The 130,498-nt window shown below is 48.7% G+C and overlaps 4 protein-coding genes across 7 annotated transcripts; 3 read left to right on the forward strand and 1 right to left on the reverse strand.

Moving 5' to 3' along the window:
- Positions 1-16,897: 16,897 nt before the first annotated feature.
- On the reverse strand, positions 16,898-24,108 carry MPST (mercaptopyruvate sulfurtransferase). Of its 2 annotated transcripts, none has more exons than XM_057741491.1 (3): positions 23,976-24,108; positions 19,499-20,120; positions 16,898-17,463 (listed from the first exon to the last, which is right to left on the reverse strand). In XM_057741491.1, exons 2-3 carry the CDS (start codon positions 20,091-20,093, stop codon positions 17,165-17,167), a joined length of 894 nt encoding a protein of 297 aa, XP_057597474.1. In that variant the 5' UTR covers positions 20,094-20,120; positions 23,976-24,108; the 3' UTR covers positions 16,898-17,164. The 2 variants fall into 2 exon arrangements, with proteins under 2 accessions (XP_057597474.1, XP_057597473.1); XM_057741490.1 differs by having other exon boundaries at positions 23,894-23,994.
- On the forward strand, positions 24,003-31,812 carry TST (thiosulfate sulfurtransferase). Of its 2 annotated transcripts, none has more exons than XM_057741487.1 (3): positions 24,003-24,353; positions 25,016-25,631; positions 31,351-31,812. In XM_057741487.1, the coding sequence occupies exons 1-3, from the start codon at positions 24,258-24,260 to the stop codon at positions 31,647-31,649; spliced, it is 1,011 nt and encodes a 336-aa protein (XP_057597470.1). In that variant the 5' UTR covers positions 24,003-24,257; the 3' UTR covers positions 31,650-31,812. The 2 variants fall into 2 exon arrangements, with proteins under 2 accessions (XP_057597470.1, XP_057597471.1); XM_057741488.1 differs by lacking the exon at positions 24,003-24,353 and adding an exon at positions 24,368-24,573.
- Positions 31,813-34,625: 2,813 nt separating this feature from the next.
- CIMIP4 (ciliary microtubule inner protein 4) lies at positions 34,626-56,424 on the forward strand. Of its 2 annotated transcripts, XM_057743224.1 has the most exons (7): positions 34,626-34,737; positions 34,811-34,898; positions 39,448-39,507; positions 44,616-45,067; positions 46,897-47,041; positions 55,969-56,079; positions 56,275-56,424. In XM_057743224.1, exons 3-7 carry the CDS (start codon positions 39,486-39,488, stop codon positions 56,364-56,366), a joined length of 822 nt encoding a protein of 273 aa, XP_057599207.1. In that variant the 5' UTR covers positions 34,626-34,737; positions 34,811-34,898; positions 39,448-39,485; the 3' UTR covers positions 56,367-56,424. The 2 variants fall into 2 exon arrangements, with proteins under 2 accessions (XP_057599207.1, XP_057599206.1); XM_057743223.1 differs by lacking the exons at positions 34,626-34,737; positions 34,811-34,898; positions 39,448-39,507 and having other exon boundaries at positions 44,444-45,067.
- Positions 56,425-104,027: 47,603 nt separating this feature from the next.
- On the forward strand, positions 104,028-123,231 carry LOC130857579 (cytokine receptor common subunit beta-like). The gene is given in 13 exon segments (XM_057743339.1): positions 104,028-104,106; positions 105,584-105,707; positions 107,427-107,617; positions 111,027-111,178; positions 111,261-111,429; positions 111,990-112,125; positions 112,287-112,444; positions 117,451-117,590; positions 118,577-118,739; positions 120,339-120,429; positions 120,653-120,710; positions 121,575-121,678; positions 122,349-123,231. Coding segments are annotated over 13 exon segments (2,445 nt in total). The 5' UTR covers positions 104,028-104,030.
- Positions 123,232-130,498: the final 7,267 nt, after the last annotated feature.

Raw genomic sequence — 130,498 nt, forward strand, 5'->3', positions numbered from 1 at the left:
TTGCCCTTTTTTTGGGGGGGTGGGGGAGGGTGGAGCAGGGGAAGGGAGGAGAGCTGGATTCTTTCCCTGCATAAATTCTCTGAGGACCACACAGTCTGGCTTAAAGTTGGCTCAGCACCTTCTATATTCCAGATGCTTTATGCACCTATATTATTCATTGATGCTCTCAGCTGCCCTGTGAGGTCGCTGTTACTGTACCCATTTTACAGATGAGGACACAGAAGTAATGTGACCTGCTGGACTCACACAGCTGGTGAGGAAGCAGCCTGGCACAAACCCAGGTGGGTTCCAAGTGCATTTTCACGACCAAGACCCCTTTCCTGCTCCTTGGGAAAGATTTCTTGGGAGGGAGAGTGGAGAGGGTGCTGGGTGAATGTCTGGAGAGCTGACTTTTCATCTTGGCTGTTGATGGATGAAGTGCTGGGAAAGGTCTCAGTTTACCCATCTGTAATTCAGGAGGGGGAGGAGGGATTGGTTCTGTGGATGCCCTTCTGAGCCAGATAACTCAGGGAGGTGGGACTGCTATCATGCACCCTGCAAGAGGTGGGAAGCGGGCAGCTCCTCATGTGGTTTGGGACCAGGGAGGGACAAGGGCTGAGGGGAAGCTGTCCTCCTTAACTTCTTTTCCTTCTCACTGTTTCAGTCCTGGTCCTGGATTAAGGGGGAGGGTCTGAGGCTTCCCTCAATGATCCCAGTGTCTCTCTCTCTCTCACACACACGCACACACACACACACACCCAGGCCCCACACACTGGGCAGCCTGGCCCTGTGTGGTGGTGGTGGTGGTGGTGCGGGTGTATTCTGTTACCCCTCGGGTTCTGCTTTCTCCATAAACCTTTCCCCTTGGCAGGGAATGGGTCACAGCTGCTAGACTCCTGCTCCTGGGAATTTGTGTTCTCTTAAACACAAATTCAAGTGTGAACCCGAGCAACTTCCTCTCTGAACCTCTCTTTTCTCTTTTGCAAAGTGGGGATTAGTTGCTATTGGAGAACATTGGTGTGAAGATTAAATGATGTTGGTAAAACACCTGGCATAGTCCATGGCTTTTAGTATATTGAATAAATGAACGAGTGAAGGAATGAAATGGGATATGGGCTATGAACTGGCCTTGGAAGATCAGCAGCACTCCTAGCACTTGGTGAGTCCTCAACCATTGTCTGCTAAAACAAAACCAGAGCGGGGAATATTTCTTTTCCCACTTAAGGGCTGTAGGTAGGGAGTGATGTGGTCAGATGTGGAACTTGGATCACTCTGGGGGCTGCAGAAGAGATGGTTCAAAGCCCCAAGAGACCAGCCACGAGGCCACCTGGATGAGAAGCGGGGAAGCCCCAGCCAAGGCAGCATCAACCGGCCCAGACAGGAGTAGGCCGCTTCGGTGGATACTTGGGAGGCAGAAGTGAAGGTTGAAGGGACTGTGAGAAGGAGGGAGGAGGGGGAAGGAGGAGGGGCCACGCTGACAGCCCTGGCTTCTGGCTTGAACAACAGTGCTTCCCTGAAGCAGGAGAGGAGGATCTGCGGAGCGATCAGGGGTGAGGAGGTCGGTTTGGAGCAGTGCCTGTGGGCCAAGCAAAAATTGTCCCCGCAGGTGTGATACTCAGGAAAGCAGCAGGGGCTGGAGAGGACAGGTGGGGCTGTCCCCAGCCTAGGGCGGGGAGGACCACCACCCCCCGGAAAAGGACATGAAAAGTCCCCGAGCTAGGGAGCTAGGGACTCTCAGGGGTGGCTCCAGTGGCTGAGGATGGGGCAGAGTCTGGAGAGCGAGGAACAAGAGTCATACTCCAGAGACCAAGAGGGGGCCAGTTTGAATGAACAAGCTCACATGAGGAGCGAAAGTTGAGAAGGCGGAAGTAGCATCCTGGAGCCGCAGGAACCCAGGGCTTGCCTGACCCAACCTGCTTCTGCAGATGTGACAAAGCTGAGGCCTGGAGGCATAGAATAACTTTTTAAAAAAATAAATTTATTTATTGGTTGTGTTGGGTCTTTGTTGCTGCACGTGGGCTTTCTCTAGATGCGCGAGCGGGGCTACTCTTTGTTGAGGTGCGCAGGCTTCTCAATGTGGTGGCTTCTCTTTTTGCAGGCTCTAGGCATGTGGACTCAGTAGTTGTGGCACGTGGGTTTAGTTGCTCTGCGGCATGTGGGATCTTCCCACAACAGGGATGAAACTTGTCCCCTGCATCGGCAGGCAGATTCTTTACCACTGCACCACCGGGGAAGTCCCAGCATAGAATAACTTGCATGGGGTCACCCAGAAGTTGTGGAGCAGACCCCAGGTTTCTTGGGCCACAACTTGCCCACCTGGGGCTGCCTCTCCCCAGCGAGGAGTGTGGACCACGCAGCATACTTGGACAGTGCGGAGCTTTAAAGCTAAGGAGGCCTGTCGTCCACGTGGCACTAGGGGAAGCTTAATCTGGCCTTGGTGCACAGTCGGGTTGGGGCAAGAACCTGGGGCCGGGAGGGAGAAATGGGGGTGACCTGCCCAGAGCCCCCTCTTCCTCCTCCTTCCCATAACCCTGTTTTTCTTGTGTTTCCCCTATTGCACAGGGAGCATCCTGAGGACAGACACCATCCTGGTCTGCCATATTGCAGGTGTCACTGGTCCTGGCTTAGAGGGGGTGAATGGAACAAAATCCCCCAATGCTGGGACTGTCTTTAGGACAGGGATCTGTCTTATTCCTTCACACTGGTTTCTATTGTATTTTATTTCATTGCTTCAGTGTTTCCTATGTGCCAGATGCTGTTCTAAGCACATCACCCCCATGTAACAGGTATGCTCAGGGAGATAGATGATAGCAGGAGCTACCATTTACTCATCTAACATGTTAGAGACCGTGTCCCAGGCATTCTGTAAAGCATCAGCAGCTGTCACTGATGGAGAGTTTATTCTGGACCAGGCCAAGCCTGTGTCTTATCTCATTTAATTCTTTTTTTAAAAATAAATTTATTTATTTATTTTATTGGCTGTGTTGGGTCTTTTTTGCTGTGTGCGGGCTTTCTTTTTAGTTGTGGTGAGTGGAGGCTACTCTTTGCTGTGGTGCACGGGCTCCTCATTGCCGTGGCTTCTCTTGTTGTGGAGCACGGGTTCTAAGTGCGTGGGCTTCAGCATTTGCAGCACATGGGCTCAATAGTTGTGGCTCACGGGCTCTAAAGCGCAGGCTCAATAGTTGTGGCACACGGGCATAGTTGCTCTGCGGCATGTGGGATCTTCCTGGAGCAGGGATCGAACCTATGTCCCCTGCCTTGGCAGGCGGATTCTCAACCACTGTGCCACCTAGGAAGCCCTCATTTAATTCTTACAACAGCCCCGTGCAGTTGGTCCTGTTCCCATCTCCATCTTATGGAAGATGAGACAGTTTCCGAGGCCGTGGGCCTCCCTAGGTGATGCTAGGAATGACTACCAAGGGCAGAGCTGGCTTCCAAGCCTGTTTCATTGACTCTGAAGCTCAAGGCAGTATGGAGTCCCTATGCACCTTTGCACAGGTGTTCTTCACCCCACGAGGTACAGATGAGGAAACCGCGCTCACAAGGGCGGGCCACTGCAGGACAACTTAGCCCAGCGCCAGGGCTCATCACCACCATGAGGTGGGGTCCTGGAAGTGTCGGGGTGGCTAGGCCAGCACCTTTGGCCCCAGAATGGAGGGGGAGGCTTCAGATGAGCCAGTCTTACCCCTCCTTCCTCAGAAGCCCCCACCTATCCCTAGACACCAGCATCCCATCAGTAAGCACCTAAAATGTTCCCACCTGAAGCAACACCCACCCCACCACTAACCATCATTCAGTGTCATCACTGTCTATTGAGCACCAACTATGCGCCAGACATCAAAACACAGAGACGAAGGTTCCAGGGGCAGTGGGGAGCCTCTGCCCTAGATGGGACTTCTTCAGTTTGGGAAGGTGGGCTTGAGAGGCTTTGACAAAACATGGAATCCCAGACTGTGCTGCTTGTAATCATGGATTGGTACTCTTCATAGTTTTATGCATGTCTTCATTTAGAGCTTAAAACCAAACATCCCTTAGACCCTTTCTCTGGGTGGTGGTTACCCTGGAGGAGAGCCCAACTTCAACTGCCTGCTGGTTACACTGCCCCCTGCTGTCTCCTTCTGGGAAGAGCAGCTCTCCTGTGCTTTTTAACATGGCTCTGAAGAGGGCTTGAAAGTGAGACAGGACAGAGAGGTGATTAAGGGGCACAAAGCTCCCCGACGAGGATGCCAGTCCAGGTTTTGCAGCTTGCTAGCTGGGTGACTTTGGGAAAATTACTTATCCTGTCTGAACCTCACTTTCCCCATATCTAAATTGGGAAGAACAGTACCTAGCTCATGCAGTTGTTGTGAGGATGCAATATGCTAACACATGAAGCCACATGAAATGCATTCGGCACACTACCTGGGCAAAGCTTAGTGAGTACTGGTTTTCGGGAAATCGATCCTACCACTCTGTTGATTGTTGTTTGGCCCCAAGATCAGAGGTGGAGCCAAAGCCTGCCCCTTGAGATCCATTTCCCATTGGCCAGGGATGAACCAACCCAAGCAACACTTCCCTGCTGGGGTTGGAGGCAGAAGCAGGGAGAAAGGCCACCCCAAGTGACCCAGCTTCCAAAGGCCAGGTAGAGCTGAAGGAACAGAAAATACAGCCTGAAGTTCTCACCTGAGCACATCACCATGTCCTATTTTGAACCTTCTCATCTTCTAAGCAGCACCCCCCACATCTGAGTGTTTTGTTCGCATCTGCTGTCAGGTCCATGACTAAGATGTCATTCATCCCTGCTGGGTTTTTTGGATTCAGTCCTCCTCCTCCCCACGTTCAGAATGTCAGAACATTCTGATTCGTGTCAACTCTGTCTTTTTTTTGTGTGTGGTTGTTTTTAACTTCAAATCCAACCTATCACTGCCTTGGCTGACAGTTCTGCCTTTTACCTTGGAGTGGGGGGTTGTTGGCTCTGAGTTGGCACCTTTTCAGGTCACCTGAGGAGAACAAGCATATCCAGTGAAAAAGAATGTGTCCTGACCAGCCAGAAACATGCAAACAGACTTCCAGAGGCCTGTGATCCAGAGTCCGAATCTCTGCTCCACGGTTCTCCCACTGTGAGACCTCACTAATTAGTTAGATAACCTCTTCAATTCTCACTTTACGCCATTTGCAATATGTACATCACAATGTTATTCATACTTCTTAGTGTTATTACATGCAGTAAATGTCAGCTATTATGACTGAGCACCTACTACGTGCTCATAATGATGGGTATTATTATACCCATTTTACAGATGCGGCTCAGAGAGGCTAGATAACTGGTCCACAGACTTGAATATTTATAAGATAATAAGTATGCCACAATGCAGTTACCTGGAACTTCCTCTAATTGTCAACAAATATTCACAGAGCCCACCCCAAGAGCTCGATTTTAGCGTCTCTGAAATGGAGATGTGGGCCCTACTCCCATAAGGTGGGCCTGTAATGTCTGCAGACTCCAAGGGGCGCCATTCGCATCCCTGAAGGGCAGCCAAGGGTCTGGAGAAAGGGCTGCCCTTCTCCAGTTTGCACAAAAGTGCAGCTGGGTTTGATCGCGACGCTTTCCCAGTCCGGGCCGTGCTGGATGCCCTCAGCCTGCTGCTCGCTTCAACCATCCGGCGAGAGCTCAGCGGGCTCCCGGCCGGTCTTGACACCGCGGGAGTGTGGCCAGCGAATCGGCTTCACCAGCAGAGGGCGCACCAGTCTGCCCGGGTCCTCGGGGGTCCTCGCGCCGCTCCCCCGCCCACCCCATCCACGTGGTTCACTGGTCCCCCTTTCCAGAAGCTCAGCTCCGGAGGACTGAGGTCATGACAGTCGACTAATTTATCAGCCTCCGCCAGGGAGCCCACTCTTCCCAGTAAACGTCCTTCTCGTTCCTGTGAAGGTCATCCCACAGTTGGAATCAGCAAATTCAGTGATCAAGGTTGAATCAGGAATCGCACAGAACCAGGAATCTCCTGCCTGTCTGTCCCCCTGGGCCCCTTGGACGTATCCCCCCGCCCCCCGCCCCTGCTGACAGAGGGACATTTATGAGCACGTCCATGGACCCGGCTCTGCGCCAAGCAGTTTCGTGGATTAGCTCTTTTAATCCTAACCCAACAGAGAGATTCGATTGTAATTGCCATTTTACAGAAGAGCAACCCTCGGGGTGTTCCGTGCGCTTTCCAAGGCCCCCAGATTCTCCTGTGCCTTCGCTCTCTACTGCCTCCTGCTTCTGCATGGCCGGCGTGGGATGGGGGCGGGAAAAGAAAGGACAGATTTTTCTTGCCCGGTGCCCATGTCCTCTGCTGTGGCTTTTCTCTGGCCAGAGCAATGATTCGAGTTTCCCCTGGAGGATAGTTTTGAGGGTTCTTCGGGGTCCGCATTGTTAGCAGCGGCTCACGCTGCAGTTTCCCACCCTGGCAGGGCCTCCTCCGGTTGGCTGCCTGGGACACCCCACTCGAAGGCCACCTCATTGGGCCCCACTGCCCACTCCCTCCCTCCCCATCCCACAGTCCTCATGCACAAAATCCCTTCTGGGCAGCTCCTAGCCATCTTCTTCAGCCAGGTCCTCAGCGGGGGCCCCGGAAGCTGTGGCTTGATCAGCACTGACAAGATTCCCCCTGCACAACCACAGTGGCCTCATCTCACCAGGCAGCAGACCACCAGGCCAGCAACTCGCCTGAGGCTTTCGCAGGCAGGGGTCCAGCCCAGCCTCTGAGCCCCACCACCCGACTCCCCAGATCCAGGACCTCAGACTCAGCCTAGTGGTAGGGGAGGCACCCTGGGCACCTCCCCCATGGGGAGTGCCACAGCACCCCACCAACTGCCTCTGGAGGAAGCCTCCCTCTGCCTTCCAACTGCTCCTGTTGGTATCTCTCCTCTCTCTGCTGTGGGCAGGAGGTGGGGTCTCCTACAGTTTCTAAAACTAGTTCTTCACCACCTCCGTTGAAAGAGCTGCTTTAAATGGTCTCGCACCTTGTTTTAGAATGTGGGTGCAGTTAGCAGCCCTGTGAAACTGAATCAGAAAACCCGTGTTTAAAAAATAACACATAGAGAACGAACTTGAGGTTACCCGTGCTGCGAGGGGGAAGTGACAATTTAGGGGTGGCGGAGTGGGAGGTACAAATTATTGGGTGTAAGATAGGCTCAAGGATGCACTGTACAACACGGGCAATACAGCCAGTATCTTGTAATAACTGTAAATGGAAAGTATTTTATTTTTATTTTTTTATAAATTTTATTTTATTTTATAAATTTTATAAATTTATTTTTAATAAATTTATAATTTTATTTTTTATACATTTCTTTATTTATTTATTGGCTACTTTGGGTCTTCGTTAGTGCACTCGGGCTTTCTCTAGTTGCTGCGAGCAAGGGCTATGCTTCGTGGTGGTGCGAGGGCTTCTCAGTGCGGTGGCTTATTCTTGTTGCAGAGCACGGGCTCTAGGCGTGGGCTCAGTAGTTGTGACACACGGGCGTAGTTGCTCTGCGGCATGTGGGATCTTCCTGGATCGGGGATCGAACCCGTGTCCCCTGAAATGGCAGGCGGATTCTTAACCACTGTGCCACCAGGGAAGTCCTGGAAAGTAACCTTTAAAATTGTACAAAAACTTTAAAAATTTTAAAATAAATAACATTTTATTTTGAAGTAATTTCAGACTTAGAGAAAACTTGCAAAAATAATATCAAGAATTCCAGTAGAACCTTTTCACCCAGAATGTTAATATTTTACTCCATGCTTTTTCATTCTCTCTCCCTCCTTTCTTGTTTTTCTGAACTGTTTGGGAGTAAATTACAGAGTTAATGACCTTTCACTCAAACTCTTCGGTGTGATCTAAAAATCAGGACAGTCTTTTATACAACCGCAGGACAATTATCAAAGTCAGGAAATTAGCTTTGATATGATGCCATTAACTTATCTACAGATCTCTTCAAATATTCATTTGTCCCACTAATATCCTTTATAGCAAAAGAAAAAAAAATAGGATCCAATCCAGGATGCACTGCATTCAGTTGTCAAGTCTCTTTTAGCCTTTGATGTGAAACAGCCCCTCAGTCTTTCTTTGTCTCCCATTTTCAAAGAAGACAGGCTGCTTATTTCGTAGAATGGCCCTCAATCTGGGTTTGTCTGATGTGTCCTCATGATCTGATTCATCGTATGCATCTTTGTTAGGGACACCACAGAAGTGATGCTGTGTTCTCAGCGCATCATCCCAGGAGGTACACTTGTCAATTTATCCCATTACTGGAGGTTAACCTGCATCGTTTTGTTAAAGTGGTGTCAGCCAGATTGCTGATCCGAACAGTTACTCTTTTGCCCTTTGAATTAATCAGTATCATACGGGGAGACAGATTGAAACAATGTTAATATCCTGTTCTCCGTCAAACTAATTTATCTCATGATGATAATAACTTATTAATTTTAGTATTCACTGATGATTATGGCACTACATCATTGTGACTAGGATGATTGCCAAATAGCGATTTTTCTAATTCCATCATTCCTTCTATATTTATTAGCTGGCATTGTATTGTAAGGAAGATATGTTCCTTCTCCCTCATTCATTCATTGTTTCATTCATATCAGTATAGACTATTAGATTTTTTTTTTTTTATTTTTTTTTTTATTTTTTTTTTGGCACACGGGCTTAGTTGCTCCGCGGCATGTGGGATCTTCCTGGAGCTGGGATCGAACCCATGACCTCTGCATTGGCAGGCGGATTCTTAACCACTGCGCCACCTAGGACGCCCCGACTATTAGATTTTTATTTTATTCTGTGGGTTAGAATCTGTTACTATTACTCTGTATTTTGATGCTGAAAGCCTAAGAGTTTGTCAATAAGAACTCCTGCAAGCTGGCTCCTGTATCCTTTTTAAAAAAATAGGTTCTTAAATAAAACGCTTCACCTTTTTAAAAAATTGTAGTAAAATACACTTAACATAAAACTGACCATTGAAATGGTCCAGGAAACGCCACTGTGGTAGAAAAGTTATTTTGAGCAGAAGGCATTTGAGAGTTGCCATTTTTTCTGAACCCCCTTATTGGCCTAAAAGCAGAGACTTCCCCCAAAATCTCAAAAGAACTTAATTGTCATAAGTCCCCTCTCCACAAGCAACCAAGGAAAACTGACTCATCCTTGGAGACTGAAAGTCCAAACCACCCCTAAATAGACAATGTCTTAAAACTAAGGTCCAGGAAGTCCCTGTTGGTCCAGTGGTTAGGACTCTACGCTTCCAGTGTCAGGACCTCAGGTTCAATCCCTGGTTGAGGAGCTAAGATCCTGCCAACTGCGTGGCCAAAAAACAAACAAACAAAAAACTAAAGACCCATTTATCTTTCCTAAAAGTAATTTGTTTTCCCATAAGTGCCGTTTCTCTTACTAAAATGGTATATAAGCCCCAAATGCCCTAGAGTCTTTTTCTTTTTTCTTCTGGCCGCTCCTCAGGGCTTGTAGGATCTTAGTTCCTGACCAGGGATTGAACTCAGACCCTCACCTGGGCCCTTGGCAGTGACAGCCCTGAGTTCTAACCACTGGGCCATCATGGAATTCCCCGAGTTGCATTTCTTTGTGAACTCCCGTATGTATGTGTGTGATTAAAATCTGTCTTCTCTCTTGCTAATCTGTCTTGGCCGCCAAAACACAAACCTAAGAGGATAGAGGACAAGTTTTTCCTTGGTACCATCTTAACCATTTTGAAGTGTATAGTGCATTGGCATTAAGCATACACACATTATAGGGACTTCCAAGGTAGCGCAGTGGTTAAGAATCCGCCTGCCAATGCAGGAGACATGGATTCGAGCCCTGCTCTGGGAAGATTCCACATGCCACGGAGCAACTAAGCCTGTGCGCCACAACTATTGAGCCTGTGCTCTAGAGCCCGTGAGCCACAACTATTGAGCCCATGTGCTGCAACTACTGAAGCCCACATGCCTAGGGACTGTGCTCCAAAACAAGAGAAGCCACTACAATGAGGAGCCTACGCACCACAATGAAGAGTAGCCCCTGCTCGCAGCAACTAGAGAAAGCCCATGTGCAGCAATGAAGACCCAACGCAGCCAATGAAATAAATTTAATTAATTAATTAATTAATTTAAAAAAAAGCATATACACATTATAGCCATACCATCACCACTATCTCTTCTCATCTTGAAAAACTGAAATCTGTATCCATTAAATAATAACTTCCCTGGGACTTCCCTAGTGCCACAGTGGTTAAGAATCCGCCTGCCAAGGCAAGGGACATGGGTTCAAGCCCTGGTCTGGGAAGATCCCACATGCTGCGGAGCAACTAAGGCTGTGTGCCACAACTATTGAAGCCCATGCACCTAGAGCCAGTGCTCCGCAACAAGAGAAGCCCGTGCACCGCAACGAAGACCCAATGCAGCCAAAATAAATAAATATAAATAAATAAATAATTTATTTAAAAAAACAAAAACAAAAACTTCCCAGCCACCTACTCCCCCTTTTCTGTACCTTTTGACACCTGCCCTTAACTCGCTCAGTTTCTGGCACAGCAAAATGATCCAGGCTCACTTTGGACTTTCCCTGCCCCAGAAGCTCCATTTCCTTTTGATGGATAATGGTATTTAGAACCAAGGTAAGCACTAGCTAGGCTCTTTGGACTAGGATGTCACTGCTTCCAGGCCCTGTCCAGCTGGAAACGCGTGTGCATGCGTGCACACATGTCTATTTGTATCTCAGAAATCCTAAGTTCACACCGATACCTCCAATTCCTATCTGGCACCATGGATTTTATTCTAGCCTTCAACCTTTCCACATTTGTTTTCCTCTCTCCAGCAGGGAAAATGTCAGTTCCCCGTATCTGCGATGTATTTACTTATTTGCTCAGTTGTAGTTTCACAACTGGTAACCCATAGCGCTGTGAAAAACAAACTTACTAACAAGAGTTCAATATTTATTTTCAGGGGTTTTCTTTTGTTTTGTTTGTCTTTTGACTGAGAGGATATAGAATCAAAATAGCCGAAGTGCTGCGAGTTACCTGGATGGGTGGGGGAAGTTACTGGGTTAGTTCTCTTCCCCTAGTCAGTGTGGTTATATTATCCATTTGAAGCAGAGTTAGGTTTACTTGTTTCTATTGGTATTAACATTTTATCCCCCCATCCTTCTTAATCTAAATAATTTCTGAGTGTGCAAAACATAACATAGTTCTTAAAGTCAAAATAATGCAAGAAGTGATATACAGAAAAGTAGAAAAGTGTCACTCCCATCTGTGCCACACTGTTCCCACCCAGCCCCATAGGTAGTCAGTCTCATTAAATAAAGTTTCTGGTTCATTCTTCCTGTGTTTCATTTTGTAACAGATACACGTACATTGCCCTAGTTCCCCTTCTTTCTAAAATGAAAAGTAGCACACTATTGACAGTCTTTTCCACTTTGCTTTTTTGCACTTAACAATATAGCTTAGAAATCAGGTCACATCATTTGGTAGAGATCTTCCCGATTCTCCTCACATCTGCACAGCTCTGCATTGTGTGAATGTATCGGAGTTTATTCAACCATGCTCCTCTATACGTACGTTTAGGTTGTTTCCAATATTGTTCAACGACAAATAATGCTACAACACGTAACCCAATTATGCATCAGTGTTTTCCTATTGTTGGAGGTGTATCTTCAGGGAAAATCCTAGAAGTGGGATGGTTGGTTCACAAGGTAAGGACACGTGCAGTTTCATTCAATATCTATGTGATTTTTCAAGCCTTTCATGGTTCAGAAATGGGGAAAAGCGGCAAGAGACAGGAATGAGAGGGAGCAGAAGCTGGCAGGGGAAGAAGGTGAGAAGAAAGAGTGGACAGGAACCAGTCTCCCTAGGGACTGCACCACTGCACCCGCTTCAATTTCTGGAGGCCCCTCCCACGTCTCGCTTCTGGAGACCCCTCCCACGTCTCGCTTCTGGTGGCCCCTCCCACCTCTCAGCTTCTGGTGGCTGCTCCCACCTCATGCTGGGCTGCACAATTCTGCAGTTCGTCACGTGCTTCCACCTAATTACTGTGAGTGGTTTTTAGCACTCGGTGATTGCCTCCTTCCTTGCATTTTTCTCTGCTGATTACATTCTTTAAAGAGAGGAAGTACATCTTTTATACGAGTCCTGGAGAAACGTACCAGAGTGCACACTTGGCCTGGCAAGCCAGTTAGCCTCTGGATCCATTATTCCTCGCCTGTGAGCAAAGGTGTGAGCATGTGTGAGTGCGTTCGTGAGGGGCTTATGAAACCCCCCACCCAGACAGAACCCCCACTCCCTCTTCTATGACTCCCTCCCCAATTCTGTCTCACATTGATGAAGTCACTCCAGCCAGGATTCCAACCCCAGCCCTACCCTTCCTAGGACCTCAGGCAAGTTACCTGACCTCTCTAAGCCACCATCTTCCTCACCTGTAAAATGTGGGGATAATAACACCTCTTTTTCAAGGCTGTTGGATTAAGTGGGTACAAAACACTTAGCATCCTCCCTGGACATGGAAAGTGCTCAGTAAAGAGGAGGGCTTATTAGGGTCTCTCAGCCCTGCCAGGGTATTTATCTATGCATCTAACATTCATTAAGCCCTGACCATGTCAGTCACTGTCTTGGGGCCAGGAAGAGAACCATGAATAAGATATGTTACTCTCAGGGCAGCCAGGCCGGCACAGGGAGGCAGGAGTGACCTTAGTAGGGCAGAACATTAGTAATGAATAATGCATGTATGTAGGGCTTATGTGCAGGCTCTGTTCTCAGTGCCTGTATGTATCTGATCCTGTGAGGTGGGCACTGGATTATTCTACGACAGATGAGGAAATTGAAGCACATTCACAGGCCAGGAGCTGGAGATCCAGATGTCTCCAGAGGCTGTGCTTTGAACCCCATCCCCTGTGGCTTCTCTACATGGAAGGAGGGGGTACGGCCCAGGGGATTCAGAAAGGGGCTACTGGCCTGTGCAGAGCTGCCTCTCACACCCAGAGCCATTGGCTCCACCCTCCCCTGTTCTGTTTCATCTCTCAGATGCCCCTCACCACACCTGTCATGGTCTGTCTGTCTGTCTGTCCGCCCCTCTCCACTAGGCCAATTCCCCCTCTCAGAGTCTGTCTTTATCCTCCACACCCCAGATCGTGGTACAAGGCCTGTCCCTGAGGGTGTGCACTGGAGCTAACGATTGCATAGATTGCATCTGTGTGTCTTGGGCGTGAAGTGGGCAGGGGGAGGGGGTGACCTGGACCAAGGCAGTGGGAATAGAGGTGGAAATCATGGGCCTGGATGTTGACTGGCTGTGGGGAAGGGAGGCCGAGTCTAGAGAACTGGCTGCCAGGTCTGGGCACAGGTGACCCCTGCATGGTGGCCATGCACACTGAGACAGGGGACATGGACAGAGGAGCAGGGTGAGGGGCCCAGCAGGCAGTGGAGGCTGGGATCTGAGCCCAGAGGGCTGCTGGGGGCCCTGGCTCAACAGTGGTTTAAGCCCTAGAATAGGTGGCACCATCCAGAGAGAGTCGGCCCACCTAGAAGCAGGTGGAGACTCTGCAGAACACAGTAACCGGGCAGGCCAGTTAGCAAGGATGATGTGGAGATGCAATGACTCGAGGACTGGAAAGTCACAGCAATGGGGGCCATTTAGCTTAGGGGCAAACAGCTCCTGCAGTAAAGTGATGAAATACAGTCACAGAGTCCGGGTACCCTCAGTACACTTGTGTCCTACCCCCTGTTAAATTCTGGGGTGCTTAAAATTATAAAGCTTCCATTAACCTGAAAATTTCACCTCCTCTCGAATGACTCATTCTGCGTGTGCTAAGGATAAAAAAGCTCCATCCTGCTTATATAACGACTAGCTAGGGTTATTTCCAGTAGGAATGACCTACAATAGAAAATGCCTTAGATTGTTTGGAGTTTTCCCTTATCTGACATCACACCCACCCTGTGTGTGGCAGGGCAGTTTGCTCCCATTTTCCAGATCAGATGACTGAGGCCCCGACCGGAAGGGTCTGGAAGGCAGATCTTTTGGGGCCTGGAGCAGCGCCAGGACCAAATCAGCACATCGTTTCATTATTCAGCCAACTGTGCGGGGTGGGGGCTTCTTGGGGCCACGATCCCTCCAGGCAACGAGCCAGCGAGTGGACACAATCTAATGCAGCTGGTGAGACAAGGCTGGCAAACTTCCACCTGTCCCTGACACAGACGGGGTGCTCAGCAAATATTCGCCAAGTGGACAAAAACTTCATCAGCCCTGTTGTCCGATGTTGCAAGTTCCTGCCTGGAACACACGGGGCGCATGGGATGGGTGCTGGCAGAGGCTGGGACACTGCGGGGAGTGGTTAACTATTCTGAGAGTTCAGACTTGCAGGAGGCGGGGGTGGGGTCAGGGTGGTCCTGGGTCTTTCCTAGCCAACTGCTGCAAAGTTAAACCAACCACAGCTCCGAGAAACCTAGGAAGGCATGCCTCCATCTTCCTTCTCCTGCCTCTGGGAACGTTGCCTCTGAGCCTGTCCGGATCCATGGAGAATCTTCCCAGGGGGAGAAAGCCCCAGCTCAGATCATCTGTGATGCCTTGCTGGGGCGGTAGGGATGGTGGGTCTGGGGAGGGGGCTGTGGGTGGGAGCCTAACCAAATCTTCTCCCTTAAATCTCACGGCTCGGCTCAATGTGTCTCCTTGTGGAGCCAGGGAGACAACTGGCCATGTTCCACGAGCTTGCCACGTGTGTTCCAAACCCTGAGTTCTACTCCCTTCTCCCCTTGATCCTGAAATTGGGAAAACCAACTCAGGTTTTCCTAACCCACTGCAGAGGCTCCTACCCTGAGAATTCTTATTCCAGTTAGGCTCCTCTCTCAAAATAGCTGTGTGCCCTTAGGCAAACCACTCAACATCTCTGAGCCGGTTTTCCCACTTGTAAAATGAGTCTGTTGTAAAATAGATCTTTTCACTATTTCTCTCTAAAAATATACCATGTGCCAGTTTCTCCTTCCTGACTGAGAGGCTTTTCAAGGACGGGAATACAATTCTCATATCACGTTCCCTTCCCCCAGTGCTGGAGGTACAGCAGGCACTCAGTATACTGAATAAGTAAAAGCCTTTTGAAAAATAACAGTAACAGGGAATTCCCTGGAGGTCTAGTGGTTAGGACTTTGCACTTTCACTGCTGGAGCCTGGGTTTGATCCCTCGTTGGGGAGCTAAGAGCCCACAAGCCACGTGGTGTGGCCAAAAAAATAAACAAAATTTTAAAAATAAAAAATAATAGTAACATTTGATATTGACTCTGTGCCCACCACCAAGCTAAACAGTTTCTATGGATTCTCTCATTGAATCCCCATATTGCTCAAAGAAGGTACGATTACTCCCGTTTTAAAGATGAAGAAACTGAGGCTCAAAGAGGCGCAGCCATGTGTCCAAGGTCAGGCAGCCTTGCATGGGGCAGCTGAGACAGAAGCCAGATAAGAACCTCACACCTGTTTGCCAACAAACCGGGCTCCTTGAAGAGGCAGGGAGATTTTCTGGGAGAGAAAACGAGGTCTGTCTGAAACCAGCTCGAAAGTAAGGAGGTTCTAAACTGTTAAATTCAGCCCTCAGGGGAAGGGACTTATGATGGGGAGACAGGAGTCCTCTCCACGTAGGGATCCCTATCTACACTGGTCCTGACCGCTGTGGTCAAGTGTAGCCACTGCTCCTACACCATTGGTGCTTAACTGGGGGGTGGGTGATTTTTTGCCTCTCAGGGGACCTGGTCATATCTGGAGACATTTTTGGTTCTCACAACTGGTTGGTGCTGCTGGCATCTAGTGGGCAGAGGCCAGAAATACTGCTAAACATCCTCCAATGCACAGGACAGTCCCTACAACAACCAAGAATTATCCAGCCCAGATGTCAGTTATCCTGAGGTTGAGAAACCCTGAGCTAGAAAGATGGAACTCAGCACTGGGCTCTTGGCCGGGTCCTCGTCTGAAATCCCTTCTTCTGAAGTACATATTATTCCCATTTTATAGTAAGAAAGTTGAGGCTCAGAGAGGTGGGACTTCCTTTAGACCTTATTCAGAAAACAAGGATTCTGTCCTGTTGGTCCCTCACCAACTCTGTGCACTTGGGAGACACAACTCAGCCTAGAGAAAACGTGATGGGGGTTGTAGGTGAAAAAGAAAAAATTCTGAGTCAGGAAGTTTGGGTCTGGTTCCAGCTGTGTTGTGAACTCATCATGTGACCTTGGGTAAGTCATTGCCCCCTGTTTTTTTTTTTCGTTCTAGGGCTCCCCCCAGTACTGGCTGACACCTCTGCTACCAAGAAGTGCCTTGAGGGCTGGAAGATAGGGAGGGGTGACCCAGGTTCTGACAGGGGGCACCTGGGGCCTTCTCAGACACCCGTGTCCATCTCTGCACAACGGACCAACACAGAGGGAGGAGAACAGAGCCTCTACCAGGAAAGCCTGTGGGGAGAGGTTCTCCTTGAGCAGAAAGGATCAAACCCTCAGATCGCCTACCCCCCCTCGCCGCCCCAGGGGAGCTCTCAGAGGCTAGAACTAGATTCTCCTCCAATTTGGCTACATTCTGTCCTTCTCCAGAACATCCCGGCTGGGCTGAGACAGGCCTCCACAGTGTGGTAGAGCTTCCCATTAAATTCTGGAACCATCTGTGTCTTGAAATGAGATGTGTGGCTTACCTGTAGGGGGGCCTTGTGTGCGACTCCAGACATAGCACAGCAGATTCACCTTAAACAGCCCAAAAGCCAGAAGGGAGACCCCAGCAATAAAAGTAGAAGTAGAAGACAGTTTGCTGGGAGACATTTGGTCACAGGACTGGAAGGGCTCTGGGGCCCCAGCACTGCTCAGAAGGCAGAGACAGCGTCCTCAAACCCTCCAGCTCCACGAAGCTCCCTTGCCGGCCATGTTGGAACCATAGCCAAGGAGCCGAGAAAAGCTGAGGCAGCCTCAGTTAGAAGGATTTAGCGCTTGACTGTTTTATTTCCTCAACAGAAGGGAGGTGGGGACCCAGCTCAGCTCCCCTCCCCGGTGCGCCCGCCACCATCTTCTCTGCTGCCTCCACTGGGGGCCTGCGAGTCAATGGAATTCTTGGCTTCAGGGATGTTGCCCCATGTGCCACCTGAGTTGAAGGAAGAAACACTATCCTGGTCAGAGCAGAGTCCAAACCACCGGGCTGGGCACTGCTGGTGGCTGGGTGTCACCTGAGCTTCCTGTGTCCCGCCAAGACTCAGTGGGTCTTCCCCCGGCCCTCGGAGATGACATCTTCTGGCTGGGCGCGCATGTACCACTCCACCCAGGAGCCGTCGTAGATGGGCACGTTGGGCTTGCCGCAGAGGTAGGCCCCCAGTGCCACGTGGCAGGCTGTGACACCGGAGCCACATGTGGCCACCAGGGGCTGGGACAGGTCCACCTTCTTGTCCTGGAAGAGGCGGTGGATCTCCTCGGGGCTCTTCTCCAGGCCCTCTTCGGTCATGAAGTCTGTGAAGGGGATGTTGATGGTGCCGGGAATGTGGCCGGGTTCGATCCCTGCAGCAGGACAGCAGGAAGCAGGGGACAGATACAAGCCCAGTATGAATGGCCCCTGCGGTACTGACAGCCTGCCATGCAGCCATGGTGCTAAACCCTCTATAAGCATCATCTCATGAGGTCCTCACAGCCAGGAAACCAGGGCACTGTTTACAGGAATCCCCATTTTTCCGGTGGAGATGCTGAGGTTCGCTACGATCCAAAGTCATGCATCTAGCAAACTGCTGCCTGGAATTTGAACCCAGGCCTCAGCTCTCAACCCAGGGTGGCCACTGTCAGAGGAGGGCTGTCCCCACATCTCAAACCCCACCAAGCAAAGCATGCTTCCCTCCCCTGACAGACCGATGTGGCAAATCAGAGGTGCCCGTGGTGAGGTCTGAGGCTCTGGAGCGGGGACTATGGGGTTGGTGATATTCTACATCGATTTAGATGGAGCCTGTACACGAATCAGCTCGTCCACCTTGACGACAGGCCTGCTGGGCGTTTATCGTTATCTCCCATTTTACAGATGAGCAAACACGACAACAGAGGTAAGCATTAAACACCCCTGTAAAGAGCCACTGCCAGGGAAGCACATGTTAATTACATCACTTCCCTTTTTTTGAGTGCATCTTGTGTGTGCAAACATGGAACTAAGTCCTTTACACACTTGCTCTCATTGGACCCTCACTGCATCCTTTAAGCTCCGTGTTCTGCCCTGACTTTGACATGCAGAAGCTGCAGTTCAGAGATTAGATGACCTGCCAGATGTCACACAGCCAGTGCAACCTGGGGCAGGGCTCTGAAGCTGAAACCAGCTCGCTGTCCTATGTTGCTCCACTCCCCCCCACCTCCCTACCCAGGGGGCTGAGCTGAAGGGCCCCCAGGTTCAAGCTGGCATCCCTATTAGGCTGAACCATCTTAAACTGCCACTGATGTAGGCTCAAAAATGGTTACCTATCAGCAGTTTCCTGCAGTTTGACTGAATGTCAACAGCTCTGCAGGCTTCCCTGTAGCAGGGACCTTGTGAATTACCAAACTTCTCTGGGGCATCAACTCCATCCAGCTACTGGATTAGTCTTCAGGATGCACTGGGAGCATGGATGGTCCTTGCCCTCAGGTCACCCCAAACAGTGCTAGGACAGGGTGAACCCAAGCTGCTTTAGAAACAAAACGGAAGCTCCGTCCAACCCTGATGTGGGGGTATGGGGGATGCCATCCAGGGAACGCTTCCCAGAGGAAGTGGCAAGATCCTTGCACCCTCCTCGAAGCAGACAAGAGAGAAATGGCTGGGGGGTTACTGGTTGTTCACTGCAGTTAAAGGTACTGGAGTTCAATGCCTGGCTGCTTCCTGAGATCTGGGGCAAGGTAGCCATTCCAAGGCTCTGTTTCCCCCTCTGTATGACAGTAACACCCATCTCGTGGGATCATTAAAAAGCTCACACCAAAGTGGCCATTGACCCATGTGCTTTGTGGGGACCCCCTCCTGACCTCTGCTCCTTGCTTGGGGAACCCAGCCCACCGGCAGAAGGTCCTGCCCCAACCCTGGCCAGCAACCACCCTCTATTCAGTTTCTGCTCCAACCTGGGGCAGCAACCTCTCTCCCTACTTAGTGTCCCTCTCTCTGGTCTTCTACAAGCCTTTGGTCCTTCTGAAGGACTTTCACTCTCCCCCCCAGACTCCTCTTCCCCAGCTCCATCATCCTCGGAGGTGGTAATAGACCTGGTCAAGCACCCTCTCTTTGGGGCTTTTCCCCAGCTGGGCCTGTCCACCCCTCCTATTTGGCAGTGACCCCTACATCCATAGTACTGGGGTGGGGCTGTTTGGGTTCTCACGCTGATATAGGACCCCCTGGATTCCCAACTAGCTTGGGGTGGAGGTGGGCAAGCATTATTGCCCCCACTTTTGAATAAAGCTAGTGAGGCAGGTAGAACCCAAATTTCGGCCCCCACCCCACGTGGTGGCCTTTAAAGGCAAGGGCGAGGTGAGAGCAGTGCTCAGGGTGCACCTGCCCCCGCGCCCCCGGGACCTCTCGGGCCCTTCGCGCATTGGTTACCGTCTCGGGGCTCCGGCTCGGTGCCTCGGAAGCGGCCGGCGGCGCGAGCGTCCACCACCTGGAAGTGCCGGGATTCGAGGTTCTCCTTGATGTCCTCGTACGTCTTGACGTAGGCGGGGTCCAGCACCGCGTGGAACTCGGCGGGCGTGGGGCGGCTCTTGTCCGAGCTCAGTGGGAGGCCCTGGCGCAGCCAGTTGCGGAGGCCGCCGTCGAGCAGCGACACGGTGCGGTGGCCGAAGGCGCGGAACATCCACCACACGCGCGGCGCCGCGTAGAGGCCCTGATCGCTGGCGTCGTAGACCACCACGTGGGTGGCGGCGCCCACGCCCAGGCGGCCCGCGTACTCGGCGAATTGTGCCGCGCTGGGCAGCATGTGGTCGTAGGGCGACGTGCGGTCGCTGCACTGGTCGATGTCAAAGAAGGCGGCGCCCGGGATGTGGCGCTCCTCGAACTCGCGGCGCGCATCGCGGCCCAGCTTGGGCAGGTACCAGGAGGCGTCGAGCAGCTGCAGGGGCTGCCCGGCCCGCGGGGCCCGGAGCGCCTCGGCCACCCACTGCGCGGACACGAGCGCGCGGAAGAGCTGCTGCGAGGCCATGGCGGTGGCGACACTGGGGCTGCAAGCCTGGGCGACAAGGAGGGTGTCAGGAGAGAATGGAGGAAGAGGCTGGCCCGCCCTGCCGGGACTGGAAACCACCGTGCCGCTGGGGCTGGGGCTGGGGCTGGGGCTGGGGCTAGGACCAGGGTCGGAGAGGGCTGCGGCGCCCAGGGAGGGCAGAGTCCAGGGACCGCGGAAACCATCGGTGGTGAACCCAGGTGCAGACGTCAATCACAGGGACCTCTCCTCCCCTCCTGCCAAGCCTTGGATACATACACAGAGCAGTGACCAAAGGACCATGACCTCTTGGAGGGGGCCAGGCGCAGGCCCTCACCAGTGCTTGCTGCGGGGTGGATGGGCAGAGACCCCAAGCAAGGGAAGGCCCGGCTGGTACTTTAAGGCAAGTAGGCGCAAAGTCTTAGCCCCTCCCTAAAATGCAGCTCAGCTTTGCTAGCAATCAACCAAGGTCCCTGGTGGAATTCACTCACTCATCAAACATTTAAATAAGCAGCCTCAGAGGAATGGCAGCTGGAATTTACTTAGTCCTCCCTATGTGCCCTGTAATCCTCTTAACATCTTACAACACTGCAGCATACAGGGCAGGCTCTCAATTACTTGCTGCATGAGTAGCCTCAAGAAGGTTGGTATTCTTCTGTTTCTTGGAGGCGACACCTAAGTTCACAGACGTGCACTAACTTGACTGAGATCAACAACAAAGAAGTGGTGGTGGCGCCAGGCTTCACGCCAGGCAGTCCAGCAAGGTCAGATTTTGCACCTCGAGTTCCCTCTCTGGCAACAGTGACTTAGGGCCTCATTCCCTCCCCTCCTCTCCTTTGCAAGCCAGCAGCACAGAGTACAGCAGTTCAACAGCCCACCAGGCCAAGTCAGCCCACAGCCTTCCAGGGCCGAGATGCTCCAAACTTTTGGAGCGTCCAGGCAAGCACCACCAACACTGCCCCCCGTCCCCCCAGCCCCCAACACACACACACCGACTTGTCCATTAGGTGCCTTTGGGCAGGTCAGAGAAAGGTGCCCCTTCTGCAGGGCAGAGGCAGAGGCCCCACGTGGCCAGGCCTTATGCTGTACACTGAGAAACTCTTGACTTTGCCAGGCCCTGGGAATCAAGGCAGCCACAGGCCTACTCAAGAGACAACATAATTGCAGAAAGTCTGGAGTTCAGCGGGGGCAAAGGGGGGCTACTAGCTCAGCCTGGGGTGGGGAGGCTGGGGGAGGCGGGGGAACTCCAAACTGATTTGACATGTTCGGGGCCCTGGGAACCGCAGTTTGACCTTCAGGGTGAGGCTGCCAAAGAAGCTTTGGCTAAGGGGTGATCCTAGTGCCTGAGGGTTACGCTGCAGCTAGATAATTTTGGGGAATACAGCGGGCCCCTACTTGAGGACCCCATTGTGAACCACAGCAGCCCCTGTTCCCTTCGCATTCTTTTTTGTTTTTTTAAGTAAATCTTATTTATTTATTTATTGGCTGTGTTGGGTCTTCATTGCTGCAGTGCGGGCTTTCTCTAGTTGTGGCGAGCGAGGGCTACTCTTCGTTGCGGTGCTCGGGCTTCTCAGTGTGGTGGCTTCTCTTGTTGCGGAGCATGGGCTTTAGATGCATGGGCTTCAGTAGTTGCAGTGTGTGGGCTCCGCAGCTGTGGTACACGGGCTTAGGTGCTCCGCGGCATGCGGGATCTTCCCGGACCAGGGCTTGAACCCGTTTCCCCTGCATTGGCAGGCGGATTCTTAACCACTGCACCACCAGGGAAGTCCCCCTTCCCATTCTTGAGGTTCCTTGGTTTTTGTTCCCCAAGGGTCTATTTAGAGTGGAAAGAACCCTGACTTGGGAGCCAGAGCCCCTCCAAACCAGTGCCAGTCCCACTCCCCTACTTAATGAGGTGTGTGAGGACGGGCATGTGAGGTCCTTGCGCTGTTTCCATTTCTTATAGTGGAGCTTCTAACTTTCACCTGTTATGGTGAAGATTAAATAATGAACATTGAGGCACCGCCATAGTGCCCCGCATATGGCTGGTTTTAATAATCATTAAAAACTGTGTCATAGGGACTTCCCTGGTGGTGCAGCGGTTTAGAATCCGCCTGCCAGTACAGGGGACATGGGTTCAAGCCCTGGTCCCAGAAGATCCCACATGCCGTGGAGCAGCTAAGCCCAGCCTCCACAACTACTGAGCCTGCGCTCTAGAGCCCGCGAGCCACAACTACTGAGCCCACGTGCCACAACTACTGAAGCCTGTGGGCCTGGAGCCCATGCTCCCCAACAAGAGAAGCCACGGCAATGAGAAGCCTGCATACTGCAAGGAAGAGTAGCCCTGCTCGTGCAACTAGAGAAAGCCCATATGCAGCAACAAAGACCCAACACAAAAATAAATAAATAAATAATAATTAAAAAAACCAAACCTGCTTCATAAAAATCCCATTATTTCTTCAAAGTTACTCTCATAGGTGGTCTTTGAATGGTCAGCAGCAAGTCTAGAATCTTAGAATTTTAGGATTGAGTGGGACTTCAGAGGTCTGAGGTCATCCTACCCTCCACCCCCACCCCACACTCCCCGCTCCCTATGCTGGACTGGCAGTTCTCATAAAGGACAGTGGGAGGTAGAGGAGAGCAGGAAGAGCAGGCTGGAAGAGCAGGCTGTGTGTCACTGAAGGGTGTGGACCAGGTCCCCATGAGCTTGGCAGGCCTGGATGGCTGTAGGTGGGGCTGCTCTGGGAGTCAAGGACCCTAAGACAAGCAGGACCGCCCCAGGCCCATCTCCAGAGTGTACACAACTGCGCTAGGGGAAGTGCAAGCCCCAGGCTGCCATCTGGGGTGGGCCCTGGAATAGGAGGCCTCCAATGAGACTGGGCATTTTGCAAGGGCTTACCCCCCTTGTCCTTCCTGGCAACTTCTCTCCCTTGACTGCAAAGCACAAAGTTCAGAGCAGTCCCTGGGTAAATGTTTATCAAAGTACGAAATTTTGCAACTTTTGGTGAGAATATAGTTATTTCAGAACAAAAAGAATTTTTTAAAGGGGGATGAGAAAAGCTGTAAAAGCTGAGTAGGGGCAGTGGTGTCCCGCCAGCTTGCAAGGACCAGTTGTTAGATTTTCAGGAAGTATGCCAACTGGTTATTTGACAGCCATTGTTAAAAATTAAATTATAGACATTTACAATGAAAGAGGTTAAATTAAGGAGAAAGGCAGTTTTTTTAAAGTATGTGGCTTCGGGGAAGAGCAAGGTAAACAAAAGCAGCCCCTGCCAGGTGGGTTTCGGATCCGGGTGGCCTCAGTGCCACCACCCGCCGCCCCTGGGCAATTCCTGCAGGGCCTCTCTCTCCCGTCTTTAAATAAGTTTCTGGCCTACTCCTCCGGGTTGTTGTGGGAAGTAAGTGACAGCCGTAGGAGTACCCATTAAGGTGCCTCACAAGCAGGCCTTGACAAATGTTAGTTTCGTTTCACTCTAGAAAGTTCTTTGCCAGTTTGTCCTCCCGGAGCCTCTGGGTCAGTTGGCCTCCCTGGCCTCTCTGTCAGGTTTTATTAGCCCTCTTCCCTCCCTCCTACCCTCTCTGGTGGCGCCAGGTGTTCCCTCCCCCCCAAGTCCCCCTCCCCTTGCCACTTACCCCAACCCCACCCTGCGGGCCGCCGCCAACTGCTGAGGGCAGCCATCCTTAGGGTGAGGTCAGGGGGTGCACCTCCCCTCCTAGACGGCGGCCCCCTGCTCCGCTCAGGCCCGGAGGGGGAGCCCCGCGCCGCCCACCCCGATGATCGCCCTCCTTCTAAAGAAAAGCAAGCGCCGCGTCGCAGCAGTTACCCCAGTCTCCGGCCGCCCGTTCGGCCCCGCGCCGATCGCCCCCTCCCCGCGCCCTCGGCTGTCCCCTCCTCCCGCCACTAACCTGCGGCCGGCCAAAGGGAGGAGACTCCGGCACAGCCCACCGCCCGGGCCACTCGGAGCCGGGGCTGCTGGCGCCTTCCACCCGCCAGGCCTTGGTGGGGGGGATGCCCGCGCTGCCGAGGCCCGCCCCGCGCCGCCCCCGCGCCGCTCAGCGCCCCGGGCGGGTCCTCGGGGGTCCGAGAGGCGCCGCGAGCCCCGGCGGCGGCCGGGGGCGGGGGCGGCGCGGCGGCGGGGCCGCGGGGCGGGGCGGGCGGCGCGCGGTCCTCCCCCGGGCGGCGGCGCGATGGTGTGGGCCGGCCGGGGAGTTGTGGACTCCGGGTTTGAACCTGCCAACTTCTCCAGCGGGCAGGGGCGAGCGCCAGGGCGGCGGCGAGGGCGAGTGAGTGCGGCGGGTGGGGCGGCGGCAGGCGCCCGGGCCGCTCGGGATTGGGCCGCCGGCCGGACCACCTGCGACCCGGGGTGGGGGGTGGGGGTCCCGGAGGCGAGAGCGGGGCGGGGTGCCCCGGGAACCCTGGAACTGGGGCAGAGGGCACCGGGCCGGGCCGGACCCGGCCATTCAGGAGGCGGACGAGTCCAGGTTGCTGAGAGGCCGCAGGAAGGTTTGCAAGACGAGAGGCGCGGGCGAGGGCGTGTGCGGGGCTCCAGCGAACCCTTCCCCGTGCGCCCACTTCCCTACCTTCCCAGGAAAGGGGGCTCTAAGCCCAAGTTGCCTTCTCCCCCCATCTTGGACATCTTTCCGCTGCGCTTTCTGGCAGGATCCTGAGGGCGAGTATTGTAGCTTCTAGGGCCAGCCACTCTCCCCGCGAGCTCCCCCATCTGGAGCCCTCTTGCCCCACCCCCTTCTGCGCGGGAGAGGGGCGCAGGGAGCGGCGGAAGCAGGCTTTCCTTAGGGAATCTGCAAACCTAAGCCCACTGCCATGTTGCTGTAAACACGACACCCGTCGGGGAGTGCAGTGGGGGAAAAGCTCCTCCTCCCAGGCCCCACCCCACTGCATCCAAGGTCCTCCTGATGGTCTCTTTCCTGGTTCCCACACGCGCCAGGTGACACGGAGAGCTGAAACCATGGTTCAGCAGGTGCTGTACCGGGCGCTTGTCTCCACCAAGTGGCTGGCGGAGTCCATCCGGGCTGGCAAGCTGGGCCCTGGCCTTCGAGTGCTGGACGCCTCCTGGTACTCGCCGGGCACCCGCGAGGCCCGCAAGGAATACCTAGAGCGCCATGTGCCCGGCGCCTCCTTCTTTGACATAGAGGAGTGCCGGGACAAAGCGTCGCCTTACGAGGTGATGCTGCCCAGCGAGGCGGGCTTTGCCGACTACGTGGGCAGCCTGGGCATCAGCAACGACACGCATGTGGTGGTGTACGATGCTGATCACCTGGGCAGCTTCTATGCGCCGCGGGTTTGGTGGATGTTCCGCGTGTTTGGCCACCGCACCGTATCTGTGCTCAATGGTGGCTTCCGGAACTGGCTGAAGGAGGGCCACCCGGTGACATCTGAGCCCCCACGCCCAGAGCCAGCCATCTTCAAAGCCACACTGGACCGCTCCCTGCTCAAGACCTACGAGCAGGTGCTGGAGAACCTTGACTCAAAGAGGTTCCAGCTGGTGGATTCACGGGCCCAAGGGCGGTACCTGGGCACGCAGCCGGAGCCAGATGCAGTAGGTAGGTGTCCCCGTGGGGGGATAGTCCCTGGGGAGCAATGCCCGATGGAGAGATGGAGAGTAGGATGTCTCGGACCCTCTCCAGGTTTTGCCCTCAGTCCCCCCACGTGGGCCTCAGTCTTTCCATCCGTAAAATGAAAGGGTAGAGCCCAACCTAAAGGCTTTTCTGGCTGTGATGCATGAGGACGCACACATGTGTTCCCATCGCCACATGCTAAGGCACGACCTAGCATCTGCGTGGAGTGGCATCGGCAGAGAGGACTGATGACATGTCCACCCGCGTCTGTGCCCAGGCACGAGCTCCCCCAGTGCCCGAAAGTGTCCATGAGCCACACGTGCATCGCTGAACAGAAGCGTCCTCAGGATCCCCTAGTTCTTCAGAAATTCTTAGAGACATGAACAATGCTTTTCCCCAGCACCCTCTCCCTCCCTCCCTCCAGCTCTCCTGGACTCCCTGACCTTCCTTAAGTTACTCGTTCAGTGAAGTGGCAGAGTCAGCATCTGAACCCAGTGCTGCCTGATTTCAAACCAGTACTCTAAAGCAGGATGCACCACCATTCTGTCTCACCCCCACCTCGCGGGCCCAGCAGGGAGCCTCTGCCAGGCATCTTTAGGGAGATGGCTCATGAGTTGCCTCCTGTGGACAACGTGTTGGGGGGTACGGTGGGGGGGTAGGAGGAGGGTTCTACACTGCGGGAGGTGGGGGGAGTCTCAGGAGAGGAAATGCTGCATTCTAGAACCTCTTAACAGAGGGGACCACAGAGGTCTTGCCATCACCGCCTCTGGGCACCCTCCAGCCCCTGCCTGGATACCTCTGGTGGCCAGACCTCGGGCCCAGGATGAGTCCTCAGGATGGCTGGGGTGGGCTGCAGTTCTATCCTCAGTCAGGGCGCCTCTGTGGAATCCAACTTCAGTGCAACATTTGGACTAACTTGTTGAAAAATCTCTTCCTTTTTGTGCCCACTCTTAGAGCTGGAGGGCCAGAGAGGTCACCTCGTCAGTCAGAAGGGAGACTGTGGTGCACAGAGGAAAGAGTAGGTCAAGGCCACTTGGGTAGTTAGTGGCAGAGCCTGGAGCACAGGGCTCTGCCCTCCCCATTGTGGCTTTCTCCGAGCCCTGTGTTTTTCCTGCCCAGCTTGCTCTCTGAAGGTCTGGAGTTGAAGATTTGAGTTAATTTAGCATTTTCCAGAGACCCAGGCACAGACCTCCTGCAGCCCCCTCCCAGCCTTGATTCAAGGCGTCTTCTCTCCTTGGGACTTGATCTGCCACTACAGGGAGGAGAGGTGGAATTGTTTCTCTAGCTGCTCCCCAGCTTGCTCTGAAGCAAACAGAATAAGTGAAGGGAGAGTTCTGAGACGCCAGATCCAATCTCCTTACTCCTGTTTTAGAGATGAGGAAGCTGGGGCTCAGAGACGGGAAAAGCCTGTGGCTGCAGGTAAGGCCTCCTGGAAGCTCCGAGTTCTAAAATCCCTCCCCTTCTCCGTGGCCTGCTTCCTCCCTCCTCCAGTTCCCATCTGGAGACCAGGGAGCGTGGACCCCAGCTTGAGCCCTGCTCCTCCTTTGTGCTGGGACCTCAATCAGTTAATTACTTGGCGTCTCTGGGTTCCTTTATAAAACAAAAAGAGTAATGCCAGCCCTACCCACCTGGCTGTGTATTTATTAAACACAGCAGTGACTGGAAAGGTATTTTGAGAAGGGTGAGGAAATGTGCAAAGGCCAGGCAGGGCTGCCTAGAAAGCCTCCCGCACAAGACACTTGGGGGACATGAGGGCACGTGAGGCTCTGCTGAGTTCACGGTCCCTGGCTTGTGGTGGGATCACAGAGGCACCCCATGGGCTCGGCCGTCCAGAAGTAACACCCAGGGAAGTGTGGGTGGCAACCCCTGGATGTCCCTGGAAGGAGGGACCCCCAAGAGAAGCTGGAAGCAGAGCCTTAGAAACCCGACAGCCACTTCCTGCCCCTTTCAGGTGAGCCACTTCCCCTCTGGCCTCAGTTTTGTGCCCCCAGTGCCTTCAGTCCTGTTCGTAAGGGGCGAAAGGTGAGAGTCAGACAGACCTAAGTTTACATCCTGGTGTGGCCTCAGGCAGGTCCCTTCACCTCTGAACCCTCCTAATGAAAGGAACACCCTTCACCTAGTAGGAGCCTTGGGGAAACAGAGAAAACAGAGGTGGGGGTTGACCCAGCTCAGTGTCTTTATAAATCTTATTCTCTTTCCCTCCCTGCCGCACCGGCCCCCCCGCCCTGAGATGGGGGGCCCATGAGGGTGAAGAAGGAGGATATTGACCCCCTAACACATACTATTATTTGCGGGACCCTTTATGTACACTCTCCCGTGGGCGCCTACAGCAGCCCGGCACGGGAGGCAGGCAGGGGTTCAAAGTGGTCTTGCTCTGAGGTGGGGAAAGGGAGCAGAAACATCTCTAGCCAGACGCAGAGGCCAAGACTTGACCCCAGTTGCAGGATCAAAGAGGGGTTATTTCCCAAGGCTACTGCTGTGTCAGCAAACACGGGGACCACGGGTGGGGGTGGGGGGGCAGGTCACAGCTCTGAGCTGTTGCTTCATATTGTATCATGGGGTTGTGAGGCTCCTCCCTGCATCTCCTCCCAGGGGTGGGGGATGGGGTAGGAGGGGGTGGGGATGGGGTAGGAGGGGGTGGAGGGTGCCGAGCTGCCTCCCAGCGGCCAGGCTTGGGGGCTGCCCGCACTGGGTTCCTTAGTGTCTTTTGGATGAAAGCAAGAAAGAGCTACACAGGTTTTCCTGGTCTTGAAAACCCACACCTATCAGTGAGTGACCTGAGGGATGTCAATTTGCCAACTCAACTAGCATCTTCTTGGTGAAAGCTGGAACATCAATTCCCAGACCATTGAGCAGGTCGTCAGGAGAGGTCATCTCAGCCATTCCCCTGCTTCAGCCGCTCTTTCCAGGAAGGCTCAGGGTAGTCAAAGTGCACAGGCTTTGGGGTTGGACACACCTGACTGCACATTCCCCCTGAGCAAGTTACCTCACCTCTCTGAGCCTGGAGGCTCATTTCCCCGGCTCTGTGAGGATTGAGGAGATAAAGTTCTTGAGATAACCCATTGTCTGGGCACCTGGTGCCAGAGGTTTTGAGCTTGGTGGCATGCCTGCTGGGGTCAGAGAGAGCCACAGGCCTGCAGCTGAGGCTGGACTTGGAGAAAGAGCAGGAGCCCTGGCTCCTGGGTGTAAAGTGCCTTTCCTCTAGTTGGCTGTTCTCTGAGTTTCTCTGGCCAAGTTCATCCCAACTCTACCCCCACGCAGGCCAGGCGGCCAGTTCCTGCTCATTCAAATTCCTCAGACAGGCCCTGAGCACTGGCTGGCAGAAAGGGAGGGCTCCCACCTCCTGAGGCTGGCCCAGTGCAGGGGCCAGAATCTACAGAACCCCTTACCCCAGACTTCTTTACTCAGAAGAGGTGCCTTTATGTAATTAGAAGAAAACAATAAAGCTGTTTCATCAGGGATGGGTGAAAAGAAACAAAACAGCATTCAGGACTTAACAAACACTCGTGCTTTTCAATGCACTTAAATCCAGCCCATGGCCTGGGTACTGAAATTTTTTTTTTTAATTAATTAATTTATTTTTTTTGCCCGATTTCAGTTCCCCGACCAGGGATTGACCCAGGCCCCAGCAGTGAAAGCCCAGAATCCTAACTGCTAGGCCACCAGGGAACTCCCTGAAACATTTTAAAGTTAGGTTTCTTGGACAAGAACACCTTTGAAGCCAACAGACCGGTTGTCCTTCATCAGTAGGGTCAGTACACATCTGCCCTCACATCAAAGTTTCCAGGCAAACAATGAAGCCACAACAGGAAGAAATCACTATAATTGTATAAGTCAGGACATCTAGTCAGTCAAAGGCGCTCTTGACTTGTGCCAGCGAATTTCGAATCCCCTTTGGCCTCGGGGTGAGGAGAGTGGGACATTGCTGGCGTGACTGCACACCTCGTGGGTGCCCACACGGTCTCAGGAGCTTTTATCTGCAGAAGCTGACTTCCCCACAAGCCTGTGAGGTAGGTGGGGTTATCTCCTCATTTCACAGGTGGAGAACTGAGCCTCAGAGAGGCAGGGCATTGCCTGGCTGCATGCTGGTGCCTTCATTACGCCGCTCAGGTCCTCTCCTTCCCACTGCTGCCCAGTCTGCTCCTGCCCTGCCTCACAGTCTGGGTTAAGTGGGGAATTTTGGAGGAAGGGGAGCCCGAAGAGACACCCCAACCTTCCTCGGGCCCCACTCCCAGTGCCCAGTCTGCCAGGGTGCTTGAGTACAAGGAGTGATCTGGGCCACGCTGGGGCCCGGACCATGGCCTTGGCTCTGTGTGTGGCACCAGCTCCGGCCATGGCCCAGCCCCATTTGCCCCACGTGCTGGCTATTCTGAAGCCAAATTTGGCAGGGGGCTTTACTGGGTACAGAGAAGGTTCTGGAATGGACCCTGGAGCTAGCCTAGACCCCCATTCTGCTTCCGGCAGAAGCCTCTCAGGGTTGCCAGGAAGGTCCTGGAGGGACACACTGCCCCCGCCCCCATAGGTGGGGAAGTGATGGAGAAGCAGCAGCATCTGAGGGTGTGGGCTGGCTGCGGTAGTCGGTGCTTTACTCCTTACCCTTTATGACAGCCCTTACACGCACGAACACTCACTCCCATTTCGCCCGCAGGGACGCTGAGGCTCACAGAGGGGATGTGACTTGCTTAAGGTCACTCGGTCGGTAAGCAGCAGAGCTAGGATCTGAACTTAGGTCTCATACCAGGTCACAGGCTCTTTCCACACTGTGCTCGACAGGAAAACCAGGGTGCTTGACAGGAAAACCAGGGCACTCGGTGTAATCCTGAGTCCACCTTTACTTCTCCGTGTGGCCTCAGGCTAGTCTGTTCACGTTGCCAGGCCTCAGGTACTCATCTGTAAAATGGAACAGCATTATATTGATTTCTTTATTTTTAAAATTTCTTTCTTTCTTTATTGGGTGAATTGGGTCTTCGTTGCTGTGCACAGGCTTTCTCTAGTTGCAGCGAATGGGGGCTACTCTTCGTTGTGGTGCGCAGGCTTCTCAGTGCGGTGGCTTCTCTTGTTGTGGAGCACGGGCTCTAGGCAGGCGGGCTTCAGTAGTTGTGGCTCGTGGGCTCTAGAGCACAGGCTCAATAGTTGTGGTGCACAGGCTTAGTTGCTCCGTGGCATGTGACATTATATTTAGTAAATTATGTGGTTATGTGTTTAACCTCTATCTTCCTTGCTAGATTGTAATCCCCCCGAGAGCCTGGGCTGTGTCTCCTCTTCACCACCGTGTTCTCAGCAATTGGCACAGCCCATAGCACTTGCATTCGTCATCCCATTTGCTCTTCTCCACAACACTATGAGATAGGTATGTACCACTGAGCCCATTTTACAGATGAGAAAACTGAGGTTCAGAGAAGTGAAGCAGTTTGCCCAAGGTAAAAGTTAGTAGATGGTAGAGCCGAGACTCCTCCCTGTCTTCTCAAGCAGGTAAGACATTCCTACTTCAAGGCAGATTTTGAAGAGGGGAGGTGGTCATGAGCATTGGATGTAGGCAGGGCTGGAATCAGTTGAGCTCCAAGAAGGGTAAAGATGTTATTTTTACTTGCACAGCTCCCGGTCCTTATAACCACAGTTGCTTGTGACCTCCAGGCCCAACTTGCCCCGACCCACTGTGTCGCTCCTAACCCTGTCCTTCCCTTTGTCCTCTGCCCCCACCCAGGACTGGACTCAGGCCACATCCGAGGCTCGCTCAACATGCCCTTCATGGACTTCCTGACGGAGGACGGCTTCGAGAAGAGCCCGGAGGAACTCCGCGCCATGTTCGAGGCCAAGAAGGTGGACCTCGCAAAGCCTGTCATCGCCACGTGCCGAAAGGGTGTCACCGCCTGCCACATCGCCCTGGCTGCCTACCTCTGTGGCAAGCCCGATGTGGCCATCTACGATGGCTCCTGGTTTGAGTGGTTCCACCGGTCCCCCCCGGAGACGCGGGTGTCCCAGGGCAAGGGCGGGAAGGCCTGAGCAGTGGCCTCTCCTCCACTCGCCTGCAACTCCTTCCAGTGGCAGGACCCCGGTGTGGCCCGCAGCTGGTCCATGCCTCATCGGCCAAGGAGATCAAGTTTTTAGAATTAACGTCTACCCCTTTCCCCAACAACACTGGAATAAACTTGGCCTTTTCTGAGTAGCCGTGTGTGCCTATTTCTCCCTGGTTCCATCCTAACCCATAGTTCCTTCTCCTTCAGATTCCTTAGAATCCATCGAGGAAGGGAGACTCCACAGCAACCCCCACACTGGGGACACCACTTTATTTTTTAGTTTTGGCAAAGGAAGCCCCCTGTTGTCACCTGTCAGATGGAACATGCTGGGACCTTACCAGGAAGGGGTACCAGGAAGCCAGAGAGAGGGTGAAACCCAGGCTGGCCAGGCACCACCCCTCCCTACTATGGACCCAGCCTTCTAGGAGGAGGGGGTGGGAGGGGAGACAGCTGGTCTTCACTTGAAATGAGTATTCAAAGAGGTGTCCCACAGGCCCTGGGGCCTTTCAAAAGAGATGATGCTTAGAAACAGGTCAACTCCATGTTCATTGCAGCACTATTTACAACAGCCAAGACATGGAAGCAGCCTAAATGTCCATCAACAGAGGAATGGATAAAGAAGATGTAGTACATATAGACAATGGAATATTACTCAACCATAAAAAAGAGTGAAATAATGACATTTGCAGCAACATGGATGGACCTAGAGATTATCATACTAAGGGAAGTAAGTCAGACAGAGAAAGGCAAATATCATATATCATTCATATGTGGAATCTAACATATGATACAAATGAACTTATTTACAAAACAAAAACAGACTCAGTCTTTGAAAACTAACTTACCGTTACCAAAGGGGAAAGATGGGGGGGCGGGATTCAGGAATTTGGGATTAACATATACACTCTTATACATATAGATTATCAGCAAGGACACACTGTATAGCACAGGGAACTCAACTCAATACTCTATAATAACCTATATGGGAAAAGAATCTGAAAAAGAATGGATATATGTATATGTGTAACTGAATCACTTTGCTGTACACCTGAAACTAATACAACATTGTAAGTCAAAAATTCAATGAAAAAAGGCATCGTAAATCAACTATACTCCAATAAAATTAAAAACAGAACAAAGAAGAAGTAGACCAAAGGAAGGTAGTCTCCACCTTGGGCACCCTTCCTGGCTCAGGATAAGGCCCTTTGGGGAGCGATGGCAGGGAGGGGCTGGAGAAACAGCTTCAGGCTCTGGGGGGATGTCTCAGAGTTCTGGCAGTGAGAATCAGGAAGCTACAGGAGAAGAAAGTAACCTGGTAGACTGGTACATACGCAACTGGATTTGAGGGGGTATCTTGGGTAGGGCATTGTGAATCAATGGAAGGACCATAGGTTTTACTCTGGTTGAGGTGGAAGCTACTAGAAGGTTTTGATTAGAGGGGTGACATGATTCAAATAAATTCTAACAAGATCACTTGGCTGCTGAGGTGGGAAAAGACTGTCAGGGGACCTGGTGGATTGACTCCAGGGTTGTCCCCATAATCTCTGCCTCCTGATGTCCACACACTATGTGATTCCCCTCCCTTGAGCATGGGTGGAAGCTGCAATTTGCTTTTAGCCAACAAAATATGGCAAAGGTGTGGGATGCTGTCTTAACTTGGGCTGCTATAACAGGACTGGGTGGCTTAAACAAAAGACATTTATTTCTCACAGTTCTGGAGGCAAGTCCAAGATCAAGGTGCCAGAAGATTTGGTACCTGGTGAGAACTCTCTTCCTGGCCTGAAGACAGCTGCCTTCTCATTGATTATGTCCTCACATGTTGAATGGGGGGGGGGGGGGGCGCGGGGGGGAGGGGAAAGAGAGAGAAGAGAGGAGAGAGGGCATGCAAAGCTCTGGTCCCTCTTTCTCTTATAAGGACACTAATTCCATCATGGGGACCCCACCCTCATGACCTCATAGAAACCTAATTACCTCCTAAAGACCCTACCATCACATTGGGAGTTAGGACTGCAACATATGATTTAGGGGGGACACAGACATTTAGTCTATAATAGTTGACACTTCTGTGATTACAATATGTAAGCTTATCATGTCCACCGTGTGATGGCATTTTCCTCTGCTGGCTTTGATGAAGTGAGTGACATATTGGAAGCCCACATAGCAAGGAACAGAGGATGGCCTCTGGCTGAAGCCCTCAGTCCAACAAACCATGAGAAGCTGTGTCCTGCCAACAACCACATAGGCTTGGAAGCAGATCCTTCCCCAGTCAAGCCTCAGATGAGAACACAGCCCCAGCTAGCACCTTGACTGCTGCCTTCTGAGACCCCAAAGCAGAGAATCCATTCAAGCCACGCCAGACCCTGACTCACAGAAACTGTACGATAAAGTGTGTTAGGCTGCTGAGTTTGTGGTAATGCTTTTATGGAGCAGTAGATAATTAATACAGGGCACAAGAGCAAAAGGAGGAGACCAGGGAGGAGGCAAGTGTGTTAATCCAGGCAAGAGGTGGTGCTGGCTTGTACCACCAGCGTGGATGTGGATGTGGTTGAAGGGGTCTGAGTCTGGTGTATTTTGCAGGACTTGCTGATGAATCATTTATGGGGTTGGCTTAGAATTACAGGTGACAACTCACTCTGTGCCAGGCAATGGGCTGGGCACTTCACAGAAGTGACTAATCACTCTCTCTACTTAATACTTCATAATCCTAAGAATATTCTTCACGCTTGATGGCATCTGAGCCCTCTGTGCATGGCATGCAGTCTGGCCTGTGGTGAATACTCAAGGGACATTTTTAGTGAATGAGGGAGTAAACAACGCCTGGTAGCCCCTGTTGCCCCCTCAGTATCGGCTCTCCCTGGCCTCTGTTCCCCAGGGTGGGCTTATCATCCTTCTGAGGTAACAGAGCCCTGTGTACAGTGATCACCATGGCAACTCCAATGGGTGGGGAGAGGGCTGCTCCCACAACCATCCACTGGTCTCCAGTAGCAGTCGTGCAGCGCAGATCTGCAGGCCAGGGCCTCAGCACAGACCAGCATGGTTCACGATTTTCTCACGTTATGAGAGAGAGTGGAGAGGTGAGGCAGGGACTTTGAGATGGGCCAGGGGTCTGCCAGGACATGGGGCTTCATCTTCCTTCTCTCTACTCAGAATTGCTTGTGAGTGAAGTGCCCAGACTGCAACGGCATCTACTTTCCCTCCCTCCTTGACCGACGTCTCTTGGGACCTTTCTCTCCAGGTCAGAAACTGACAGTGTGTCTACACTTATGTTCAAGCCAGTCCAGGCCACTCTGGACTGAGGGTGCCATTGGGGCAGATGGGAAGCTCCATAGACACACCAGGAGGGTGGCTGGGGATGGTGAACAGGGACAGGAGCAGAAAGAGAACTTGAAGGAGACAGAAGTGGGGCTTGGTTTCAGCACCACCTGGATGAGGTCCTATTTCTTTTCTGAGCCTCAGTTTCTCCAACTGTGAAGGTGAGTTAAATACTTTCTCCAAACACTTCACTGAGACCTTGTGAAGAGAGATTAATCTACTAGATGTGAGACTACTCACCACATGAGCTGTATTTGTCATCTCCTGCTGTATAACAAATCATTCCAAACTTAGTGACTTAAGACAACATTCATTATCTCATAGTTCCTGTGGGTCAGGAATACAGATCTAGCTTCAATGGGCCGTCTCTCTCAGGGTCTCTCACAGCCTGTCATCAACATATTGACTGGGGCTTCAGTCTCAGCTCAAAGCTCAACTAGAGAAGGATGCTTTCCTTGGTCACATGCATGGTAGGATTCAGTTCTTCAGATTGTTGAACTGAGGGCCTCAGTTCCTCTTGAGTTGGTGGCCAGAGGCCCTCAGTTCTTTGCCATGTGGGCCTCTCCAGAAGGCAGCTCACAACACAGAAACTGCTTCCATCAGCTCAAGAAGAGCCAAGAAGAGCCAGAGAGAGTGTTAATAAGACAGAAGTCACAATCTTTTATAACCTCATCTTGGAAGTGGCATCCCATCATTTTCACCATTTTCTATTGGTTAGAAGCAAGTCAGTAGGTTCAGCCCATACTCAAAGTGATGGAATTACACAAGTGTGTAAATACCAAGGAATAGGGGTCATTGGGAGCCATATTATTGCCCGCCTCAGTCCACCCTCTACCCTCTGATGATAATCATCCCTTCCACATGCAAAATACATTCATTCCCTCCCAAGATCTCCAAAAGTCTCATCCTATTACAGCACCAGCTTCAATTTTAGAACCTGGCCCTATAAATTGGGTCCAGGTGTGGATGAGGCTCCTTGGGTGTCATTCTTCTCTGTCAGTAGATCTGTGAATCTATCTGCCCTGAGCACAACCAACACACAATGGTGTGGCAGATACAGGATAAGAACTATAGATATTCCTGTTCAAAAATGAGGAAAATTCACACACGAAGGATTCATTAGTCCATAGCAATTCTGAAATCCAGTCAGGCAAATGGACTTCCTTTGATTCAGTTTCAAGATTTGGAGATAATTGTTTATGGCCCTCTGCTCTGCTGTATGTATGGACTCTTGCTTATACTTGCTACAATTTTTTTTTTAAGGGAGCACGTATTTGTAGCTGAGTAGTTCTCTCAGACTGCTTTCTGCCAGTAGAATTTTGGAGTCCACAGATCTCCTTTCCTTTTGTACTATCTCTATCCCTTTCATCCCATACTGACAGTATTTTTGCCAATATACTTTTCTCAAAAGCTCTAAAATTTATATGGATTCATTCCATTAGACAAAAGTTGCATTCTTTTCCACTGGGGCTTCTGTTGAGGGGTAGCATCCTTAAACTTCAGAGAGGTTCTATTGTTCCAGTAAGAGGATTTGGAAGGCATGTCCTCATCTCTTTAAAGGGCCTTTTGTGGAACTGAATAATACTCCGATCTTTCATCTTTCTAAGGATTTAACAAACAGTCACAGCCTTGGCTACATTTTACCAACAGTCCTCTGAAGCTACTTCTTAATTTTAGTGTCTTTTGACATCTGCAGAGGATGAGAATTTCCAAAATGATTAAGCCCTGTCTCCTTTTCATTTAACAGTCCTTCCTTTAATTTCTCTCTCTCCTCTCACATTTCACTACAAGCATCAAGAAGAAACCAGGAGGGGACTTCCTAGGTGGCTCAGTGGGTAAGAATCCGCCTGCCAATGCAGGGGACACGGGTTCGATCCCTGCCCCAGGAAGATACCACATGCTGCAGAGCAACTAAGCCCGTGTGCCACAACTGTTGAGCCTGTGCTCTAGAGCCCGTGAGCTGCAACTACCGAGCCCATGTGCCGCAACTACTGAAGCCCACGCGCCTGGAGCCCGTGCTCTGCAATGAGAGGCCACCGCAATGAGAAGCCTGCGCACCACAAGGAAGAGTAGCCCCCGCTTGCCGCAACTAGAGAAAACCCGTGTGCAGCAACGAAGACCCAACACAGCCAATAAAATAAATAAATAATAAATAAATTAAAAAAAAAAAAGAAAGAAGAAGAAATCAGGAGGGACTTCCCTGGTGGCACAGTGGTTAAGAATCCATCTACCAATGCAGGGGACACAGGTTCAAGCCCTGGTCTGGGAAGATCCCACATGCCACGGAGCACCTAAGCCCATGCCCCACAACTACTGAGCCTGTTCTCTAGAGCCCTCGAGGCACAACTACTGAGCCCGCATGCCACAACTACTGAAGTCTGCATGTCTAGAGCTCATGCTCTGCAACAAGAGAAGCCACCACAATGAGAAGCCTGCACATGGCAACGAAGAGTAGCCCCCGCTCGCCACAACTAGAGAAAGCCTGTGCGCAGCAACAAAGACCCAATGCAACATAAAGAAATGAATAAATAAATGAATAAATATACAAATAAATAAAAAAGTAAATTTTTACCAACAAACAAACCACCACAAGGCTTAGTGGCTTAAAATTGTATGCTTAAAAATGCAAATTTATCATCTCACAGTTTCTGTGTATCAGGATGCTGGGTGTGGCTTGGCGAGGTCCTCGGGCTCAGGGTCTCCCACAGGTTACAATTAATGTGTCAGCTGGGCTGTGTTCTCATATCAAGGTTCAACTGGGGAAGCACCATTCAGGCGGCAGGATTCATTCAGTTCTTTGAGGACTATTGGAATAAGGGTCTCTGTTCCTTATGAGCTTTGGCCAAAGGCCACCCTCAGTTCCTGCCACATGAGTCTCTTCATAGGGCAGCTCAAAACATGGTAGCTTCTTCCATCAGAGCAAGTAAGGCAAGGAGAGCCAGAGAAAGAGCGTGAACAAGACAGAAGTCACTAACCTAATCCTGGATGTGACATTGTCTCACTTTTGTCACATTCTTTTTTCTTTCTCTTTTTGGCTGCATTGGGTCTTCGTTGCTGCATGTGGGCTTTCTCTAGCTGTGGTGAGCAGGGGCTGCTCTTTGTTGTGGTGCGTGAGCTTCTCATTGCAGTGGCTTCTCTTGTTGTGGAGCACCGGCTCTAGCAGTCACGTGGGCTTCAGTAGTTGCGGCTCAAGGGCTCGGGAGCGCAGGTTCAGTAGTTGTGGCGCACGTGCTTAGTTGCTCCGTGGCATGTGGGATCTTCCTGGACCAGAGCTCAAACCCGTGTCTCCTGCATTGGCAGGTGGATTCTTAGCCACTGTGCCACCAGGGAAGCCCCTCACTTTTGCCATATTCTTTTGATCAGAAGCAGGTCCCTAGGTCCAGCCCATACTTAAGAGTTGGGTGGAAAACACAGTGTATGAATACCAGGGGGATAAGGGTCATTAAGAGTCATATCAGAAGCTGCACAATCACCAAACAATTGTGTCAAAATTAATAGGGTGTTTTGCTTGACGATTTTTCAAGAGAATAAAATACATCTGATTCTTAACCTGCTCTGAGTTTACCAGTTGACCAGTTTGCTGGGTGACCTCAGACAAGTCATTCCCTCTCTCTGGGACCTCAGTTTCTTTACCTGTAACATGAAGGGACTGGATTAGCTAATCTCAAAGATCCCTTCCAGTGATGATTTGCTGCTTCTATGCTTTCCTTACCCAATTATACCATAAATTGTTTTATCCCAGTCATATTACAAAATTCACAAAAGCCTTTAAAAAACACGTGCGATTAAAATCAGAGAATATGAATAAGAAAAAGATCACCTAGGAAAAAGGAACTCAAACCCAAAAGCTGCAGAGGCTTTTGAAGATGCCAGAGCTGACCCTCAAATTTGACCCAAAGGCCTGTGTTTCGGAAGAAAGACTGAACTTATCCCAGAGTCGGTCCCTGCTCTTGGCTCTCCTCCATGTTGGCGGAGCTGGTTCCTTTTCCTGAATGACCAGCTGGTAAAAAGTGGGTAAAATGTTATTTGCAGGGAGGCAAATAGTCACCAGGATGGGGGCTTGGGGCAATGCCCCTCCCAGCCAGGGGTCTGCTGGGGGCTCCTAGGGGAGTGTTGGGTGGTACAGATGGGGGCGAAAATATTATAGAAGAAAAAGATTGCAAAGGAGGAAGAGGAGCCCTAGGCCCCAGGCTGTTTGACAAAGGCCTTTGAGGCACTGGTGGTGGAGGTGACCAGGGCTTTCCAGAGAGAGCACAGCCTGCAAGGGTCCAGGAAGCAGGCCCAGTGCCCGGGGTGCTGGGTGGATGGAGCAGGGGGCTCCTTGGTGCCAGAGAGCACTGGAAGCAGCACAGAGGGACCTCTGGTCAGGGGCTGGGTAGATGGCCACAGACCTCCCCGTTCAGCCCTCTGTTCATCCTCGTTTACAGAGACTCTGTCATTTGAGACGACTCTGTGTGTTTCTTTGACTACAGGACTAAACTTGGAATTACCTGTCCTGGAGCAAGAGCGGATGGAGCTGGGCCACCGAGCAGGTAGGTGGGGCGACCAGAGACATGCTGAATGCACATGCAGGGCTCCTGGAGGGACCCCCTGTGGGCGGCAGGGACCAGCCCCCTCCCCTCTCCCTCAGGCTTGCTTTGGCCTCCAGACCCACTGTGTGGCCCCGACTTCCTTAGGGCTTCTGTTTGAAGACAGAAGGAAAAGGGAGGGCATGGGGTATCGCTAAGCCCCTCCCATCTGCCAGACCTGGGGATTATGACCCCACTACAGGGTCCCCTCTTGTAACCAAACACAAGTTCATGTGAAGTACAGTGAGGCCACATTACCGAGTCCAAGCTCACTCTGCCCGCTGCATGACAGGCCAACAAATCAGGAGATGAGGTGTTGAGGCAAGGAATAGTGGCTGTATTCAGAAAGCTGGGTGTCCGAGAAAATGTCCTAGAGTACCATCTTGTTGGGGTTGGGAGGCTAGTTTCTTTTATAGAACAGAGAGGGGGAGGAGGTGAGGAAGTAAAGTGGAGCAGAGAAAACGTGGGAGTTTGAAGCAGAGAAAGTTTCATTGCAGGGCCAAGCGAAGAGAACACGTGGCTTGTGCTCAAAGGCTCCAGACTCCTCCATGGCTTTCAGGGAGCTTTTATAGGCCAAATTTGTGGTGCGGGCTGCAGGGGGTGTGGCTTCCTTCTGATTGGTTGGTGGTGAGGTAAGAGGGCGGCGCTCCAGGAATCTTGTGCTTGGCCTGAAGTTGCCATCCACCACCTGGGTGGGGGCCTTCGATCCGGAAGAGCTCAAAGACACTGTTCTTTTTTCTTTTTTTAAGTTTAAAAAAAATTTTTTTTTAAAGAGCTTTAAATTTTTTTATTTTTATTTATTTACTTATCTTATTATTTTTTAATTTTTTGGGTTGCTTCAGGTCTTGGCTGCAGCACGCAGGATATTTGTTGAGGCACACTGGCTCTTCGTTGTGGTGCACAGGCTTCTCTCTAGTTGTGGCTCGCAGGCTCCAGGGCATGTGGGCTCTGTAGTTGTGCTGCGTGGGCTTAGTTGCCCCATGGCATGTAGGATCTTAGTTCCCCGACCAGAGATCGAACCTGTGTCCCCTGCATTGGAAGGCGGATTCTTTACCACTGGACCACCAGGGAAGTCCCCAAAGATGTTGTTATGTATATCCCTTGAGGAGGAATCAGTATCCTGCTTTAATCACTGCACTATTGTTTCTTTTTCTTTTTCCTTTTCCTTTTTTTTTTTTTTTTTTTTTGGCTGCACCACGTGGCTTGTGGGATCTTAGTTCCCTGACCAGGCATTGAACCCGGGCTCTCTGCAGTGAGAGGGCGGAGTTCTAACCACTGGACCGCCAGGGAAGTCCCTGCACTATTGTTTCTTGACTGTTCCTCCTTTGTTTCTGCATCCCCTCCTTTCCCTGATTAATAGCTGTTTAAATCTGCCCTTAGGAACTCAGGGAAGGTCTAGGGAGGCTGACGCCTTTATTCTGCAAATAAGAAACGGGGAACCCAGAAGGGTTTTTGTGCCCAGGAGTGACCTACAGGGTCCTGCTCAGTTTCACTCTCAGGGTCAGAGGTGTGAAGAAGGAACGCCCCGTGCACCGGAAGGGCAGGGCTGTGGGAGAACACAGAGGGAACCTGGTCTCTGTGAGGGGAAGGTCCAGGCAGGTCCTGAGTGAGCCAAACCCAGGGAGTGGTGTGGCCCAAGGAAGGGAAAAGAGCTGCCCCAGGCCTGGGCAACAGAGGGCAGAGGTCTGGAAGTGAGAGTGGCCTGGTGCTTTGGTGGAGCTGAATGAAACTCAATATGGCTTGAAGGCTGATGAAGGGAGGAGGGCGAGGAGGCTGGGCTGGGGTCCTGAGGCCGATCCTGAGGGCAGGGGCTCTGCCCTGACAAGGGGAAGGGTTTCCATGTAGGAATGACTGGGTCACGTCAGCTCTGAGAAAGGTCCCCAGGGCTGAGGGGATGGTGGCTGGGGCTGGCACGTGGGATGTGGAGACAGGCCCATTTAGGGAAGCTGGGGCAGGGCTTCTGCTGGACGTTCTCTACAATGACCCAAAAGACCTGGGCGCCTAGTTAAACACTCAGATCCCAGCCTTTTCCACAAAGATTCTGATGCAGCAGCTCTGGGTCCAGGAATCTGTATTTCCAATCAATGCCCGCAGGGAATTCTGATAAATGACCCAGCTTGGGCAACTCTGATTACTGATCGTTTGCTCCTCACAATAGCAAGTAAGGTAAGATGCACTCTGACCATTTCACAGCTGAAGGAAGGGAGTGGAGGAAGCGTGGAATTGCAATGAGATTCTTGGAATGCCAGTTGCAGACATTCATTCATTCATTCAACAAACATTTAGGCCCAAGAGGATGGGGGTTGACTCACTTAGCTCACTGCTGTGGCCCCAGTGCCTGGCATGGCACTGACACACGGTAGGCGCTCGCTCGATGGCTGTATTGGGGAATGTATAGGCTCTCTGAGCCGGGGGACACATGACACAGTCCCGGCCATTATGGCGCTTCCAACCCCAAAGGGCAGGTGGGGGGTTGGAAGCAGGCAATTATGATACACTGTGTTTAGAGGAGGCAGACAGGAGCACAGCCTGGGAGAAACGGGAGCACAGCCTGGGAGAAACGGGAGCACAGCCTAGGAGAAACGGGAGCACAGCCTGGTAGAAACAGGAGCACAGCCTGGGAGAAACGGGAGCACAGCCTGGGAGAAACAGGAGCACAGCCTGGTAGAAACAGGAGCACAGCCTGGGAGAAACGGGAGCACAGCCTGGGAGAAACAGGAGCACAGCCTGGGAGAAACGGGAGCATGGGTCCTAGAGTCCTAAGCCCTGAGTCCTGTGGGCTCAGGAGCCCCAGCCCTTGCAGCGCCTCTGTCTCCCCAGGAGCACAAGAAAGGACCACGGTTGATTAGGCTGGTGCTGAGTGCTCTCAGTGCTCTCTGTCTCCATTCTTTTGAGAAAGGTCACTGTCCCCATCCTGGAAGCCTTAGTTGTCCCTGGAGGCGCCCCTTTGCTTGGCTACCTGCTTGTTGGGGCAGAACCCAGGACGGGAGGGAGGGAAGGCAGTCTGGTCTGTGAGGAACAGATTTTTCCTCTTTTGTGTGGCTGACAAAGGGGCAAGAACAGGATACTCTGACTTCAGCTCCGTGGGGTGATGGTGGTGGGGAGGAGAAAGGTGAGGAGGAAGCTGGCAGGCCTGGACCTCAGCGTTCTCCGCCTCTGCCACCCTGGGGAAGGGTCTACAGCCCCCGCCGTGGGTAGGCAAGGGGAGCTTTCCCAGGGCACCACTGCCTGGTGTCAGCAGGGCAGGATCCAGTGAGAGTGGCCGGCAAAACCTGCCATTTCTAGCAGCCTTCTCTGAAACAAAACAAAACAAAACAAACCAAACCGGGAACCATCTGAACATCCACCCATGGGGCAGCAGCTAAAGCCTGCGCCGTTTGAAAGGAAAGTTAGGTGTGTGTTTGCGGCCCGAAGTAGATCCCCAAGGCACAGTGTTAAATTTTTAAACAGCAAGTTACAAAGAAATACATGGCATCTGATCCCATTTATAAACAGAAGTGAAGCCAAACTGAGTATCTTTCGAGAGCGCAAAAGCGCTGGAAGACCCACCTAGAACATTTTCGAAGGGAAGCTCACCAACAAGTTAACAGCTGTAATCTGGGATTGAGGATTGTGGGCGTGGCTGTGTGTGGGGAGCGGGTGGGGACAGACTCGTCTTCTGTATTTTGGCCAGTAAGAAGGAGTTTATATACTGCTTGGGTATTATAATGTGTAAAACGTTATATAAAATGTGTATTATAAGTCGCCATCCAGTGGATTGTAAGATGCACTGTTGCTTATGTTACTTACCTGTCACTAAAAAAGAAAACATCGCTCTTTAGACCAGGACGCATTGATTATTAGATGCAGCCTGATGTCAGAGATGCCAACATGAGAAGAAAGGACATCTTAGAATTGGTGAAGTGCAGGGTGATCCTGGGTCTGACACCCCTGCAGCAATCTACTCATTCACTCGTTCACTGATGGGTGCCACCAACGTCTCTGATGCACAGGGCTCTGGTGGGTGCTGAGGGAGGCCCAGGACTGACTCACCTGTTGACCCCCCTCAATGACTCCCCTCCCCCATTGAGGAGAGAAAATGAGGGCGTTTGTAGCTCACAAGGATGGAGAAAGGGAAAATCCAGAGACACCCGTGGAGCGTGCTGGGGACAGAGTTGTGGAGTTGCGAGGAGGCAATGGCCCCGCCAGCTTGGGGTGGCTATCAGGGAGGACTTCCTGGTGGGGTTGCCTTGGAAGGAACCAGAAGGATTTTGACTTGGGGAAAGGGAGGGGCTGGCCTTCCAGGTATCGAACCAGCCTGAACAAATGATCGGCGGTGGGACATCGCAGGGTGTGGTGGGGAAGAAGAGGTGGTCTGTTCCGCTGGAGCCAGGGTTGGGGGAGGAGAATGAGACCTGCAGGCTGGGAACAGGAGATCCTTGGAACTGGGAGTCAGGGGCAGGAGTGGGGTGGGGGAGGGGAGGGGAGCTGTTGGTGTGTGAGAGCCCAGAAGCAGCTGGGATGACACTACTCAGTTAGCTGGAGAGCAGAGGAGGGAAGTAGGATTGGGGAGCGGTTCTAAATGGGGAGCAAAGGCTGGCTCAATCCAGCTCTAGTACTTTCCAGGTGTGTGACTTGGCCAACCTGAGGGATGTCCTCTGCCAGCTTCCATAGCTGCTGGTTTTCCTCACTGAATTGCTGGGGGGTTCGAGGTGGGGAACGGAACTAACCAAATGGAGCCAGGCTCACTAAAGCACAGAGAGGTCACAGCCCTTGCCAAAAGTCACACAGCTAGCCTCAAGGCTGCTCTGGCTTGGACTGCAGCCCCTATTGTCAAAAACAATGAGGGCTGCCCTGTCCAGTGGGAGGCTTGGCAGGCTGAACTACCCTCTGCCTTGGTCTCTCTCCTGATTTCTCACCCATGCTTTTGGCTCCCATGACTTCTTTCTGGCCCCGTCTTTTTTTCTGCTCTGCATGTCTGGGGCTCCCTGCCTGTTCCCCCTCCCCACTCCCATCACTGTCTTCCTTCCTGCCCTCCACTCTCCGCACCTGTCTGTCTCCTTTCCTCCTTCCCCTCTCTCTTCCCTTTTCAGGTACAACCACTTTGACCAGGCCTCATCTGAACAACAGCAGGGAAGGCCAGCAGGACACGGACGCCTGGAGAACTGCCCATAGCCCCTTGGATACCTCCAAGTTCAAGTACCAGGTCCCAGTTTCCCCGCAGCCAGCCCTGTACGGAGGAGACAGCCCCCGAGGCAGTTCCCTCAGGCAGGCCTCCATGGAGGAGATCCAGCCTTCACCCCCGACGGCTGTCAGCAGGGACTCTTCGTGGAGGGACTCACAGCTGGGATCTCTGAAGAAGGAGAGCTACAGACCCCCATCGAGGCAGAGCAGGGCTTCCTTCCAAGAAGGGGCTCAGCCATGCCGGAGACGGGCAGAAGACCCCAACTCGGGGTCCCAGGGCCAGAGTAGCAGCAGTATTCCCAAAAACATTCGTCACAAGTTTGGGAGCAACGTGGTGGACCAGCTTGTCTCCGAAGAGCAGGTGTCAGAAGGGGGTACAGGAGGCTAAGGGTGGCAGGGGGGTCATGGATGGAGACTGACAATGACGACCCTTAAGGGAGCTGCTCTTGAGTACAGAGTCCCTGTAGTAATATCATCAAAAAGTAGTGTTAACTGAGCACTTGCTACGTGCCAGACCCTGTGCACTGTTCAGTCTTCACATCTTACCGTTCAATCTTCCCAGGGAGGGAGGTACTATAATTATCCTCGTTTTACAGATTAGAAGCCCAAGGCTTAGCAGGCTTAAGCAAGTTAACTAAACTTAAACAGGATCCAAACTGGCTAGCAGATTCTAGAGCCCTGGCCCACGATGACTTTGCAGTTAGAAGTCTTGTGTTTGAATTAGATGCTTTTAACTTAAGTCTCCTAAAGGGGACAGGATTGATTGGGAATCAGAAGACTTGAGTTTGAATCCTGGCTCTGCCCAAGAATACCGAAAGACTTTGGAAAGTTATTTCTCCTCTCTGGGCTCTAGTCTCTACAAGCCATAAAGTGAGGCAGTTAGACTAGATCAGGCAGGCAAATACATGGCACGCCTTCCATAACTCTCCTAGCCTGCGTTCATGGCAGACATCACTAATCGATTCTGGCACTTTTTCCTACTTCAGACATAATCCTAGGAACTCACTGCTGATCAACTGAATGTTGAGATAAAACATATCCACCATTTCTGGTCAAATGGTCACCTGCTCTGGCATCTTGAGGCATATTTTCAAAGCCACTGTCTCAACCCTCGTGGTAACTACATTGAGCGGCAGGCCAGGCAGGAGTCATTGTTTCCTTTTTTAACAGATGGTAAATCTGAGTTTCAGAGAGGGGATATGATCTGCCCGGGGGTCACACTGAGCAAGCAGGAGAGCCAGGGTCACAAAAGCTGTGGGTGGGGCCCCTTTGCATTTTGTCATCTTGGTGACTAACCCTCCCCACCTGCCAGTCTGGGAGGTCACAATCCTAACTGCCCCACCCCACTTGGAGGCTCTTGTCCCAACTTGAGGTTGGCTGTCTGGTCACTATCTCTCACTGTCCCTCTTGGCTTTGGGAAGGTGCCATTTCTCTCTTTGGCCATCGTTGTCCTGGGCTTAAACCAAGAGGTCTGGTTTGTTTGTTGGTTTGTTTGTTTGTTTCATCCAGCTCTGACCTAGATCACAAGAAGTGTCATCAAGCCAGCAAATAGCAGGACTGGAAGCTGCTTCAAAGGCCACCCAGTTCTGCCCCCACATTTTAGGAGTAGGGGGACTGAGGCCCGGAGGGGAGCAAAGATGTGCATATCAGCAGCTGGTCTGTGGCAGAGCTGGGACCCAGACTCAGGTTTCCTGGCTCCTAGGCCTGGGCTCAACCACTCTGGGCCTCAGTTTCCCCATTGGTACAAGGAAAGAGCTGCCCCTGGTGAAATCTAGGGAGCCACCTAGAGCTGACTTGTGTGATGCCTCTATTGTAGGAGGCAAAGCTTCCTTCACCAGCCGTGTGAGTCCCTGCCCTGAGGCCCAGTTTCCTTATTTATAAAACGTAGGAATAGTATCAACTTATAATAATGTCCCCTGGTGATGTTCCGTAGTGTGTGCCCAGCGTAGGGAGAATCTTTCATTATCATCCTTGATGCCCCAGGCCCAGGCGGGAGGTGGGGTGGGGTGGGAGGGTGGAGGGCCTTCAGTTGTGCCAAGTCCCAGGCCTGGGAGTTGGTCAAAGGCTGCAGGCTAAGGGTGGGGTGAGGGTGGTGGGGACAAGGTCAGAGGGAAGAGAGGTTAGAGGAGAGATACAGGGCTTGACTCTGCCTCTCTACCCCTTGTCTCTCTTCCCTCTCTCCCTACTCAGGCTCGAAGGGCCATTGGTGAAGCCTTGGAGGGCCAGAAGAGGGCAAGCTCATGGCCCAGCAGGATCCAGAGTCCTGTGGAAATCACCTCCATCTTTTCAGACTACTATGATCTGGGATACAACACGCGGTCAAACTTGTTTCAAGGTCAGACTGACAGGCGAGGGTGGGGGCTGCGAACACCCATAGCCCCCAAGACATTGGCCAAGGAAGGACCTGGACCCCCAAAGGAATCTCAGACCCCAGGATACATCCCCAACGACACTCATTTCATTGACCACCAAGGGCCTCCTCTGTGCCACACTCTGTGCCGAGCGCTGGGAATGTCCGGTCCCTTGGCAAGTCTGTCCTCACTGTGCAGGTGGTCCCTCCCAGTTGGCAGTCAGCCCCTTACTCCCCCTGTACCTCTGGTGTCTTAATCTGCCAAGAGGAGGCTGGGGCATCCCTGGTCTGGTCATGTTTGGTTACAGTGACAGTATAAGTCTTCCTAGATTCAAAGGTCAGCTCAGCTGCTGAGTGTGGCCTCGGGCAGGATGCTTAACCTCTCTGATCCTCAGCCAATCTTCTTGGTACAATGGGGCTAATAATGCAGCAGGATTCTGTGGAGGCACTTGGCCTGTAGCACACAGTGAGCAGTGAGTCCTTTGTTTTTGTTGTTTTTTTTTTTCTTTTTTGCTATGCTGCGCTGCTCGTGATTGAACGTGTGCCCCCTGTAATGGAATTATTGAATTCCACTGGACCGCCAGGGAATTCCCACAGTGAGTGCTTAGTAGCTGACAGGCCAGTCCTTTTCTTTCTCAGATCCCAGTGGTGGCACCTCTGGGGCAAAGTGTGGTTCGGAGGCCCGGACATCTGCACAGTGTCCTGGGGGTCCCCCATGGTCCTGTTTGTCAGGGAAGGGCTCCTAGCTTCATTTCACAGGCAGATGGGAAACAATTTGCCCCGAACCTTTCAGTAGCAGGAGGTGGATGTGAAACTCAAATCCAGGTTTTTTTTTCTGCCTCCAAAGCCCCAGAGTCTCCTCCCAGCACTGGGTCACCTCCCAAGCTAGGATCATGTTCCCAAGGGTTTAACTGCTCAGCTGCGGGTCCTCGGTCAGCAAGCGGTGGCTTCTCTTCGGCCCCACGTTCTAGTTTGGCCTCAGTGCAAAAGGTCAAGTCTTTCTGGCTCCGTTCTTTCCTCTGTCCTTACTCCATGCCTTCTCCAGTGTCCCCAGGGCCTGGCAAACCTCCTACTTGGCTCAGATCCCCATCACCCGAGGAACCAGACAGCCACTGGAAGCCTTCCTGGGTTTTTCTTTGAGCTTGAAGAAGGGGTGGTGCTTGGGGAGAGAAGAGCAAATACAGCTCAGGTTGTCCTGTTCTGGGCCTCGGGAGTCAGCCTTCCACTCGCTTTTAACAATGATCACTCAGTAGTTCTTCTGTACGCCTTTATATGGTGATATGTACATACATTAAAAAGAATGATATAAAAAGCATCTGTGTACCCCTCATCCAGCCTGAGACACACAGCTAGGCCAAGGGAGCAAAGCAGCTTGCATCAGCTTCTAAGACTCGATTGTTAAACTTTACTGAACTGTTGGCATCACGAGCTGTCTTACAATTGGCCATGGTCGGACAACTGACCTTACAACAATGGGGCAGTCAGGGCCACAAACCACCCCCACCTCCCCACCACACAGTCAAAAATCCAAGACTACTATCTCTGCCTCAAAAACAAAGGAATTGATAAATGACTCTCCCGAGGCCAGGAAGCTGAGATAGTTTGGAAAGAATCAGGACTCAAACCCTAGCTGTTTTGATTCCATGAATTGTGACCTCCTACCAAACGCAAACTTTCCCCCACGCCTAGTTAATTTTTAAAGATCTATGAAAGGAAAACACAGGTACTGTATTTATTGAAAGAAAAAATACACATGTAGGTGGACCCAAGCAGTTCAAACTCGTGTTGTTCAAGGGTCAACTTTGTCAACACTCCAGAAATTGGCAAGCACTGCACATTAGGGTGTGGCTCTCTTCACCCAACTGTCAGCGTGCCTCACCCACACCTCCTCCTCCGTTTCCACCCACCCAGGTTGGTCTTGGCATTTGCTGCTCCAGACTGGGGAGGTGCTTGTGACTGGACAGGAGTGAGGGAGAGGAAATCAGAGAGGAAACAGGTTAGGTGGGGAGGGCCACTGGAACGTCCTTTCTCTTAGTGAGACAGGGAGCCAAGGGAAGGTCTTAAGCAGAGAATGGCATTGTTTGACTTAGGTTAAAGGATCGCTCCAGTTGCTGTGCTGAGAATAAATGTAAGGGAGCTGGGGCAGAAACAGGGAGACCAGTGAGGAGGTGACTGCAAAAGTCCGGGTGGGGTAAATGATGGAAGCTTGGTCTCGAGAGCAGGGCTGGTACATTGCATGACTCTAGTGGGTACCATTGTGTAATAATGGTGGCACAGGGAGGTTATGGTGAGGGTGACCTGATGTAGAAGGAGTCCGGCTATTTGTGTAAGGCAGAGCAAACAGAATATGCTAATCAATGGATTTGGGGTGTGTGACAGAGGAATTAAGGTTGATGTCAAAGTTTTTGACCTGAACAACTGAAAGGATGGAATTGTCATTTACTGAGACAGAGAAGGCTCCAGAAGGAGTGGGTTGAAGAAATCCTACCCCATGCTGAGTCATAGAGATAATCTTCTATATCATCTTCTAAAATATTTAGTTTTGCTTTTCACATTTCAGTGTTTAATCCACCTGGAGTGGATTGCTGTTTTTAGCATGAAGCAGGGATTCATTGTTAATTCCTCCTTTATGTGGATTACCAATTGTCTCAGTACCTTTGAATAATCTCATCTTTTCCCCCAGTGACCTGCAGTGGTACCACTGGTATCCATCAAGCTTCCCCTACATGCATGGATCAGTTTCCAGGCTCTCTATTCTGCCCACTGGTCTAATATTACACTTTTAATTATCAACGTATTATTAGTAGCCTGATATCTGATAGGGTTGTCCCCATTCCCCACCCCTCCATGACCAGCAGCTGGAGCAGCTAATGTCTTAGCTATTCTAGGTTCTTTGCTCTTCCATATAAAATTCTAGAATCAGCTTGTCAATTTCCATGACAACCCCTGTTGACATTTTGATTGGAAGTACATTGAATCTACAGCTCAATTTAGGGGCAGTTGTCAGCTTTATTATAATGAATTTCCCAATCCATGAGTATGGTCTACAATTTCATTAATTTAAATCTTCCTTCAATACCTGCCAATAACATTTTGTAATTTTTTTCTATAGAGATTACGCAGCTTTTTGTTAGGCTCGTTTTGAAGAATCTTATTCATCTATTTTTTTTTTTGCTGCTTATTGCAAATAGTATCTTTTCAAAAATCACATTTTTTAACTTTGCTGCTTGTATACACTGAGGCAATTTTAATTTTTGTACTTTAATCTTACATTCAGAAGCCTTATTCAGCTCACCTATTAATTCCAATAATTTGTAGGTTCTTTGGGGCTTTTTTATTTTTTACTATTATTATTTTAAAATATTTATTTATTTATTTATTTAGCTGCGCCGGGTCTTAGTTGTGGCAAGCGGGATCTGTGTTGCCACGCGTGGGATCTTTGCTGTGGTGTGTGGGATCTTTTAGTTGCTGCAGGATCTTTAGTTTGGGCATGCAGGGTCTTAGTTGTGGCATGTGGGATCTAGTTCCCTGACCAGGGATTGAACCTGCGCCCCTGCATTGGGAGTGCAGAGTCTTAACTGCTGGACCACCAGGGAAGTCCCTGGGGCTTTTAAAAAATAATAATGGCTACATTTGTGTGTAGCATGTAACATTGCTAGGCCCTGCTCTAAGTACTTTATGTATGTTTTAATTCTCACAAGAATCTTTTAAAAAGTTTTTATTTATTTTTTAGATTTATTTATTTATAATTATTTGTGGCTGCATTTGGGTCTTCATTGCTCTGCGTGGGCTTTTCTCTAGTTGTGGTGAGTGGGGGCTACTCTTTGCTGTAGTGCGTGGACTTCTCATTGTGGTGGCTTCTCTTGTTGCTGAACACGGACTCTAGGTGCATGGGCTTCAGTAGTTGCAATGCACAGGCTCAGTAGTTGCAGTGCGCTGGCTTATTTGTTCCACAGCATGTGGGATCTTCCCAGCCCAGGGATCGAACCCATGTCCCCTGTATTGGCAGGCAGATTCTTAACCACTGTGCCACCAGGGAAGTCCTCTCACAAAAATCTTATTCAGTAAATGCTATGGTGCTATAATCTACTCCCCCACCCCCTCTTTTCTAAGATAGAAAAAAATGAGGCATGGAAAGGTTTAATAACTTAAGGCCACACAGCTAGGAAGAGTCAGAGCTGGGATCTGAACTCCGGCAGCCTGGGGTCAGAGTTCACATTATTACCAGGAGGCTTTTTCCCAACTTTATCCTATCTGTCCTGGCTGGCTTGTCCAGCACAGTGGTGCAAATAAGCAGGGGAAGCAGGCATCCCCCTCCCCTCCCTTCCCCTCCCCTTCTTCTTCTTCTTCTCCTTCTCCTTCTTCTTCTTTTTGGCATGCAGAATCTTAGTTCTCTAACCAGGGATGGAACCTGGGCCCCCTGCATTGGGAGCTCAGAGTCTTAACCACTGGACTACCGGGGAAGTTCTCCTCTCCTGGATTCTAATATTTTACCATTAAATGGAATATTTTAAAAAGAATTTGAAGATACCTTTTATCAGATTGAGGGTCCCCTTTATTTCTAGTTACCACTTTAGTTTTTAAAAAACATCATGCATAAGTGTTGCGTTGTATTAACAATTCATACAGCCGTTATTTAGATGGTTGTATGATTTTTCCTTTCATCTGTTGATGTGGTAAATTATAGTAACTGATTTTTAAATATTAAACTAAACTTGTATTCCTGAATTTAAACCAATGTAGATGCACGATCTTTTTTAATTGTGAAAACTGCCATGGAGAAGAGTGTATGAACCCTGTGTGTGCAGTATGAAGAATAATAACAGACATGTGTCTCCTCCCAGGTCAATGGGGGGGTGTTACAGGGACCTCAGAAGCCTCTCCTGTATTTCTCCCAGCTGTATCACCAGACTTTTGTTTGACTCTTGTTAATAACCCCTTTGCTTTTCTTTATAGTATCAGGTGATGTTTGAGTACAGACCAGAAGGAGCGGGGCTCAGGCTGTGGTTTGCTGGGAAAGAGCAGTCACGCACAGGCACCATGTTGAGGACATAGGCTCTTCCTGGCCTTTTTACTGAAAACCCCTATAGGATTGTGTACGGAGGAGTGACTTATCTTTCCAACCATCCATCTGGCTGTTGTGTTGAGACAAGACGGAATTGCCAGTGGGGCAGGAGTAGAAGCAGAGGGAGCAGTGAGGAGGATCAGATCAAGGGTAGGATTGAAAATGGCTCCAGGTTGGTCCTCTCTCCACTAGCCCACGCATGGTCCAAGGAAACAGTTGTACATCCTCGCACTTGAGGAAGTATGCCTGGCCTTGGCGCTCTCTCTGCCCTGCTATCTCAGGCCAATGCCTCTTGTTCCAAGCCTTGGTGTGACCCAAACTCCTGGGCTACGTATCAAGCTCCCCAAGAGACCCCACTTAAGGAGTCTGCTTCACAGATCACTTTGATATCTGATCTCTACCATCCTTAGGGCTTCAGTTCAAGTTTCTAACTTAGCATTCTGTTATGTAAGCATTTAAAGCCATAAATACGAAACACTATAAAAATTGCTTTAAAAAAAAGCAGATTTCTTTTTCAACAGCATCATCGTTAGAGAACATGACCTGTAATGATTTCAGTCCTTTGAAATTGTGGACCTTTATAACCTAGCAGATGGTTAATTTTTTTTTAATTTATTTTTTTATCTTTCAGATGGTTAATTTTTATAGATAACCAGTACGCATTTGAGAATTATGTCTCGAGTTCAGGATTCTGTATTTGTCCAATAGAGCAGGCTTGCTAATTATTTCTATACAAGTCTTCTAATTCCTTGCTAATATTCTTTGCTTGATCTATTAATTACTAAAAGATGTACCTTTAAGTCTTTCCCTATGATAGCAGACTTGTCAATCTCTCCTTGTAACTCTGTCAATTTGGCTTTACCTATTTTGAGATTATTCCAGTGCAGCTAGTTTAGAATTATTATATCACCTGAATGAACTGCAGTTGTTTTTATTTCTTATAGTGCTTTTGCCTTATGGTTTATTTTGTCCAATAGTAGTAATAGTGTCCAATAGTGTGACCAGATTGCTTTGATTTGTATTTTCGTGGTATTAATCTTTTTCTGTATTTCCATGTTTATCCTCTCTTTGTGTCCTTTTGCTTTAAATATGCTTTAAATAATATATACCTGGAAAATATTTTCTGTAGCCTGATCATCTGTTTTTTAATCAGTTGGCTTACTCCATTTATACTTATTTTAATTACTGATATATTTGGATTTATTTTTATGATCTTATTTTGTATTTTCCATTTGTCCTAATTTTTCTATGCTGCTTTGTTTCTCCTTCCCTCGTTTTGGATTTGAGTGAGCTTTCCTTTTTTCCCCAATCCAATTTTTATCCTTACTCTTCCTATTCTCTCAGTGGTTATCTTTGACTTTTTTTTTTGGTTGCGCCATGTGACTTCCTTAGTTCCCTGACCAAGGAAGCGTGGAGTCTTAACCACTGGACTGCCAGGGAATTCCCTATCTTGGACATTTTTATATGCATAGTTAGCAAATTCTAAAGTTAATCAAGGTATTTCAGCTTTTCTGAACAATATAAGCATGTTAGACAGCTTCACCTTTATTCTCTCCATCCCCCATATCAGCTATCGTGTTATTATTTTACAGTTTTTTTTTTTTTTTTACTCTACAGAAGCAAAGTAGTTTAAGCTGTGGGTTCTAGAGCCACAGGGGCTGGGTTTGAGTCCTCCATCTTTCACTTACCAGCTGTGTGACTTTAGACAAGTGACCTAACCTTTCTGTGCTTCAGTGACTTCAACAGCAAGATGGGGGTAATAATCACACCTGCTTCTTAGGGCTGTTGGGAAGATTCAGTGAGTAAGTTCTGTAAAGTTTGAATGAAAGCTGTGCTTAGCATATGCTAAATCTTCAAAAATACTTACCTATCACAGGCATTATTTTAGCCCATTTGTTCAACATTGGTACTATTATTGTAATTGATGTATATTTAGATTTATTCAAAGTTTCCACTTTCTTTGCCTATCATTCCTTCTTTTATCTCAAATTTTCCTTCTGGGATTATTTTTTTCTTTCTAGTATGTTGTTTAGAAAATATGTGGGGTGAGATTCTGTTGTTGATAAACTTTAAGCTCAGAAAAGTCTTTATTTTATTTTATCCTATCCTTCTTGGAAGACAGTTATTGTAAACAGTTCTAGATTGTTGATTTCTTTTTGTCAGCACTTTGATGAAATTAATTCATTTCCTTCTGGCTTTGATAGTTAATCAAACTCATTGTTATTCTTTGTAAGTAATCTGTCTTTTCCCTATGGCTACTTCTATGCTTTCTTTGTCTCTGGTGTTCTAAATTTTACTTGGTTGTACCTAGGTAAGGAATTCTTTGCACTTACACTTACTAGGTAATTGTGATTCTTGAATCTAAGGATTCATATATTTCATCAATTCTGGAAAATTCCAGCCATTATCTTTCTAAATACTGCCTCTCCCTGTTTTCTCCACTCTCTCCTTCAGAACTGTGATTAGACATATGTTAGGCCTTCTCATTTAATCTTCATTTAACAGCTTTTTCATATCTTCCACATCTTTATTTCCCCCCTCTGTGATGCATTCTAGTTAATTTCTTTAGTTATAGCTACCAGTTTACCATTTTTTTCTCAGTTGTATCTAATCAGCTCTTTTATCTGTCCATTGAATTTGTTTTTAAATGTTATGATGTCAATTTTCAAACTTAAAGAAAAGGAGAGAGAATAGTTTAATAAATAGATGTTGCGCTTATCATCCAGCTTCAACAATTATCAATACATGACTAATCTTTTTTCCTTTAATATTTATTTATTTATTTATTTGGTTGCACCAGGTGTTTGTTGTGGCTGGCAGGCTCCTTAGTTGGGGCATGTGAACTCTCAGTTGTGGCATGCATATGGGATCTAGTTCCCCGATCAGGGATCAAACCCTGGCCCCCTGCATTGGGAGTGTGGAGTCTAAACCACTGCGCCACCAGGGAAGTCCCAATAATACATGACTAATCTTGTTTCATTTTTTTCCCATCCACCCATTCATTCCCACCCCAGATTATTTTGAAGCAAATCCCAGGCCTCTTACCATCCATTACTATTCAACTAGTATGTTTCATTTCTGAAATTCCATTTGCTTCTTTTACTAATCTGTCTTTTTTTTTTCTGGGTAGTTTCTTATTCTTTGCTTATACTTTTATTTTCTTTTTCACAACTTCACACATTAAATGATACTTCTTTTATATTCTGTAACTGGGCTTCCTAGGTGGCGCAGTGGTTGAGAATCTGCCTGCCAATGCAGGGAACACGGGTTGGATCCCTGCTCCAGGAAGATCCCACATGCCACGGAGCAACTAAGCCTGTGAGCCACAACTACTGAGCCTATGCTCTTAAAAAAAATATATATATATATATATTCTGTAACTGATCATTCAAATCATAGTCTTTTGGAATTTGGTCCTCTGTTTGATAATTCTTCTGACTTTTGATCATGGTAATTTATTTCCTTGTATATGTGTGTGTGTGTGTGTGTGTGTGTTTAACTTTACACAGAGACATAAACATTTTCCAAAAATACAGGCATCAACTGCCTCATGGTAGCTGCGCCAACGAATGTAATCTTGCCGGCCTTGTGATAATATTTTATTCCTTTGAATAGATTAAGAGACCAAAGCTCTGAGAGGTTAAAATCCTGTCTGAGGCCACACTGTCCATAAATGATGGAGCTGGCATTTGAACCCAGGCCGGCCTCCCTCTGCCTAACCCTCCCCACCCCCCGCCCTTCCACTACCCACCATCCATACAGGAAACTGACACCTGGATATGAACCCTGGAGTACCTGACCTCTGTTGACTTGGGGCTTTTGGGGGTTTCTTCATGGGGTTCCACAGGGGCCCCACAGGAGACGAAGAGCCTCATGAAGGCCTCCTATACCCCCGAGGTGATTGAGAAATCAGTGAGAGACTTAGAGCACTGGCATGGCAGGAAGACGGATAATCTGGGTAGGTGGGGAGCTGGGGGCGTGGAAGGTGGGCACTCCCTGGGCAGAGCGTGTTGGGCCCAAGGTCCAGAGAGAAACCACAGCAGCAGCTAGAGCCCTGGGGTGGGCCTGGAAGACATATGGCTTACCACTGGGGCCTGGACACTCCACAGGTTCTCTGGGTGATCTGTGCTGGTTCCTTCCCTGCTCTCTGCAGGACGGTGGCACCAGAAAAATGCGATGAACATGAACTTGCAGAAAGCACTGGATGAGAAAGAAAAGAGCAAAAACAAGAACTCGAAACTCTAGATACAACCCAGAAGTGCCCTACCTTCAGAAAAAGTGCTAATAAAGAAAAGCACACGTCTGAAACTTTGCCTCTGTTTGGCCCCTCTCTTCAGGTTGTAGGAGGGGGCAATGTGCAGTGCTGGAAAGACCTACTGAGGATTGACAGACGCCCTAAGGACCCAAACTACCCTCCAGCCCTTCCTCCTGGACACACACACACACACCCCTACCCACCCACACACACCCCTTTCTTTCATAATTCCAGGAAAGGATGTGACAGCTGCGTGCAACTCTGCTCAAGCCCACAGTGCCTTGCCCTGTGTGGAGGGCTCCAACAGTGGACACTGCTGGATCTTACCCTGCACGACCTCTCATGCAGAATCCCAATTATTCTCAGACATCTATTCTTTCCCCAAGACTGAGCAGACTTCAGAGGAACTTGAGTGCCCCCTCCAATCCAAGGATAGTTTTGCTTGGCCTCACGGAATTCTAACCCTTCCCCTTACACACAAAGTGGTTGGTTCAGAAAGGGGCATGTGACTGAACTTAGACCAATGAGATGCAAGGAAAGGTGTGGGTGTGTGAAGCATTCTGGGAAATTCTTTTCTCTCGGGAAGGTTTGGGAGCCTTCTGCTGCTGCTGTTGTGAGTGAGGAACCATGCAGTGCAGACTGCTCCTGGCAGACACTCTGTGACTGGAGGAACTGCAGGCACTGCGGCACAATCTGGGTCTCCTATGACCTCACTGAACTGCTCCATCCTTCTGGCCAGAAGTGCCCCCCCACCCCCGCCAGACTTCTTATAATGTGCACCTGGGCATCTTCTTATTGTTTCAGACAAACTTATCTTGAACTGAGAAGGGCCCCTGGTAACAACAGGGGAGGGACTTGGTGTTGCAGAAATCAGTCCATCGAGAAACCATGCACCACACTCGGAGGGTTGGAGAACTCAGGTTTATTAAGCTGGCGGCCCCAGACGAGCTAATGCTCCAAAGTTCTGGGCCCCGAGTTCAGGGTGAGCTTTACTTTTATAGGGGTCTGTGCACATGTTTACAGTTAACATTGGTAGCTTGGTTACTTGGTTTACAGAGCACGGAAGTTTCCAAACAGAAACTTACAAAAGCAGGTGCAGAACATTCCATATTTAGCAAAACATCCTATGGTTACATTTGATTGCTAGGTTATCCTGTTTTTGCTTTTCCTTTTTTGGCGCAGCAAGCATATTTTACAAAAGCAGAATGAGTATGGAGTTATTTTTAGCTGCGTGCAGGTTTCTAATTTTCCTCTTCATTGGGAATTGGGGCCCCAAGGAAGAATCTTGCAGAGAAGGGGTTCCAGGTTAGACAGTCATGCCTACCATCTGATCCTGAAGCTTATTACCTGGTGGGTCTCCAAGCCACAACACACCCCACCCCCATATCACTGACTTGCACTCTCGGAACATGCTCTGCTTGTGGGTCATTTACCATTTGCTGTGTTCCAAACCAACCCAAAACCTAGTAGCTTAAAATGACCATAATCATTTATTATGAGTTTGAGCGGGTGGGTGTGGCTCATTTCTACTCCACGTGGCATCTGCTGTGAAGATGGCCGCTTCTCTCACATGCCCGATGTCTCAGTTGGGGGCTGGCTGGACATCACTTTTTCTTCGTTGGGTCTCGCCCCTCCTCGTGGCTAGCTTGGACTTCTTCCTGGTATGGTGACTGCGTTCCAAGAAGGAGCCTCTCAAGGAGACAAGACTCGTGTAAGACCTTATCATGTCTTAACACTGGCTTGTTAAGTTCCCTGTGGTCAAAGAGACATACAGTCAAGCCAGGCTCATAGTGGGAGGCAGCTGCACAAGAGTATTCCTATCAGCAGGAGCGGTTCATTGGGGACTCACCACAATAACAGTCTACCAGAGACCATCATTCTCTGGAAAAATCGAAAGCACACCACTGCCAGAAAAAGAGGGACTGCCACTCCTCCCACAAAAGGGAATGACTTCTCTAAGATAGGATTGGCGCAGGATGCAGTACAGGGAGGTGACTTTAACTGATTTAATATTTATTGAGTACTTAACTATGTAAGGCATTGAGTCCAGCTCAGCCTCTTAATATTGGGTACCTGATTTCTGCAAGACACTGCTCTTGTGCTAGGAAAACCAGACTTCCTCTTCATTGAGTAGCTACGATTTACTCACCATATGTGGCAACTGAAAAAAATGAGTCATCTAGACAATTGTAGCTAAAGCAGGCCCCACCCTGTTCTGATGTAGAAATTATAATATGTCAGATGCCTATGATTATGTGCCAAATGATTTACATGCACAGCCTTAGTTCATCCTTGTGCTAGTCCACAAAGCTATTATTATTCTCTATATGAAGATGAGGAAACAGGCTTGGAGAGACCAAGGAAATTGCCCAGGGTTATACCAACAGGAAGCTGGGATGGAAAGCCCAGGAATCTGTGACCAAAGTCATTTTCTGATCTACCGGTCATACTGTCATGTCAACAAATAGGTACTGAGCACCACAAACACTTGGCCCTATTAGCCACTGTGGGGGACAGTGGTATGAATTCAATATAGTCCTTGTCCTGAAGGACTTCACAGTCTGCAGAGAACTCATGTGGAAGGAGCTGGCTTTGAGGTTCACCCACCCAACCGACGAACACGTAGTGCCCATCTACCCTCCGTCCAGCCCTGACCAATAAACCAGGAGTTCAGAGATGAGTAAGACATGGTGCCTGTCCTCAAGGAGTCCAGAATCTGGTGGAAAGACAGATCAGTCCTTAGATGCTCAGAAGTTTTACACATGCAGTGAGAAGTTCATACGGGGCCAATGGAAGCACAGAGGTGAACCTGAGATGGGAGGGAGGAGTTGGGGTGGGGGGGAGGGCGGGTCATAGAAGACCTCACAGAGGAGGAAGCTCTGGAGATGAATCTTGGAACATGAGTAGGTATGTTCAGGTGGCCAGGAAGAGGCATAGCATTCCAGACCAAAGGCACTGTGTGAGCACAAACCCAGCATAGCATATTTGGGGAACTGCAAGAGGCTTGTTTAGCTTGGAGGGTAGTACTTTAAGCTGGGACACAGAGGTCAGGTGGGAAGGGTTCACAGAAAGAGAATCTATACCTGGATGGGGCTGTGCCTTCTGCAGGTTTTGGATGTGAGACCCAGCCCTCTGTCCAGGAGCTTAGATTCTGGCTGGAACACAAAAGGTTAATCATGACAGAAGAAACCACACAGCTGAGTTGAAAAGATGCTCAATATCCCCAATAATCAGATCATTATACAAATGACAACAATAAATTTATTGAGTTGGCAAATGCTAAAATGTAAATGTTGGTGAGGAGAGAGATGAGAACTCTCATACACTCCATGAGTCATGAGTACAGAGCAGCAAGGAAGAATTTAGCAATGTTGAAATTAAATTTTGCAACTGCACAGCCTAGAGAAACTCTGAAACATACACACAAGGAACCTCACGCAAAGATAGTCATTGCAGCATTGTTTATAACAGCAAAACAACGCATGCATCTGTTAGCAGGAGAAGGGACAAGGCGGGTAATTTACGAAAGTGGAAAGGGCCAAACCACATCTACATACACCAGCATGGAAAGATCTCCCAATATATCATAATGGGTGGAAATGACAGTCTGCAGAATGAGCCCTATGGTATGAAACATGCCATTTATGTAACCTTCAAAAAGCATACATCCAACCGCTCCATCACTCATCAGAGTATGGAAGGTGGATTGGAAGGATACTGCAGAAATTAAACTTCACGTTATATTTAGTTTAGCCCTTTTCAAATGCAGCTTTGCTTCCTGTAACTGTGAGAGAGAGCTGGCAAAATGCTTTCTGAGAGAACTCAGATGCTAGAAAGAGCATCCAAGTAACAGAGTGTGGGGGAGCTGATTTTAAGTTAAATGAGCAATTTCAATTTGGACAAAATGAACAAATGTGGTACATTTTATGACTTTGCCTCAGTTAAAGATTTTATCTCCAGACATTAAGAGAAGCCCTTTTTAATTAAACATTGAATATTTTGGAGAGAGTGAAGCTGTAATCTTGGCAAAATAAATAAAATGTGCACAGATTTTTAAACTTATATAAGACCTTTATTTCACTGGTGCTTTTTCCAACAGCATTCCTTGTTCTCTGTGCTCCTGAGGTCACTAGATGGTAGAATTCATAGTGATTCTCAAGTTTCAGGGAGGTACAGGGACCAGGTCTTAGGTGGCATTAGTGCATATAGTGGAAAAGTTATTCATCCTTCATTTCATGCAGGGCCTTATTTACTCATAGTGATTCAGATCTGTCTTCATAGTTTCTGTGATATCCAAGTACCACTTGAAGGAGGAACCTATAAAAGCTACTTCCAGTGCACTATCCTAGGACTCAGGTGACCTGCTCTACCTGGCTGTTATCCTAGTCCAGCTTGCCCCCTGGTGGCAGTGTCTCTAAATTGCAGGCAAAGTACTTAGGCCTTAGATCCAGGATGTACATGCTAAGGAGGGGACCCAGAGACCATTTAGCTACATCTTTTTAACCATTTAACCATGCCTTTCCTGCTCCCCACTCATAGCTCCATTTTATAGATGAGGAAAGTAAGTCCCAGCTGAGTGAATTTATGTTTAGTTTGGAAGTGAACAGTCCATGTGGTCAGCTTTGTAAATCCCAACTCTCAGTGAAGGTCTAAGGTGGCTGGCAGAGCCTTCCCCCTTCTCCCTTCAGGAATCATGGTCTCTGTGTAAGTGGGAGCTAGCAGGAGCTGTAGCAAGTCCAGCAGAAGTCCAAGAGGCAATGAGAGACTCTGCAGCCCTAAGTGACTCTCTAACTGGACTTGAGTCCCTGGGAAGACCACCTTGCTTGTCAGAGCCTCGTTCTCATTTACAGCAGAGGTAATAACACCAATCTCAGAATTGCCTGAGAATAAGTAGGTCCAGGACCAGGCGCAATGAGTAGCCGTCTTCCAGGTGTATAATGAATGCTTATTCTTTTCTTTCAGGCCTAGGTTTCCCAGCTATGTTTCGAGAAACACTGGGACATGTTAATAGGTATGTTGTTAAAAATTGTCCCATTGCCAAATGGATGATGCTGATTTAAATAACATTGAATGGGGACTTCCCTGGTGGTTCAGTGGTTAAGATTCCATGCTCCCAATGCAGGGGGTCCAGGTTCAACTCTTGATCAGGGAACTAGATGCTGCATGCTGCAACACAGATCCCATGTGCTGCAACTAAGACCCAGCACAGCAAATAAAGAAATAAATAAACAAATAAATAGATATTAATAAATAAATGGATAACACTGAATAGTTTTTTTTTTGTGAGAGACTTCTTAGGACCTGGAATATGCTGAAATTCACTGTGTCACCCCAAATTATTGCCTAGTGTTCACCGTTCCCCACTGTGCCTGGCACAGACAGAGCAAACCACCAAGAGCTGTGACCATAAAAATGATTTTGTTAAAATCGCAGTTGCAGAAGCCTGGGAAATCATCTGGGGGAGAGGAGCCTTGTTTCTTGAGGCATGGTGGATGGGCTGCTGTGTCAGCCAGGATGCTCATTGTCCAAGCCGAAGGGCCTGGACTCCTCCCTCTGGCCAAACCTGCAGGCATCCCAGCTGGGGGGCAGATAAGTAATCAGAGAAGGCATTAGCCTGTCCTTAGGACAAGGGGGGTGAATTTCTTGGTGGTCCCATGTGAAGCAGGCTGAGTGAGGGCTGGTTCAGTCTCCTGCTCCCAGTCCTGTGCTGCTGGCTTCCCTGGTTTACAAGCTAGAGGGTGACTTGCTCCAGGCAGTGGCCAGGAGGCAGGCTGAGCACCTAGTATGTGCTAGGTATTTGGCACCATGGGGGAGACAGGGATGAATAGTCCTTGTGCTCAGAGGCTCCAAGGCTAGGGGGTGGTAATAATGGAGAACACTGGTGAGCAGAATACTAGGGAGTGTAGAGGGTAAGCCCTGAAAATTGTTTTATCTTCTTTGCAATGCAAGGGCCTGAGTTAAGCTTTGATTGCAGAGGAATCCACTTCAAAGATGGAGATCACAAATAGACACATTGCCAGCCACAGACTAAGTAGCCAGGCCACCTGCCCCATTGAGCCGTCTATTTTAGAGATCTTGATTGATTTCATTTCAGTGACCATTTGGGTCACTGGTTCCCATGTTTTAAACTCACCAATAAAGAGTGAGCCCTCAAAACCTTATGCTCCCACCCTCAACCCCAATAAAAGCAGAACCCCAGGCCCTCCTGTCCTCTCTCCCTCTCTCTCCCTCCCCAGGACCTAGATGTTTGGCCCCCATGTCCTGTGTAATTTCCAGGTCTTGTAAGTAACAAACCTTTATTTCCTCAACATTTCCAGATGGTTATTGCTGAAGGGTATCTTGCAACTATAATAAGAACCACAAGGGTGGGTCTAGCCACAACACTGGTTACTGATTGCCTGAGACTGGCACAGAACCGAGTGAGAGGGTCAGGAGAGGATGCTCTGCAGGAGCTGGAAGCCCACCAGTTGGGGCCTCCAGGGTGGGCATTAGGAGCCGTGAAGCACTGCCCCTGCCCCAGGAGACTTAGGGTAACTGTTGGTGGAGATGGCCAGGGTGCTGGTGTAGACTTGGTGGGGGTAGATCATTCCAGATCTAGGGGAAGGAAATCTGTTAAAGCTTTTTTAAGCTCTTTATTGGAATATAATTGCTTTACACTCTTGTACCAGCTGTTAAACCTTTTGGAGGTCAGAAGTGAAGACTTCCACAGACTTTCCCCTTGGCTGTCTCTTAGCCCTCAAGCCTTGTGATTAGAAGGTTCTTCTTTCCATTGATCTGTCAACTGGAAGGAAAAAAAAAAAAGCACAACCTAAAATTTGAGAGTTGTGTTTTATTTGGCAGATTTTCTGAGGATTTCAAGCCCGGGAGACAGACTCTCAGATCTCTGTGAGGATCTGCTCCCCAAAGGTAAAGGAGGAGCCAGGATATACAGAGGTTTTTGCAACAAAGACCAGGTAGTCAGAACATCAAAATATTACCATTAATTAAAGAAAACCAGATATCTCAAGTTAAGGAATTTAGCACTTTTCTATGCATGAAAAGATGTAAGAGTCTGGCTCATTGAAATCATTCCTTTGATATGCACCTTTGATATCTAGGACCAGTATTCTGTTTTTTTCCCACCCTGAGTCCCGGCAGGGCTCACCATCAGGGTGGTTGTAGTGGCTTAAAGATTGCAACATCCTTTGTTTACTGATAAGGCAGGCGACATTTTTCATTCACAGGTCTTAACCTGTGACCCCTAAGAGATATTCCCTAGATTTTAAAAAAAAATTTTATTGGAGTATAGTTGCTTTACAATGTTGTGTTAGTTTTCTGCTGTATAGTAAAGTGAATCAGTTATACATATCCCCTCTTTTTTAGATTTCCTTCCCATTTAGGTTACCATTCCCTAGATTTTTGTTTTACTTTTGGTTCTGTCTGTTTACCCCTTTGTCCAGGGTAACTCCTTGCAAAAGTCCACCACAGAAAATGTGAGTCACTGTGAAGAGCCTATACATCCTCAGACTTAAGGGACTAGAAACCCAGGGTGACCCCTGTTAGGACATAGCACCGAGAGCTTTATGTGCATCAACTCAGTCACAAACCCCCTTCTGTTACCAAGTCCAAGCTCACTCTGCTCGCCACACGACAGGCCAATAAATTGGAGACAAGGTGTTGAGACAAGGAATGTGACTTCATTTGGAAAGCGGCAGATTGAGAAGATGGCAGACTAGTGTCTCAAAATAACCATCTTATTGGGGTTTGGATGCCAGTTTCTTTTATAGCACAGAGAAGGGGAGGAGATGAGGAAGTAAAGTAAAAAGGCCATAAGTTTTGCAAATATCCCCTGGAATGGCCAGCCAGGGGAGGGAATGTCTTAATTTCTTCTTTCTTGCAGCCACACAGGTGGGCAGGGTCCGGATGTTTCCCTGAACAAAGGCACTTTGGTTTAACATTCAGGCAGAGGGTAAGGGGTCCCCAAGGCAGGCCATTATGTATAGACAGTATCGTTTTAGTGAACAAAAGCAATGGGAAGCAAAAGTTAAAGTAAAAGAAACAGGTCCAAAATGTAGTCAGATTTGGCGCTTCCCTGTGTTGCTGTAATAACGGCCACTCTGTGCACTGAGAACTAATATAAATACGGAGACAGAGATTTTGGAGGAAGAGAGAGATGGCTTTATTTTTCTTTGGCAGGCAAAGGGAAGACACAGCAAGTTAGCACCTCAAGAACTGTGCCCTCCTGTCCTTGGGAGTCAGGGAAGATTTTATACATGGGGGCTCGCAGTCTGGGGTATGTGAAAAGGATCAAGCAGGTGGAGGTCTTGCATTCTTTTTCCTTTGCATTCTTCTTCTTTTTCCCTTGCATTATTTCAAAACAGTCATAGCTGGCATCAGGCCACCGGGTGACTGGGGTCTGGCAGTTTGTTGATAGTCTGTTTGTCTATGGTCTGTCGGCTGGGGGACCTCCTTTCTGAAATGCAAAACAAACTATAGGAATGATTTTGTAACAGTGGTCATATGGAATGCACCTTCCAAGTTGTAATTAAGGTTAGCGTGGCACAAAGTAACTCACACAAAGTATCAGGGAGTTAGCTTTGTGAAGTAAATATCTAGTACCTACAGATCCGTGACGGCTAAAGTAAAACAAGGAATGATAGACTCTTTCAGGCCAGGTTATCTTTCTCCTATAGTCTGTTCTAGATTCTCTGTTTTCCTTGCTCTCAAGAGGAAAAAGAAAAATCACTTCTATTTGCATTGCAACACCTGTTGCACTTTGAGGTAGGTTCCTTTATTGTCCCCATTTTACAGATCTAGAAATGGAGGCACAGAGAGGTCCAGTGACTTGTCCAGGGTCACACAGCCGGTAAGGGATGGAGCTGGGATTTGAATTCTGAGGGTCTAATTTTGAAGTATTTGCTCTTAACCACAGGTTACATTGCTCTGAAGAAATGTAAACAGTGGTTTTCTCAGGAATTAGTGTGGGCAGGAGCAAGGCTTCTAGAATGTCTGTATCAGAATCCAGAGGAGGAAGTTCACACAGGGATTTTCATGTTTGCTGCTAGTCCTTAAATTCTTCCTGATAATGAAATGATCTTTTAAAGCTGGGTGAAGGAGGAGGAGAGCTATAGAGCATTTGATCTGAATGAGAGCCAGACAACATCCACAAGGAAAATTAACCTGGGTAATGTGTACAGGTGACTAGGTGTGCAGGGCATCTTGGACTGTGGCCTGAGGTCATCAGACCACGTGCTCCATCCTTAAAGAGGAGCATGAGGGCAAAGGCTGGAGGCACTTTAAGGAAACTGTGTACTCCCTTGATTAACAGATGGGGAAACTGAGGCACAGGGACTCAAGTGAAGTGATGACCTCTTGGTGACCTCCTTACCTTTGCTAACTCAGCTCATGGCGGCGGGCAGAGCTGGGACTTGGGTCTCAGGATTCTGCCTCGCGATGCCCGGCTCGGCTGCCAAACAGCCGTAAGTCCCTGGGGAGTTTACTTAAGGCTGCTCTGAGCCCTGGGGTCCTCATCTGTAACAGGAAAGTCAGAGAACAAGCTTCCTAGGGCAGCTGTGGTGTGGGTGGGGGGTGGGGGTGGTGGCTGCCTGAACATAGCGTGCTGCAGGAGTGCCTGGTGCAGGGAAGGTGCTTGATAAATGCCATGCAGTCCTCTTCTTTTCCACACGCTCTTTTTTTTTTAATTTTTAATTTTTTAATTTTTTATTTTTATTTATTTATTTATTTATTTTTTTGAGGTACACCAAGTTCAATCATCTGTATTTATATACATATCCCCGTATTGCCTCCCTCCCTCGATTCCCGCCCCCCCCCCCGTCCCAGTCCTCTAAGGCATCATCACGTGTTCTTGCTCCCCAGAAATCATTAAAAAGCAAGGAAGCAAAGAAAGGGGGAAAAAAAGGAAGAAACTCAGTTGAGAAGCAGAAAAGCTGAGAGGGGAGATGGAGGGTGAGACAGCAGAGCCAGGGCCCTCTCCTTGGTGTCTGAGCGAGCCGCGGCCTGCAGGAGACAGATAAACACGGTACTCGTTACCCGGCTGCCTGGGCCCTGGTCAGCAGGCTGGGAAGAGAGAAATTCAGAAAACAAAAGCACCTCAAGGACAGTCCCTGGGGGAACAAGCCTGGGAGGGCAGCCTGAGTTTGGGGTCCCTAGAAGCAGACCCCTGGGATGAGTACCCTGTGAAGGGTTTACTTGGGAAATGAGAGAGAAATAAAATGTACATTATTAAGTAAGTTATCACTTGGACAACTGGAAGGAACTTGATTCCCCCAGGGAAGTCTGGGAAGGGTATGGACCCTGGGCTTCAGAGTTGCCCCACTGAGGGGTGAGGAGCAGGTGGGCTTCTCTGGGGGCCCCGAATCCCTGGGCCCTGCAGCCTTTGGTGAGCTCTGTTCCCAAAGCCAGAGAGCATCCTCTGCCCTGTGGCTGGAGAGGCCCTGCAGGTACCCTGGATGGTGAAGGTGGTGTCAGAGGAGAGGGGATTAGGGGTGTGGAGGAGGGTGGGGGTGGGGGGTGAAAGATAAACAGAGCCTGACATTAGTTAAAGGGGTGAACACAGATTTTACTCAGTAACTACTGACAGTAGGGAAAGAACTGAGTTCCTTCCAATTTCTGCAGCGGCAACTGGACGTTTTAAAGGGAGAATGAGGGGTGTGAAGCAGGGAATGGGAGCTCAGGTGAAAAGCTGTAAAGGTTTGGGTCAGGTAAATGCGATGAGGTGAGGGGTGCCTGGAGGCTGGCAGTCATGCAGGTTGAGACTCTGTCTTCCCCAGAGACTGGGAGACAGGACTGGCCTCCCTGGTGACTGCATTTCAAAGGGATGGCTTTCATTCAGGTCCTTGAGGAAGATACTCCAGGGTTGGAGGAGAAACAGACATCTCAAAGGAACAGAGGAGGGATTTGTCACGGTGAGCCCTTTCCAGCAAACGCTCTAAGAAAGAGGGCAGGAACCTGCAGCTGGGTGTTGGCTGCAACAGAGGGTACGTTATCCTGGCAGCTGAGCTTTTTCAGGTGGGCCTTTCAATGGGAGGCCTGGGGGTCATCGTAGGCGCACAGCCTTACTCTGCCAGAAGCCATGCTAGAGTTTGATCAAGTCTCTTAGTGCAGGGGTTTGCATGGGTCCTTATGCACTGAGCGTTCTGCAGTTTTCAGTGGGTGGGTCCAGCTGCCCCTGTTGAAAGTGGTACCCAGGAAGCCAACTGGCCCATTTCCCCTTCCCCAGCAGCCCGAGTTGGAGACCTGAGGATCCCGTGTCCTAGAGTACAGAAACCTGCTCTCCCTCTCCCTCTCTCTCTCTCTCTCACACACACACACACACGCAAATACACCATCATGGACATACACAGTCACCAGAGCAAATGTGTCTTCACAGATGGCTGAACATCACGGTGCCTACACGCCAATGTGGTGTGTTTGTACACACGTACACATAGGCGAGGCATAGAACAGCATCGCGAACAAGCACACACCCAGACTCAGGTGTGCAGGCGGGGGTGGCTTCATGCTTGTGCGACCTACGCCATCGCACAGGACATCGCACTCAGAGGGGCCCCACTCTCTGTTTAATGATCTGCTGTCGTGCTTCTGTAATGCTTAATAATTTTTGCACAGATGCACACACACAGGTGTTCTCTATCTCATTCTGTCTCGCTGCTTCCTCCCATCTTTTCTTCATGCTGGAAGTTCCCACAAAGCTCCAGCCCCAGCCCTGAAACCAAAGGACTTAGGATGAAAACTGCCAAGGCCGCAGCTGGAGGGGCTGCCCCGACCCATAGCGTTTCTTGTCGTGTCTGATGCTGACCTCTAGGTGGCAGCACCAAGCCGAGCCAAGCCTCAGCTCCGGGAAGTAAAGAAGGGCAGGGTGGGGGAAGGATGTGGGTGCCCGGAGAGCCGCAAGGCATCTACCTACCCTTTTCCAGAAAGCTTGGAGGTTTCCCAAAGCAGCAGATCCACCAAGGATTTACCCATTCCATTCTTCTGTGCCTATATGTTCATCCAATTCAGTTTTTCCCATTCACTTTTAATATTTTTCTTTTTTTTGTTTCTTAAAATTTTCTGATTACAAATGCAACACATTATAGAAAATCACACACAGAAGAAAGTAAAAATCATCGTAACTTGGCACTTTTTTTTAAGACTGTGAAAGAAAGTGACAGTATCGCCCCTCCCCCAATGATATACTCTGACAGACTTTTTTTCTCTACTTCAACATGATTTCTTCTAGACACATATAAACACACATATGTGTTTTATATTCCCCCCTAAATAGACTCATATTCTTTTTTTAAATTAAAAAAAATTTTTTTTGGTTGTATTGGGTCTTTTGCTGCACGTGGGCTGTCCCTAGTTGTGGAGAGCGGGGCCTACTCTTTGTCCTGGTGAACAGGCTTCTCATTGCGGTGGCTTCTCTTGCTGCAGAGCACGGGCTCTAGGCACACAGGCTTCAGTAGTTGTGACATGTGGGCTCAGTAGTTGTGGCTTATGGGCTTAAGCTGCTCCACCGCATGTGGGATCGAACATGTCCCCTGCATTGGCAGGCAGATTCTTAACCACTGCTCCACCAGGGAAGTCCCTAGACTCATATTCTACACACATTCTTCAATTTTTTTTTTTTAAACCTCACCTCCAGCATTGCTAGTATTATAAATTTATTTTTATTTATTTATTTATTTATTTATTTATTTATTGGCTGTGTTGGGTCTTCGTTGCTGCACACGAGCTTTGTCTAGTTGTGGTGAGCAGGGGCTCCTCTTCATTGTGGTGCGTGGGTTCCTCATTGCGGTGGCTTCTCTGTTGCGGAGCACGGGCTTTAGGCCCATGGGCTTCAGTAGTCGGGGCACATGGGCTCAATAGTTGTGGCTCACAGGCTCTAAAGCACAGGCTCAGTAAGTTCTGGGGCACGGGCTTAGTTGCTCCACGGCATGTGGGATCTTCCTGGAGCAGGGCTCGAACCCATGTCCCCTGCATTGGCAGACAGATTCTTAACCACTGCACCACCTAGGAAGTCCCCCTTCAACTTACTTTTTCACGTAATATGACTTCGTCATGTTTTCAAGTCATCATACATCGATAGATCTGTCTTAGCTTTTAAACATTCAGAATCTAATATTCCTACGTCTATTTTTGCATAACTTAGGTATCCTGTTCATTGAACAGTCTACACCCAGTGGGTGCAAACAGGAGACAGTTTTATTTCTCCCATTGTGGCATCCCCACCAGTTCTGTGGACTCTCCCCATCACATCCCTTAATGACATCTTTGACAAGTTCTCCAGCTTTCTGACCATTGCCAATCATTTTCAAAGGCCACTCCCATTCAGTCTCACTCTTCCTCTGCTAAGGCTTGACCCCCTGGCTGAAAGAACCAGAAGGGGAGGGCCTTGGTCACTTGGCCCCTCTCATTCCTCTTGCAACTGAATCAGGTACAGCTGTTCACTGCATAAAAAAATCAATACTCTTGTGAATCAATGATACTTCAATAAATTAAAAAAAGAAATAAAAAATTAATACTCACAAAAGTTGGTAGAAAGGAAAGCTGCTTTTAATCAGCACGCTTGCAATCTGGGGGGACAGTGGACTCAGTGTCCTCCCAAAACCATCTCTGAAGATTCTGCTCGGCCATGAAAGTTTTTAAAGGGAAAGAGTGAATTAATCTCAGTTAATCATTGAGATAAGGGGTCAGAGTCATCGCCATCCCCCCTCCCCCCATCACGCCTCCGTGTACCAGCTTGACTTCTTGTGATCTTTCTTTTTGATGCTAGTTTGTTCACACAGTTTGTTCTCGAGATTACCGAAGAGGAAGCTAGGGAAGAGATCTGGTCATCTGTTAATTACTTATTCTTCATTTCTACTTCTTTGAGCTACGAAAAGAACTAACAGATTAGGCAAGGTGTTGTGTGATCAAAAGATTTGAAAGGTGTGCTAGGGCTGGAGATGAGTAGAGCATGCAGATGCCTGGTTAAAGGTTAGTGACAAGACAAAAAGGGTGCCTCTTGTAAAGAACTCTTTCCTGCCAAAAGCTGCTTATACTCTCATGGTTCCAGCTCCTCTGATGTCTTAGGGTGGGAAGGCTGGAGAAGGGTGTACCTCTTTTCTGGTGCCTCTGTGGTGGCCTCTGTGACTTGTGGCTGCTTCTCTGGCTGGCTCTGACCAGCGGTCAGGGCTCCCTGCTGGAGGAGGGTGCATGCCCCTGGGGACATCTCCACTGCACAGTGTCCTGATGAGGGGGGGTACAAGGGGCTCAGCCGCTCCCCAACCCATCTCCAGTCCTGCCCTCCTCCATGGAACACCCCACAGCCTCTGCCTGCTGGGTGTCCTCACCCAGTGGCCAGCCCTCTTGGGTAGGCTCTGCATGGCCACTCAAGCCTGGTTACCTTCCTTGTTGTCCGCCTGAGCTTTGGAAATCTCCCTCACGCCTGTGCCATCAGTTGGTGGGGGGAGGGGTCGTATTGGCATCCCTTTCCCCACCGCCCCACCCATTATTTCTCTCCAGTTCTCTTTCTTCCCTGCTGAGAAGTTCAGAAGACAGAGCAGCAGGTGTCCTGCAAGCACAGTCATTCAACCGGAGAACAAAATGTCAGTCTCCTTTTCCTGCAGGTTCTCCCAGCTTCCACTAGAGATTCTCCTGGAGGCATCCTCACCTAGCTCAGGGTGGTGGGGGGCATCCTCCCTTCCTCGTGGGGAGGGAGGAGAAGAGCCACTGCTTTTCCTATGTGGCCAAGCACTCACTTCTCTGACAATTTTCCTTCCTCTCCATCCCAGAAGCCTGGGATGAATGGGTGGGGAGAGAGCCAGAGTGTGTTATAGAGGATTTGAGGCTACAGAACCCTGAGAGGGAATCTGACCCCCTATGTTGGTGATTCTTTTCAGAGGTGGGGTCCTTAGTGCTTCTTTGTCTAAATTTGGAAAAAAGAAATTTGATCCTTATACCATATACAAAAGTTAACTTGAAATGGATTAAAGTCTTAAAGGTAAGACTGAACATTGTAAAACTCCCAAAAGAAAATATCAAAAACTCCTTGACTTTGGTCTTGGTGATGATTTCTTGGATGTGACACCAAATGCACAAGAAGCAAAAGCAAAAATAAACAAGTAGGACTACATCAAACTAAAAAGCTCCTGTACAGCAAAGGAAACCATCAACAAAATTAAAAGCCCACCTACAAATCGGAGAAAATATTTGCAAACCATGTATCTGGTGAGGGGTTAGTGTCTGAAATATACAAAGAACTCTTACAACTCAACAGCAAAAAAATCAAATGGCCTGATTAAAAAGTGGGAAAAGGACCTGAATAGATATTTTTCCAAAGAAGACATACAAATGGCCAACCTAAAAAAGTGCTCAACATCACTAATCACCAGAGAAATGCAAATCAAAACCACAGTGAGATATTACCTCACACCTCTTAGGATAGCTGTTTTCAAAAGGACAGGAACTAACAAGGGTTAACGAGGGTGTGGCGGAAAGGGAACCCTTGTGCCATGTTGGCGAGAATATAAACTGGTGCAGCCACTATGGAAAACAGTATGGAGGTTCCTCAAAAAACTGCAAGTAGAGCTACCATATGATCTAGCAAGCCCACTTCTGGGTGTATATCCAAAGGAAATGAAATCAGTATTTTGAAGAGATAATTGCCCTCCCATGTTCCTTGTGGCACTATTCACAACAGGCAAGATATGGAAGCAACCCAAGCATTCGTCAATGGATGGGTGGGTAAAGAAAATATAGTATACGTAGTGGAATATTATGCAGCCATAAAAAGAAAGAAATCCTGCTGTTTGTGACAACATGGATGAACCTGGAGTATGTTATGCTAAGCGAGATAAACAAGACACAGAAAGACAAATAGCATATGCTCTCCCTTTATATGTGGGATCTAAAAAGTAGGACTCATAGGAGCAGAGAGTAGAGTAGTGGTTGCCAGGAGCTGGGGGCGGGGAAATGGGGAGAGGCTGGTCAAATGTTACAATCTTTCAGTTATAGGATGAATAGGTTCTGGGGATGTAATATACAGCATGGTGACCGTAGTGACTAATACTTTATTATGTGCTTGAAATCTTCTAAGAGAGTAGATCTCAAAGAATGGTTACCATGTGAGCTGATGGATGTATTGATTAATTTGATTGTGGTGATTGTTTCACAATGTATATGTATATTAAATCATCATGTTGTATGAGAAAATCACACGGTACCACCTAAATATGTCCAATTAAAAAAATAATTTTATTTATTTATTTATTTATTGGCTGCATTGGGTCTTTGTTGTTGTGCACAGGCTTTCTCTAGTTGCGGCGAGCAGGGGCTACTCTTTGCTGCGGCGCGTGGGCTTCTCATTGCGGTGGCTTCTCTTGTTGCAGAGCAGGGGCTCTAGGCGCCAGGGCTTCAGTAGTTGTGGCTCACGGGCTCTAGAGCGTAGGCTCAGTAGTTGTGGCGCACGGGCTTAGTTACTCCAAGGCATGTGGTTTCTTCCTGGAGCAGGGATTGAACCCGTGTCCCCTGCATTGGCAGGCGGATTCTTAACCACTGCGCCACCAGGGAAGTCCCAATATGTCCAATTTTAATTTGTCAATCATACCTCAATAAAGCTGGGGAAAAATACTTTGGGTGGTGAGACATGGCAACACCTATTGAGGATAGGGAAGCCTCATTCCCATGAGTCATCCGGGGACATGGAGCTGCACCGCAGTGCAGATGTTCAGCTGCGTGAGACAAAAATATTCAATAAGCGTGCAGAGCGTCTGCTCAGAATGCATCGTTTTTAGGACAAGTTCATAGCAGGTTGTAATTTGTGATGATGTGCAAGCACTTGGCAACTTGATCAAATTACCTGGCTCTTTCAGGTGTGATCTGCCCACCGCCCGCAACCTCTGTGGCGACACTAGGGAAGGTGTAATTTTGTGCTGGAGGAGGGGAGAAACCAAATGCTTGACCGAGGGACCATTAGCATCACCATAACTCCTTCTTCTCTTTAGTCTCTTTGCAGCATTTTTATCAAACAAACCACATGCCCGTAGAGACCTTTGGAAGTGTGATAATCCCTGCTTCAGTGGTGAGAGGAACACCAGCCTTCTTAAAAAGGTCTGCAGTGGTTTTTCTTTGCAGACCAGGGACGATGGTGGGAGACGCCACCTTTGCAGTGGGTTCCCTGAATTCAGTGGGGCTTGATGGGATCCAGCTGTCGTGGAGACTAAGAGAAAGTGTTTGTAGAGTGGATGTTATTAGCATCATGGGAAGCAGACCTGAAAGAGTCAAAGGATAGCAGGACCTGAGAGGGGTTTAGTAGAAGTTGATTGGTCACGGAATACTTAGGACGGATGTTGTCGGGCAGGCAATGAAGGTTCTAATCTGTACAAGTGAAAAAACTCTTAGTGGACGGAGATGTGATTTGAATCACCACACTAGAGAGCTTTGCCCCCTCACCCAGTTCCTAGAGCTTGGCCAGCTCACAGTCCTAGAGCCCCTTGATTGAAGGGAAGGATGGGTCCCCTCAAGGAAGGACCCTGCTACACTGCCGAACATGTATATGGTGAATGTTTCTTTTAGCCTTCTCCAAAGGGACTGGACTCTGGGGAAAGGAAAAGATCTAGACTTTTGGAAAATACTGATGCAGGAACAAGGGCCAGAACTGGGACTGGCCTTTCTTAATGACCCACTAGCAAAATTTGTGTTCCTGTCTCTGCAACATTGGGGTTTGCTGGCTTAGAGATATTAGTTACTAAGGGAGAAATGCTCCTAACAGGGGACATCAAACAAGGGTTCTGCTGTCCTGGAAGCTGAGGCTGCCACCTGGCCACTTGGTGTTTCCCACATCACTGAACCAGCAGGCAAGAAGGGAGTCACTGTCCTGTCGTGGTGATTGGTTGTGACTCTCAAGGGAGAAGAAGATTATTATTACACAATGCAGAAGGAAGAACGCCTCTGGAACCCAGGGCCTTTTTGCAACGTCTCTCTCTCTCTGTCTCTTTTTTTAAAATAAATGTATTTATTTATTTGTTGGCTGCCTTGGGTCTTTGTTGCTGCATGCAGGCTTTCTCTAGTTGCGGAGAACGGGGGCTACTCTACAGTGTGGTGCGCGGGTTCCTCATTGCCGTGGCTTCTCTTGTTTCAGGGCACGGGCTCTAGGCCTGAGGGCTTCAGTAGTTATGGCATGTGAGCTCAGTAATTGTGGCTCACGGGCTCTAGAGCACAGGCTCAGTAGTTGTGGCGTACGGGCTTCGTTGCCCTGCAGCATGTGGTTTCTTCCTGAAGCAGGGATTGAACCCCTGTCCCCTGCATTGGCAGGTGGATTCTTAACCACTGCGCCACCTAGGAAGTCCACAATGTCTCTTAGTATTACATGCTAGTGGTAAAAGTTGGTACAAAAACTACAGCAACCCAAGAGAGGCAGAAGCAACTTGAAGAAAGGAGTGAGTTGCCCCACCAGGTAAAGAAACAAGAGTGTAGAAGTGCTGGTTAAGGGTGAGGAAAACAGAATGGGTGGCAGAAGGAAAAGTTGCTTACGCTAGTTATGTCCATGTGGCCAGTTGCAGAAATGAGCAATGTGTAGGTGCTATTCAGTTTTCTCTCTCTCTTTTTTTTTAATAAAAAAATTCTATACATCATTTTATTATTTATTGATTGAATTACTAAGCATATCCTGAAGCAGCAACATCCACAAACTTAAGTCAGTTTTATCTGTGCTCTGATACTTGACTGATATAAACGTCTTTTAAGAAATTCCTCAGACATCTTTGATTTGAAATACATTGTCAATAAGTTCACTTGTATCACTTTTAGATTTCCCCATACAAGCAATATCACATGATGTATCTTTCTCTGACTTCACTTACTGTGATCACCTCTAGGTCCATCCATGTTGCTGCAAATGGCATTATTTCATTCTTTGTTATGTCTGAGTAATACTCTGCAGTCTATAAGTACCACATCTTCCTTATCCACTCATCTGTCGATGGACATTTAGGTTGCTGCCATGTCTTGGCTATTATAAATAGTGCTGCTATGAACATTGGGGTGCATGTATATTTTCAAATTGTGGTTTTCTTTGGATGGATGCCCAGGAGTGGGATTGCTGGATCATATGGCATCTCTATTTTTAGTTTTTGAAGGAACTTACATACTGTTTTCTGTAGTGGCTGTACATGGTTTTGTTTTTAACTTTATTTTTTGTGTTCATCACCACATACACATTTACAAATTGTATATAGTCAAATACGTCAGTGCTGTCTATCAGGGCTTTCAGGTGTCATTCCTTGAGTCATTATTCAAGTATTACTTAAGCATTTATAACATGCCAGATACACTTCCTAGTCCTGGGTCTACAACAATCACAACAACATCAGAGATCTTCCTTCTCTCTTGAATTGTTTGCACCAGTCACAGTTAGAAGGACATTCCCATCTGTAGATCATAAAAACAGTTACCTGCATTTTCTTCTAGTACTTTTATGGTATTCTTTTGTTTTATTTTTAGGTTTTTAGCCCATTTGGAAATTATTTTTGTGACTAGTATGAGGTAGGGAATGTAACTTCCAAACGAGAGCTAATTATCTCAACAGTTTTGGGGTGTGTCATCCACTCTTTCACCAGGATGTGAAATGACACCTTGTTGATAGTAAATTCCCACACATGTCTGGCTTTATTTCAGACTCTTGCAGTCGGCAGCCTTCTCAAACGGTTCCCAACGATCCCTGCCTCCTGTAGTCATGCCCTTGTGTCTCCTCCCCTGGAGTATGGGATGGACCTAGTGACTTGTTTCTAATCAACAGAACACAACACAAGCAATGGGACCTCATTTCCCAGATTAGATTATAAAGGGTGTGACTTCCTCCTACCTGAACTTTCTCAGTCTCCTTTGCTAACTTTGGTGAAGCCAGCTGCCATGTTGCAAACTGTCTGATGGAACAGCTCATGTGCTACAAAACCAAGCATGGCAGGCTCTGATCAATAGTCAGAAAGGGACTGAAGCTCCTAGTCCTGTAGTACACGAGGCACTGAATCCCCCCAACAATCTCTGAGTGAACTTGCCAACAAATCTCAGTTGAACTTTGAGATGACAGTGGCCCCAGCTGACACCTTGATTGTGTCCTTGCTGGAGACCATGAGCTGGGCAATCTAGCTGAGCCACATCTGGTCTCACCCAGAGACCATGAGATAATACATGGTGTTGCTTTAAGCCAGGCACCCTGGCCCTGTTCCCAGCCCTTCGCTTGAAGTTGGGGTTCTTCAACCTTCAGGGCAGTCTTAGAGTCTGGCTTTATACTAGTTCTCTTTCCAACGGTGGCAACACCAGTGGGGTTTGCCTGTGGCCAAGAGACCCCCTGCAACAACCAGATGGAGAAGTTACCAGGGCCGGGGTTACATTCAATCACACGTTCCTTTTATCTCACTTGGGGTAATGATGCAATCACTCACTTTTCTCTAATTTTTTAAGAGTAGCATATACTTACATAGACAGCAAGCAAGCAGAATTCCTATCACATCTCTGAATTATTTTTAAACATAATTTTGAGAAGGCAATTTAGAATGAAGAACTTGTAGACATGGTATCATTCCTTCTTGTTAGAGATAAGCAAGCTTTACCTGGAAGGACACAAAGCCCTTGGGATAGCCTCCTAAAGAAAAAGAGGCAAAAGCTAACAAGAAGGAAGGAAGGAAGGAAGGGAGGGAGGGAGGGAAGGTTGAAGAAAGAAGAGTAATTCCCCTTTTCCCACCAGAAGAAGAAAGTCCTGGTGCTTTGGTATCACGAGGTCTTAGGTTCCATGTAGAGAACTTTCCTGAATGAACCTAGTAACGACCCACCAAAGGTAAAATGTTGATACTGATGAAGTCATAACTAGGGCCTTTTCTGCTTCCAGGTTAAAAAGTATTTTGCACTAAGCACATTAATGATCTTGTCTATCACATGTGGATTATAGAAATAATTTTACTCTGAGTGTTTTTTTTAAATCAATTTATTTATTTATTGGCTGCATTGGGTCTTCATTGCTGTGCACGCGCTTTCTCTAGTTGCGGTGAGCGTGGGCTACTCTTGATTGCAGTGCGTGGGTTTCTCATTACGGTGGCTTCTTTTGTTGCACTGCATGGGCTCTAGGTGCACAGGCTTCAGTAGTTGTGGCTCTTGGGCTCTAGAGCGTAGGCTCAGTAATTGTGATGTTTGGATTTAGTTGCTCCTCGGCATGTGGGATCTTCCTGGACCGGGGATCAAACCCCTGTCGCCTGCATTGGCAGGTGGATTCTTAACCACTGTGCCACCAGGGAAGTCCCAAGACAAGTTAGTTTTAAGCAACAGATAACCCCTGTTATTTAAACGATCCCCGAGGAAAGGTAAAGATGGAAGGAAAACTTCCCAGTTAGTTCCATGCAGCTGTCACATCCCTAAACTTTGGGGAGAAAGCACATAAGCCCCTCTTTTGAAAGAAAATCTAAGATCAGAAAGATGAAGGTTCTTTTTAGAATGGAGGCCGGCCAGATGCTAATCAGAAACAGGCTTGCAGACTAGACATTAAAACTAAAGAAAAAGCCTCAAAACCAATGCAATTTAAAAAAATTAATTTTTTTTTTTTTGGCTGTATTGGGTCTCCATTGCTGCGAGCGGGCTTTCTCTAGTTGCGGTGAGTGGAAGCTACTCTTCATTGCGGTGCGTGGGCTTTTTGTTGTTGTTGCTTCTCTTTGTGGAGCATGGGCTCTAGGCACAGGGGCTTCAGTAGTTGTGGCGCACAGACTCTAGAGCGCAGGCTCAGTAGATGTGGCACGCGGCCTTAGTTGCTCTGCAGCATGTGGTATATTCCTGGACCAGAGCTTGAACCTGTGTCCTCTGCATTGGCAGGCAGATTCTTAACCACTGTGCCACCAGGGAAATCTCAAAACCAATGCATTTTTGCTTTACCTGCTTTACCTAAACTCAAATTCACCTCTCAGAAAAAAATGAATTCCTCTGATGCCAATAAACATGTTCGTTTACTTTGTATTACTCATATTAAGAATCTTTGAATAATTCAGTTGTTTCAAAGACTTCTGAAACATTGCTCAGGGTAAATTATATAATTCATGGGAACTGATGATAGTTCAAAAATTATGTCAGTATACATAAATGATTCAACAGCAAGCTTAGCAAATTTCTTAAAGCTGTGTGATATTCAGACGGCATGAAACCTCAATAGATGATTGCAAATTAGGAGAGACAGTCCTCTGTTTTCTTTCCACCATAACAGAATTTAAAAATACTTGATATTTGACAAATACTTGATACTTTTATCCTGAAATCCAAACATGAAAACAGTGTTTTTTTTAAATTTACTTATCATCCTTTTTAACTTTTTCTTTCATGTTCCCCAAATTTGATAAAGCTAGCACAAAAAGAGATCCACAGATTAACCCGACTTACAAATGCAGGCACAAAATCATCACTAAAATATTCGCAAACCAGATCCAGCAGGGGGTTTTAGAGGAATATCTGACTGAGTAGGAGTCACTCCCACAATGCAATGGTAGTGTCAACTTGGAAAATCAATCAGCACAATAAATTAAAGGAGGGACCCTACAAGTAGGTCCCATGACATTAGAAATCTCTCTATAACCCATAGTCCCTGGTGGGTTTGGGGTTCCCTGGGATTGTCCCACCACTGTGGCTTTCGTTGCCAAGGCGAATTGTACCCAGCAAAGTGAAACTGACAAGGAAGACTTTATTTAAGAGTATTGCAAGGGCTTCCCTGGTGGCTCAGGGGTTAAGAATCTGCCTGCCAGTGCAGGGGACACAGGTTCTATCCCTGGTCGGGGAAGATCCCACATGCTGTGGGGCAACATCCCGTGTGGCACAGCTACTTAGCCTGTGCTCTAGAGCCTGTGAGCCACAACTATTGAGCCCACATGTCTAGAGCCCCTGCTCTGCAACAGAAGAAGCCACCACAATGAGAAGCCCATGCGCCGCAATGAAGAGTAGCTCCTGCTCTCCACAGCTAGAGAAAGCCCTTGTGCAGCAACGAAGACCCAATGCAGCCAATAAATAAATAAATAATTTATATATATATATAAAAAGACTATTGCAATCGGAGAGAAAGATTAGAACCAAGTTTAAACTCAACTTTCCTGAAACAAAAAGAGCAGGAGAGTTTTCAAGAGCTTATCAGAGAGGAAGCTCATGGGCTGTCTGTGCTTGCTAACTGGTTTTACCCAAAGAAGAAGTTAACTTTCCCCTATCTCACGTCAGGAGGTAGTTTTACAACTTGGAGCAAGGTGCCCACTGCAGCCAGACATCTACCTCTGCACAGTAACTGGGGGAGAGAAAGGGACCCATCTTTTTTGATGAGGACAATTCAAAGGGATGGCAGCCAGGTCCTTGAGAAAGATGGTTCTGGGTTGCAAAACTGGAAAGGGGCTTTTCAAACTGAGGTGATATCTCAAAGGGGCAGAGAAAGAGTTTACAAGTTTCCTAAAGAAAATGCTCTAAGAAAAGGTAGGTCAGAGTCTAGGGTGAAGAAGCTGGTCTAAGGTTTAGTAAATGATGGTTTCTCCCTCCCTCCCTCCCTTCCTTCCTTTCTTTTCCTTCCTTCCTTCCTTCCTTCCTTCCTTCCTTCCTTCCTTCCTTCCTTCCTTCCTTCCTTCCCTCCTTCCTTCCTTTCTCTCTCTCTTTCTTCTTTCTTTCTTTCTTTCTTTTTCTTTTTGCCAGATCTTAGTTTCCTGACCAGGGATCGAACCCACGCCCCCTGCAGTGGAAGCATGGAAGTCCTTCCCGCTAGGAAAGTCCCAAATGATGGTTTCTTTTTAATTGGTCTCGATGAGGAAATTGAAACTTCCATACTTGTAATTGCTACTCTCCTCTGTCTTGCAAAGGCCTGCTCACCACTCTCAGTTAAACAGTAAAATGAGTTTCTAGGGTGATCAGATAAGGGAAGAATGCCTCCCTCTTAGGCACCCACCCCAAGCCTTTGTCTGAGACCCTTTGCACATACACTTGTTATGTGATCATTAACTTCAACCTGTAACCAATATGAGAATGCCAATTGTGACCTTAGTCCTGATAAGTATGGAATGTCCTGCTCCTGCAAGTTTCTGTTAGAAACCGCCCCCCCCGCGCCCCCCCCACCCCGGCCCATGTGTGTGTGTAACCCATAGCAACTCCCATGCTCTGTAACTGCCCATAACCTATAGTAATTTTGTAACCAATCAGTTTGTACCAATTATAGCTGTATGTTTTAACCTATATAAGGAGAAGACTCCCCTGAAATGGGGCCCAGAATTTTGGAGCATTAACTCATCTGGGTCTGCCAGCTCAATAAACCTGAGTTCTCCAACCCTCTGAGTGTGATGCTTGGTCTCTCGTGGGATTGGTTTTCTGCAACATTTCTGGAGGCCCCAGCGAGATTCCAACCATGCTGGCCCCTTGAGCCACCGGACCGGTGGCTCAGCGGGTTGGGGCGAAGGAGCTCCGAGACGAAAGAGGAGGTGTGCCACCCAATGGTATTCTGGGTTCTCTTTTGGACCGGTGCTCTGACTCTCCGGACGGCCAGGCCCCAACCAGACTCTTTGGAGGGATGGACCAGCTCACCAGGAATGGCCATAGGATCAGGTGAGACCCCAGGGTGCTGAAACTGGTCAGGTCCCATCTCTGGATGGAAGAGGAGCTTGATCACCCACTATGGTCTCGGGGCCTTCCCAGGGGGAGGGTACCCACCAGTAAGGGGCCTTCCCAGAGTGGGGAGGCACTGTGATAAACTCTGGTGTGAATGTGTATGTGAGTGAGTGCCCTGGTTCATCCTCGTTTCAGGGCAATTGTGTGGCTCCACGGCCTTCATGCCTACGGAGTCCAAGTGGGCCCTAACCTGCGGTTCCGTGGTGACCTCATATGGCTCAGGGCGGTATCTGTCTCTGGGGAACCCAGCCCCTCTCTACGAGTCAGATTCAAGTGGGACTCTATACCACCCGCCAAAGCTAAGAGGCATCTAAGCTCCCCATGGGGACACGGCCAGGTGGGCACCTGAGTGGCCTTCTCTTCGGAGGGGACACCCATCCTTGTTTGTCTTTGTGTCATCGACATGGGATGAATTGGTTACTGATTTGATTTAGCAATTGTGCATGTCCAAACAGCCCTTTTGCCCTAGGGCCCTCCGCCAAAGTTTTCTTAAAATTTTAAGGCTCACTCTCCCCTTCCATCAGCTGACTCTGAGCCGACTTATTGAGAAATTAGCTTTTCCCCAAAAGACTTGCCCCTTTTGCCAGACAGATCTGCACCTCTCTCTCTAGGTCCCCTGGGCTGGTCCACGTGGAGCAGCACACTCAGATGTATTCCTGTATACTTTTGGATTCTCATTACGAGGCTGCCTTCCTCTGTCACCTTTCCTTCATACTCCCTTGATTCCCCAAGGATTTCAGGCTCTTCACTTAGGCGAGGAGTATGCATACTTGCTCCCTCTGCCTGCTCAGTGCCCTCGAGAGGGTCAGTTACCCCAGACCCCCTCTGGAGCCCCACCTGAAGTTATTCCTCTGCGAACCCCATTACAAGGGACTGCCTCCTTTCAGCCCCGTCTCCCTGAGACATTTAATGATCAGGGCCATCTTCAGGGAGGCACGTAATCGTGCTGTCTGGGAATACTGGGCTTTCCAGGAGTGGCAACATCGGCGCTACCTAGGTTATAAGGCCCTAAGACAAGGCCCTTTCCATGCGTGCCCCTCTCCTTCCTGGTCAAAGAAATAAACTACACTTGTCAACAAAGGGGAGACAAAGACATCTTAGGAGGAACTTGCTTGTACCTTTGAGAGGTAAATGTCTTATCTGGTCATCTAAGGAACACTTATCTCTGCTATCTTTTTAAATGCAGATTAAAGAATAAAATAAAATAATTTAAAACTTGACTTGTCAAAGATAAATAGAAATCCTAAGTGTCTTTTCTACAAATAGTAAAAGGGTTTATCCATCTAGACAGGTGATCTCTAGATGAGTGACCTCTATTTGTTCCATCTGCTAGAAGCCAATTTCTATCCAACCCCTTGTGACTGACGGTTTTTATGTTGTACCTGACTCAGTACTGAAATTTTAGAATGAGAATTATGAGGCCTCTGCATTTGTTTACGTGTTCATGTGTATCTATATGTTCGTTGTAAGTGTGTGGAATTGCCAAAATAATTCATAAAAGAGCTCTAATTGGCTTTAAAAAATTATTAAGCACTTATAAATATTCAGAAATAGAAAATAATCTGGCCAGAATGAATTTCAAGTTCATGACATCTGGAAAATTCAGTACTAAACTGATATCTGATATTAAAGATGGCTTAAGCTTGTTGGTTTGATTAATATAGACATGTTTTAGAGTCATCAACATTAAGTGTAATTTGCATATAAATTTTTATTGTGCCTAGATGTAATATAAGCTAAATAAAGTCTTGTTATATCTGTTACAAATTTGTCAGCAAGGAAAGTAACCTGATGTAAAGAAACTTCTGAGGAAAGCAAATGTAAATGAGATAAGTGCTTTCAGATAAACTATGTCAAGAAGAATTATGCTTTAGGAATATCTACCTAAAATAGTCTCTCCAGATCCTGTTAACTTGAAATTCTGGAGTTGTCCTAAATTAAGTGATGAAAGCTTATTGACTAGCTGGATCATTCCCAAATAAAATAAGACACTGAAACATAAATTACTGAACATTGGCTTCCTTTTACAGAGAGACAAAAAGATATTTAGGACTATTGATAAATACGCTTGGTGCCACGTTCTGTAAAGAAAGCAAATGTTTTTAGAAAATATCACAGGTATTTATGTTCACCAATCTACAGAATGCTGTCACAAGGGACAGTTCATGGTTGCTTAAGGAAAATAAGATATGTGTTTTCAATAAAGGAGGGTTGAGGAATGGAATTACATTTTATTAAGAGAAAAGAAAGTAGGTCTGACTTATAGGTGACTGAATGAGAAATAAAGTAATGATACAGAAAGTGATAAGGAGGTTTGTAGAAAGTAGACCCTGAGAAAAGAGTTTTGTACATGATCAGGATTGACTAAGTTTAGATAAATTTAGTTGAGTAAATTAATTTGGAAGGTAGGTTGGTGCAAAACTTGAATTTGGCTTTTCTCTCTGTTAAGAGGACAGGTTTTCTTGAAATGTTAAACTGCCCTTTGATAAAGGATTTTGGGTTTCCTTACCTTTTAAGTGATCTGTTCTTGTTACTTTGGCTAAGTGAATAACTATTGTTTCACAGTTATCTGTGAGCCTGACAGAGTGTTCTAAACTGTTTTTGGGTATTTTAGACAAAACTTCCTAAAACAAATTCTGATGAAATCCTTTTCGCCTCTGGCTAACTTTGGGATGCTTCAAAGAGCCCCTGAAACATCCCAAAGAGAGATAAAAACTAGGTTTAAAAATTTGGTACATTGTTACATAGGAAGTAATGTCAAATGAATAATAAGTGTTAGATTTTAGTGCATAGTAATTGTTATTAATATAGATATTCTAGAAATTATATGGAGTTCCTAAAATTCTGATATGTCCTGGTAAAATGTTATCAGTCATAATTCTAGTTATTATCTTAAAATGTTGTATGGCACAACAATAACCAAACTGATTGACCTTGCAATCAGATTTTAAATGCGCCTTCTTAAGCCTTATGTCTTAAGACGATTCTGGTTTTATTCTGATGCCTTTGCAAAATGCTTCCTTTTAAAAAAGATTTATAAAAAAGACTTTTGGATAAATACAAGTTTCTGACTTTCAGACCATAATGCTGAACGGGGTAAAAAAAATTTTGAAGAATCCTAATGAGAAAACTGATGGCTTCATAAGCTGTTAACAAAAAAGTTGTTACACAGGAGTAAACTGGTGAATATGGTTATAAACTTTATGGTTTCTATTTAAAAAAATTACTGGTTTAAATCTGTTTTCCAGGGGTAAGAAAAATCTTCCCTTCAAACTAATTATTATTTACAATAATTTGGTAAATCGTACATTTGTAAGACAGGATTGAAACATTTATCTTTTCCCTCTATCTGTTCCCTCCAGACATTGGAACCTCTTCGGTTCCCAGCAGCTTTATCAGGTAAATTAGAAAGGCTACCTCACTAACAGGTATAGGAAAATTAAGATATTTTGGGAAACTTGAAAAGGGAGGAATTTACCTACATTTGTTAGGCAAAAATCTGTGATAAGCCCAAGCCCTTGGCATGGCTTTCCTAGCCCTGAAAGGTCATTTAAAAGTCCAGTCTGATGGAAGCAACCTAAATGCCCATCAACAAATGAATGGATACAGAAGATGTGGCATATATATACAATGGAATATTACTCAGCTATAAAAAGGGATGAGATGGAGCTATATGTAATGAGGTGGATAGAACTACAATCTGTCATACAGAGTGAAGTAAGTCAGAAAGAGAAGGACAAATATTGTATGCTAACTCACATATACGGAATCTAAAAATGGTACTGATGAACTCAGTGACAAGAACAAGGATGCAGATACAGAGAATGGACGGGAGAACTCGAGGTATGGGAGGGGGCGGGGGGTGAAGGGGAAACTGAGACGAAGCGAGAGAGTAGCACAGACATATATATACTACCAACTGTAAAATAGTCAGTGGGAAGTTGTTGTATAACAAAGGGAGTCCAACTCGAGGATGGAAGATGCCTTAGAGGACTGGGGTGGGGAGGGTGGGGGGGACTCGAGGCGGGGGAGTCAAGGAAGGGAGGGAATACGGGGATATGTGTATAAAAACAGATGATTGAACCTGGTGTACCCCCCAAAAAATAAAATAAAATAAATAAATAAATAAAAGTCCAGTCTGAGGCTCCTTATAAAAGTTTCAACAAAGCCAAAAGCCTATACGATACATAAATTATCAGGCCAAGTTTCTTTTGAGACCAGACTTACTTTGCAAACAAATTAGCCTTAATCTGGTTATATTAGGTAAAAATAAGGGTAATTTTAGAGAGAAGAAGATTATGTTTCAATAAATATTAAGTGCCAGTTTTGCTGCTGGAGGTCTGTATTTACTAAGATTCACTCCCTGGATAGTTCCTTGCTGTTGCGCTATAGTAATGTAAAATCCAACTAAGTTTTTAAAAGGACGCTCTAAGTTTGTTTCTGAAGCTTATCTCAATAATCTATCTTTGGATGAAAACCAGATGCCCCACAACCTGCAACCAGGGGATTATGGATACTAAAAGGACGTAATTTAAAGGACAACCTGCAACCTAGATGGAAGGACACTTATCAAAGGAGAAACTACACTCACACTAGGACGAGAAGAAGCCGACGTCAGAAGCAGACAGCTAGCCCAAGATGCTGGACCTGACTCGTATGAGCATTTATATTTTCTTGACTTCCTGGACCTTTCAAATGTTTTTCTATCATGGGCACAATCCTATGCTAATTTTGAAAATCAATCCAATTGCTGGGTTTGCAGCCAATTACCTATGACTAGTACTTTTGGGTTGCCTTTATGGGTTTCTCCCCTCCACAGCTCGAATTGGATGGCCCTTAGGAAATTTGCTGTAAAAAAAGAAAAAAATTATAGTCCTGTTCAGGGATCCCCTTGCCTGGCCAATTAATAATACCTGCTCAGATTTCTGCAACCTACTCCGAAGTGTTGACCTCTTCAAAAACTGGTTTCGCGTGGGAAGCTCGTGGCTTAAGTATTTACTTGTAACTCTATTGATGCTACTAGCTATGTTATTTGTAATTTGCCTGCTTTTTAAGATTATTGCTTATCGTATTACCAAATGTGTGACTGAACCGCCAACAAAAATAACGATGACTAGGCTACTTGATGCAGTTGATCAAATATATAGTTTTGTATGTGATCAATGACTGTAATAATGTAACTCTGGATATGGGAAGATGCAACAAGAGGGAATTTTTCCTGGACCATAATAGATTAAGAATACACGTGGTCCAGAGAGCTTTGGCTTTTGTTACAAAGACCTAGCCCAGTACTGGCACATTGAGTGGCCTATCGGTGAGATCGTCATCAGACCTAGGAATGAGCCTTCCTAGCACCGTGGGACAAAATGGTCATGAAATGCCTTCCAAAGCATGGCCGAATTTATGACTATGAGGGGGCCCTGTCAACTATAAATTGGAACTTGCCATCTGCCTGTACAAGGACTAAATCACTTTGTGCTGCTGTAGCTACTGACCTTCCACATCCCCTGAAGGGAATTCAGGGTGGAGACCAGGAATGAGGCACTCTGTGCTTTGGAGCATGGGCGGAACAGATCTTTAGATAGTTAGATATTTTCAGGAGCTGATTTGATGAGCCCAACCCTTGCAACTCCTCATATCTAGAAAAGCACTAAATCCCTACATGGTGACATCTGCTTGGGCAGAAGATGGATCCTGGTGCTTCCGAAACCCCAATTTACATGCTTAACAGAATTATCCAGCTCCAGGCAGTAGCTGAAATCATTACTAATGAAACTGCCAAGGCTCTTAATTTATTGACAAAACAACAAACCAAGATGCGTAGTGCTATTTATCAGAATCGCCTGGCCCTAGGTTACTTACTGGCTGCAGAGTGGGACATCTACGGGAAGTTCAATCTCAGTAACTGCTGCCTATAAATAGATGGCAAGGGTAAAGTCATAGAAGAGATAACCGACAAAATGACCAAGATAGCCCACGTCCCAGTCCAGACACGGGAAGGACGGAATCCTAGAGAACTGTTTGGAGGTTGATTTTCATACCTGGGAGGACTTAAAATCCTTGTGAGAATAGTTCTGCTCCTCTTCGGAACCTGCCTCCTCTTACCTTGCCTCCTGCCATTACTCCTGAAGCTGGTCTCTGGCCTGGCAGAGGCTGTAGCAGATAGAAGGGCAACCACCCACCTCTTGGATCTGAGGGTATATCAACCCATGGGCCCAGAAGATTTAGAAATTGACGCCTTGTAAGAACTTTAAAGGGCGTCAAGAGGGGGGAATGATGAGGAAATTGAAACTTCCATACTTGTAATTGCTTACTCTCCTCTGTCTTGCAAAGGCCTGCTCACCACTCTCAGTTAAACAGTAAAATGAATTACTAGGGTGATCAGATAAGGGAAGAATGCTTCCCTCTTAGGCACCCATCCCAAGCCTTTGTTTGAGACCCTTTGCACATACGCTTGTTATGTGATCATTAACTTCAACCTGTAACCAATATGAGAATGCCAATTGTGACCTTAGTCCTGATAAGCATGGAATGTCCTGCTCCTGCAAATTTCTGTTAGAAGCCCCCCCTACCCCGGCCTATGTGTGTGTGTAACCCATAGCAACTCCCGTGCTCTGTAACTGCCCATAACCTATAGTAATTTTGTAACCAATCAGTTTGTACCAATTATAGCTGTATGTTTTAATCTATATAAGGAGAAGACTCCCCTGAAATGGGGCCCAGAATTTTGGAGCGTTAACTCATCTGGGTCTGCCGGCTCAATAAACCTGAGTTCTCCAACCCTCTGAGTGTGATGCTTGGTCTCCCATGGGATCGGTTTTCTGCAACAGTCTGATTAAAAAATAAAAAGTTAATACTGCTTCTCTTCTTTTTTCTTTCTTTATTTTTTTAAAGTCACCAATGTCAATGAAAAGGCAGAGCTTGGAAACCACCTATGTAGAGAGATAGGAAAGCAGAGAAGAGGTGTGAGCAGTAATAGAAGAGGAAGCATATCCTGACTCATAAACCAGGGGGGCCAAGAGGAAGTCTCCAGGAGGAAGGGGTCCCACTTGCAGGACCCAGGGTGTGGGGCCAGAAGCACACTGGGAGCTGGGGAGAGACAGAACAGGACAGGTCTGGCTCTTAAGTCTTTTAGGACAGAGACTCCAGCATGAGAAAGAAGGCAGGAATTCAGCTGTCAGAGGCTGGCACCAGGTTGCCCCAGCTCTCAGGAATGAGACTGGACCCAAGGATGAGAACAGAGGTGCACAGGGGTCAGAAACCACTGTGGCCCTGGGCATCTCTGCTGCCTAGAGTCAGGGCTTGTCCTAGGACTGAGGATGGATCTCTGCCACCAGCTATGTAGTGGTAGGGGGGTGTGGGGGTAGAGGGGATGGGAGGGTGGGGCACATGTGGCTGTGTCGGGGGGAAAGGCAGACCCACCTTTGAGCACAGAGAGACCTGGATGGACAAATCCTGTGAGTGCAGCCCAAGGCACGGAGCTGCCTCTGATGCAGGGCCAATGGGCAGAGGTGGTGCTGATGGAGGAGGCAGGAGGCAAAGGCGGGAGGGGTGGGTGTGGAGGGCTGGGCTTAGAGTGGACTGGCTGAGCCGGGGCTCTGCCCAGCCATGGGGAGCCTGTGGCCCTGGCCCCTGTCAGGGGGAGCTGGCTCATTTCCTGTTCCGGGAATCCCCCCTTTCATCAGTCACCACTGGCAAGCACCTGTCAAGTTTTCCAGGGGTGGCTATGTCTGGAACCTAAGTTCCTAGCTTCAAATGCTCATTCCTTTGTGGTCAGCTTTAGACCCTGCCATTCCCTGGACTGCAGTTAGTCCAGACCTTTCCATTGCTCCCTCCCCATTGTATAATTTAATTCTTTTGAATTAATAGATTTGAATGAGGCAGAGGAAGTGCTCAGCATGCGCCTTGAGAGATTAGGACAGAGGTCACTTAGACACAGGGCTGACTCACACCAGAGGGGGCGCAAGGAGATAAAGGGTTGGGGCTTGGGGGTGACTTGGGGAGTCAAGGAGATCCAGGCTGCATGGGGCCATCAGGTCCTGGACTGTCCCTTCTCCACAATCAAGGTAATGAACATACCCATCACCCCATCCTGATGGAGGAGCTGTCGGCTCTCCTCAAGGTACCCCAAGGTGGGAGAGGCTTGGTTTGGGGGCGGTGGCTGACATGCCAGACCCTAAGCTGCAGTAAAAGCCAGTCAGTCCAACTCTGGGACCACTTCCCTGGGTGGGATCAACTTTCAGGGCCTTTGCCTCCATGCTACAGATGACATCACTTTTTTCCTACATCTGATCCTCCACTGAATATTGCTGAATCTTAAAGGAGGACAAAATCATGCGGATATAAAATGAACACGTGTTAAAGATTTTAATTTAATTCATTATGAATGAGGAAACGAAGTAGACATTACACTCAGTTAAAAAGGAGAGTATAAAGAGCAGACACATTTACATGGACAAACTGAGAATGTTGAAATAAATCGTGTGTGTGTGTGTGTTTAGGGTGGGTGTCCCTCTGCTGAACAGAATTTATTTGCCTGTCTATAGACAGGATTATTTACATTGCTATCAGTTATGTACCATGTATAGAGTTTAACACAGCTCAAAGGCAGTAAAAGTCTAGAATCAGATCTTCCCCTCTTCCTACCATGGGTGTGTTCTAAACAAAGAGTCATTTTCCTTTGGAGAAAATTTTTTTGTTTATTCCAACTTTCCCTAGGAGACAGAGGAATTTTTGAGTATCTGGTTAGATGTGCTATGGAGTTTCTAGCAGGCCAGGGACAAGATATAAATCATGCCGCCCCATTGTTCATAAGTCAGAGGAGTCACTGTTCTCAACTTATCTCACAGGCTCTCTTTACTTTTGACTTTAGTGATTGCCAGCCTTCCTGGCACTCTCTACCGCCCCACTCTGTTTTAAGATTTTGCAGAAGTGTAGGTGTGGCTCTCTCCCCTCTATTCTTAGCTCAGGGTGGAGGGGACTTGGAGAGGGGCACCTCCACCTGGCCTATAGTAAGGATGCCTATTGGTCCCTTTGGGGCTTACAAATGCCCTGAGTGTTGTAGGGAGTCAGTGACCCCACTTGGAAACTGAACCATCTCCGTGGAAGCTTCTAGGCACAGGTGGCATTGCATCCCTCTCTTCAGCAGGCAGGGCAGGCTGAGCTCCCAGGGGTCTGGGAGGCCTGCCCCTTGGAGGGTTATGCAGTGGTTCCTGACCCACATGTCTCCTGGGCACCGGCCCAAGGGTAGGATAATCGCCCACCTCCAGCCCCTTGGTCTCTTCCAAAGAGCCACATTCAAAAAAATTTTCTCTCTGCCGTTTGGCTGCTTCTCTCCTCCTCCCTGTGCATTGTGTATCTGCATTAGGCAACAACCAAACCTCCCCCACTGGTAGACATACCTGCTCAGCCACAAAGAGCAACATTCTCCCAACATCAGCAAGACAACTCCTTAAAAGATAACTTTCCTTCTTGATCGTGTAAGGAGCTATGAGGATGCTTAGATCTGCATTGTGTAAACTGTCAATGGTACATCATTTGATGTATAGCCCTCTGTCACAAAAAACTTATATAATTGTGCCCTGACTTCTAACAGGCAGAGCAGCTCTCAGAGCTTTCTGACATGCTCTTCAGGTTATAATCCTCAAATTTGGCTCGAATAAAATTTTCCATTTCTTTCTTAGATTGACGGATTAATTTTTCACAGACAAAGGACAGAGCCAGGCATATTGACCCGGATGCAGGGCCTCGTGCCCCAGGCTACCACTGCACCCTCCATGGTCTGCAGACATAAAAGCCCATTTGTTCCTCAGCTTCTTCTCATTCTCAAGAGGCCTCCCCCAGAAACAGTTCAAGGCCTTATCCTAATCTCACTAATCCTCATGATAACTTTTTGAAGTAGAGGAACAGCTATGATTGTTCCCATTTTACAGATGAGGAAACTGAGACTCAAAAAGTTGAAGTAACTTGTTCAAAGCCACACAGCTTAGTGGCTGAGCAGGTGTTAGGCTGCACCCCACAGGCCTACAAGGCCTGCACTTGCTCAGTTTTTAAGACCGAAGAGTGAAGAAAAGGGAATTCCCTGGCAGTCCAGTGGTTAGGACTTGGTGCTTTCAATGTGGTGGCCCAAGGAGTTATCCTGCAAGCTGTGTGGTGCAGCCAAAGAAAAAAAAAAAAAAGATCCAAGAAAGAGTGCAGAGTCAGCAACAGAGACATCAGTGGTTTAATGGAATGGATGGGGGAATCTTACATGTCTGAAGCAAGGTCCTGAGTGACACCCCTCCGCTGTGTGTGGTTGGGCAAGACATGGTGGCAGTCTTCGCTCCCAGGGGGATGGGGAGGTTACCAGTTATAAGGGGGAATTATGTAGGGTTAGCTCATTAGTTACCAGGGAAGTCAGCAGAGGGGCACGCCCCCTCAAAACCCCTCTGATAAAACCAATCTCCAACTGGGGCCTGGGGCAAGTATGCAGGAAGATCAGTCATGTGAGCAGGTGTAGGTGAAGCAAGCACTGTTTGGGCAGGGGATGCACAGAGAGCAAGAGTACAGTACAGTCATCTTGAGTGGCCTGACCATACAGCAGGGTTCAACCTCCCATGTGACAGCAAAGCCACTCCTCCCATGGATCCAGGTTGAGAACCCAGGCTCAAGTATCTTGGCCAGGGGTTCCCATGTGAGGGATTTTCATAAGCATAGCCCCATCTTTGGAGAGGGAAGGCTGCCATGTTTCTCACCCCTAGACTCTTCTGGCTGTTGTCACATGGGAGCAGCTTCTTCTCTGTCTTTGGAGATAATGAGCGCTGAGAGGTTTATCTTCCTTGTGACCGTGATGTAGTTCCTGGTATCTCCTTTGCTTCCTCAACCTGCTCTTGATAAAGGCATGTGGCTTGAGGAGGGGAGTTGGGTCCTGCTCTCTAGTTCCCCATTTTGGCTCAGGCCACCCTGGCCCATGTCTGGCATTTCTGTGGCTTTAGCAGAAACAGTGTTGTGGGGCAAGGCCACTTGTAAAAGAAGAAGTGGATGGGGGCTGAGGGGTCATGGTCGGGATGTTGAATTTGAGGCATCTCTGGAAACTCTAAGGGGAGTGATACCCAACACTTGGCCTCTGTGCACTGGTGCTGAATTGAACCTCAGATACAGAGTTTTGGGTGAAGGAGAAAAGAATAGCTTCACTGCTTTACCAGGCAAACAGGGATACAGTGGGCTCATGCCTCTTAAAACTGTGTGTCCCAACCCGGGAGGATTTGGTGAGGAGTTTTACAGCAATGGTTCAAGGGCAGGGTTGCTGATAAGGATTAGGGTGTGTACAGGGCCTGCACTCCTTTTATCTGGCCTCAGGTGGTCTCCTGATGAGCTTTTGGAGGTTATCAAACTGTGATCTTCTCTGGAATGAAGAATGGGGAATATCTTCCTTTTGCTGGGGGTCTTAGTTCTGTAAAGAGCTCAATGATAATGTTATATGTATCCCCTGAGGAGGAACCAGGACCCTGCCCCAGGGCTGCACTATTATTTCTTGGCTGCTCCTCCCCTGTCTCTGCATCCCCTCCCTTCCCTATTAGCAGCTGTTTGAAAGGCTTCTGTGCCCAGGAGCCCCAGAAGGTCCTGCTCGGTTTTAGTTGGATTCCTGGATCTCAGGTTTGGAGGCCAGAACCGACTTAGAGAAACATCCAGGGAGAAGCTTGAGAGAGCCAGAGTACCCGAAAGCAGAGCACAAAGCAGGAAGTCGTTCATGAGGGGTAGGATAAGAAATAGAACACCTGGGGAAATGGTGGCTGATGGGGGGTGGTGAGGAGAAGAGACAGTCAGGGGGGCGGTGGGAAAGTGGTGGAAGGCATAAAAGGAAGAGATGTGTCAGGCACTAGGGGTGGGAACAGTGTTGGATGCTGTGTCCAAGAGGTCAAGGTGGAGGTGAGCCCCTGGGATAAAGGGACAGGAAGCTCCTGGATGGTACTGATGACAGACAAGCCTGGGGTGCATGGCGGCAGAGCCAGACTGTAGTGAATAGGAAGCCAGAAAATGAACACAGCTGTTGAGAAAAGCTTGGTAAGAAAGAGAGGGGAGATGACATAGAAGCCTTACATGGATGCTTGGTTGGAGGTGGGGGGGGAGCTTTTTATTGGAAGATGAAAGACAGCTGATTATGTTTTCAGGTCTGAGGAACATCCCAGAAATTTATGAGATACAAGACAAAGAGGGGGATCAACTGATGGGATGAGGGAGATGGGAGGATGGACTCCAGCTCATGCTTGGCACAGTATAGGGAAGAGGGAGACAGTGGCTGGGAAATAGAGATGCTCTGAAGTTGGGCCTGGAAAGGCCAAATGGCCAAGCACCTGCCTCGGAGATGTTTCTGGCATTGCTTCTGTGGGATCAACCATGTGATCCCAGGATCCCAGAAATTACACTGAATCTAAGCAGCAAACCAATGTCTGCCTTAAGAGCAAACAATCCACTGCTGTATAACAAACCGCCCCTGAACTTGGTGGCTGAAAACAACAAGCACTTATTGGTCATCACCACCTCGTGGGTTGGCTGGTCTCAGCTGGGTGGTTCTTCTGCTCCAGGGGCAGCACTTAGCTGGGAGCTTGGCTGGGGCTGGAAGGAGAGGGATGGTCTCGCTGGCTGTCAGTTGGGAGTCTCACGCCCCTCCATGTGGCCTCTCATCCTCCAGGCCTTCTCTGTCTACAAGGCCTCTACAGCAGTAGAGCCAGGCTGCTTTGCCCAGTGGCTGACTTCTGAAAAGGCAAAAGGAACGGCAAGGTTTGGTGAGACCTAGTGCCAGAGGCCACACAGCTTCACCCCACTGCATTCTACTGGCTGACATGAGACACAAGACAGCTCAGATCCAAAGGGAGGAGAAAAAGATTCCTTCTGTTAGCAAAAGGAGCTGCAAATTCACAGCATAGAAGGGCTCAGGGTGGGAGGGACTGTTGCTGCCATCTTTGGAAACAACTGACCACAGCACGTCTCAGGAGTCAGTCTCTCGCTGAACATTTGTTTTCACACGTGAGCAAGCATTTGAGATTTCATGTGCAGTCAAAATATCTTATGTGTTTTTTATTAACTGCTCAGTGAATGCAAATTAAATGAAAAATCATCTTAAACAAACATTATATTTTATTCTTTTATTACATAAATGTGCATTGATTATGGGAAAATGACAAAATAATGTTTTGCAAAAAGGGAAAATGGAAGTCACTTGCCATCCCATTCCCTAAAGAAAATGCATGGTAGGCATAAAACGCTGCAGAGTTTTGGACTGACCTTCAACCTATGATACCTGCAGCTAGAAACTCCTCTTCTGATGATTAAAATTCTTAAAAGTTATGTTGCCCTCTTCAAATCATCATGGAAAATGATGATGTGACACCAGATGTTACTGGAACAGAGAGGGCTGTGAAGCTGAAATCTAATTAGTAAATTAGGATGTCTACTCTATGTCTGGGAGTATGTCAGGTTCTGCTCTCAAGCTGCTCACAGTGGAATGGGAGAGACAGATGAACGGAAAGAGAGTTTCTATTCACTGCAGGGAGAGCTACAGCAGAGGGATGCAGGGGAGGCCTCGGGTCTGTGGGATGGGAAGGAGGTGGAGAGACAGGAGGAGAGACAGGACTAGTTTCTCTCATATTTGATGACTTCTGAGTGGAGGGTCAAAGCATGAACTGGGTTGCACCCGGGTCAGAAGGAAAAGGGAAAAGCATGAATAAGCATATGAAGGTGGAAAAAGGAATGTGTAGAAGCCTTTGATGTTACACATTAGGTCCCAAGTTTTTGTTTTTCTTACTTCCAGATTGCAATTTTATCTTTTTTTCAAAGCTGTTTTATTGTTTACTGCAGCATAGTACCGCAAACCACATGAAATGTGTTTAGCTTAATAAATTATTATAAGGTGGATATCCTTGTAATTGCAGCCCCCCAGTCCGGGACAGGAAGTAGAACTTGCCAACACCCAGTGTCCTCCAAACATATCTCTCAAGCCCCCCAAAACCAGCATCCCAACTTCTATGGCAGTGGCCTTCATTTCCTGATTTCTCTTTATTGTTTTATCATCCAAGGTGCATCTTCAAACGTTATATCATAGTTTTGCCTTTTGAAATCTGTAGGTACCCCATCTTCTTCTCTTTTTTGTCCTTGCAGTGTGTTTGCTTATGTACTTTTTATGCTGTAATTGAATCAGCCAGTTGAAGCATAAACATGTATTTATTATTTCAAGAGTAAAAGGCTATGCTAATTGATGGTGAAAGCTGCTAATTTTCTGAGGAAAAACAATAATTAAGGGCTTTAAATCATTGAGTAGGGAACTAGATTGATGGTTAATACAAATATTAAGAGAGAGTGTATTTGCTTGATAATTTCAGGAAGACTGTTATAGATGGTTTGAGCTTATAAAATTTAAATAACAATAAAAGGCAGAAAATAGAGATTTAATTATAATTTTCATTGCTGTAGAATTTTTATTTTCTTTCTTTCTTTCTTTTTTTCTTCTTTTTTTTTAATCTTCAACTGTGTTTTGGCCGTGCCCCACAGCATATGGGATCTTAGTTCCCCTATCAGAAATTCAACCCGCAACCCCTGCTTTGGAAGCACAGAGACTTAACCACTGGACTGCCAGGGAAGTCCCTCGAAATTTTAGAGTAGTGCCATTCCTTACATGGAGTAGAATCTCGTTAAGAATTTGATTTCATTTTTCAGTGGTTTAATTCCATTTAGGCCAAACGCCTTTCAAGGAAATCTCCAGTGTGAGAACTGTTCACAGCTTGTGTGAATAAATGAGAAGCAAAATGTCAACTTAGCCACGTTCAAATCCCACAAAGAGAAAATAGTTCAAAACTGAGCTTCAGATCCATGATAAATTATCTTTGAGGCAGACACGCTGAAGATAATGAAGCCAAGAAGAAAGGAAGCCAGTATTACAGGTAAGCAAGGCACCCAAACCCATTTTGTCCTCATTATTCAAACCTCAAAACAGACATCACAAAAATGCCTTAGGAAGGCCATTCCTCATAGTTTTGAGTCCTTAGAGGCTAAAATCTAAACAAAATGCTTGGAGAAGTGACTGCTCCAGACTGCCAACCATTTTCAGAAGTTAAAGATGAAGGCTTTGGGGTCTGCCTGAGCCATTAATCCTGCGTACAGAATTCCTTCTAGAAACATATTGCCCGAAACTTTTACCTGACTGATGTTCAACTGTGCACGGGAAGATTAGAAATATTTTCAATCGGTTGGATATTATCCAAAGGAGTATTTTATTAAGCATTGCAGGAGTGTAGGAGAGGAAACCCAGGAGTGGTCTGGTGCTGACAGTGCTGAGAAATTGTTATTATTACCCAGAAAAATGTCAGCGTTTAAAGTTTGGAGACATTTATAATAATAAAGTTGTGGAAATGTTTCATTTCTGGTGGATAACGTTTCAGATTTATTCTTGGATGCCAGAAGTGTGTTCTAGGATAATGATGGTTGATTTGGGCCTCCTCGGGGCCCTGGCTCTGCTTGTGGGGTTATCAGAAAGGGCTGGAGGGTCCCCAGGCACATGGCAGCTGGGCTCGGGGTGCAGACGGGTGAATGCTGTCTGATACCCGCATTTAACAGGCGAGGAGACCTCAAAGCGAGGGTCAGAGACAGAGAGCGGCACATCCAAGGTGACAAGCCAGGTAGAGGCTAAGTTGAGGATGGAGCTCTGATCTTGGCTCCAATCCCAGGAGGGCTTTGGGCAGCAGCCAGTCAGGGGCTCAGGCTCATGCTCCACCCCTGACACCCGGGAAAGAGAATATGCTCCTCCCTGCAACTTCTCAGGTCTTAACTTTCCAACCATCCTTCTCTGGGCTCAGCATTTCTGTCGTGGATCCACATAAACCTCATGACTTTATTTTCAGCTTGATTTCACCTCCACACACCTGCCCACATGTAAGGAGACCTCAAGTTGATTTCCCCACAAAGAATTGCTATGGCTCTATCTTAAGCCTAAATGTTCAAATGCACAAGATGTCGCCCCCCCTTCACAACAAGTTTTCCTTCCTGATGTTTCATATTTCACCGAGGATGCTTCATATTCTGCCATCTCTCAGGCTCCGGGCAGCTCCCCTTGACCCCACTGTAAGACTGGGACTCACCATCAGAAAGAAACTGGCAGGAACTTGGAAAGTCAACAAGACCAGTGGGATGGGAGTGAAGGGTGGGTTATAGATTCACCCATTGCAGAGGGGGAATGGAGTCCACCCCGAATTCATCTCATGCTGTTTATTAGGGTAAATAGCCAGGAAGCTTTTCCCTTGAGGGCAGGCTTGGAGCAATTCTGGGACCAGGAGGCCTTGGCTTAGAGACTTCTTTAACCAAAACAGTTGGATGAAATGAACAAGCAAGGCTGGGTCCCAGAGATTAAGAAATGGGGCTTTTCAGATGCCTCCTGAGATGCCCACCAATGCCTCAATGGTAACTGCTAAGTCGTATAGAGTGAGCACCTACGTGTCAAAGTGCTTTGTACATACCCACTAATAAATCCTTGTAATAACTGTGCGAGTGAGGACCTATTATCATCCCCATTCGGCACAGCAGAAAACAGCACAGAGAGGCTAAGTAACTTGCCCAAGGTCACACAGCTAGCAGGCAGCACAGCTGAGATTTGAACTCAAGTGGGCCATCTCCAGTTATACAGTTAACTATTTATTCCAGGACATCACTTCTCTTGATACCACTTCCCCAGAACTGTGTGGCGGGATGTGATTGCCTCAATTGTATATTTTTTTGGCTGCACTGCGCAGCTTGTGGGATCTTAGTTTCCCGACGAGGGGTCAGACCAGGGATCAAACCCAGGCCCTCAGCAATGAAAGCACGGGGTCCTAGCCACTGGACCGCCAGGGAATTCCCTCCAATGTATACTTATGGCTGATTCTCATAGTCAGACCTAGAACCTCCCACAGGCTCCCTTATCATTACTTACTTTTTAGCTATTTTACTGTTTAATATTTTACTATAACTTTAAAAAGGAATATTTTAAAATTTGCTTTGATAACTTCCTGTGTTCCATCTCCCACTTCCCACTTCATTGCTCCCTGGCACACAGGGAGCGGGGAGGCTGAGGGGCACCTTCACCCAGCACTGTGAGTCGCTCAGCACTCTCTTGGTGGGTGATGGAGGTAGCAACGGAGCTTCCTAAGCTCCCAGACAGCAGGAAACTCCAGCAGACCCTGCCCCCACAATGGTCTTCCCGGGCCCTGTTGCTTCAGGTGTGGCAGGAGGGCAAGAACATCTTTTGAGGGGCATCCTCTTGCTTCTGCTTTACACACCTCCAGACTGAGCTCCTCCAGGCCAGCCTGGTGACTGGTGCTTTCTTGAGCCCCCAGTGCACCCCAGGGGTTCCAAGAAGCTGAAGGAGAGGGCTTGGGCAAGAGAGAAGGCTGGGGACTGGATTCCAGCTCAGACACCTCGTGTCCTGCACTGAACCCTGGAATGTTCTCTCCACACCTGGGTGGTGACGGTGCACATGCAGGAGGACCAGACAGCGTGCTGGAGCCCAGAGGGGCCTCGACATGCCTGGAGCACCAGAATGACCCTCTACCCCCCAAACTCCTGTCCTTGGGTTAGGGCTTTCCCCACCAGGGAAGGTATTCTATGCTCTTCCCAGCCAGACATGCCCTTCCTGGCAGAAAGTAAGCAGAGAGTCATCAGAAAATAATACCAATTGCCCACTCTTTCCCTCTCCTCCTCCGTGTCTTTCTCTCCATCCCAGGAAAAAGGCAGGATACCAGTGTCTGAATTACAAACATCAGGACTCAGTGTGCCCGTCGCTGTGGTCTACACACAGCACACAGCTCATTCCGTCATCAAGTGAGGCTCCCCGGTTCATGTGCCCAGCCCAGGACCTGGTTGGATAGAACCAGAGAGCGGGGAGAAGGCATGGGCTCTGGAGTCTCTGTCCTCAAGGAGCCACTCATTCATTTATTCACTCACTTACTGGTTCGTTTGTTCATCCAGTCCACACACAGAGTCCCGAGTGCCACCTCTGTGACAGGACATGCGCAGACAACCAAGGAAAGAGATATTAACAAGGTTGGGAGCTGGACATGAAAACTAAGGACTATAGGACAGTGTGGGAGGGTTCAGGGAGGAAGAAGAACTAAGGAGAATAAAAGTACTTTCAGCTACACTGATGGAAGGTTATCACGTGCCCTGTGTCACCTCACTTGATTCCTTCAAAACACTTTTGAGGTTCATAGAGAGTGAAAGAGAGAGAGAGAGATAGAGAGTTAGTTCTCTGGTGCCTCTTCTTATAAGGGCACTAATCCTATAGAATCAGGATCTTTATGACCTCATTTAACCTTAATTACCTCCATAAGACCCTATCTCCAATACAGTTGCATTGGGGATTAGGGTTTCAATACATAAATTTGAGGGGGGGCGGGACACATTTCAGTCCACAATACTCACAATTTGAGCGGGTGGAGGTGGGAATCCAGGCCAGGCCCCTGTGGCTCTGGGCTCTCACCTGCACTGGGTGTTGCAGCCACCACCCCCTGCATTCCCTTGGAGGTGTCAAGGAAGGCTGCATGAAGGAACTGTGCATCGGGCTGACAGAGGATGTTTAGAAGTTTACAGGGAGACTAAGTACAGAAGGTAGAAGTAATTCTGGCAGAAGGAGCAATGTTTGCAAAGTCAATAAGGCTCAGAAAAGAACTGATATCTTGGTGTCCAGAATTTTAAGAAGCTGGGCAATCTCATGAAGAGTCACTTGTGCAGAAAAGGCCAGGGCCAACACCGCTTCCTCTTTCTGCTTCTCTGTTTCCTAATGACATCAGCATAAATAGGAAGCCTGAGAGGTTCGCTAGCTGCTGCCTGGAGATTCCAGCAGAAGGTCAGTCTGTCTCAGCACAAAAAGGTATGGCTGAACTTTAGGGAGTAGGCTGAAGGGTGGGATGGGAGCAGGGAGAGTGTGGGAATCTGGGATGGAAAGGATGGGGAGAGCCTGGGGGTGTTGAGTGGGCAAGTGTGCTCTGGGGCCTTGGGAAGTTAGGGCTTGATCTCTCAAGTAGGCATTGGAACGAGGGTTTGGATGAGAGAGCTCTGGAGTCAGATATCTGTGTTCCATCCCTTGCTTTGCTACTAAATAAAGCCTTGGTGACAATGAGAATATTCTCTCCCCACTTTGGGCTTCTGTCTCTCCATCTTTAGAATAGGAGTATTGGGGCCAAAAATCTCTGAGACCCTTTCCAGCTCTGACACATAGATTTAGAAGTGTGTATTTGTGTGGAATTGTGTATGGAGGGGTGTGTGTGTACATTATGAAGAATGTGAGGGCAGAGAAAGAGGGATGTAAAAGGTGGAACCTGGAGATTCTCTCTATTCAGGCTCAAAGCTCAGTGTGGCATGGTGAGCTCAATTTAGGAGTTGAGAAGGTTGTCCCAGAGTTGTAGAAAGACATTGACTCTTCTTGAGCACCAACCATTCATTTCCCCTAAATGTTGTGATTAACCTTGTATCCTGTAACTTTGCTAAATTCACTTAGTCTAATAACTTTTTTATAGTTTCCTTAATATTGTCTGTGTACATGAGTATTATCTGTGAATAAAGACAGTTTTATTTCTTCCTTACCAATCTGTATGCATTTTACTTCTTTTTCTTGACATCGCATTGGCTAAGACCTCCAGCAAAATGCTGAATAGCTGTGGCAGCATAACATTCTTGCCTTGTTATTTATCTTCGGGGGAGGGGGAAGCTGTTGTAGCTTTTTCATAGATGCCTTTTATCAGGTTGAAGAAATTATTTTGTATCATGAATGTGTGTTGAATTTTTTCAAATGATTTTTCTGTGTGTACTGAGATAATCATATGATTTTTCTCCTTTAGTCTGTTAATGTGATAAAATTATACTGACTCGTTTTCAAATGTAAGGCCAACCTGACATATCTGGTATAAACCCTACACTGTCATGGTGTTTATCTTCTCTATATACTGTTGGTTCCAACTTGACACTATTTTGTTAAGGACTTTTGTGTTTATATTCATAAGACATATTGGTCTGTAATTTTCTTTTCTTGTATTGTCTTTGCTTGGTTTTGCTGTAAAAGTATTGATGACTTCATAAAATGAGTTGAGAAGTGTTCCCTCCTTCAGGTTTGATTATTCATTAGAATTCATCAGTAAAAGCCATCTAGGCCTGGCATTTTATTTATGAGAAGGTTTTTAATTATAAATTCAACATTTAAGCAGATATAGGCTTATCCAAAATTTATAATTCTTTCTGACTTAGTTTTGGTAGTTTGTGTCTTTTAAGAATTTTTTTTTTATATTTATCATTTTGGCATCCTTTATATAGATTCAAATTGCATCTAATGTAACTTTCCTTCATCCTAAAGAGATTCCTTTAATATTTCTCATAGTGCAGATCTGCTGGCAATTATTCCCTCAGCTTTGGTTTGTTTGAAAATGTCTTTATTTCATCTTTGCTTCTGAAAGATATTTTCACTGGATATAGATTTCTAGATTGGCAGGTCCATCCTCACCCCCCCACCCCCCATTTAGCACTTTTAATATTTCCTTCTATTGTCCCCTGACTTCCATAGTTTCTCATGAGAAGTCTATTATTTTCCTTATCTTTATAATGTATCTTTTTCCTCTGGCTGCTTTGAAGATTTTCCTTTTAGTACTGGTTTTCAGCAATTTAGGTACTTACTACTTGTTAGTTAGCAAGTTCTTTTTCTTTTTTCCTAGTTATTTTTAAAGTTAAACATCTTATTTTGTACATACAGAAGGGTATGAAAACTTATAAGTAGAGTTTAAGAAAAATAATGAACACCTGGTTACCCATCACTCCTACTAAGAAATTTATGTATCCCACAAATACGTATTGAGCATTGTTCTCAGTACTTGGGATGCATCAGAGAAAAGAGAAGACAAGCAAAAAATCTGCCCTTACAGAACATGTGGGGAGAGAAAGATGATGGAAAGAAATGGAGCTAGCAGGGAGGGAGAAACAATAAACACACAAAATTAGTATATAGTATAGTGTGTTAGAAAATAACATGTGTTAGGAGACACCAGAGCTTGGGGAAGGGAGGAAATGGGTTGAGGCATGGTCTCATTGAGAAAGTGCTGTTTGAGCAGAGACTTGAAAGAGGTGAGGCAGTTAGGTATGTGGATATCTAAGGGAAAAACATTCCAATCAGAGGGAACAGCAGTGCTAAGGCTTTGAGGGAAGACAAAGCTTGTTTGAGGAATATCCAGGAGGGCAGTGGGGCTGGAGCACAGTGATCTAAGAAAGCATCTAGAGAATAGGAAAGGAGTTCAAAGAGGTAATGGTGGGGAGGCAGACTTTGTAAGCTATTGGAAGAAATTTGCTTTAATTCTAACAGCAGAGCCATTGGCTAATTTTTATTAGAATTGACATCTGCTTATGGCTTCCATATGGTGAATAAATAATGAAGGGAGACGAGGATGGAAATGGGAAACTCTGGGAGGCTTTCCCACTTTTCTAGATGAGATCTGATGAAGATTTAGCCAAAGATGTCGGCAATAGGGGTGGAAAGAAGTGGTTGCCAGAGTGGGCAAAATCTTGATTAAAGACAAAATGGATGGAGAGGAAGAGGGATGCTGAATGCAAACAACTCTGAAGGAGTTTCACTACAAAGAAAGGAAGAGAAATAAGGTGCAAGATGGTGGGGGAATGTGGGACCAAGAAAATGGATTTTTTTTTTTTTAAGATGGAAGTAATTACAGCATGTTGTAAGCTGATGGTAATGGTCCAGTAATGAGACCCAAACTGATGCTGTAGGAGAGAGAGAGGGAGGGAGAATTTTTGGAGCCACGTCTCTGGGTAGGCAACCTTGGATGAATCCTATGCACTAGTTGGGGGCTTGGCTTTGGATAGGAGCATGGAGAGTCTGTTGGTGACCATAGGCAAGGGCACAGAGTATGTGAGTGCAGACGCTGGTGATGGGAGTCTGTGGGGCGGGGGTGGATGTCTTTTCTGATCAATTTTCCTAGTGAGGGAGAAAGCAGGTGGAGGCTGAGATAGGGAGTGAATGCAGTGGAACTGGAGGCGTAAGGGGAGTGGAGAAGGTGTGAAATAACCTCCTAGGATTGGAAGAGAGAACAGACTGGATAAGTGTGGGATGGAGGTCTGGAAGCCCTTCTGGATCATAGTCAAATAAATATTTTTAGTTTTTATTTATATTTTTGGAGTTAGTTGATTAACAATGTTGTGTTAGTTTCAGGTGTACAGCAAAGTGATTCAATTATACATACACATGTATCTATTCTTTTTCAAATTGTTTTCCTATTTAGGTGTTACAGAATACTGAACAGGGAGACTTCCCTGGTGGTCCAGTGGTCAAGACTCTGCTTCCAGGGCAGGGGGCGCAGGTTCGGGGAACTAAGATCCCACGCGCTGCACAGTGTGGCCAAAAAGAAGTGGAAAAAAACAAAGAGTATTGAGCAGAGTTCTCTGTGATATACAGTAGGTCCCTGTTTGTTATCTATTTTAAATATAATAGCGTGTATATGTCAATCTCAAACTCCCAATTTATCTCTTCTCCGTATAATCAAATATTTAAAATAAGACTGATGTGGTTTGGTCCAGCTGTGCCGGGGCGGCTAGGTGAAGAGTTATCGTTAGCTGAGATCATGGATTAGCCTAGACTAGAGAAAGAGGGGGACAGAGTTGAAGGCGGATGCCGAGGGCATATAAAACAAAATCATTTCTGTCCTTACAAACACCACTGGTTCCTTGCAAACCCCATCTCAATTGGGTCCTCCTTCCTACCCCTTCCCAAGGTGGGAGATAACTTTTATACCCGATTCTATGTTAATCTTTCCCTGGTTTTTCCTTAAAAGTTTGCCATGCATTGCTAAACAAGATACTATTGATGTAATTTTGGAAAACAAGGAGCAATCCCAAACCTGGCTGGTAAGGGAAGGACAATATCTCCCCTGTAGGACGTAGGCTCGGAGGAGGAAGCCAGGCGGAGTCTCTGACCCTCAACTTGCCCACAGAAGAACCCGCTTGTGCCTGTTTGGCCCTGCTCAGCCGAGCCCACTCCAGAGATGGCGCTGGCCCGGAGACTGCTCGCCTTCACCCTGCTGGCGCTCTGCTGGGGGCCCGGCACGGCAGGGGCCCAAGGTGAGCTCAGTCGCTCCCTCCCCCTCCCCTCCCCCCTCCTCACTGCTGGACCCCATCCCTGAGGAAGCTCCAGACTCTGTGCTCCAGCTCCCCCCTCCCCCGCCATTTCTTCTCTCTCCTGATCTTCCCTGAGTCCCCTCTTCCCGCCTCCCACACGCCCACTCATTCTCCTCTGGCCTCCTATAAAGTCCTTCTCTGGTTGGGTGGCTTCTCTGCCCACATTTCTCACTGCGGCATCCGAGGCCTCTAACCTCCCAGCCGGCCATTCCAGTCCTTTCTCCAAGCCTCCTTCACCCCCCCCACCAGACACTCAGCACCTGGGCAGCCTCAACCAGTTCCCACCTCTGTGCCTTTGCTCCTGGGGACCCTCAGCCTGGGGGTCTCTCTTCCTGCCCGGATGTGGGGAGCCGCCCTGGAAAAGGGGTCCTGCTCCCAGGACATGGCTCTGGGAGCTGCCTTAATTCAAGGGTTTGTGTAAAACAAACATAGCTCTCTGTCCCGCCACCCCTGACCTTTGAGTAAGTGCTTAAACAAAGAGCATGTGATCCCGTGGGCTGCAGTATGTGTGCACACAGACTCCTTATCTCATAAGTACATCTTGAGATCGTTTAACAGGCTGTACAATACAAGTTGCTATACAAGTTTATGGTTAACCTAAGGAAAAACACATTGTTATCTAAAGAAAGAATCATTTTCTTTTAATGTAGCTGTTGATGTTTTCCTCTTTCCTGAATCTCTATAAAAAGTCACTGTAAAATAAAGAAGTTTGTCAGTTGCCCTAGAATGCGTCTACATTCTGGGCTTCTGATCCTCTCGACCCCATTCTTTGTGTGTCTGTCTTTCTTTCTTTCTTAGCCGCGTCGTGTTTGCCTAAGGACCTGATCGATTTTGCCGGCAGGCTCCGGCACCCGGAGGCCCTGCTGAGATGTTCCTCTGATCCTCGAGCCAGTGAGGCCCCCTCCCCAAGGGCTCCCTGAGAACTTGCTCCCCTGAGAACCCCGGGACCCTCGCTCCCTTTCCCAGCAGTTGACGGAGAGAGCAGGGCGGGGGGGGGGGGGGTCCCAGAGTAGGGCTCTGCCACGCTGCCCCTTAGGGGTGGGTTTGTGCCTCTGCTCCCAGGCTGCACCCACCCAGGGGTCCAGGGGCAGGGCCTGTGCCTGATGCACGTGCCCACCCTGGGGCGGGAGGGACCCTGTCCCGGGCGCAGGGCGAGGCAGGGGCTCAGGACACGTGCTGCGAACCAACTGGAATATGTGTTCTCTCCAGACAGGAGGGGCCGCACTGGCACCCTCACGCCTGCAGAGTCCCCAGCCCCCTTCAAGGGCCCCTGGGGACCTCTGCCTGGCCTTCAGGAGCCTCTGCAGGACTCTGGCAGACCCCTCCCAAGTGCAGGGTACCCAGGAGGGGATGGGAGGGGCGGTGACAAGGGACATCGGAAGGGAGAGCTGTGACCCCCTTCCTGCCTCCCCCCCTTCAGGGACCTTCCCGCTGCAGACCCTGCGCTGCTATAACGACTACACCAGCCGCATCGTCTGCAGGTGGGCAGACACCCAGGATGCCCAGTGGCTGGTCAATGTGACCCTCCACCGCAGGCTGAAAGGGTGAGTGGGGCCGGACCCAGGGCCGAGGGCAGGGAGGGCCTCTGCCGCGGGGGCTGTGCTAGGATCAGGGCTGGATGGAGGGCAGGGGCCTGCCCAGGAGCTCCTGCCCCACCAGGTGGCCTGCCGGGCCCGGGGGCTGGTGGCTGGTGTCGGCGTTGGGGGAAGAGCTTCCTGTGTGAGCATCGTTATGATGCCGATGGTGATAATCTTCTCTGCTTTTGTCACAACTGAACAAAATCACCTGGCAGAAGTCAATCTTGGTGCATCCTGCCTGTGAGGCAGGCAGGAAAGGGATGTGATGCCCAGTTCACAGATGAGGAGACCGAGGCTGTGAAGGTGAGGTCCCTCCCCTCGGCCACACGTGGGGGAGTGGCCTGAGCGGGACCTGTGTCCTGTGTCCAGCTTGCATGGCTGAGCTCCACGTCTGCCTCAGGCCCTGCCACCTCCAGAGTGGGGGTCTCTCCTCTCTCCTCACCTGGTCTCTGGGGCCTACCCCATTTGGGAAGGTGCTCACACCATTCAGGGATTTGGTGAGAGTCTAACTCACCATAATAGAGATAATTAAACAGCGGGCATCACAGGGTTCATGGAGACCCCTGGAGGTGCCCCTAGAAAGGAGCTGCACTCACCCCACAGCATCACCGCCCTCTGCTCTCTCTCCTGCTCTTCCGGGAGCCTCCACCTTCCTTGTCCACTGTCCTCAGCCCCTGCCCCACCTCCCACCCTCAGCTGTGGCCCACTTCCTCCTGCACTGGGTCCACAGACCCTCCCTCTCCCCCAGAAGAGAAGCTCCCCAGGCCGTCCCTGCTATGGTCACACTGCCCACGTCTGCCACCTCCCTGGATCCACCCTGCAGTGATTACCTGTCCCAGGCCTGTCTGAAGTCGCAGCCAGTGTCCCACCTGATCTTCCTATTTGAGGACATCACTGCCACCACAGTCCCCACTGTCCCCGTGCTGTCGACAGGCCCTCTCCCGGGATCCACTTACAGATGCCAACCAGGCTGCAGCTCTGGAGCCTCCTGAGCCCTGTTTCCTGCAGCCTGGCTGTCCTCTGCTTCCCTTCCCATCAACACTCCACTACCTTCTCCCATCGGGTGCCTAGAATCTGCTCCAATAAGGATTTCCTCCCCACCACATCAGTCAAGGCCCCCCCCCCCCCCCACCCCGGGTCAAGATCACCTGTGTCCTTGCATAGCTGAGCCTGACAGTTTTTTGTCAGCCCTCTTTACCTGACCCCTTTACATCACCTGGCACAGGTGAACCCACCGTGCTCCCCTTGACCTCCAGGACTGTCTACTCCCAGGTGTGCCTCGTGCCTCCCTGGCCTCCTGATCTCTTTCACTTGCTCATCCTGACACCCCGCCCTCTGCAGGTTGGGATGCTCTAGCGTTCACATCACCTGCTCACGCCACCTTCCCTGACTGCCCACTTCAAGCTGCACCCCACCTGCCCCTTCCCTGCTGGCCTTATCTATGTAAGGTTTCCTCTGCTTGCCATATGACCTGGTTTATCTGGTTGTTTCAGATGTGTCTCCTTCTACCAGGATGTTGGCTCTGCAGGCAGGGATTTGTGTGTCTTTTTTTTCTTACCAGCTCCCCCCCGCCCCCGCCCCCCCGCCCACACTGCCCCGGCCCTGAACAAAATCTCGCACATAGGAACCACTCAGCAATGTTTGTGAATGAGTGATTCTTCTTCATTCTATGTTCCCCCCTGGCAGGACTGCCCTGGACTCAGTGTCCTGCGATCTCAGTGACAGCATGCCCTGGTTAGACTGCCCTTGTCCCCACTGTGTGCCCAGAAGATGTGTCATTCCCTACTGGAGATTTACCTTTGCCGACGATGACTACTTCTCATTCAGACTGGACCGGCTTCTGGGCGCCCAGCTCACCGTTACTCTGAGCCAGCATGGTGAGGCCTGGGGTCCCTGGCCAAGGGTGGTCCCCTGTGTGGACAGGGGTGTCTAGGTTGCGAGAGGTGGACCAGGGAGTGAGAACCTTCAAAGGGTGGAGACACCGGCTCGAGTTGGGTTTGGTTCTTGGGGGAAGAGGATATGGTCTCCTTAGATGGAGGCGTTGGGAAAAGTTCAAGGTGAGGAGCCCCAGCGAAAGGTACCTCCCCCGCCCCTGATTCTCCACCACCTGCCAAGCCATTGCTTTCCAGACGTGAGGCTTCCCTTCTAGAACAGTCCTTCCTATTCACATACAAACTTTATAGCTTGAAAATTCTTTCCTCAATGTGGTCTCATGCAATGCCTGCGAGAACCCATTTTATAGATGAGGCACTTGAGACCCAGGGTGGTTATGTAACTTTTCCAAAGTGCCACCATGAGCCGTCATGACAGTGATGGGCCAGACCTGGTGAGTCCTCCCTGCACGCTGGAGATGGAGGTCATCCCCTTACTGCCCTCGCTGTGTGGCCTCCAATGTGTGCGCTGCGTGTCCACAGAGCCTAAGAAAGTCAATGGCCTTGGATGGGTGTTGATGACGGTTTTATATAGTTAGATTTTACTTAACTATATATTAGAAAGAAATATAACCAACACTTTGAACTCATGCATTCAGGGAAATTACTTCTTAGAATGAGGCTACACAGAAAAGGGAAGTCCTATTATGAAAGTTTACTTTGACCTGGCAAAACCCGTGCCTGTCAGAGCTTTCCGGAGATGCTGCTGGTTCTTATTTCACCCTCCAAACAATGCCAAATTAAATGGTATTGTTACTGCTATTTGCAGATAAAACAGACAGAGGGCAGTATATGCCAACGGCTTCCCAGGGGCTGTGGGCAGACCTGAAATTAAAAACCCAGGAAGTTGTAACTTAGCTGCTCCTTGCAAGTGTCAGATGGCGTGGGGGGAGGCTCCAGCCTTTGCTTCCTGGCTCTGTTGATCACAGCAGCACAAAGTTGTTGTCTGGAGGAGGGGATGAGTCAGGCTGTGGTGAGTTCACTCCAAACAGTGTCTCAAAACGTGTGTGATGGATGAGAAGGCGTCCCATCGCGGTGGAGCTCAGAGCACACAGGGCAGATGTTGTTGGGTGTGATCATGTACTGAAGGCGGGTGTGTGCCACGTGGCTAGGGACAGTGGACTAGGAGCCCCTGGGGGGCCAGGACAGGCTTCCCGGAGGAGAGAGCTTTGCAGGGAGATCTGAAGGATGGGTGGGAGGAGAGAGCGGGAAGAGCATCTTTGGCAGAGGTAGGAGTGTGTGCAAAAGCTGGGCAACTCAGGTGGGCGAGGCAAGTTGGGAAAACCACTTGTAATTTCAGTACCATCAACTTCAAGAGGCCTGGATAGCAGCAGGAAGGAGGGGGGCATGGAAGGCAGGGGCCTGACCTGGAGATGCTTCTGTGTCCTGCAAAGCAGTTTAGGGGTCACCCTCTATCCAAGGTCGGCAAACACCTGCAGAGTGCCAGACAGGAAAGTATCTTAGCCTTTGCAGCCAAATGGCCTCAGCGGCAAATCTTCAACTCTGCCATTGTGACATGAAAACACATAAATGAATATGTTGGCTGTGTTCTGATACAACTTTCTTCACAGACACAGATTTGAATTTCATTGAATTTTGATGTATGGCACAATATTTTTCTCATTAAAAAAAAAACCTGCTCCCAACAAGCTGTGGGCCAAATTTGTCCCTTGGGCCAAAATTTATCAACCCCTGCTCCAGATAATAGTGGGGGGAGAGCGTCACAGGTCAGATGAGTGAGGAAGCCAGGAGAGGCGAGGGTAAGTGCGCTGTAGGGGTGAGGTTCCAGGCGGGAGGTGAGAGCAAGGCTGGAGTGAGCAGACCATAGAAAGAAGAAGGAAGTGCAAATCACAGTTAGGGAGTAGAAGGGATTCAAACCTTAATTTGGTCCTTCACTGAGCACCTACATATGCCAGGAGAGCCTTGAAGGGCTCAGGCAGTATTCCTGCCCCCACTGAGCTTACAACCTGGTAACCAGAGAAGGCTTCATGGTGGAGGAGACCAGACAGCTTAGGGATGGGGCACCATGGTGCTTAGCCTCCTTGAGCATGCCCTAAGTCAGGATGTCACTTCTAGGCCTCTGAAGCTTGGCAAGGCGTCGGGGAGGGGAATGATGCAGGTCTGATCTGCTCTGAGGCTGCACATGTGGACATCTGGATATTTCACTTCCTCTGTCAGGTTCTCCATCTGGGAAATGAGCTGGTGGACTACATCCCTCAGGTTGGATGAGTAGGTTTTCCCTTGGTTTCCCAGTCTGTTCAGCTGGGAGCAGGTTCCTAGAGCTCCAGGCTGAGGAGTCCCACTACACAACAGGCTCAGGGGCTAGGAGTGCACGATGGATTAGTGATGCCCGCTGGGGCTGCGGCTGGCACAGGGGGCCTGGATCTGCCATTCTGGGCTGAAGATTCTCTGAGGCTCCAGCTCTGACATGCGCTAGCACCCCATGTTCCTGGTCCAGCGTAGAATATCCACACCTCGTTGGGCTCTTACGGAATGTTTTGTGTTGGAAAGTCATCTCTCAGCGTCCCACACAGAAGCTTCAGGAAGTCAGCAGCCATGCCATTCATGGACCAATCTGCTCCCCCAGCCCCGCAGGTCCCTGCAGGTGTCTGCCTGCTGCTGTGAGGGAATGAGTTCATGAAAAGTCTCTGAAGGTGGCCGACGTGTACTCACTTATTCCTTCATGGACTCAGCCACTTTGTCCCCCACATTCGGAATCACTCATCTCAGGCGCTGGGGAGAGGGAAGGCGGCCAGGACCCCACCCCTGACACCCACAAGCTCCTGGACTACTTGGGGAGGCAGATGTGGCAACATCTAAATCCTGCAGGGTGGGAAGGACCATACGAAGGGCTACGGTGGACCTGGAAAAGGAGCAAGAGATTCTGCCTGGGGGAGGGCGTTCCGAGAAGGTTCTAGAGGAGGAGGCATGTCTGCTGGGCACTGACAGGTGCAGGATGACACTGGACACTGGAGATGAGCAAGTGTGGACAGGAGAGGCAGTAAGCTGAGTCACAGCGCCCTCTGCTGGGAAGGAGGCCACACAGCCCTCCTGGTGGGCCGTGGGGACAGGAGGAAACTCCATTTGCAGAGTACTTGCCAGCACTGTGTATGGAGCTTGTGTTCTGTGAGCCCAGCAATCTGCACAGCTTTATTCACGTTCACACTGAATCCCCCAAGTTTAGCAGATGAATGTCCGAGGTCCACAGGGGAGAGGGTCTTATCCCAGGTCACTCAGCCCATGGGGGCAGCGCCTGGCCTGGAACCCAGGTCTGTCCACACATGGGCCACGTAGGCCCTTAACCTCCTGCACAGTCGACCAGCCCCTTAGGCCCCTTTCCTTCCTCTCCCTGCAGTGCAGCCCCCCGCACCCAAGGACCTCAACATCAGTGCCACCGGGGACCACTTCCTGCTGTCCTGGAGTGTGGCCCACGGGGTTTCTCCGAGCCACTGGCTGTCCAGCCTGGAGTTTGAGGTGGTCTACAGGCGGCTTCAGGACCCCTGGGAGGTACGGACCCCACCAGCTGTGCCCCAAGCCCACAGGGCCCTGGCCCAGCCGGCCCTGCTCCAGCAGCCCCTCTCTCCCCCAGGATGCGTCCACCATCTACTCCAACTCCTCCTGGGCCATCCTGGGGCCAGAGCACCTCATCCCTAGCAGCACCTACAAGGCCCGCGTGCGCACCAGGCTGGCCCCGGGCTCGGGGCTCTTGGGTCGGCCCAGCCAGTGGAGCCCAGTGGTTCAATGGGCCTCCCAGCCAGGTAACAGAGTTGGAGTTGGTTGGCACAGTGCCCCTTTTGGGGAAGGAGGCTCATTACAGCCTTCTGCCTGGGCAGAAGGGGTCCGGGTGTCCACACTGCGGGATCCAGGGATGCTATGTGCCACATGTTCGGAGTGGATTCCCTGGCCCACTCCGTCCCTACTGTGCCTCTGCAGAGGCCGCAGCTGCATCTACTCACTTCCTGGCCCCAGTTTGCTGCCCACTTGCTGTGGAGGAACAACTGCAGTTTAATCACAATGGCATGTGGGCAGCTGTGTTTTCGTGAGGGCTGCACCCTGTGTAGACATACCAACGTGATTGTGTTAACTCCCCAAACCCCGAAGCTGAGATGCCCTCCCCATTTTGCACAGGGGGGTGTGAAGGCTCACAGAATTTACTCTCTGCCCTGCGGTCACATAGCTGGCAGGCCAGGCTGAGTTTAACTCCTGGTCTTTGTGGCCCCAATGCCCATGACCTCCCTGTGATGAGTCCCCTGGTGAACCCACTGAGGGCCAGGGAATCAATGAATGAGGACTGAAGAAGGGCCTGTCTCCCTCCCAGGGGACGAGGCCCAGCCCCAGAACCTCCAGTGCTTCTTTGACGGGGCTGCCCTGCTCAGCTGCTCCTGGGAAGTGAGGTCCGAGGTGACCAGCTCAGTCTCCTTCACCCTCTTCTACCAGGCCAGCCCCAGTGCAGGGTGAGTGTGCCCTGCCTCTGTCCCCTCCCCTCCTCTAAGCGTCGCCCTCTCCAGGCCTCCTCCTGCCCCTGGGGGCCCAGCAGAAGCCACAGCTCATCCAGAGATCTCATCCTTCATGTGGCCCTGCCTCTCCCTGCCCTAATCTCTGCCATGATCCTCAGGGGGAAAGAATGTTCCCCAGTGCAGAAGGAGGAGACCAGAAGCCCCTACATCTGACACCGATGCCAGATTCCTGTGCCGGACCCCAGGAACTACAGCCAGTACATCGTCTCTGTTCGACCAAAGGAGGAAGAGAAGCTTATAAAGAGCTCAGAGAACAGTAAGTTTGACCCCAGCCTCCTGCATGAAGAGTCTTGGGGCAGCACTGTTTCATTCATAATCCATATAAACTCAGGGTTCCTCATGGTCCAGTCTTCATGTTTGTCAATTTCCATGAAGTGCAGTCCAGCAACCCAAACTGAACAGGAGTAATTCTAATGTTTAAATGCTCAAAAAATATATAAATGATGCAGTTGATAACATATCAGTCCAATTCTGAAAATCCTTTCCCCATTCATTTGCTCTGTGCTCTCTTTTCAATCTGAGTTTCCAGACCTTTGGCAACTGACACCACTTGGTCTCAGTTGCCCTCTCTGCATCTCCACTGGGATGTCCAGTGTCATTTTACACCTCACATGCTCCATAAGGAATGTCCCTTGTCCCTCCTTTCCTGCTTTTCCATATCCTCCCCACTTCCCTAAATGGCAAATCTTTTTTCGTTGCTTAAACCAGAAACCTTGGGATCATCCTGTCATAGCTTTCTCTCAAATGCCACATCCAGTCTCCCAGGAAATTCTGCCACCTCTATCTTTTTAATACACCTAGAAGTGGGCCGTGTGTCTACTGCAGGCCTTAGTGCAGTGAGGTCTCCCTCTCCCATCCTTGTTGTCCTTTCAATCTCTTCCCAATCATCACAGCCCATCCGATTTTGTTAACACATCACCAGATCATGCCCCCTTCTCTACCCCAAACCTTCCAAGAGCTCCTCTCCTGCACAGAGGAACTACCAAGGTCCCCATCAGAGCCCACATTTCTGACCTACTCCCCTCACCTCCTCGACTTCAACTTCAGCCTTATAGCCTCCTCCACAATGGGAGACTCTCTGGGCACAAACCTGCCTCAGGGCCTTTGCACCTGCTTCCTTTTGTTCTCTCAAGTCGTATGGCTTCCTCCCTCACCTCCTTCAGGCCTTTGCCCAAATGTCACAATCTCTGTGAAGCCTTCTCTGAAAGCTTATTTAAAATAGCACCCAATCCAGAAATCATGGGTCACCCTACTTTCTTTTCCCACAGTACTTATCCCCACCTGACAGATGTTTATCTGTCGTGTCAGCTTTGTCAAGGCAGGGACTTTGCTTTGTTCCTGTGCCCAGAGCAGCGACCAGCACACAGTAGGCCCTCAAGATATGTTGAATCAATGTACAAACATTGCCTCACAGTACAGGCCTCTCCCCACCTCCTGTCTGCCCTCTGTGCTTCGCCCCCCTCTTCCTCCCAGGCTCCCCCCTCCCTCAATACCTCAATCTACCCCCCATGGATTATCTTAGGGTGGGGGTGGGGAAGGGAGGGGTCAAGGCTGGTGTGGGGAAGGGTGAAGGCTGGGAGGAAGGAGGTCCTTCTTCTTGAGGCCTTTGCTGCAAAACAGGGATGAAAAATAACAATGTAGCTACATAGGATCTTCTTTTTCTTCTTCCTCTTCTTATAATAATGATAATTATTAATCATTAAGTTAATTAATGAAAACATTAAATAGTAATAATAATTAATTTTGTCCTTGCTTTACTTTGATGAGCCCAAAGAGAAGCAGCCTCTTGTATTTGCCTAACACTTTTTTTTTTGATAGTTATTACTGTTTTATTCTCATTTTACAAATAGGAAGGATACAATAATATGAGAGTAGTAGATAATCCAATATGAAAGGTACACATTTTGGAAATCTATGAAGATTTGATTTCATTCAGTATACAGAAGAAAGATTTAGAATGGTTTTAGAGGTTCTACTAGTTGATTTCTGGGATGGGGTTGGAATGGGATGTGGTATTATAAAGATGAGGGAAATTAGGTATGTTCTGAATACTCGGTAAACTTGAGAATATTCGGTGACTACTAAAGTATGTTGGTATTCCTTTAATTATAATGCATTACAATGAGAAATTTGAAAAAAAGTAGATTTTTTTTTTTTTGGTATGTTATCCTGTCTGTGTTAACTAGATTGACAACGTAAGTGCAGACTGTGGTTCAAGCACACTTTAGGTTGGGACAGAGAAGAATCCAAGGGTAAATCAGAGTAGTAAAATGTTGCAAATTTGATGAGCTCCCAGGGTAATTGTGCGAAATTCAAAAAAAGAGAGAAACGCAGTAGGTCTTCAAGGAGGCAGAATTGCAAATGGACCTGTGTGCAAGTATTTACAACACATACACAAATGTAGACACACACACACTTGCACACATATACACACACACCACAGAGTAAACAGCAGACATTTGGAAAGTTTAAAAGAAAGCATTGTTTTTCTTTAAGTTTTCCAATAATAAAAATTTTTGTCATATGTGACCATTTTTAAATAAAATATTTGTATTTTGCTATAAATAGCAAAAAAAAAAAAAAAGAAATCCACTGAGGCAATCACATATTCTTCAACACAAAGAATATCTTAAAATTCAGATTTGAGCTAAACCTAGTATTAGAGATTTTATTATTTGTGCTTTTTTAACCACCAGGGAACACTGTTAGTACAATTTTTAGAGAAGGAAAACTCAATATAAAAATTTTGTAGTTTCAAATACTTCAAGATATTGTACGTAGAATCTAAAAAAGCCGAACTCATAAAAACTGAGTAGAATTGTGCTTACCAGAGGCTGAGGTATAGAGGAAATAAGGCAAGATGTTGTTTAAGGGTACAGACTTGCAATCAGTATATAAATAAGTCCTGTAGATCTAATGCACAACATTGTCATTACAGACAACATTGCTGTATTATAAACTCCAAAGTTGCTGAAAGTCTATATCTTATTTTTATTTTTTTTATTTTTTTGGGGGGTACACCAGGTTCAATCATCTGTTTTTATACACACTTTTTAAAAAAATATTTTAATTTTATTGGAGTACAGTTGATTTACAGTGTTGTTTACAATGTTTAACATTTACAAAAACAATGTTATAGTTTCCTGTGTATAGCAAAGTGATTCAGTTATGCATGTACATATTGTCCAGCACTTCAATATCACAGAGTGTTCCTCGCATCACAGAGTGTTCCTCGCTCTGTCCTTTTAACTGTGAGGGACACAGTCCCTGAGGCTCTGGTTAAGGGCAGCACGCGTGCCAGGTAGAAGTAGTTGGAAATCTCTGGCTTCCCCAGGATGGCTCTACTAATACACAGTTTCTTTGTCTATAAAGGAGGCCCCAGTCACACAGCGGAAAGAAGGAGATCAGGGGTCATGCCCAGGTCTGACAGGAGGCTGCTGTTCTTCTCCCTTCTGAGAGCCTGCTTCTCTTCCTCTTCCCCTTCCAAAAAAATCTGGAAGCATTTCCTCCTGCAAAAGCCAGATGGTCCTTCAGTTTCTGTACGGCCTGAACCCTAAGAGAGCTCAGACCTGCTGTCCCAGGATAGATCAGCCAGACCTTGTCCTGTTGGACCCAGTAAGCAAGCTATTTCCCCATCGGATACCATTCATCCCAGTTATGAGCCACTGGTGAGCTGGTAGAAAGCTCAGACTCACCTTTCTCTCCCGTGGCCCTCAGCCCTGTCCTGAGGAGCAGGAAGAGCGATGACCATGGTCTTTGTTTCACAGATGAGGAAACTGATGCTTGGAGAGAGGTGGTAACTGGATAAACTCACATATCAAATGCAGAGTCTGGGCTGGAATCTTTGGCTTCTGTGTTAGTTTCCCATCACTCCTGCAACAAATTACAAGAATAATAATAATAATAATAATAATAATAATAATAAAGACTAAAATTGGTTTCACTGGGATGAGGCCAAGGAGTTAGGAGGACCGCAGTCCCTCAGGAGGCTCTAGGGGAGAATCCATTTCCTGGCCCTTTTCAGCTTCTAGAGCTGCATCCTTTGGCCCCTGGCCCTCCCCCCATCTCCAAAGCTAGCAGGGGAGCATCTTTGAATCTCTCTCTGCTCCTGCCACACTGCCTTCCTTCCCTTTGTAGTCAAATCTCCCTCCTGCCTCTGTCTTATAGGGACCCCGTGATTACATTTATTTTATTTTTTAAATTAAATTTATTTGTTTGTTTTTAAATTTTTTGGCCACGCCACATGGCATGTGTGATCCTAGTTTGCCAACCAGGGATCGAAACTGTGCCCCCTGCATTTGAAGCACAGAGTCTTAACCACTGGACCACCAGGGAAGTCCTCGAACGAGAAGGGGCTTTTGCCCCCTGCAGTGGAATTGCGGAGCCCTAACCACTGGACTGCCAGGAAATTTCACTCTCTGTGATTACATTTAGAACCCACTTGGATAATCGTGTCCCTATCACAAGGTCCTTAACTTAATCCTACCTGCAAAGTCCATTTTGCCATGTAAGGTAATAGGTTCTAGAGGCAGGACGTGGATATCTTTGGGGGCCTTTGTTAACTCTTTCACAGCCTCTCTCTGGTGTTTTCATCATGGCAGCTCCAAATCCTGCCCCGAGGGTCAGCCTCAGGGAGGGGTGGGCACAGGGCCACTGGAACAGCTCGGCCTGTGTCCAGTGCTGACGAGGGGGCTGGGCCTCTGAGAGCCTGGATGGTGTGTCTGCAGTGAGCCCCTCCCAGTTCCCTCTGGAGATGTCCAGTCTCCGGAGGACAGGGGTCTGTCCCACGCCCGGCAAACCCACATGAGTGGCAGCCAAGAGAAGACAGGCAGGAGCCATGGGGGGAGAAGGGCGCCTTTCCAGGGCCTGAAACTCTGTCCGCTTCCCCTTCTCAAGGTAGCATAAAAGGCAGGTGCCTGGAACAGACGCTATCAAAGTGATGACTTTGACTCAGCCCTGGTTAATTTCCGGTAAAAGGCACAGCTTGTCAAATGTGGCTACTTCAATTACCATGAGTAACCGGTAACCCAGGCACCTCATTACTGCCCAACAGACTGCAGCTTATCTCAGCATCTCCCAGGGAGGAGCTGGTCCAGCCATGATAAATGCTGGCACACCAAGTAGGGGCCCAGAGACCCTTGATGGTGGGAGCTGGGGTCCTGGGTCAGTGGATGGAGCACCTGTGACCAGCATGGAACATGAGGAATGTTTCACTGGAGGAATGCTGGAAACAACGTTCTCTAAAAGTTTCCCTCCCTGCAGTTCAGATGGCTCCCCCGACCCTCAACATGACCAAGGGCAGAGATGGCTACATCCTGCACTGGAAAGAAGGAAAAATGCACGACAAATACATAAGTCGCATCTTCCAGGTCCAGTATAAGAAAGATGCAGCCTCATGGGAGGTGAGGGCCTGTGCCCAGGGAGGGGCCTGGATGGGATGGGAGGAGAGGACTGCGAGAAACACCAGGGAGAGCCTCACCCACCATGTGCCTGGCTCCCAGCAGGTGACCCGTCACAGGGAGCCACTGGGACTTGGTGGCTATGCCCCTGTGTGGTCAGCAGGTCACTGTGCCTTCCCTTGGTGAAGGAACTGAGGCTCACAGAGGTGATGTGAACTTGGCCATAATGAACACGTGACCCCGAATTGCAAAGGGGGTGTGGACCTCAGGACAGGGGGGGCTGAGACACAGCTGAAGGAAGGGTTTTCAAAAGTCATAAAGGGGACATTTCTTCACAAGAATCTCATCCAGAATGCGAATGTGCAGCTGCTCAGGGTAGAGCTGCTTCCAGTGAGGCGGGCGGGGCCCCAGCCAGGGCTCAGTATCTGGCCCCCACCTGCAGGCAGCCCTCAGGGCCTGTGGGCAGAAGCTGGGGCTCCACAGAGGCCAGATGAGAAACCTCAGAGCCAGCCCCAGCTCTTCAGGCTGGAAATAGAGAAACTGAGACCAGGAGGGGCTGGGTCAGTGGTACAGCTGGGAGTGCTCCCTGGGCTCCTGGACGTCTGTCTAAGGGTCCAGAGTCCAGTCCTCCTGCACTGCACTCCCAGGAAGGCCGTAATGAGGGTCCAGGCTGGCCCAAGAGGAGCTGGGAGGTTGAGAGGGGGACGTGGTGACTGACTCCTCAGGGTTTCTGGGCCTCAGTGTTGTCACATGCCATGGGGTGCGTTGCAAGAGGTGCTGTCCCTGGCCCTGTGCGGGTGCTGTCCCTCTGTGGGCACCGAGTGTGGTCCTCCATGGTGGGAGTGATGCTGCCTGAGATCTGGGGATGTGACTACGAGCTGTGGGCTGATGGGTAGCAGAAAATCTGGGGTGCTGAGGCGGGAGGGCTTCATAGCTGTGCTCACGTGCACCAGACCTCAGCACACCTGCTCACACACCTGCACCCACAGGAGACCAAGGCAGAGAAATTCCTGAACGCCCACACCACGTCCCTGCCACCTCTGGAGCCCGCCACCAGGTACCAGGCCAGAGTGAGAGTCAAACCCAACCCCGACAGCTACAATGAGACCTGGAGCAAGTGGAGTGAGGAGAGCTCCTGGGACACTGAGTGGGGTATGTCTCCCCAGCCCATACTCACCCCTCCTGGCACAGCCCCACTGGGCAAAGGAGGGGGATACATTGGACAAGGAGATCCCATACCCAAGCGTTTTTCTATCTGGCCCCTCTTCCTGGGCCTCTGTTGTCTAGAAACTAGTGGGAATTAGAAAAGGCATCTTCCACAGACCCACGACCATAGGCATGTGAGCCTCAGGCTGGATTTCTGCCACTTGCACTTGCACTGGTGTCCTTGTGTAGTGAACAACCTGCACACCTACACGTGGGGAATCTGCTTTCTTCTCTCTACACACTTTAGCTTATCAACAACCCTTGGACAGTGACACCTGGTATGTAACATAAACCCAACATGGCTCCTAAGCAGAGCAGACGAGAGCATGTTCCTCTGTCTCACCTTCCTCAAGTTGGAGTAAAGCCCTCTACTAATGTGGCCCACAATTTCATTAGCCTTTGTGGCAGCCACCACCCAGAGACCATTCAGCCTGAGTTTCCTGTTACCATGGCAGCAAAGGAGCTACAGACTGGAGCCTGGGATTCAAAGGTTGTGATCTGATTTCTTTTCTTTATTTTTTTCATAAATTTAATTATTTATTTGTTTATTGGCTGCGTTGGGTCTTGTTGGGTCTTCATTGCTGCGCACAGGCTTTCTCTAGGTGTGGTGAGTGGGGGCTACTCTTCGTCGCGGTGCACGGGCTTCTCATTGTGGGGGCTTCTCTTGTTGCAGAGTATGGGCTCTAGGCACACGGGCTCAGTAGCTGTGGCTAGTGGGCTGTAGAGCGCAGGCTCAGCTCAGCAGAGGCTTTGTTGCTCCGTGGTACGTGGGGTCTTCCCCAACCAGGGCTCGAACCTGTCCCCTGCATTGGTAGGCGGACTCTTAACCACTGCGCCACCAAGTAAGTCCTGGTCTGATTTCTTAACCTTCCCATTTCTCTGAACTTGCCACTTTCATTTATGCCTCACCTTTTACCATAGTGACCACCAAGATTCAAGTACATGACTAGGTCTAGGGGGATGTTTCAGAAAGGATGAAGGAGGGGTTAGCAGCAAGGACCCAAGTCCATACATAACCAGCCATGGCAGGAGAGGAGCCCAAGAAAAGGGGGCCATGATCCAGCAAGAAGGAGGGCTGGACCACCAGGCCCAAGGAAGGGAGAAGAGGGGAGTCCTTGAGGGCCCCAGCCTGTGAGGGGCTTGAGGCCGCCAAGCAGGAAGTGTGGGGGACTCCTGATGGGCTTTGTCCCTGCTGGGTCCTCTGCTAGCATGCTTTCCCCCATGCCTGCCACGCCAGTCCACCCTGGTCCTCAACACCCCTCCCTGTTTCTCGACACCAGTTTACGTGCTGCCTCTTTCAGGAAGTCCCCCATCATTGCCATGGGCCGCAATCACTGCCCTGCCAGACCATGGTACCTCCTGCTCCTGGACAGAATCGAACCCTCTGTGTCCTGCCCCACCCAAAGAAGTGAGATTCTAAAGCACGGCACCTGCACCGAGAAAGTCTGGGAGGCAATGACCTGCCCCCTCACCCCATCTCCTGAGCCTCCAGCCATTTCCCTCCCCAGAAGTTAATGTTCCTCTTTCCTCCGGGCTGCCTGGAAGTGCTGCCCGTGTGGGTCCTGGTGCTCATCCTGGTCGTCACCACCCTAACCCTGCTTCCAGTCCTGCGCTTCTGTGGCGTCTACGGGTACAGGTAAGGGGACTCCATGATGTGTGGGGGAGCGACCACTCAGGGCAACAAGAGGCATCAGGGACCCCACAGCTGACTTTCTCCAGTCTCTGCTCTGCAACTAACACTCTGTGGGGCCTTGGTCAAATCTGCGCTCTCCCTGGGCTTCAGTTTCACCTCAATACATGGGCACAAGGCAGCTGCCCTGAGGGCTTGGGCAGCGCTCACCTCTCTGCTGTCTTTCCAGGCTGAACCGGAAGTGGGAGGAGAACATCCCCAACCCCAGCAAGAGCCACCTGTTCCAGGTAGGAGCTGCCTGTGAGGGCGGCCAGGGGGCTGGAGGTGCTGCGGCTCCTGTGCTCCTGTGCCCGCGTCCCCGCACCCATGTCCTCCTCCCCTTCCTGTGGGCTTTGAGTGGGACGTGTAGGAGGCCAGGGCAGGGTCTGGGAAGCTCTAAGAGCCAGGCTGGCCCCTGCAGGCCCAGTGCTGCGATCCTCTGGGACCTCCAGATGCACAGGGTGCCTTGCCTGCGGGGACTCCCACGGGGCAGCGGAGAGGGGTGGTGTGGGGATGCCAGGACCCAGGGGGACTCAAGGAGAGGCTTAGTTGCATCGGGGCAGGTGGGGTGGGGAGAGGCAGAATGGCTTCCCGAGGACAAGACAGCAGAGCTGAGCTCTGAAGGATGCAGGGTGGTGGCAGGTGGGAGAGGCCACTGCAGGCAGAAGGCATGTGGCGGGTGGAGACAAGACTCCTTCGAGAAGGGAACTGAGAGGGGTGGGCAGTGAGGCTGAGAGGACCCTGGGGTGGGTGCCAGCCCCTGGGGAGCGGGAGCCCTTTGGTGAGGCAGGCAGGGCCAGAACTGCCTTGGGAGGGTCTCACGGCCAGGGCGGAGGAGAGTGGGGGTGAGCGTGGAGGCAGGGACGGCCCAGATGAGCATCCTCTGGGGGTCAGGGTCCCCGCCCTTGCATGCCCCAGGACCCCGGGGAAGTCCCAGCCCCTCTCTGGCCTCGTCTTCCTGGTGTCAGGAAGTTGTGACCCGTCCTGCCCATGCTGAGATTCTGCCATGTCTGGGGGCTCCTGAATCCCCGCCACCCTCAAGGCCCTCCCCCAACCTTCACCTTCTGGAGCAGCCCCACCCCCACAGGCACGAATACCCTTTCTCTTCCCAGAATGGGAGCACCGGGCTCCGTCTCCCAGACAGCATGTCCATCCTCAGCCGCGCGAGCCGCCCGCACAAGGGGCTGTGGGGCAGCAGCTGCCCTGAGCTGCAGGGGTGAGTGTCGGGTGCGGGATCCCCAGGAGGTGGGACGGCGGCTCCATCCTGCACATCAGGGGCTCAGAGCAGGTGGCCTTGGCCCGGGGCTCAGTATGAAAAGATGAGCAGAGGCTGGCTGCCCTAAAGCAAGAGGTGTCCCAGGTGGACACAGGGAAGAACGTCCCAATTCCCAGGTTAACGAGGGGCGTGGCCAGAAGCAAGAGACTGGAGCAGAGGACCTCCGCTTGCCCTGCTGCCCAGGGAGACCCCACGCTGCCTTGGCCCCACGGCGGGGCAGAGGGTCTGTGAACCCTCCTGGCCTCAGCACCTGAGCCGCCAGCTCACCACTCTCCCTCAGGTGGGAGAGGTGAAGGACGAGAGGATGGCTGAGCCCAGGCTGGGCACTGACCTGGGCCCTGGAGCTGGGTGATGGCAGGAAGCAGACTGTGCGAGGGGACACAGCAGGCAGAGCGGGACCTTGAACAAGAGCATGGAGGCTGGAGACCCTCAGGGCACTGAAGGAGCGCCTGGTTTCCTGTTCTGGGCCTGCTCCCCCAGCTCACCATGCTCTCCGTCTTCTGTGAGCTCTGGGTGGGGCCAGGCCCCCATCCTACCCCCAGGCCCTGTGTGTGAGCTGAAGCATCTGCCCAGGGTGGTCCCAACATCCTTGCCCCTTTTCTCCCCACAGGGTGTCCCCTGTAGACTACGGGCACAATGAGGTGTCACCTCTCACCACAGAGGACCCTAAAGATGCCTGTGACTCATCCTCTGAGCCTGACACGACTCTGGAAGCCTTGGACCTCCCCAAGGAGCAGCCCCCCAGTGCCGCCCCAGGCCTGGCCGCCCCCTCAAGCAGACCCGACAGCCAGGCTTCTGGCTTTGACTTCAACGGCCCCTACCTGGGGCCGCCCCACAGCCGCTCCCTGCCTGACATCGTGGGCCAGCAGGTGCCCCCCCAGACAGGTGTGAGCAGGAAGTTACAGCCCCCAGGGTCCCTGGAGTACCTGTGTCTGCCTGCAGGGGGGCAGGTGCAGCTGGTCCCGCTGGCCCAGGTGATGGGGCAGGGCAAGGTCAGGGATGCGGACACAAAGTCCAGCCAAGGGACCAAGGGGAGCCCTTCCTTGGAGTCAGAGGCAGGCCCTGCACCTCCGGAGCCTGGGCTGATGGTGGGTGGTCAGGATCGGAAGGACAGGGTCCCCGCAGTTCTGCCCACTCGCTCTCAGAGTCCTGAGGATGGCACTGTGGTCACTGGTGATGTCACCACTGCAAGTCTGACATTCATTCTGCCCCCAGAGGCCCCCTCTGCCTCCAAGGGGCCCCCTCTGGGCCTCCCCTCAGACCAGAACCCCAACTTCCGTCCTGGTTTGGCTGATGGTCACGCTGTAACCTCGGCCCCCTTAAAGCCAGAGTTTGAGGGCTAAGCGGAGCTCCCTCCAGCTGTGGACCAGTTACTCTAGTCCCCTCTGGCCAGTCCTGTGCCTCCTGCAGTCAGCAGCCCCATCCTGATCCCAGGGGACCCCAGGCAGAGGTGTCCCCACCCCACCCCCACCCATCCTGTAGCATGTAGGTGACTATTGCCTCCCCTCCAGCTTTGGAGCATGCCAGGCACCTCTCCAGGGCAAACTCCTGGAAGTAGGGGCTCAGACTAAGTTACCCTGGCCAAGATGCCCTTGCCAGGCTGAGTGTGATGGACAAAGTATAACTCACATCTTCCAAGGGTGAAGCCACTGCAGGATCCAGCACCACTGAGGAGGGACAACAGGCCTGGAGAGGTCTGTCTGCTTCCTCTGACTCAGCTGGGGTCTGCATCTGCCTTCCATCCCCTGGCTTCTTCCCCAGAATTTTCTGTGTGTCCAGAGGAGACAACTGCAGTGAAGAGCAGTTGTTCCCAAACTTTATCATACACCAGAATCAGCCGCAGAGCTTGTTACAGCAAAAGGGTTGTTGATCCAGTAGGTTTTGGGTGAGACCCCTAGGTTGTCTTTCTCAGGAGTTTTCAGGTGATGCTGATGCTCTCGGTCTGGGGATGGTACTTTGAGGACTTTGGTGTAAAAGCAAGTGCTCACACAAGAGCTGTACCTCTGCCCATTGATGGGCAGAAACTGCTTGCAATATGATTAATTATGAGCAATTAATCAAGATTCTTCTTTGACACCCTTTATTACTGATTTTTACTTATATTGTATCGTGGCAGAAAACATAGCCACGATACAATAAATAAATTCCTCCTCTCTGGAATTTCCTTAAACTTTTCCTTGTGGCTAAGTAGATCGACCTGTCTATCTGTCTGTCTGTCTGTCTCTCTATCTCTCTATCTATCTATCTATCTATTATCTATCTATCTATCTATCTATCTATCTATCTATCTATCTATCATCTATCTATGTATCTATCTATCTATCATCTATCATCTATCTTTTTATTTATCCATCATCTATCTATTCCTTAGGAATAAAAGAAAAAAGCAAGAAAAGATACCTTTATATATTATATACATATTATATATTATTCAGTTACAAAATACTTATTCACCTATATAATCTCACTTATTAATTATTGTTTTATATAAGTTATTTCCAGAGGCAGCAGAGGGTAATACCTCCGATTCTATAGTTAGATTGCCTGGATTCAAACCCCAACTCAGCCATTTACTACCTTTAGGCAAATTCCCAACCCTCTGTGTGCCTCTGCTCCCTCATCTGTAAAATGGGATGGTAATCATGCTTGTCTCACAGGTGACCAGGGGAATTAAGAGAGTAAAGTGCCTGGCATAAAGTCAGATGCTATGTAAGTGTCAGTTCTTAAATAACTTCTCTCATTCATTCACCCGTATTTGTTGAGTGTCCACTGTGTGCCTTGTACCGGGCTGGTTCCTTGAATCCTTGTTAAGTGTATTTCGTCTATGTGATTTTCCACATGTGAAGCAAGTACATTACATTTGCCAACTGAAATTTTAGTTTTATCAGAACCTCTTAAATTTATAAGGATTTGCCTTATGGATTCGCTTATGCCCTTCAGTTTAAAAGGGTTTGTGGTCCTTGTATCTTCAAGGTTGTTATTTACTTTTGTTGTAAATATCCATCTTTGTCCTATTTACTACACTTGGCCCTAAATATTGTTTAATCTGATATTAACACTGCCATCTGCATGTTGTTGTTATTGGTATTTGCCTTTTCCATCCTAATATTTTCAACTTTCAAGCCCTTCGTGTGGGGTGTGTGTCTTGAAAACAGGCTAGAGCTGCATTAAAACACGTGTAATCCAATCTGAGACTCCTGGCCTTACGGCTCTGTTTGCTTTTATGATGATAACAGATAGGTATTTGATTTTCTTTCTTTTCTTCTTTTTTACTTCCCTTGCTTTTGACACAATAATGTAATTTTAAAAATATTGGTTTTATTTTACACAAGTAACCCACAAATATTAAAAAGTCAGTTTGAAAGGGTATAGAATAAAAATGTCCTGATTCCATCCCTCGCCAGAGGAAACCCCTGGTGTGGGTTGCTGTGTGCTCTTGCAAAGTCTCCCCTTGCATTTATAAACTTCAGGTTAGATTGACCACTTCCCTCCAGGCTCCCCACCTACGAAATGTGATTCCACTCAACAGCTTGTTCTGGACCTTGCTTTTTCCAATTAATGTATCTTTCAGATCTTTCCATACTATTCTTTCTTTTTAATAGCTACATAGCATTCCAGAGGATGGAATACATACATCCACATTTCTCCCTACACCAGGCTAAGGGAGTGTACGTTGGCCTTAGTGTGGTTTCTGTTTCTGAAAAGCAAACAATGTTGCAATAAACATTTATATACCTATACTTTTGGTCATATTTCCCAAATATTTAAAAAATATTTATTTATCTTATTTTTATTTATTTATTTATTTAATTAATTAATTTATTTTGGCTGCATCAGGTCTTAGTTGTGGCACGCAGGATCTTCGCTGAGGCGTGAGGGATCTTTTGTTGCCGCGCACTGGCTCTTCATTTTGTCATGCGGGCTTCTCCGTAGTTGTGGCATAGGGCTTTTTCTCTCTCTAGTTGTGGCATGTGGGCTCCAGGGTGCATGGGCTCTGTAGTTGTGGCGCACAGGCTTAGTTGCCCCATGGCATAAGGGATCTTAGTTCCCACACCAGGGATCGAACCCATGTCCCCTGCATTGGGAGGTGAATTCTTCACCACTGAACCAGCAGGGAAGTCCCCCAAACATCTTTAAAAACAAAATTGCAAGGTCAAAAGGTATGCATTTTTCATTTTGCTCCATATTATCTAAAAAATTACTCCCCATCAGAATAGTATAAGAATACCTGCTCAAGAGAATGAAAAAACAAGCCATAGGCTGGGAGAAAATACTTGAAAGAGACATATCTGATAGTGGACCATATCCAAACTGTTTGAATAACTCTTAAAACTCACCAATAAGGAAATGAATAACCCAATTGGAAAATGAGCAAGAGGCTGAACAGACACCTTCCAAAAGAAGGTACCACAGATGGCAAATAAACATATGAAAAGATTTACTCCAAATCAAATGTAATTAGGGAAATGCAAATTAAAACAACGAGATACCACTACACATCCATTAGAATGGCCAAAATCCATAATACTGACACTCCCACATGCTGGTGAGGATGTAGAGCAACAGGAACTCTCATTTATTGCTGGTGGGCAAGCAGAATGGTACAGCCACTTTGGAAGACAGTTTGGCAGTTTCTTATAAAACTAGAATATACTCTTACCCTATGATCCAGCAATCACACTCCTTGGCATTTACCCAGAGGCACTGAAAATATATGTTTGCCAAAAACCTGCACACGAATGTTTATAGCAGCTTTATTCTTAATTGCCAAAACTTGGAAGCAACCAAGATATCCTTCAGTAGGTGAATGGATATAAAACTGTGGTACCTCCAGGCAATAAAATATTATTATTTGGCACTAAAAGAAATTAAGCTATTAAGGCGTGAAAAGACATGGAGGAAACTTAAACCTATGTTGCAAAGTCAAAAAAGCCAATCTGAAGAGGCTACATAATATATGATTCCAATGATATGACATTCTGGAAAAGACAAAACTGTGAACACAGTAAAAAGATCAGTTATTGCCAAGGGTTCGGGGGCAAGGACGGATGAATAGGTGGAGCACAGGGGATTTTTAAGGTGGTGCAACTAGTCTGTATGATACTGTCATGGTGGATACGTCATTACACGTTTCTCTAAACCCACAGAATGACCAACACCAAGGAAATGAATAACCTAATTGGAAAATGAGCAAGAGGCTGAACAGACACCTTCCAAAAGAAGGTACCACAGATGGCAAATAAACATATGAAAAGATTTACTCCACATCAAATGTAATTAGGGAATTGCAAATTAAAACAACAAGATACCACTACACATCCATTAGAATGGCCAAAATCCATAATAATGACACTCCCACATGCTGGTGAGTAAACCCCGATGTAAACTGTAGACTTTGGATAATAGTGATATGTTGATGTAGAATCATTGATTGTAACAAATGGACCACCCTGGTGTGGGATATGGCTAGTGGTGGAGGCTGTGCTTCTGTGGGATAGAGAATATATGAGCAATCTCTGTACTTTCTGCTCAATTTTGCTGTGAACTTAAAACTAAAAAATAAAGTCTTTTAAAAATAGCACGAGGACTTGTATCTCGTACCCTTCCCGATTCTGGATATTACCAATCAATATCCCCCCCTAGTATTTGCCAATCTGGTAAATAAAAAACTGTCTCATATTTTAAGTTGAGTAGACCTGATTACTTGTGAGGATAAGGTTTTGGTTTTGTTTTTTGGCTATCTATATTTCTTTTGTAAATTACTCATTCAAGTACTTTGGCCATTTTTCCTACTGGGTTCTTATTGATTTGTGGAGCCTCTTTATTTATTATGGCTGCTAACCCCTTTTCTACCATCTCTAGCCCACTGTTGGCTGGAGCTACTCTGTTCTGAGCCATCTGGGTGCAATTGCCTCAAAGCCTCGGTCCAGAGTGTGGTGAAGTTATCACTCCCACTTCCAATCCCCATCCCCCATCTCCCCAGTTCTCCACATTCCAAGAGGCATCCAGCCTTCTGGAGCCTCTGTCTCCAGGCCTTTCCAGCTGTGCACATGAACTTTGCCTCATCTCGCATCAGTGCAACCCAGACTTGGACAAAATCTCTCCCCAATATCCACGCCCCCAATACTCCACACCACTTTGTATGAAGTTTTTTGTTGACTTAAGTGGCAATCTGGGGGTCAAAGGACACTCCACTAACTCACTAGTGCCCTCATTTTCTTTGTCTCTTCTCCTCCTCTCTATCTTTCCTTTCTTTTGACTTTTTGGAGCAAGAGAATTATCTCTCCTGGCCCAACGCAGTTGTTAGGGGAAGATTTTCTTTTGCTTCTACATGCCCTTCAGGGACTCACCCTCCACCCCAAAAGGTTTATTAAATCTATCTTTGGGGGCTTTTTTTTTTTTTTTTTGTCTGTGTTGGGTCTTTATTGTTGCATGCAGGCTTTCTCTAGTTGTGGTGAGTGGAGGCTACTCTTCGTTGCGGTGCACGGGCTTTTCAGTGTGGCAGCTTCTCTTGTTGCGGAGCATGGTCTCTAGGGGCACCGGCCTCAGTAGTTGCGATGCATGGGCTCAGTAATTCTGGCTCACGGGTTCTAGAGCACAGACTCAGTAGCTGTGGCTCACGTGCTTAGTTGCTCTGCAGCAGGCGGGATCTTCCCAGACCAGGGCTCGAACCCGTGCCCCCTGCATTGACAGGCGGATTCTTAACCACTGCGTTTGGGGGTTTTTGAGTTACAGTTTCTTTTATATCTTTACATATACATCGAAATGTTTTCTCATACTTCATCCCTTGTATTCCAAATTGATTTTGGGGTGCCTTTGAATCAACCTTCCTCCTGGGTCTATAAGAACTGGGAATCTTAACTACATTGTCAGCACCCACAGATCTATGCGAGACAATGATTCAGCTAAGAAGGCACTAAGATCTAGACCCTGAAGTCACACCCTGTTTCCTCCCCCGACCCCAGAGGACATCTAAAGACACACAGCACAGGGTCATCATTCAGGTGCTGCTTGCAACTTGCCGCGTGCTTTCACGTGGTGCCTCTCGGAAATCTTGTTAATAGACCTTCCTCATTTTAGTGGCTTCCTAGTATTCACCCCCATGTAAATGTACCACTTAATGAATGAATGAATGAAACTTATTCCAACCATTCCCCTGTTGATGGACATTTGGATGGTCTCTTAGGCTTTTCAATTGTGAGCAAGGCTGTAATGAACATCTTTGTGTAAACGTGAGCTGAGAACGGAGTTGCCAGATAAAGTACAGGGCACCCAGTTAAGTTTGAATTTCAGATGAACAACTTACACTGTTTGTTGTTGATCTGAAATTGAAATTTAACTGGATATATGTATTTTTATTTGCTAAGTCTGGCACCAAAGGGGAAGTGGGTGCTACACCACAGGCATAATCCCTCCCAGGCCACTGGAGTATCTTGGTGTCTCCTCTAAGGGTGTAAACAATGTTGTAAAGACCCACCCACCTCCCCCCTGGCTTGCTTTTGCATAGTCTTCATGGAAACCCAAACTGTAGGTGTACGTATTGGCCTTAGCTTCCAGCAATTAGTCAACTTTCTTCACCCTCCACAGCCCTTAGTGGAATTGTTGAGTCACCCCAATAGGGAGGAGGAGAAAGAGTGACATGTTTCCAGAGTGTCCCCAGCAACAAACACTGTGTCAGATCCTGAGCCCTGCCTGAAGCCTGCCATGCGTCCGATGGTAGGCGGGCCTCAGGGAGCTCTCAGTCTAGTGGAGACACAAAGATACAAAGAAGAAATTAACAATATGGGCTATGAAGACAAAGGGACAAAATCAAATGGTGGGAAGGATGAGATGGGCTCTGCTTGGGTGAATGTAGGGGCTTCAAAGAGTGAGGGGCTTTCCCTAAAGAGCCCACACTTGAGTTAGGATTGAAGAGGGACTCTGAGGTCCCTGGGACGATGAGGTCACTTCTGCAGAGGGCCCATGACATGGCCCAAATCACCTGCATTTCAACATTTTAGCCACACCACCTCCCCTGGCTGCCGAACCTCGAGGGATTGAGTGAGCGCATGCAGGTCACTTTTGTCCCGCTGCGAAATGCATGTTTCCAAGTAAAGAAAGTGCTTCCTTTAGGAGCAAATAATCTACTGGGGCAATGACTCTGTGTAATAAATAATCATGGGGAAGATTCAGCTACTGCTCAGCCTCCGCATCAGGAAAGGACCAGCCGCCCAGCTGCTGATGACCTCCAGCACTGGCTCCTTTCTTCTTCTCAGGGTGCCCCAGCTGATGACTGACACCACAAGGGCCCTAGGACCTGGCCACTCCTGTCCACCGTGGGGCGCTTTTGGATCCGGAGCTCCCCGTGGGCTGGAGGGTGTTTATCCAGGTCTGGAAACCCTGAGGGCTCCTCCAGTTCAGCTCTGCTTACCCCCCGTGCTGTCATCCCCATTATGTCCTTTGCATGTCTCCCTCCATCTCAGGGACAACTTCCTGGAGACCTCAAGCCATGACAACCCCTCAATCGTCCCTTGCCACATGCACGGTTCTGGGCTGGGGTCTCGGGGGCAGACAGGTGAGGGAGGTGGGGTCCCACCTGCACAGTCTCTCAGGACATCAGTGAATGAGAACCCGCACCCTTAATATTTAGCTCCCAAAGAAATAAAAACATTTTTTTCTGCTCACCTCTGGCTCCATCTCCCCCGACCACCAAACCTGCTCTGTGTATAATTTTTTTCTGTCTTGCCAAGCAACATGAATCATCTTACATTCAAGTGTGGA

This window comes from Hippopotamus amphibius, chromosome 7, assembly GCF_030028045.1.
Source record: "Hippopotamus amphibius kiboko isolate mHipAmp2 chromosome 7, mHipAmp2.hap2, whole genome shotgun sequence".
In the NCBI taxonomy this organism is placed as follows: domain Eukaryota; kingdom Metazoa; phylum Chordata; class Mammalia; order Artiodactyla; family Hippopotamidae; genus Hippopotamus; species Hippopotamus amphibius.

What these genes read in the sequence shown, in the direction of transcription:
- MPST (XM_057741491.1), bottom strand. Translation starts at nt 20,093, where the DNA reads ATGGCCTCGCAGCAGCTCTTCCGCGCGCTCGTGTCCGCGCAGTGGGTG. An exon ending in CGAGCCGGAGCCCCGAGACG is followed by an intron (nt 17,464 to 19,498) that starts GTAACCAATGCG and finishes GTCCTGCTGCAG; the next exon opens with GGATCGAACCCGGCCACATT.
- TST (XM_057741487.1), top strand. Translation starts at nt 24,258, where the DNA reads ATGGTGTGGGCCGGCCGGGGAGTTGTGGACTCCGGGTTTGAACCTGCC. An exon ending in CAGGGCGGCGGCGAGGGCGA is followed by an intron (nt 24,354 to 25,015) that starts GTGAGTGCGGCG and finishes CACACGCGCCAG; the next exon opens with GTGACACGGAGAGCTGAAAC. An exon ending in GCCGGAGCCAGATGCAGTAG is followed by an intron (nt 25,632 to 31,350) that starts GTAGGTGTCCCC and finishes GCCCCCACCCAG; the next exon opens with GACTGGACTCAGGCCACATC.
- CIMIP4 (XM_057743223.1), top strand. Translation starts at nt 44,444, where the DNA reads ATGCTTTTGGCTCCCATGACTTCTTTCTGGCCCCGTCTTTTTTTCTGC. An exon ending in AGCTTGTCTCCGAAGAGCAG is followed by an intron (nt 45,068 to 46,896) that starts GTGTCAGAAGGG and finishes CTCCCTACTCAG; the next exon opens with GCTCGAAGGGCCATTGGTGA. An exon ending in CAGGAAGACGGATAATCTGG is followed by an intron (nt 56,080 to 56,274) that starts GTAGGTGGGGAG and finishes TGCTCTCTGCAG; the next exon opens with GACGGTGGCACCAGAAAAAT.